The sequence below is a fragment of the Andrographis paniculata genome, unplaced genomic scaffold (assembly GCF_009805555.1).
Source record: "Andrographis paniculata isolate CXL003 unplaced genomic scaffold, ASM980555v1 Contig43END, whole genome shotgun sequence".
In the NCBI taxonomy this organism is placed as follows: Eukaryota; Viridiplantae; Streptophyta; class Magnoliopsida; order Lamiales; family Acanthaceae; genus Andrographis; species Andrographis paniculata.
In genome coordinates this window covers 2041297-2185137 of record NW_026137577.1, presented here as the reverse complement: position 1 = coordinate 2185137, position 143841 = coordinate 2041297, and the positions used below count along the sequence as shown (strand labels likewise).

The following is a 143841-nucleotide window of genomic DNA, read 5'->3' as shown; positions in this document are numbered from 1 at the left end:
TAGTTCGAACAGAATTGAATTTAAAAAATACTAAAATATAATTGAAATTCAATTAAATCAAAATATTTGCAAATATTTTGAAACAAACCGAACCGAACAATTATTAATATGAATTTTCAAATACTATTACTCCATCCGTCCATTTACAATGTATGCATTTATTTTTAGCGATGTATTTAAGAAATAATAGTATTTTAATTATAGTGAGTAGTTAAAAGTAGTGTAATGACATTTTTGCCCTTACTTTTACACAAGTAATGATGTGATGTAAAGCAAGGGGTTGTTTGGTTCATGGATTTTTTTTGTGGGATTGAAATTTCACAGTAGGATTTATATGTGATGTGATTTATTATATTTAGGATTTGGAATCCTATCATATGTTTGGTTGGTAAAATTACGTTGGATTTATATTTCTCACGTCTTGTTTATTTTTATATGAGTGGAAGGATTTGGATTTTTTATATTCTAAGTGACATAATTGTCCCCCTATGGATTTTATTTATTTTGATAAATTAAACATCTAATTTATAATAAATATAAACTGAAAATGTATCAATAATTTTATAGGGATTACAATAGGTTATCGTAAACTCGAGACCCGACTCGAACCCGACCTATTTATTTGAAGTTGAGTCCAATTATTTGAGTATTAGGTCTGAATCCAGGTCATATTATGGGTATTCTAATCATGTCCGAATCGGGTCTAGGGTCTAAGCGGACCATACTCGCATCCGGACTCGATTTATAATATTAATAATATATTGACTATATATATGAAAAAATAATTTTTAACAATATAATTATATTAAAAATATTTTTTTAAGTTTAATTAATTTATTATTTTATTATAATATTTTTTTCATAATATACATAAATAATATATATTGGGTCGGTACATGTGTAATTTTAAATTAAAATTTAAGAATCGAAAAAATAATTGAATTTTTTAGATCATCGGGTTTTATCAGGTATAGTTTCGGCCGAATCTGGTATAATCAAATCCAATTTGGGTCTCAAGTCTAACAATATATATTCGGGACGGATCTCAATTTCGGTTGAATTCGACTTATTGTCATCCTGATAATTTTATAATTTAAATAAAATTTATAATAAATAACAATTTAAAACAATGAGTTTATTAATTTATTTAAAAAATATTGTACCATAAAAAATAATATTAATTTAATTTAATATATAATTCAAATAAAACTTAATTTTAAAATTATTTAGTTTAATTTTATATAAACATATTTATAATATATAATATTTTTATATAAGGATATAAAAGTAAAATTAAAAATTCCATGGAATGAGATTTAAAAGTAACAGGGGTACCCTGTTACTAATAAATCCCTCGTTTGTAGGATTTTGGATTCTGTTTTTAAATCCCATTATTTTAAATTCCATTGTCTTTTTCTTAACCAAACATAGATTTCATAGGATTTTAAAATCCAAATCCCATGAAATTCTATCAAATCATTGAAACAAGCAGCCTATAAGGATATTTGTGGAAAAAAATAAGGTATTTAATGAAATGTTTACTTTGTAATTGGATGTCCCAAAATAGAAATAGGTATACTTTCTAGCTGGTCGGAGGGAATATAATATAAATATATTCGGTTCGATTATCCGAATCGAAGAAAATTGTTAAAAATTGAAATTGAAAAGAACCGAACAAATATTAAATATGCAATATTTGTATTCAAATTTAATTTGTTGGGTCAACCGAAGATTCGATTCGATTCAGCAGTTTGACGGTTCGGCTCGATCGAATATTTTACCTACCCTATATGCAGTTGTATAAATACATGTTCTTACTAAAAAAAATTTCCGTTTATCTGTGAGATTTTGATTTTGAGTTTGATAGTAAAATTTTGAATTGAAATAATTGTTTATGTAATATAAATATATTGATGTGATGTTTTGAATATAAAATTAAATTTTAATATAATATAATAAATAAAAATTAGGTGTTTGATTTGATATTTTTTAAGATAAAAAATTGTTAAAATAGTAGAATTAAAATCAAAGCTGTACAAGTAAACACATCAAATTGATATAATTATAAATAAATGTAAAAGTAAAAATATTATTCCCTCCTTATCACATAAGGTAATACATTTGTTTTTTGGTATGATAATTTAAGTTGATAGAATTATGAGGAATTAGATAATGTGATATGAGAGATAAATATTTTTTTATTTTTTTATTTGAGTGATGTAATGAAATAAAAATATTATGTATATTTATTAAAGGGTTAATTATTTATATTTAAAAGATAATATAGGATGTATGGGATATATATATACACATAGATATTGGATTTGCGAAAATGATAGTTTGTTTGTTAAAAAAAAAAATTATATTTTTAAAAATATTAATATATTTAATATATTTATATTTTTTATATAATTTTTCATACTTAGCAGAAGAACGCATTTAATAAACTTTTCTCGAAAATCAAACATACCAGTAATGCTTAAATAGAAAAATGGAATATCACATTATATATATATATTTTTCATAAAATATCATATTGAATATCCAATTTTTTATTAATTGACAAATTTTTTCAAAATTCTCAAAATCTATATCTAAATGTAATGTTATTTATTTTTTGGTTTAAAACTTTTTTAAAAAATTGTGAAAGTCAAAGTTATTTATAAAAATAGAAAAATAAAGCGAAAATAGAAAAGAACATGAGAGCAATTAATAAAGCATAAAATATCTAAAAAATAAACCAATTTTGGAATGGAATTTCAAGAAAAGAGAAGTAAAGAAGGGCCTTAATCGTAATTTTCATCTACAGATCCTCTCCTGTGCTACTACACGCAGTTTCATACAATTCCTACCAGAGTCGTATTTATTTACTTTTCCACAACAAACACGACTTTCATTCTAACTCGTCGAACCGGAGAGGAAGTCACTGTAGGGAACATCATACAGAACCTTTTCCATCCTACTAGTCTTGCCGAAAACTATTACGGTTTGTCGTAATATCAAATTGAATTCGATCGACGATTGTGATTTGCTAAAATATTATATTTAATATTAAATATGTGAGTTATATTAATTTATTTTACATTTTTTACCAGTATTTTTATTTTAATTTATATTATTAATTTTGATTCTAATGTTATTTTAATAAATCTTTATATAATTATAAAAAATATATAAATAATTCTTAAAATCTATAAAATAATCATTTATTAATTTATTAATTAAAAATTATGATTAAAATTGATTAAATATGAATATATAAAAATAATAATTTAAAATTGTATTATAATAAAAATATATAAAAATTAAAATATAAATATATAAAATAGTAGTATATTATTATTTTTTATATCTTAATAATTATTTTTTAATATTATTTTTATTTTAAAAAAATATACTCCCTCGTCTCATTTCATTTAATTTTATATTCGTTCGTTCTTTTCATTTTTTTCTGTCTCACATAATTTATATTTGTTTTTTCTATTTTGAAATATAATTATATATTTAAATTATATTTTAATTTTAATTTATAATTATTTTTATTATATTATAATAATTTTTACTAATATTTTTTAATTATTTATTAATTTTATTATTTTCATAATTTAGCTGAAAGAGCAGTAATTTTAATTATAATTAAATTAATAATATTAATATTTATAATTATTTTAATTAATTTTCATTACACACAACACAGATCCACAACCGCTGCACAGGTTTTTTCTTCCTTTTCCTTCTTCTTCGTCTTTCAGCCACACGCTGCTTCTCGGCTCCGGCAACGGCTAGTCCTGACCGGTGAGCCAGATTTAAATTCCAAAAAAAAATATAGTATATATAATTAATGGTCGAACCTAAACCGGTGATTTGAACAGGCGGTTTACAGTTCGGTTTCGGTTTGTGTCCGGTTTCAGTTCGAACCGTAACTGTCGGTTCGAAACCGGCGAACCGGCGGTTCGGAATGGAATTGGCTACTCTGGTTCTAACAACTCCATCACTGGGGACGCACTCAATTGCTACGCATTCAATTTCAATTGATGCTTCTCTCAGTTCAAGCTCGAATTTTGAACCTGGAAGGAAATCCAGCAGCTAAATTCGTTCTTGTTTAACGAGGGCCTTTGAATTGGGGTGGGAAGGGCTGTAATTGCAGGCGAAGATGGACGATTACACCAGAGAAATGATGGATTTGAAAACCCTAGTCACTCGCACTCTCGAGAAGAAAGGCGTGCTTGCCAAGATCCGTGTTAGTTACATTTAATTTCGGCTTCCTTTTTTGATTTTCGCCATGATTTCTGTTCGTATAATAAACTTAGTGAGATTCTGTCGGTTCGTGCGCGTTCACCATTGTCTATGGAATTTTGGGATTTTGAATTGTCGCTGATAAAACCCTAGGAGATCGGGTAGTTTCGAGAGAATTATTTGATGAATTGGTAGAATTAATTGGGAATTTGACAGAGAATTGTTTCCGCTATGATCTTAATGTTGTAAATTTTGTTTACATGATTTGTTTCTTAGATATTTGTTTTAGGATCTCTCTGATTGGAAATTCGAATGAAGGAATTCACACTCAAATGCTCCAATACGGCTTATTTATTTATCTTTGTTTTTTATTTATTAATTTCTGCGTATAGATGTTGCAGAAAATATGCCAATTGTTGAAGGATTAAAACAGCAGCTTGAATGTCAAAAAAAATTATGCATATTCTAATTTTTGCAAAAGTTAGGTGTGAAAAAATGCATCATTGAAGATTGTGGATGCTTTAATTTTCTGGTTAATAGGCTGCACAGATGGTTAGTGTGTTAGAAAATATGCATATTCTAATTTTTGCAAAAGTTATTATGTGGAAAATGCTTCATTGAAGATTTTGAATGTTCTAATTTTGTGGTTAATAGGCTGAATGAGGGCTAGAGTGTTTAAAAAATTATGCATATTGTAATGTTTGCAAAAGTTAATGTGAAAAAATGCTTCGTTGAAGATTATGAATGTTCTAATTTTTGTGGTTAATATGCTGAATGAGGGCTAGAGTGTTTGAAAAATTATGCATATTCTAATTTTTGCTAAAGTTAATGTGGAAAAATGCATCATTGAAGATTATGAATGTTCTAATTTTCGTGGTTAATAGGCTGAACTGAGGGCTAGTGTGTTCGAAGCAATAGAAGAGGAGGATAGAGTGATTGAGAAAGATGAAGGACTGCCTCCTGCGCTTTTGGGTTGCTGCAACGATCGTGCGAAGCAGCTTCACAACTCTCCTTCGGGTAATTTTCATTTTGGCTTTGTTGTTTGCTTTGTTTATATGCAAATCCTAATGCATATTGTTGATTTGATTCTTGCTTCCTTTGTTATGTTTCTTCCATTCTTTTTCATTAGCTTTTTATGCCATTTCAGATAATTAACAAATAATAATGAAATATGTTTTCTGGCTTCGAAATCTGGAAGAAAATCCCTCAATTGCTGATGATAGAATACAATGCAGGCCAAATAAGAATAGAGTTTATATGTCCAAATTCTTTGTGTGTAAATTTTGTTCTTTAAACTGCATAGTTGTTTTGGTTGTGGTTTGAAATTGATTTGAACTGGGGTGTTAGATTTGAGTTTTTGTTAAATAGTGTTTTAATGTGATATTTTAAAAGAAAATAGGATTTTTTTTATTGGGAACTCTGCAGGGTGAATAGTGGTGATTTGATTTTGAAATTACAACGAAACAAACCCTTAGATGTTGCTACTTAATTGAGTGCATTCGGGAGCTTCAAAGAATTTTAAGCTTGGTGAATTTTATTAAGCTAATTTATTTTGCTCGAGTTTTGTGCTTTCAGGAAGACTTCTGACTGCATTGGTGTGTGAATATCTGGATTGGGCTCAGCTGAATCACACATTGAAAGTTTACTTACCAGAGTGTAATTTGGTATTTCCGATACTCGCTCTAGTATTGCTTAGACTCTCTCTTTAATCATGGTTTTCTTTTGTAATATACATTTCACTATATGTTTTCTTTATGGTTTTATTTTTTTTTACTAATTCAGCCTAAGGATTCCTGGAAATCTGAGTTGAAAGAATTTAGCAACAAGAATGGGTATGATCTTAATCGGAATGGAGACAGTGGTCCTTTGCTCCTGGATGTTCTTGAGGGGTTCTTGAAATATGAGGTGAGACAAAATTTTATTTGAATGTTAGATTTTGTAGTTTGTACCGTTGCGTGTGTGAAAGTTAACTTGAAAATATGAACATCATGAACTTCTTTATTATGTTTTAAGAATTTTCGGCATTAAATATATACTCTGGTGTTTATAGATAAACTATCTGTTTTTAGTTCCACTCGTTCCCCTAAAGTGTGTGTCTTCTGTAACACGGAAGACATGTTTAGTTTGTAAATGAGATATGAATATTATCTGTGAGATTATTTTATCGTGATTTTTGATATTATATTCTAAATTATGATTCAATAATGCTTAAAAGATATTTGAATGGTATTGGGTGCATTAAAAATATTGATCTCATCCCTTAAACAATACATAACTTGATGAGATGATGTGATGTGTCTCCACCAGATGCTCAATTATTCGATGTTATCTTATCATCACTGTCTTTTATTTTAGTTTTCAGTTCTATCATTTGCAAAATAATCAGTTATGTTGAAATCTTCAATATCATGTTCTTGCAGAATCTTTCTCAAGGAAGGGGCAGTAATAGGCGATTCACTACTGCCGATGCTGAATCTTTGTCTAACTTGGATGCTCGAAACACGAGGAGGGCACCACCATCTGTAGCTGGAGGCTTGCCTCCATTAGGAAGGTACATTTCTTTAGTTGTGTTCTATTATTATTTTTTTGAACTTCTGAAATTCAGTTTTTAACTCGTAGTTTATGTTATGCTTACTGCAGGCCTGTTCCGATCTCATCTGGTAAGTGGTGAAATAACTCTCAAGCTGTTTACGACAAAAATATAGTTTTAAAAAAAGGGCTATTCTGTATTTCTTTTATTGTTGAATGTTCAGATCGTCGAGCTGGATCCTCTGCCTCTGGCTATAGGAAAGAGGAATACAATTGGAGATATGACAATGATGAACTTCCAGAAGATGTGGTCCGTGCTACAGCTGCATTGGAAAATTTGCAGTTGGATAGGAAAGCTCGTAACCTAACCACTTCCTGGAGGTTTGTTTATGAGTTTTGATACTACTTTTATCTCTCTCTATATATATACACACACACACACATATTATCTTTTGATATATTCGGCTACTTTAACTAAGGGGAGCAACTGTTTCAATTTGCTATACTGTCAACCATACAAATTATTGGACCTCGCATTTACTTGACATCATCCACGATGCAAACATGTTAAGAGATGCATTTGCTGTCATGAAAACTTCTGCTTCGTTTAGACAATAGACTTTTGGGAGTTTTGGAATTTTGGAAGATTTGAAACAGTAAAAAAATATTGTTTGATGTGATATTTTGTGAGAGAAAAATATATTTGATGTGATGTGTTTGAAAAAATTGAAATAGCGCCAAACATCCAAATATTATCTTTCTAGAATCCCACGAGATTGTGAATTTGCTTCTGTGGTTATTTTATCAGGATGTTAGGCACAAGTGTCTGGTCTCCCACTTGTCGTTAGTATATAATCTGAAAAGGAGATAAATATTGCGTTTGTAATGAATTCGCTTAATTTTTCCATTCAATCTATAGAGCTAGCTTTTCCGGAGTACGGTTTGTTCTTTTTTCTGTGTACAGTTTTATGGATTTATCTATTACATTTACGTATGCTATAGCATTTTAATTTGTTGAATAATGTGATTGTTATGTATATATTCATATATTTGTCTGTATATAAAGTAACATATTTAGGATCAATAGGAGAATGTTTTTGAAATCTTGAATATATATGTATATAGCTACACTAGAATGGAATTTTCTTTCCGAAAATTGAAAAACAAATTATATTGCTTAGAAGATATTTTGGGCTTGGGAGGATACGATAAATACACCCAAGATTGAAAAAAAAAAAAAAACAAACAAACATTACAGGAGGAGAATTATCAGTTCCTCCCATCACATAATTATTTATATATATATATATGTGTGTGTGTGTGTTGTCCTTCGAAACAATTGGGGTTTGTTTAGTTGTTGTTTGAAATTGATTTGAAATGAGGAGTTAGATTTGAGTTTTTGTTTAAATAGTAATTTGATGTGATACTTAGATCGATGTCTGATGTATTAGTTTTCCGTACCCATCCTAGATTCAGTGTAATGATCTTGACCATTGGCATGTCGATTTTATTTCAGGCATGGTGGGGATGGGCTGCCGGAGGACTCCAGCTAAGTAGACGGAGAGAGAACATGTAATTGTAATACATTCTTACCGGTCACTTTAATTTTTACTGATCCAACAACAGCAGCATGATGCTTTTCTTTCATCGATAGGATTTATATTATGTGAGATTGACTGTGTGGTTGCTTTGTGTATTTGCCATTTAGTAGTTATAATTCCTTGAGTAAGCTAGCTAGCTTTCTTTTCTTTTCGCCTGATTTCTTCTTTGACTTCTTTTCCGCTGGAAAAGTGTTGCAGAAATGGTTGTTTCTGTGTAGGGTTTTGGAAGTGTATTTACACAGCTATGGTCATTGTTTTAGCAGAGCATGCAGGGTTTTTTTTATTATTATTATTATTATTATTATCCGGCTAAATTGCAAAAAACTCACATGTAGTTTACGAAATTGCACGAAATACCTATACTTTCAAAACTAACTATCTTGTGATTTCATAAACTCTACGTTTAATTGTCTCGACCGTCTTTATTTAAGGTTAAAAATAAAATAAATGAATATATTTATAATTTTAGGAGTTTTAGAAATAAGTATTTTAAAGTTCATTCGTAGTTTGAGCACGTATAAGTCAAACACCCTCAAATAAAGAGGGTTAGAAGCAGAGTTTATGAAATTAACGAGGGAATTTGACGCAATTTTGAAAGCACGTCAATTTTGTAAAACTAGAGTTGAATTTTGTGCATTTTGGCCTTATTATTTGGTGTTTATTTTAGACAAAGTAGATTCTGTATATGATTTTTGTTTGCATAAATGCGTGAAGTAGTTGAGTAATATTTATGACATTATTCATTTTTGACTTAGCTAAGACAGTGGTAGAAATGGGTTTTTGTGTGTGTTTTATTTACTTACATATAATAATAATAATAATAATAATAATAATAAATTATGCAATCAAATTTCATAAAGGGTCTATTTAGTTGTGTGTTCTCTTTCATGGTTTCTAATTTGATGTCTTTGCTGTAAAATAGTTGTTGTTTTTAAATAAAAACGAGCATTGAATGTGATATTCTTCGAAAGAAAATTGGATTTTTGAAAAATAATTTAACAAATTTTATACTATCTCCGTCCACTGCGAATCTATCCATTTACTTTTTGCATGTTAATCTTTTAATATTAATTATTATATCAAAATACGGTACAAATTCAGGAAAAATGACAAAAATAATTCTATTGGTGTCTTGTAACACTAATGTAACGATATTTTTACAAAAAAATTGGCAGTGAACAGAGGAGGTAGTATAATACTTTACATGTTTATACAGTGTTATTTTGTCTTAAAAGGAGATTATTAATATATATATATATAGTTATTTTAGGCAATAATTATTATTATTATTACTTCTTCCCTGAAAATTATACTATAATTTTAGTTGGACAAAAATAATAATAATAATAATAATAATAATATTGAAGTAGAGTAAAGAAATAAAATAAGTTGTGGTGTTATGAAAATCTTTTTTAGGATGGAAATTGCTAAAAAGATATAGTATTTATTATTTTTTTGTTAGGTAGAAAAATATAAAAATAAAAAATGCAAATTTTAGAGTAATAGGAATACATACATATTATCATTAAAGATGCCTTGATTAGCATTAGCAGGATTTTGGGCTATTTTTAAAAATCTTTAAACATTTCCAAACAACTCTTCAGATTTTGACAAGATATAAAATAAAAATTGCATTCCAATTAATCTTAATCATTGGACCTAATGAAGATCCTAATTTAAAGTAATCAAATCTCATATAAACAATTAAATTAAATATCTGAAAATAAAAATATTACTGTACTATATATAATGCGCTAACCCTGCCCAGGCCCAGGCCCAGCTGCCCCCCTTTTCATTCCTACCTTATTTTCTCTCGGACCTTCTCTTCTTCTCCTTCCTTCCATGTCGCTCTTTTCCTTTCTTCTTCTTCGTCTTCCGATTTACCTCTTACTCGACGATTAAACCATAATTTAAAATCGCGATTTTGAAACCAACAAATGAGCGCGGGGGAAGAGGAAAGTTAAAAGCCTGTCGAATCGCATTCGCCGCTGAGAAACCTGTTCTTCGAAGGAATCAGCCAAAAAACCGAATTGCGATTCAATTTCGAACGATGGTGGTGGAGAAGTCTAATTGTACAGTTTATATCGGTATGTATGTATGTATGTATGTATACGTATTCCGCCCCTTCGTCCATTGTATTTCGTTCAGCTTTCGCTTTTGATTGTTAGTTCATCCTTGAATTGCCATTGCCATTCCCAAATTTGTCGGAACCATAATTCATTTAGGTTATAAATTAACTTTTTAGTTCGTGTGAGAATCCGATCGTAGTGTAAATTAACTTTTATATTTGTAAATTGGATGAGTAAACCTTATATTTTATACTCAATGTAATTGTGGTATACATCTTATATTATTTTGTTTTATACGTTGTACATTTTAGCATTTCAAATTTTTAAAATTTTAATTAGTTATTTTAATTTTAATATAGAATTATTCGTATTAAAATACAAATAAATTTATTAATAAATTTTCAGTTCTTTACTAATAATATCTTTCTTAAATTTTTGTATTCAGAAAATTTTAGTTTATGTTTAGTATTTTTTTTTATGATGTGAAACCTGGGAAAGCCACGTGTGACAGGTGACCTGATGCATCGGGATCAGGTCATGGGGTCAAACCCCTACACCACCACGCCATCCCTTACGTTTATGTTTAGTATTATATTAATCAACCCACTTGTTGTTTCCGGGTGTATTATAAAGAAATACAACCGAAAATTTGATAGAAAAGATGTAAATATATTCGTAGGTGAGAATAATTTGTTCGAAACAAATAGTTTTACATTGTAATAATAAAAAATGAAACATCATAAAACAAAACATAAGTATGACACTTGTGAACAATTCAATTTTTATGGTTAGCCATTCAATTTTTTATGGTAAAATTGAATTTTTGGTTTTTCTTTATTTACTGTAATAACCTGAAATTGTTTGTTTTGACCAAATTTTTCGTATCTATGAGGGTATTTACATTTTTCTGTGAAATATTTTGATGTACTCCTTTATAATACACAAACAACGTGTGGGTTGAATGTTCCACCGATTATTGACAGAATGAGAATTTTATGTAGATTTTTTCATATTGTAACTGTCAAAGATGCAATAAACCAAACAGAGGGAATTTTGTGCTAAAGACATACAACACATGTGTCTATATTGAAATTTATCCTATTTTAAATGAAAGATATGTTTTGAACGTGATCTCTTTTTGGCGAATAGTGTAAAGAACAAGTTTAAAAGCGTAAGTGAAGCCGTTGCTTTCTTTGATTGTTCGGCATAATTGTGCCGTTGCTTTCTTTGATTGTTCGGCATAATTGTGTCGTTGCTTGTGTTCTAATCCACTATAAATGACATACTTTAGAAACTTTGAGCTCAAACATTTAGGTTGTGTTTTTTGTGGTTTTTGCAATAGGTTTTTATTATTCGGGTTTTCTTTTTTCTCTAAAAATATCAAATCAATAACTATTTATATCAAATCAAACACCTATTCAAAATCAACTTTTTACTATTAAAAAATCCAAACCCAAAAATCAAAACCCACAAACAAACACACCCTTGTTTATATATAGAGGGAAATTTTTTGCACGCGATGGTAAATTGTTTACTTTTGTTCGAATATCCATTTTACAGGAAATGTGGATGAGAGAGTCAGCGATAGAGTGTTGTATGACATTCTGATTCAAGCGGGGCAAGTGGTAGACTTGTATGTGCCTCGAGACAAGGAGACGGATAAACCTAGAGGATATGCTTTTGCAGAGTATGAATCAGAAGAGATCGCCGAATATGCTGTCAAGCTCTTTTCCGGACTTGTAACACTTTACAAAAGGACACTAAAATTCGCCGTAAGTCATGCTATTTAGGTTAGTTACTTTGTTTAGAACTTGACGTCCATCTGATGAATCTGATATGATTATTCCATACCCCTTTTTTTTCCTATGTCAATAATGTGTTTTGTCGATTCGACTTGATAAATTATGTAAACAGATCTCCGGGCAAGACAAACCGCAGCCATACAATGATGCACAAGCTGCTTCTCAGAAGATAAATTTTGGTCAAGGTGAGCGGAGCAATGGTTTTCCTTTTAGGATTGGGTAATCGATCGTTAGTTTTTTGTGTGTCGTAAATCTTGAATGTATGTAGATAGAGTTACTGACTATATTTGGTATTTTCTATGAAATGTTGATCTCTTGTGATTCTTCCTTGCCGGTTTCAGTTTCACCGAATGCGTATTGGATGACGCCATGATTGCTGCTTTGATCATAAGTCTAAGAGCCATTAATTAACTAGACCGAACAGTAACTTTTAAGTGTTTATGTACGTTCGCTAACGATTGAAGCCGTTCGTTCGTTAAATATTTGAACCCGTTTGTATTGTTCGAATTTTTATGCTCAAATAAGCTCGTTTGAGCTAGTTTGAATATGTATAATATTTTATTTTTAATTCATATATAGTAGTATATAATACTTCCTCCGGCTGATTGTATTTAACATTAAATTTTTTTTATATTTATATTTGTATATATTTTTGTACAAATGTTATTATTATAAAACATTAATAGAAGTATTTTTATTATTTTCTTTTAGTTTATACTATATTTTCATGTAATAATTAACGCAAAAACTTCTTAAAGCCGGATGAAAATAATATTTTATTTAGTTTTTTAATTAATAATTTTATATATTATTTTATTTTATTTTTAATTCATATATATATTTCATTTATTTTTTTAATTAATAAATTTATATATTAATTTTTTAACGAAAATTTGCAAATAATATTCGAATTTGTTCATTAACATAATGAACCTATTATATTGTTCGGTTCATTTATGTGTGCAAATGAGTTTGATTTTTAAGTTTTTTCAATATCTTGGTTTGAAGTATTTTTTAATGTAAAATATAATAAATAATATTAATAAAATAAAAAAATTCACATAGTACTTTTGATTGAAAAATCAATTAATACCTAAGTTCCCCTTTTTTGTAATAGGAGGATATAGCATTTTTTTTTAAAATCTCAATCGCACGAATAAGATCTAAAAATAACATCTAGTATTTTATATTGAATATTTTGAGTGTTCATGAGAAAATAAAATATATAGTTAATTAGCTATATTCAATACCATGCTTAATAGAATTATAGCACATTTTAAATCTTCAAATAAGGTTTTAAGTTCAATACTGTATAAAGTTAAGAACAATTTAAACATCACAAAAGTAACAGTTTAATCTTCAAGATAACAATTTACTTTTCTTAATTAACCACTATATATATTTTTTTTTTTTTAAAAAAAATACAAGTCCAGTAAGGAAATTTATAACCGTAAAGTCATGATTCGTCTAGTATGACTTGTCTTATCGGAATAATTTGCGGGATATTAGATTCAGAGATTTACTCAATGTGTACTTCCGGGTAGTGATTGCGAATTTCCATGTTATTAAACAAAAAAAAAAAAAAAAACATAGCACCGTCACTAAAAAAAAAAAGAAAAGAAAAAACCCATAGAAAGAAAGGAAGAACATAAGAGTTTTTAAAATATCAACAAATTTTAAGTTAGCAAAATAAAAAAAGAGTTTGAACATCAAATAAATAAAAGAAATTTAAACACACAAAAAGATAAAGTTTTTATCAACAAGGTGCGAACATTTTATACCATCAGCGCTATAACCGCCTCCATATGCATATATATATATATATATATAAAAGAATTTACAAATGTGTGATGAGCGAGGGTAACAATGAAAGTGACAAAATTATCTAAAACTGCAGTAAGAAAGGAACCACTATTTTTTTTTTTACTTTCACACACACACACACACTCGCACTAGGGATCAAACCACTTTCTGTAAGAAACATGCCAAAAATCGAACTAACCTCACAGACAAAAGATATTTGAGTGAAAAAGACAAGGATGGTGCCAAAATCTCTGATGTCTGTAACATTGGATCCAGAAATACATCGTCAGTCGAGCTGTGTAAAGATACACAAAAAATGGTTCATCTGCATATAGCATTCGACATATATATATATATATATGTAGTAAAATACCATAGACACTCCATAATACAAACTCACACAAAGGGTTCATTTTCAATTGCGTTCTTGCACGATTTAAAAGTCCTAAAAGAAACATCACATCCAATATTTATTTTTTATTTAATATATTACATCGAAAGATATTATTCTCTATTCAAAATGTTAACAGCTGATGCCTATTTTATCCAAAAATCTATCTTCCATTCAAGTTTTTACTATTCCTAAAACACTAAAATACATTCAAAATGCAATTAACAAATTATTTCATAATATAGTACTTAAAATAGTGTTCAAGACAAAACTCCTAAGACTACATAAAAGAAGAATTAAGTCCAGATTTCCTATAAAAGTTTCCCAGTATTTTGTAATTGTCTCTGATCTTTTCAAAAAATAAAATAATCAAAATAATCCCGTGCTCTGAACCGGCCTCCAAAATCATTCAATAATGGAATGCAGTACAAATTACAGTCCCCTATGTTAGGATTAACTCTCACACGCACACAACAAGAAAGTAGAACACAAAGGATTACGTAATTCGGCCAATAAAGGTTATCGACCTACGTCCACGGGGGCAACCAAGAAGCTTTTCTTATTACTGTAATATGAGGCGGCTATATTATTACAAGTACAAGAGGGGTATTTATAAACTAAGTTTATGGTTAATAACAATTGGACCCAAACTCTTAAGCCCATTAAGGTTAAATACCTAAAGAAGCCTAGACTTAACAATCTCCCACTTGAAGGCTTCGAAACATCTGTGCTCCATTGGACTTCTGTAAAATCCTCCGCTTCACTAGATTGCTCCGGTCTTCTCATCATTTTTCATTAAGAACAGCTAAAGTCATGCATAACTTCAGCTTGTCCAGCGTCACAATCTTGTGAACGTATCTGCTGGATTCATAGCACCTGAGATGTTTTTCAACTTCATCATCCCTTCACTTATCAATCCGTTGATAAAGTGATATCGCATCCCAATATGCTTCGTTTTTCCATGATAGACAAGGTTCTTGATAAGTTTTACTACACTCTCATTGTCAGAGTATTGAATAATCCGCCTGCCTTTTATCCAACTCCAGGAGAAAGTTTTTTAGCCAAACTAACTCTTTGCTGCCCTCAGCAACTGCCATATACTCAGCTTCTGTTGTCGAAAGCGCCACACTTTTCTGAAGTCTAGTCAAAATCCATGTCTTGTTTTTGTGCAAATAACTCATCTCTTCTTTCATGGCATGCTCCCACTGAATCGAATCATTCTGCTTAACTGCTTCATGATAACTTTCTGGTTCACCATTTTCAATCAGAAGGAGATAGTTTACACTAGGATCATATCTCGCTGGAGGTTTGGTAACTCTAGTGGATCTCCTAACGCATTGGGACTCGGTTGGCTGCGGCTGCACTGGTGAACAGAGAGGTCCTTCCTCCTCCAAACTTTCACTGTCGACAAAGTCCCCTTGATTGCCTTCAAACTTGTGACTCCCACGGTCTTGAGAACCCACTGACTCTCTAGTTCCGATAACATCACTGTCGAACTTAACCTGTAATTTCGCAACTTTCGGACTTTTTGTGCTTTTGTCTTTGAAAAGTTCAGCCTCATTGAATGTGGCATGGTTGCTTCTAACAACTTTTTTACTTTCAAAGTCCCATAGCCGATAGCCCATCTTGTCTCCTCTGTATCCGATGAAGGTGTATTTTCTGGCTTTGGCATCTAACTTGTCACCGTCTCTTGTCAGATCCTAGGCACAGGCACTGCATTCAAACACTCTCAAGTGTTCATACTAAACTGTTTCCCCTTTCCACTCTTCTTCGGGTATCTTGAAACCCAATGGCACTGATGGTCCTCGGTTGATAAGATAGGCAGGAGTGTTAACTGCATCGGCCCAAAACGCCTTTGGAAGTCCAGCATTCAATCTCATGCTTCTGGCCCTCTCATTTAGTGTTCTATTCATCCTATCTGCCACTCCGTTTTGCTGAGGAGTGCCTGGGACAGTCTTGATCATCCGAATCCCGAGTTCAGCACAATACTCGGTGAACTTTGTGCTGATATATTCACCTCCATTATCCGATTTCAAGCACTTCACCTTCAGGTTAGTTTCTAATTCAACATCAGTCTTCCATTTCTTAAAAGTATTGAAAACTTCAGACTTGTTTTTAAGAAAATAGACCCATGCCTTTCATGTTGAATCATCAATGAACGATACATAGTAGTTTGATCCGCCAAAGGAAGAGACTGGTATTGGTCCATAGACATCAGAGTGAAGCAATTCCAACTACATAGCTTTCAGTGTTTGCCCCGTCTTTGCAAAAGAAACTTTCTTTTTCTTGCCAAGCACACAGGGCTCACAAAACTCGAAATCCACCCTCTTTAGATCTGGAAGCTTTCCTCTTGCGACAAACATTTTCATTCCTTTTATGCTCATGTGGCCAAGTCGTTGGTGCCATAAAACAAACGGACTTTGCTTGCTAGTTGCTGCATTCGCTTCATTTTCAGAAACATCGGCCATGTATAGAGTACCTCTCTTCTTGCCTCTGGCAATTACGAGATTGCCTTTGACGACTCTCCATTGCCCTTCTCCAAACGTGACGTTATATCTCTGATCATCTAGCTGCCCAATGGAGATGAGCATTTTCTTAAGATTAGGGATTACCCTAACGTCCTTCAACGTCCAGATCGTGTCGAAAAGAGTCTTTAGATCTATGTCACCCATCCCTGTATCCCTGTGATGTCAAGAGAGTCGATATTTGCCAAACGAACTTTACCAAAGTTACATGTCCGTAGATTCTTCATCGTCTTCGTGCTAAAAGTAGCATGAAGTGATGCACCAGAATCCATAATCCACGACTCAGTTGAATTCTCAACACAGCAAATGAGTGCATCGTCTGAGCTGTCTGTAATGGCATTCACCTCATTTTGCTCTGACAGTTTTGAGCACTGATTTCTACAGTGCCCATACTCTGACAGTTTTGAGCATTGATTTCTACAGTGCCCATACTCTTTGCAATTCCAGCACTGACCCATCTTTCTAGAATTTGATCATCCTCTGCCATTCCTTTTTTCTTTTTTTCTGCCTCTTCTTTCCGTGCTCAACAGGGCGCTTGAAGTTTCACCCGAGTTTCGCCTTCGTATATCCTCTCCAATGATCAAGTCACGAATGCCGTCAAAAGTGAGTTTAGAATTTCCTGCTGAACTACTAACGGTTGTGACTTCTTTCATTCTTGTATTCACCAATTGTTTTATCAAAAATACCTTGTTGGAAGCAGATGGCTTCTCGTACATGTTTGTCAATGTCCTCATCAACCCATATGTGGTAGTCTCCTTCAGAATGGTGAGTCCAACGTTTTTTGCTAGCGTAGATCTGATAACTGACAGGGCTTTCTTGTTAAGGATTGTCCATTCATCATCGCTCATCTTCTCATGTTGTCTTCCTGTCAAAGGCAAATCCAAATCCTTCTGGCAAAGCAAATCCTCGACTTGCACCTTCCACCAACCGAAATTTTTTCCGTCGAACTTATCAATTTTGGTTTTTCCGTCCTCAGACATGATTTAATCATGCAAATACAAGTTCTGCAATTTGCGGGATGCGTCGGATCGGATCTCCAACGTGCTGTCGGCGATTAGGGCTGCCGAGTAGACTGGGCGACGCTCCTCTAGGATCTGACGCACTGACGGGACTGACGGGTCTGACAACTTATGGCTAGCGGATCTGACATCTGACGTGTCCTGCTGTCCTGCTCTGATTGGGGTCTGTTCGGCAGATAAAGGTTATCAACCTACGTCCACGGGGGCAACCAAGACGCTTTTCTTATTACTGTAATATGAGGTGGCTATATTTTTAGGGGGTATTTATAGACTAGGTTTAGGGTTAATAACAATTGGGCCCAAACTCTTAAGCCCATTAGGGTTAAATACCTAAAGAAGCCTGCACTTAACACCCTAGAATGAATTCCAAATCATTTCATGACTAATACGCCAAAATACATTTAAGAAAATAATAATAAAAATAAAAAATCGACTCTTGATTCGATACCCTTTGCCATATATCAATTGGTGAAAGATAAATTATACTTCCTCCGTCATTCAAATTTATACTCACTTTCCACTTTCCATTTTGAACTGTAATTAGAATATATTATCAATTTTCTTTTTAGTAAAAAATAATATTACATTTTATACTTTTTCTACAATAAAAGACAAAACGGCGGAGGGAGTACTACTCTGAAAAATAAAAAGTACATAATAATGATTATTTTGTTTAGTGGTTTTTTTCTCATTAAAATATTTTAGAAGATGAATTATAATTTAGAAACAATTACAGTTTGAAATTCAACACTACCAAAATCGTTATATCCTAAATACCGAAGAAATGTGCAGATAGCTTAATGCTGATTAAAGGAAAGAAGGAATACACTTACTGTAGGAATCGCTTTGCGAAGGTCATTCGACAATATTTCTTTTATTCGTCCCGAATTGCTTTCAAGTCTTGCTTCCAGGATAAAAATATTCGACGCTGCTATCCTTAATCCTGAACTGGAAAATATGAACCTTGTTTCTCAGCTTCCCTGAGATATCTTCGAGCCCTTTATTTGTTACAGTCAACTATCAATGAAGAACACAAAAAGCACTATGTGGATATCCAAATTATCGAAAGTGAGCAAAAGAAGGTACCAAATAGGACAGACAAATGCAATTATTCACAAGCAGATTGTTGTGACAAATATTGAAAAAGATGGAATGTTAGAAATGTTTTTCCAAGATTTCATTTCTTGGATTGACAGATATAAATTTAGTTCAAAACACACCCGAAAGCCTTAAGTGATTAAATTATTTGAATTTTGAGATCCCTTGTAAATACATACGTGTAAAGTGTGTGTTGTTGCTCAAACTATTTTAGAAACTAATTCTAATCACATGAACTTAAGGAATTGTATAAGTAGCAAGAGAAATGTTCTTAACAAATGCAAAGAAATTTATCATTATAAAAATGGAAACTATTACCTTCGATTTGATAAATCAAACCATGCAGGCAAAATTGCATATTTCGTCACAGAAAAAAAAAAGTTCATTTTCAATTTTAGTTTCACAAAAAAAATGTTTACAATAATAATATACTACACTCTGAATCAGTTCAGTCTCATTATATTTGTTGTGAAAATTGACATAAACAAAAAGGTCATTTATCAACATAACAACCGCAGTAAGTCATAAAACTAAAGTTACTAACTGAAATAGTCTATTATTGCAACCGACTTAAAATTGTACCACAGATATCAAATTCTGCAAATATCAAATATCAATCATAGAACCAAAATAAATTTGTCAATTTTTGTGCAAATTATTTTATTCTATTCCATTTTTGTAAAAAAATGAGATTTAAACCATAATACCTGCCCATGAACATCCTTTGCCAGACCGGTAGCTAAAGGCTCCACTTTTATCACCACCTCCGCCAAGTATTCCATTTGCAAAAGAAGGGTTGACCGATCAGCAGTTGAGTACACATCATCATGGTTAAGGGCAACAAAGGAGCAAGCCTGTCCAAAAACACATAAACCATGAAATTTTAACAGTCTTAAAGGTGTCTAGTGTACGACAATGAAATCCTAGACTACTTACGAATTGAGAAGTTAAGCTGTGGCAATAATGCAGAAAATCCAAGACTAGGTTTGAAGATCCCTTTGCATCGATTTCCATCAGAGAGACATCATCAACAATTAATGTGACATGCCGCCTGCCTTCCTCGTGGGATAGAAAAAGTTCGACAGCTCTGTGAACATCTCCATACAGTGCGACAAATATGTCCTCAACTGATTTTCCTCGATTTCTACCTAATCAAATGCGACGGATGTTCTCTTATTAAAATGCTGATTCATAAAATCAAAACCCAAATGCATGATTCAATGCAGATCATTCTAGGGGCACGCATGTGATTTGAATTGGGTAAGATTAAATTGTTGATTATCAATAATTACAATTTATAAAGACCAGAGTAATATTGAATTCATCCATATTAAATCCTCCAAAATAATCAGTGCACTTAGAATAAGAAATTTGATCAAACACAGAAAGTCGATGTAAATTCTGGAGTATCATTCAAAGATGAAGCAAAATTTTCATGTATCTTTAAAATTTTCGCAATTAATTCCAAATAATATACTAAATGATGCCTAAATAATTAACTAAACCAAAAACTGAGAGTTGTATGAGATACTCACCGAGACGATCCGCCATGAGCATGTCAAAGAACAGCAATCTCTTGTTATCCCTTTGGGAGCTCAGATTGCAACCCTACCAAACGATAGAACATTCATTAGCTTCGGCACATTTGAACGAAGTTCGATTGACAAACATAAAAAAATTTTAAAATGGGAGAAAACAGTACCATTTTTCGAAGGATGCGATCGTAGTGAGAGAATGGATGGGCGAAGGAGAGGAATACGACGGCGTCAGAGGAGTGAGGGGAGAGGCATCGCTTCAGTAAGTGATGGAGCACGAATGCTCCGCCAGTTTCGACACAATCCTCCACCAGCACCATCCTGCCGCCGGACAACGGCGACGCGGCGAAATCGCCGGCGCCCTTGCCGTCGAGAGCTTCGTCTAATAGGTTTGACGGCGGTGGAATCGCCATGGGATATGAAATTCAACGCCGATTCTTCTCCGATTATGAGGTTAACTAAATTAGGGTTTTAGAATTTGAGATGCCATGACATGGGAAAAACGAATGTAAAGAAATGAAATGGGAAAAGGTGTGCTTGTTTTGGATGCGTTTCCCAACACTTTTTATTTTCGTATTTTTCAATTATAATTATAAAAAATATACTACTATGTCATCTACATTTATGTTTTTTTTTTTTTTTTTTAATCTAAATTTATTATCATCTTTTGTATTAAAAAAATTATTATTTTTCTATTTTTTTTTATCAAAAAAATAAAAGTTTTTCTTTTATCTATTTTCTTTAAAATTTGTACCCGTTGAGTACACAATTAGATGATGGAAGAAATAATATATACATAAAAACAATAATAATTCAATATAAACTATTATTTTTATATTATATTTTTGTATAAATATATATTCTCCCTTAGTCCAACAATATTGATATTATACAGGACCGTGAGCGCCTCAAGTCACCTGTTAGACATAGTTTACCTAGTTTGCAAGGTATTGTAACTCATTTTAAGAATTTTGATGGTTTCAATTTGAAAATAATTGAGACATTATATTTTGCATGTATTGACATATATCTGGAGTTTTATTTTTTAAACAATCATTGCTCTTATGTATCAATTGGGCAGGTTGTTTTGGGAGCCATACTAATTTACCATGAAGAAGGATGTAGAAGAAAGTTATTTATCAATTATTTGAATAAAAAACATATTCTCATTTTATAAAATATCTAAAATATAATAAAACATTATTTCACTCAATAATTTTAATAACTATTTAAAAACAATAAAAAAGCGTAAATTGAAATATAAAAGCAACAACAAGGGTGATAACTGATAAATGTATGTGTATTATTAAATCATCACAAAAAAAAAAAAATAATAACAATATATAACTTTTGAAGATGAAAAATAAGGAAGAAGAAGAAGACTTCACTTTACAATCTCAAAAGGAATTGAAGAATGAAGCAACAAGCATATACTTACTGGTATGTCTTCATTTTTCTTACACTTGATCATGACCGTTCATCCTGTCGTCGCTGTCGATGTCGCCGCCCTTTTCCGTCGCCTCATTCTCCGCGGCGCTCATTGTCCTCTCCTGCCGGATGATCAATCGACGAAATCATAGCATCAGAAAATCGATCGATTCAAGAAGGCAAATTAAAGGAAAAAAAAAAAAAAAAAACTCAGAACCTGTTTGTTCCTCGCGCGCCATCTAAAAAGCGACCCGATCGTACTTACAGAAATGGCTTTAGATGATCTGGAAATGCAATGAACATTGAGGAAGGACTGATAAATATACATACATATATATATATATAACAGGGAAGAGGCTATAAAGTACGGTGCAGACGGTGGCGGTCGATGGTAATTTTCGAACTGAGTTTGCATTGTGGCCTCGAGCATCGATTCCGCCATGACTGCTCTCCTCTCCATCTCCGCCACTGCAGCAGCTGCTTCTTCGTATTTATCCTGCGAAATTGTAAAAAAAAAAAAAAAAAAAAAAAAAAACGAACAGAAATTTGAATTTACAGTCTTAATGTATCGTTGATGGCAATTTTGAAAAGAATTCGCGCGAACCTGAAGAATTTGAACAGCGTATCGTTGAGCAGCAGCGTCTTGCTCGGCGAATCTGCAAGCATCCTCAGTCACTTTCTTTTCGTTTTGGACCTTCTTTAACAGCTGTAAAAGGCAAAAGAAATCGTATATGATGAAAACAACGAGCAATGAAGCGTTAATGGACGTTGGAAGTTTTATAGTTTGGTAATTACCTGAAGCATGGCCTTCTCTTGCTCCTCCTTGTCGATGAGCGCTTGTTTAAGCTCGAAGATTTCTCTCTCGAAGACCTCAATCTGCGGCGACAAACAACAATATATACTTTCCCGGGAAAAAAAAAAAAAAAGAGAGAAAAAAAAGAACCACATGGAGTTTCTTACCCTTGCACTCAATTGAAGCCGATTATCCTGTTTAACCATCTCCATTAATGCTGTGTCAAGCTCCTCTGCTCTGTAAAAAGGATATTCGACGATACGAGCAAAATGTTGGCGATTTAGCAAAATGAAGATGAAAAATGAAAATCCATTGCGATGGAAGTAATCGTACAGTCAACCAACATTGAAGATGTTAAAACACGAAACTTTCAGGCGTAAGGCATGTAATTCGAGAAACATTTTTGCTCTTTCGATTTCAGAAGGCCCGTGGAAGTTAGCATTGATTATTTCTTGATAATATTAATTTTCATACACATCGAAAAACTTCATAGTCGTAGAGGATAATACAGAGAAATTTTTAGCAAATTCATAAGTTCTCGACACATTTGAATACAGATTACTTTAAGCAACTCATAGTACATGGATCAATAATTCAGCTTTCCGAAGGAGCAGAACTTGATCGATAAAAAAACATGGATAATAATTCACGAGGTTTATTGGAGCAGTCGCAAATTTTTAGAAAAATTCAGACATTCCAAGAGCTAGTTTTCGGGAGGAAGATAAACTCACCTTTGTTCAGCAGATGCTTTTTCCTTAAGCTGCTTGCAAAATTCAGCCTTAAGCCATGCCAACTGGAATAGCGAATCGACTACAAAGTTAATGTCATACAAAATTAACACAAACAAAGAACAATCGACGAGCAATCTTATCCAACCGCACAAATCCAAAACAACTCAACGTCGCCACATTCGAAATCATTCGCAATAATTAGTAAATCTATGGGAATTTTAAATAGTAAATCTATGGGAATTTTAAATTAAAGGAGAAAACGAAACTATTAAGAACACGGAAAAAAGAGACAAAAACACATAATACTTACCTGCTCGGAAATATCTTTATCAGAATCGATCTCCACATTGCCATTTAAGCTTATATAAAGAACATCCTCATTACTCGATGAATCCAAATGAGAGACATCTCGACCAGTCTGCGAATTATCAGGTCCAATCACCTTCGGACCTGAATCCTTTTGAAAGACAAACAACTTCGAAGTTAGGCTCTGCGAGTCCTTCCAACTCCGATCTGCCTTCAAATTTTCTTCCAATGCAATCGTGACAGCAGGTCGGTGTTTATTTCTTAGTTCTTGCAATTTTGTTTCCTGAATAGTCTGAAACCCCATGCAAGCTGTGAGGACGAGTTGGCTGCTATCGAAGGTGGAATCGACTAGAGATTGTAGCAATTTGACTGCATCCCCGGCATCCCTTGTCGTAGCCAATGCAGGTCCTACAATAAAGCTAAATCAAGGTAAGTTTTAACCAGTAAAAGAATCGATTGAATTTCCCTGCTACTAAACTTAGCCATCTACGACGCAAATGTAAATAAATTACGAATACAGCCCAGCAGTACCATATAAATCCATTAAAGCAAGTGTGGTCCGGAAGAGCATTACACGATTTCCTTTGAAGAGGAGCACATCCCAGACTCTAAGAACTGAAGGAAGTCAGAATTTACGATTATTAATACTGTAAACTGAAATCAGATTCTATATTCCTAACAGACATGAAATTAGTGAAGGTGTCGAGCAACTTATTTCTTTGAATCAATTGCAGGACTAAGATGAAGAAACGAACCACTTTCCCATGGAAGAACATTCATAAATATGGTGAGGAACCACTGTGCAGTCACCCATGCCACCTGCACTCCCAGGAAATCGAGATGGTTTACTGTGGCACACGGATATTAAGGATCAGAAACGTCGAAACCACTGAGGTCTCCTTGTAAGGATGCCTTCGAAAAAGTAAACAAAGAGAACAAACCCAATTTCGGAAAGCTTTCGCGCACTAATTCGTCAAGAACAAGTTGGTCGACCTACGAGAAACATAATCGACCAGATTCAGTTCTTACAAAAACATAACCAAAATCCATCGAACAAAATCTATTAAAACAATACCTGAGCTTCAATCATTTCTTCTGAATAATAGCCATCAAAATAATCATCTAGAAGACCTGTTAACGTCCTGAAAATCGAGAAATTACTAAGAAAGCAGAAACCAGAATCTTTATATCGATCATTTTGAGGTTGTAGATTGACAATATGATGTGAGAACAAAGATTCCAACCTACCAAAATGCATTCTCCTCCGGCATCAGAAGCAACAACAAGCCTGCAAAGAAATTTACGCCCTGCATGGATCAGAAGTAAAAGATTTTCATCGAAGGAAGATCAGACGGAATATTCAGCAAATAGAAATTTCTTGCTGCAAAAGTTCTCTTTTGCATAGAAATACCTGGCAGTAGCCAACAGAAGGATTATGCCGAGCATAAGCTGTAAGTATGCGTCTCAAAGCATTTCTGCCACTCTCATCCAATGCAGGGTGCCCGGGAAAAGTACGAGCTAAATCCTGCTTCAAGATTTAATTTTAATTTCTACGACAACGCATGTGGACACATAACGATATTCGAATAATTTGATAGATAAAGAAGACTGAATAACCTTCTCAATCTGTGTTTTCCAGCTTTCAAGAACACGTCCGGACTCTAACTTCGACTCCCGATTCTTTTCTTTCAATTCGATATTTTTACTTTCAATCTCAGTGTCTTTCTTAAGCAAACTTTGATAGTAATTTTCAACCCGGCGTGCTTTAACACCAACAAAGGCTTGCCAGAGCTGTAAAATCGAATGAAAAGTGTAACTAAAATCTATCGAGGCAAATGATATTAACTTTTGATGTTATTTACCTCTCCCCTTAATGCCATAGGAACCCCGATTTGGACAAGACAGTCGAGTTCTTCAAAAATGGGTAGAGATTGCAGATCAGTGGACTCACTAGCCATCTCCGTGTCCGAAGAATGAATCAAATCTTGATCAGATTCCGAGTCTGGTCGATCCAAATCAAAGAACTCTTCATCAGAGTCATCTTTAGATGCTCCTCGGTCGAGTTCATCCTCTTCAGCTGGAAGAATTTGCTTTCTGGCTACCAACTCCGACTCATATTTAATCACATAAGGATTTTTTCGAACACGAGAACTCATCAAATCCTCCACCGAATGAAGAGATGGCCTTATATCTTTCCATATGTGGTCTGGATCAAAATCGTCGCTTACAGGTGCTGCTACCCTTTTATTTTCTTTGCTCAGATGACCGGGCTTTTTGCCAGTGTCTTTGGAACTATCATCAGCCGTTGGATTGATCGACTCGGCTCCTGATACACTGTCATTGTATAATCCATTGATATTCGATCGAGCAGGTTTCCAGTGCCTTTGCAAAAAGTCTCTCCACCTACCTAACCTTTCGTCCTCTTCTTCCTAAGAGCACATCAGGCAAAATGAGTGTACAATGTCAATATTTTTTAACTAATTGAACTTGAAGATTAAGTCGATGGATTCGATTAGCAAACCTTGTATATGTTTGCATATTCTCGGTATCTTTGTAGGTGATGAGGCCTCACTGCAAACCCATACACATCCCTGTTCATGCAAGTGGAAATGTCAATTATCGACAACTACTTATGTTTTCAACTTTTTTTTTTGCACTATTTATCAAAATTTCCCAGCAAAACAACATTATATCTAACAACTAATTTTCATACGCCAAAAAACTCAGATTAATATTATTAAAAAATACAATATATGCACACATTCACACTATATATATATATATACACTATATCTACATACAAAAAAAAAAAAACTAAGTAAACACAAAAACACCTCAAATTAAGTTGTTTAATTGTAAGATTTTAAGCATTTTACTATCTAACTTTTTTTTTCTTAAAAAAAATCAAATCAAACACCTATTTTTTATTTATTATACTAAAAAAAAAAATTATTTTCCATTCAAAATATCACAGTAATACATATATTTGTATAGCATCAAACAATTATTTCAATTTCAAATTTTACTATTCAAAATCAAAATTTTACAAATAAACACCCTTTCCTTTCCGCTTCTTTTTTTATTGTTGAAAGGTAAAATGAGCAATTTTAGGATACAGACAGTAGAACCATTTATCCTCAAGACTGAAATATGCCATAAATATATATACATATATATATATATTATATACACACATATATTTGATCAATCAATTCAATTTCTCTTAAACACAAACTGAATCAAACCCTATTCACATATACATATTCAAGAAAGTAGTCTCTGCACATTTTTTATTGGATCAAGAATGTCAGTTATGGTTTCAAACATATATTTCTCTCTCTCTCTCTCTCTAACTCAATTAAATAATTGTTATACGTTTACTTTATCCTCAAACTCAAATTCAACAGTAAACATGATTAGTCATTGAAACCAGTGAGAGCGAGAGTCAACCACAAGTCTCATTTCTTCAACAGCAATAATGGTCACTTTTTATCTTTTTGTCATCTTTCGTAAAATCATCATTTGCCTTCTAATTCCTCAAACGTCAATGGTTTCCACAAACTCAATTTATTTCTTTCCCAAAACGCAGTTTATTTTCAATTTTCTAAATTATTCCTTTAAACCACATAACTGAATTTCAACAGTTTCGCAATTCTTCCCAAAATCAACGAACCAAAAAGAAATCAACGAAGAACCAGCAGCTACACTAATCCAACACAAGAAAACAATAACAAAGATCAAATGGTCGAATTTTATTTTTATTTTTTTAAAATTAAAAATAACGCAAAGTAGCACCAAGTAAAATTCGTACCTCTTGTGCTCGAAGGAATTTCCGCCCGCCGGATTCAGCCCAACCGCCGCCGCCTCCGCCGACGTCGGCGCCTTTTCCACCATTTCCGAGTGCTGTGTCCGAAATGTGCTGCAAAAAAAAACAGAATTCCAACAATATCTGCGTGTTTCAGTACAATCTAGTTGAGTCTTCGATTTTCAAGGACAGTGATTGGGCAAGCCTCCTCCGGAATCGGAATTTCTGCGACGAAATCAAGCGTGGAGTGGAGTGGATTATCCTCCCCGAAATCCGTCTCCAATTTTCGAGATTCTCGGCCACGATCGGCCACGAAGCTTGCGATGTGCGTGAAGATTTTGAGAAGCAATTGATTAATTATTGTTATTATTATTATTATTATTATTATTATTATTATTATTATTATTGTTATTATTTGCAAACTACAATAATGAATAATCAACTTATTAAGCCTAATTTAATGTTACATTCCAATTTACGAAGAAAGTTTCAAAAATAGAAAAATTTATTTATTTATTTAACAAAATCGGGTGAAGTTTAATCGCACACGCTTTACTTTTCTTTCTTTATTTTTTTATTTTATTTTATTTTAATATAAAATCAAAATCTAACGTTCAAGTACGATTATTGTTCAAAATATATTAATATATTTTTTCTTATAAAATATTATAGCAAAATATTATTTGAATTAAAATTATTAAAATTAATTAAAATAGTATTTAAAATTATATTTTTATTTTGAATTTTATATAATTAATTTTATTGCTTTTTAAAAATTTTAAATTTATTTATTCAATAATTATCGGATGAAATGCTTTTAATTAATAACATAAAAAATACTACAATATATTTATATTTATAGTGTGTTTGTTTGGTGGATTTTCCTCAAACTTTATTATTTATTCAATTTTTTTCTCTAAAAAATATAAATAATTAATTTTATTGCTTTTTAAAAATTTTAAATTTATTTATTCAATAATTATCGGATGAAATGCTTTTAATTAATAACATAAAAAATACTACAATATATTTATATTTATAGTGTGTTTGTTTGGTGGATTTTCCTCAAACTTTATTATTTATTCAATTTTTTTCTCTAAAAAATATAAATATATATTTTTATTTTTGTATTATACTAAAATTCAATTTTACATTCAAAACATCACATCAACATTGTTTATATCATATCGTACAATTATTCACATTCAAAATTTTTATATTCAAATCTCAATCCAAAATTCAAACATCCAAACAAACACAACTTTAAATAATTTTAAACTTAAAACACAAAACAAATACACCCCATTATTAAGGAAAAATTTAAAATAGAAAAATAATTAAGGTTTGTTTCTTTTTAAAAATATTTGAATATATTTTATAAAAAAAAAAAAATTATATACGGTACACACTTGTTATTTTTATATATTATTATTCATTTAAAAAAAATAAAAATTAAACTAAAATACAAAACAAACACACTCTTATTATTTTATGTTATATTTTATGAAATATATATATATGGTTATTGTAATATTTTCAGAAAAATTGAATAGTATCAATATTTTAGTATAATATAAAAATAAAAAATAGGTGTTTGATTTGATATTTTTGGGGAATTTTTTTTTGGATGAATAGTAAAATTTTGATAAAATCCTAGAAACGAATGTAAAATTTGAATTAAAAGAAACTAGATGTTTGTTTGGAATTTGGGTTTAGGGATGGAAATAGGCCAGCCAGGCCAGAATTTGGCTAAGTAGGCCTAAATTTTTTTTTTTAAAAAAAACTTAAGCCTGACTTTTTTAAAAGTTTGGTATGACCTACGAGTCTATTTAAAAAATTACATAATATTTTTATTTATTTATTTATCTGCAAATTTAAATAGAAATAAAAAATAATAAAGTATAAACAATTATTTAATATATACAAAAATTAAAAAAATCTATTTTTTATAATAAAATTTATAATTAAAATTATTTAATAAATATTATTATTAGATAGAAAGTTATTTTTAATATATAATTATAAAAAATATTTTTATAAAAAAATAATAATATTAAATAGACTGGCATGTTAATTAAAAAGATTTTTTTTTTTTTTTTTTTTTAAGCTTAAGCTTGTTGTATTTAAATAAAAAGGTTTTTTAAAAAAAAATTGACATGATTTTTTTAGTAAATAGATTAAGTCAGGCTAAGCCTTATGTAGAGCAGGTCGTAAGCCCCGATCTGACCTATTTCCATCGCTATTTGGGTCTTGAATATAAAATTTAATATTTAAAAAATTGCTTAATTCTTTATATTACTATATAATAGAATAAATAATTTATTTGATATTTTAAGAAATGTTTTTTTTTTTATTATTAATAATAAAAAGGTAGTATAAAAGATCACAAACAAACACAAAATATTTTACAGTAAAATGACCTAAATAATGTAATTTAGTATTGAATTTGATTAAATAACTCATTTGATTTTAAATATTATATAAAATCGCGTAAGCTAAGTGATCTAAAAAATTAATTGATACGAGCGTGACATTCAATCTCACTCAATACTAAATAAATTATTTAATGAAGATATCTTTTGAGTGTGTTTGTTTGTTTTATATTTTAAATAAAAAATAATAGTATTATTTTTACATAAATAAAAATATATTATTTTTTTATATAATATTATATAAAAATATTATTTAAATTTAAATTTAAATAAAAAACTTTAAATGGAAATAAAAATAAAAGAAACCTTTCAATGATAGCTAATGGTAATTTTTTTAATGTAAAAATTATGTGTTTATTTTGTGTTTTGGTATTTTTTATGTAACGTATAAAAATGTTCCGATGATATTAAAATAAATAGTGTATGTAATATATTAATTTTTTAAGAGAAAAATATTAAAAAATTTGTTGAAAGAACAAAATTACTTTATTTTAATATATGAATTAATGTAATAATATCAATATAAATAAATGCAAATAATATAACTAATATTTTATTGATGAATGAAACTATGTATGACAACTAAAAATGGTAAATAAATTTTTTTATTATTTAGTGAAAGTGTGTAAAATAATATTGTTAATTCAACTAAAAATGGTAAATAAATTTTTTTTATTATTTAGTGAAAGTGTGTAAAATAATATTGTTAATTCAAGTATAAAAGAAATAAATATGTTTTGACATTTATATATGTATTCTATATTTTTAAGTGAGAAATTAAAAAAAAAACTGATAAAATAAATAAATTGAGTCGAGACGAAAAAAATATTTAATAATTAATTTACTAAAAATATAATATAAAATATACTAAAGTAAACAAACCATTTGTAGCTCTTTTTCCATCATCTTATGCTGAATCAATGGGTGTGCTTGTTTAGGTTTTCAAAATATGAACTCCAAGTTTAAGCTGCAAAATTTAAAATAAAATTTGGAAAATAGATATAATAATAATAATAATAATAATAATAGCATCCATTTAAGGATGCCAAAGTCACAAATCAAAATATATTATCAAATTATACAAACAAAAGATTTGTTTGGTTGTTGTTTGGAATTGATTTGAAATAAAATATTGATTTGAATTTTTATTTCAATAGTTGTTATCGCTGAAAATTGTCGATGACGGTCCAATAAATTTTGACCCGAAGTAAATCGAGTTTTGTGGTCTACTCAAGAAAGCATCTGAGTTTGATCATATAATAAAAATAAATCGACGAAAAAATTATGTTAGTGGACTAAAGAAGAAACATAGGAAAATTACTCTTGCAAGGAAATTGTATTGAATTGAATAAATACAAGTTCAACACAGAAAATATAAAGAAGAAAAATGAAGGAAAATAATTATGCAAGGAAAATGAATTTAAATTGCAAAACAAGAAAATAAAAAATAAAAATAGTAAAAGCAAAGAAACATAAGAAATGAAAAATGGAATATGATGGTGCTAGACTTATGCCTCCATCCTAGTTTGCTCTTTTATATACGAAATATGTCTTAACTTTCCACAAAGTATTGTAATAATATTTTTGTCAATTTTTTTTTGTGTAAAAGTAACGATGTGATGTAAAATAAAGGTATTTGCAGAAAAAATTAGAATATTTAATAAAATATTAACTTTGTAATTGGACGTTTCAAAGTAAAAATATGTAAATATTGTAAGTGAACAGAGAAAGTATATTTTATATTTTTGACACAATTCTCTATAACACAAAAAAATCACTTAGTGAACGAAGCCATTGTTTAATAATATTAAAATTTTAATTTATATGATTTAAAATTATTATTATTTATGGTCAAATAATACAAAATAAAAAATAATCACTTTGTCCGATTCTAAAGGTCTCATTTACTTTTGGTAAATAATATTAAAAATATCATAATATTTATATAATTTTTTGCACAAATATCACTGTAGTAGTATTACAAGACACTAATAATAGTATTTTTGCAATTTTCCTTTAATTCGTATTACGTTTTTATATAATAATTAATATTTAAAAATCAACATAAAAAGTAGATGAAATTTTTAAAGCCGAACAAAAATAGTATAGATTATCAATATAATATTTAAAATATTAATATAAAATAAATATGTTAAGATAGTTAAGGGTTTAGGGGGTTTATTTATAAATTTTAAAAATTATATAGAATAAAATATAGATAATATTTTCTTACACCCAAAAAATAGATCATACAGTTGAAAATAAAAAAATTAGAAAAATACAATTACAGGTCCAAAAAAAAAATATGTATATTGTAACTCTTACAAGTGATAGGTAAAAATAGTCTTACATTATATCCAAACAATATTTCTATTTATCTTTATATCCATCAATTCTTCCATGTTTTCAAAGATGTATAATTTTTTGTATTTAGCAACTCATAGAAAGCAAGAAGAAAAAACTAATGAAGGTTCACTATGATATGAGAAGAAACAACATACCTCTATCGGCTAATCGGGCTGTTCCGGTTTTTCGATATTTTGTTTGTCCCAATATTTCATTTCCCATCTCTTGACTTCATTCTCGGCCTTCAACATTTTAGCTCGATGAATAATGAGTTCTTTACGACTGAATGGTGGAGGCAATGCACATGGAATCGAATCGCTTGGAGTCTTCTCCAACGATTCTTCCATGAACTTTCGTGCATTTCCATCTGCCGTGCACACCATTGCTTCTGCGCAAAGCTCGGTGGCATTGGGTCGAATGCTAGGCTTGTACTTCAAGAGCTTTGCATATTCGGTTAGAAGATGGAACATGTAGTCGTAGACGTATTCCATCTTTAAATCCTCTTGGATGAACCGACTCCCGGCTTTGCCAATGTTCTTCGCCTAACAACCATGGATTCCAGAAGATAATAAGCATAAGCTGAATATCGTGATTCTAGATCAATAAAAATAAAAATAAAAAAATCATTCACTATGATCTTAATCTCAAAAAAAAAAAAAAAATTTTGCCACGTAGATTACCTTAAAAATTAGCTGTCAGTCTGTTTTCATATTAGTGAACACTAGCAATATTTTTTCACATAGAAGGTATATCGCATTAAGTATACATGGACAACACATAACAAATCGGCATATAAGATAGTTTATGTTAAAATATAATGTAAATACAACATATATGACAATAATTAAGACAATTCATGACACTATTAAGCTCAGCACATATAACATGTTAGTACAACATTGAGCAGTTAATTTATATTAATATAATACAATAAAATATATGAACTAACAATATATAGTAATAGTTCATGCGCCATTATTGATCTAAGCATATATCACATATTAGCAGATATACATTACATAATTTATTTTAATATAACACAATACAATATATGAACCGACAATTCATGACAGTAGTTCATATTACATATCATCATTGATCTAAGCACATATTACATGTTATTAAAGTATTTTGTCCGTCTCAAACATACTGCAACATTTTCTTTTTAGTCTGTACCAAACATCTTGTAACATTTCTATAATAGAAAATAATTAAATATATTTAATTCATACCCCACACTTTATTCTATCACACCACTCAAATAAATATACATTTTTTCCTATTTAATACTATCCATCTAAATTCTCAATGTTGCACTATGTTTGAAACGGAGAGAGTACAATATAAGATATATAATTGAAACACATGCTAATGATATACACAGTATATATTGTTTCGACAACAAACATGCATTGTGTATACCATTACAAACTACTGACTCAGTCTAATCAACAACAATTCAACACTATAACCAATCCAAATGTAGAATGAACATATTATATCTCGGTCATTGTTTAGTTTTCTCCTCTAAAAGAATTACCTTTTCCGGGTGATTGTTTCCCCATTCAACAGCGAATTTCAGGGACCGGCATTTATCTTCATCTCGGACAGGCCAATAATGCTGCTGAGGAACCATGCTTCTTACGAAGAAATCATACCACCGTGAGGTCATTAGTAAGGTTGGAGAGTCGCAGGCCAAAATATACTTTTCACTCACAGACCATCCGTATCCTTCTATATAAATTTTATACCTGTAATGTGCATACCTTTATATCGAATTCTTGCATCAATAGGACACATAGATTAAATTACAACTAATAGCTTACCGATGAGTGCACTGGTCTTGAAGATTCGATTGTTTGTATCCACTTTCAGATTCTGCTAACCAATTCTGAGAAATAAACAAAAAATATTCTTACAAATTCAAAGATCTAGAGATATTTAGCGTAGAAGGTTAAGCAGTTGATAATGAGTTTTACTTGAACATAGAGGCGTGCATTCCAGTCGTTTTGATTGGTTGCATTGCATTTCATAAGGTCACCTCTCCACGGAGCAACCTCGGGATTGCCTTTCCAATAGGCATAGGGTACCCTGTCCTCCCATTTTGTTCTTTTATTCCCTTCTTTTATGTCTTCCAGCAAGCTTTTCCATGGCTTTATATTTATCTCTGCCCTACACAGACACAGTAAATGAAAGAAACATGATGAAACTACTTTTTTAAAGGCATGAAGTATATGTACTTACAACACTGAGAAGATGAAGTTCAGCTAATTTAGTAACAAAATTACAACAAGTTCAAACAATAAATAGTGGGCGTGCAATAGGTAAACCTCCGGAACTAAAAAAAGTTTCAAACAATAAATGTGCATGTCAAATGTTTGGGCTATTGTGACATAATATTCAATATGGTGGCGGGCTACTGATAGCACAATGCATATACATGGACAACACATAACAAATAAGCATACATGCATGCACAATTTATGCTAATAATACAAATGTGTGACAATAGTCTGCGCAATCCATGTCACAATTGATCTCAACACATATCATGTTAGCATAACACATACAAACTACACATTTAATGTTAATATGATACATTGCAGCATTGATCTAAAAACACACGACACATATCATATGTTAACACAACATAATATATAATTTAATAATGTATAAATGACAAAACATACTAATGAGATACACAACATTCAACAACAACCATATATTGTATATATCATTACAATGTATTGACTGGGGTTTGATAACTTGATTAACCCAAACATAAATAAGCTCAAGTCTAATCAAATTCCATTGAAGACTTCTGCCTTTTACAGTCAAGCTAAATTAAGCTCAGCTCCACTCCAGTTGTGGAGATCAATCAAACACGGTGCTGAATTACACAATACAACGGCACACAACACAGTGACACACATTATAGGACATACAACACATAATTTACGTCAACATAATATAAATACAACAAAGAAACAATACATTGACATAATCACATAGAACACATGCTATAATTGATTTCATATTAAAAAATTATATATAGTCATACATGCTAGCCGAGAAAATCAACCCCATAACCATCCCTGATCAATCAACTTGAATTGACCTAAACAATATAAGTTGAACAACCTAAGAAAACAACTTGATTAGGATTCTCCCCTAAATTTAAGAACTTAAAGCTTATTACCTATTATCATCACGCATTGAAACTTCTATGCAACCTAAACTAAATGATCTGAACCACAATTTAAAAAGTCAGTTATGTGCACATCTAACCCTAAATTTCTTCCCATAAATCACTGAATTAAACAACCAATGCTCAAACAACTCAGAATGAAACAGAGAAACAGTTAAACGAAATATAAAGGAAAAGAGAATTACCATCCCCAAAACGACCAATCAGGGAACACGATATCCAAGCTCTCCCAATCCGAGCCGTACCGGAACAGCGGCGGCTGCTCCGACCCATCCTTCCCATACTCAATCTCCGGCAAGACCGGCCGGTCATCGCAGTCGAACATAAGTTCCAAATCCGGCAATTTTCCAGGATATCTCCTCATCAGCTGCACGATTCCCCACGCCGTGAACAAAGCTCGCGTCTGAATCGACTCTCGGAACGTCTCCACGTACATTCTCCCGTCCAAGACCGTTAGGCGGAAATGCGCCGTAAGCCGCGCAGCTTCCACCATCTTCTCCGTGATTCCGGTGTTCCTCCAGTAGCGCAGGTCGTAGTGAATCCATCGGAAGTACTCCGGACAGACTGAATTGGTGGAGGCATTCGGCGAAGGCTCGTGGATTTTGGGAGGATCTCTTGGCGTCGGGCATTTGCTGGTAGGACTCCATTGGGAACAATCCAGAGGAAGCTCGAACTTATTTATAGGTCCTCCATACGACGTCGTTCCATTCGCTGAGATGGAGATTTCCCGCCGAATTTCATAGGAACGACGACTTGCATAATTTGCCTGCAAATTCATTTATTAAAAAAATTAAAAATTAAATATAAAATATTATATTTTATTTTATGAATATTTATATATTTTTCTTCCAAATTATACAATTAAAAAGAATATATTATTAAAATTTTAAACCGAAACAATAAAAATAAATATGTCATGTATTTCATAGATATAGATAATATTTTAACAATAATATAAGCAAATCATATTCTATTATATAACATATAATAATAATAATAATGTAATATATCTGTAATAAATAGAAACCTATAATTAATAATTTGAAATATTATGTTAATTTATGTTTATATATATATTTTTATTACTATTTTACTAAAAATCATTGTATTGGATTAAGTTGCCATAAACACTTATATTTTGGATATTTTTTAATTATATTTGAATAAGTAAAAATTTTGAATTCAAATGAAATATTAATACAATACAAAAAAGTGACTGAGTAATATCACAGTAAATATTGACTTGATAATACTTTAAAAAGGTAAAAATATATATTTAAATTTAAATTTAAAATAAAAAATTAATTTCAAACAAAAATCAAATAATAATTTGAAATTTAAATACAAAATGCCGTTTAAATTAAAATTTATATTCAAATGCTAACAAAAAAAAAAAAAAAAAAAATCTATTTCTTTGAATTTTTTTTTTCATTGAGTTTAAATTTTAAATTTTTCAAAAATAAAATACTTTATTGGGTGTGTTTGTTTGGGGGATTGGATTTTAATTTCACTGTTCATCCAATTTTTTCTCCAAAAAAACATCAAATCAAACATCTATTTTTTATTTTTTATATTATACTAAAAATCAATTTTACATTCAAAACATCACATCAACCGTCTGTTTATATCACATCATGCAACTATTCAAATTAATAATTTTTACTATTCAAATCCCAACTCAAAATTCAAACCCCAAGAGTATATATTTATATATTTTTCTTCTCTAAAATACAAACCAAATATTATTTAATAGTGAAATTGGAACATCCAAACTCAATTCAATCGAATATATATATATATATAATCTAAATAAGTAAAAAATAAATAAATAATTACCGTGAAGAGGAAGAAAACAATAGAAAGAAGCAACATGAAAGACAAAATCTTGATCGTCCAATCCAACACTCCCATAAATGAACGGCTGCGATGAGCAGCGCTGTGCCGATGCCTTGCGGAGCTGTCTCCGGTGGACTTTCCCATAGCTTCTCCGGCGTTATCTCCACCTTAAACTATCCGAAATACATACATATATATATAGATATACATACAGACGTATTTGTATGTATATGTACGTATACGGTAGAAATATACGTTCTTCAAAAGTTAAAAGAGTGGCGCCTCTATTTATATTGTTCTGTATTGGGTTTGTGGTTTTGTGATGGGCCCGGCCCGGAATTTGGATGTATAAATAAATAATTGATTTTATTTAAATAATAAAAATAATAATATAATCTTATATAGGTGCCTTTACTCGTTACGATCGATAAAACTATTTTATCCAATTTAATCTTATATTTATTTTTATAATTATATGGATTTGGAAGATAATTAATTTAATCTTTTTTTTTCTAATATTATTTAATACTACTTAATAAAATATTTAAATTACTTTTTTTCTTAAGCAATAATAACAAAATATAATACAAATTTATAATTTTGAGATAAACTTAAGATATTTAATAAATAATTTAAAATATTACTACTATATTAAATTATATATGTTACAACAATATCACAAAGAAATTTCAATATATTATTTTATGTTAAAAGGAAAAAAATATAGTATAAAATAATTATATAATTTAAATAAAATTATAATGGATATTTTGGTAAAAAAAAATAATCATATTATATAATTAAATTAAATTATATATGCTACAAAAATATCACAAATAAATTTTAATATATTATTATATGTTAAAAGGAAAAAATATAGTATAAATAATTTTGTAATTTAAATAAAATTATAATGGATATTATGGTAAAAAAATATATATAATCATATCATATAATTAAATAATATAAACCTAATATAATTTTATTTAATATTTAATAAAAAAAATAAACATTATACTAATTTATCTATTGATTAAATAACCCATCAAAATAATCCTAAAATTATAACCCAATCCTTACATCCTATAAGTATTATCTAGGTTCAATGAATCCGCTTCTCACTTCTCAAAGATTTTTTCTTATTCTTTTCTAGGTTGTGTTTGTTACGGAATTGTAAAACATTTTTATATTCATAAATTTTCTATGTCAATAATTATTAAATATTGTTTTTTTTTTAAAATTAAATTTAAAATTAATTTTATATTTAAAAATATATATATTAATAACTATTTATATTATATCAAATAACAATTTAAAATAAAAACTAATGGTTTGCTTGGTTTTGATTCGAATTTTGGTTATTTTATTTTATTTTATTAAATTTTAATTTAAATAAAATTTTGATATAAATAGTATTTTATAAAAAAATATATATATTTATATTGAAATAGTGGAACCGAATATTAATTATTTTTTTATTAAAAAAAATATTTTTTACTTGTAAAATTTTGATTTTGAATTTTAATTTTAAATAGTAAAATAATTATTAAAAATCAAAATCCCACAAATAAATATTTAATTAAGATTTTGGGATCACAATTTTAGAATAATACTCCCTCCGTCCCAAATACAGTGTCTGCTACACCGTAGACACTATTTTAGGAGGGGTGTAATTAGTAGATAATTAAAAATGTATTAGTGAAATAATTATCCTATAATATAAATAATTATAAATTAAAATTAAGATAACTAATTATTTTAATTAAAAAATTTAAAATGAGATTAAACTATGTAATCATTTTCCAAAAAAGGAGAGTGACATGGTACGTGAGACGGAAAGAAATGGCAATGTGGATATAGTATCTGGGACAAAGGGACTAATATATAAATTGTCAAAATTATCTAACAAGGCGTTTGTAGTCCAACGGTTAGGATAATTGCCTTCCAAGCAATAGACCCGGGTTCGACTCCCGGCAAACGCAGATTTTGAACCATTTTTTAGAGTTATTAAATAAATATTGAAAAAAAATAATTTTGTCCACACAATTAACTAACTAAATTAAGAATTATGTTTGGATTTTAATATTTTATTAACACTGTCAAATCTTCCGTCTTCTAATTACTTTACAGTTTTAGTTCCTCATTTGAAAAACTTCCGCCATCATTTCTGTGTAGCTACACGCTTCCATTGCTGCTTCGCGATAAGTTATACTCTACGTTCTTTGCGCGCAGGTAAATTATATGTTCTTCAATTTATGATCATTTTGAATTTTTTAGCTTTTGCGCTGTTCCGAGGTGTAATTTTTGTTTATTCGCAGTTTTGAGTTGGGACTGTGGAGTTGGAGTTCAGTGTGAGGGAATTGGGTTTTGATTCGTTTGTAAGTGTTTATTTTTTCGAATTTTGATTTTTGGAGATGAATATTGCACTCTAGGCTTGCTGAATTCTCGATTGGATGCGATGATTGGGGAGAACATGAAACGAGTTGTACTATTGCTCATGCATTTTTGTAGGTTTTGTTTATGCAATCAATATGTTGATATATGGAAATTCCTTCACGAAGGGGAGAAAATACTGTTCATACGAAGGGATTTAGCTCGATATTGATATTTGTGTGGTGGTAAGATAATGATACGCAGTGAAAGGAAGCATTTATTGGATTTTATTTTCGATGGGCGTGAATGAGTGTTGTTGTTGCCATATTTTAGATATAGTTTAAGGTTTAAATTAGATTTATATAGTAACAAATACCATATGTCATTGTTACAAACACATGTTAGTTTCTAATAAAAACTTGTGTTGTTTCTTTATTTTATGGGTGTTAGATTTGGACGGTGCCAAATTAGCACCATAATCTTCCCTATATATATATATATATATATATATATTATAACACAATTATTTTGTTATGTAATTCAACTAATTTATACTCACCCGTCCACATATTTATATCTCGCTACTTTCACATGGTCCTTATTTTCTATTTTCGTCCATTCCACATAATTTGTTCATTCTTTTTGGAAATATAATTATACACTTAATCTCGTTTTAAATTTTATAATTTTTTTAATTTTAATTAAACTATTTAGTTATCTTCATCTTAATTCACAATTATTTTTATTATACAATAATTATTTTTACTAATACACTTCTTAATTATTTACTAATTACATTTATACTTTCTGTTCAATTCATAAGTATGAATTTCAAAATTATATATTTATAGGTATATATTTCACTTGAAGTGAACGGTAATAATCAAAATGTCATTATTTTTTTTCTAATTATCCAATTATTATTTTTTTTATTATACCAAAAACAAACCTAAACATTCGGACGAAGATAGTATATAATAAATCTATACTGCAATTCCATGACTCATTACACAGTGATTAAACAGATCCTTTACACATCTTTCAATAATACAATTTGTAAAAATAAATTCATCACAAGATCATACTAATGCAAAAATAGTCATAATTCAATCTTAGCCATAGTCAAAAGAAAAGAAGAGTGTAAATTCCCCTGTTTCATATGCCAGTTAGTTAGTTAGTTACTTTAACCACAAACTTCATACAAAAACACTCTCCCCAGCATAATCATCAACCACATTTGGGATTTTCCTCATAAAACTCACCTCTACACTTTCTCTTGATGATCAATCCCACAAACAAAAGAAATAAAGAAACACATAAATTCGATACAACACGATTCGACGAGAATCTCTGGTATTAAATCACCAGTCAGCCCGGGAGCTTTCCCCGGCTTTAACCGAAACAGAGCTGGACGAACTATGACTAATTAAATGGGAGTCGAGAAAAAGCACAATCACCGATATGTCATCATGGAAATGTCTTCTGACACCTCGGTCGATCTTCACTAGGTCTGAATATCTCACCTCCCGTTTCTTTGCCGCTTCCTTCAGCGCTGCTTTCACGAGCTTTCTTGCAATGCCCTGTAGAATGGGAGAAGTTTTGTCAAAATATAAGGGAACAAATACATCTACATGATTCCCGATTAATATTATAGTATTATATACTCCCTCCATTCATGATAACTATGCAACTTTGTTTGGACACGAAGACCAAAAACTAATGGTATTTCAATATAAAAGTAAATAGATAAAATAGAGGTATTATAAAAAAATTATCAAGAAGTTGATAAAAAAAGTAAGGTATAAGTAGAAAAATATAGTGCAAAAATAGTTATTGTTTGTTAAAGTAGAGATAAAAACATGGTGAATGTATAAATTTTTTTCATATAAATAAACTATGCACTGAGTTTAGCGAACAATAGAAAAAGAAAAACTGACATAATTATCCGGAAAGGAATTAATACATGCACACCAATATATATAATACCTATTCGCTTCCCGAAAGTAAAAAAATGTTATTTTTATATCACTGATATGCTTTTCCTTACACCTAACATAAAAACAACTTAACCTAAAAACACTAAGTGAACACACCCTAAGCATAAACACCTCTCTACGACTTTATAAGAATTTCAAATTGCCCCTTGAGCAAAAAACCTTGAGCGAAAAAAGTGTTTTGGGTGGTTTTTCTTCCTCGGTAGGTTCTTTTTCTGAATATGAATTCAATATAAGGCTAATTCGTAGTTTGCACAGTAATGAATACATTTTTATTTAATTTTTGCATACGTACATTGCGGGAAGAAGAGCTGTGGACAAGCTCAACCACCTCCTGGTTGCTGAGGTGCTCCCACAGCCCATCCGAAGCAAATACAACAAATGAATCCTCGGGTTGAAGCTGTTGTACAACTATAGAAGGCTCGGCTGAAAGGATTGGTTTTTCAAAAGGTTCAGGGAGTAGGAATTTTGGCAACAATGGTGGTTTATTAAACTCCGGTCTCTTCAAGTACGCGTCTCCGATTGACCTTGAAACCTATAATGGCACTGAAAATGTATTAGCAACATAAAAAATACTCATCTTTTGAATATACCTAGTCGAAAACCTTTAAGATAGAAAAGATTCTAAGATTGGCGACAAAAGATGATTTTCGGGTACACTCCTAGAAAAGGATGTTGACAACTCGACGGATCCTACAGCATTAATAATTTCAAGCAAATTTACGAAATTAAGGGTGTTAATGGCATTCTCGAGGTCATTTTCACTCTACACAATCTGTAATTCATAATTCATTCACAATACCACATTAAAACATACTCCCTCCATCCGAATCAAAGGTACTCATTTGACCTTTTGCACATAGATTTAAATTTAGTATTTTATAGAGATATGTACTGTAATAGAGTAATGTAAAATTTATTTTACCTTCGGCATTAGTGGAATTAAAAGAATATAAACAATAAAGCAACGGGTATTTGGACCTACGAAAATGACAAAATAGATATTTTTGACTCAAGCCGGAGGAAGTAATTTTTCATTAACAAAAATTTAAAAAAAAAAAAGAAAATTTCAAATTCAAAACACCCTAAAACACTCAAACTTACCGTAATTATTCGGATAACGAGAAGATATTAGGACAAGGAATCACCTGAATAATGCCTTTGACGCGCCAAACCTGGTGCTTTAAAACAACAATTTGCGGATCGTCCGGATGCAAAGATTGCAGCTCCTCCCGAACAGATTTCAAATTTGCATTGTGTTCGTCCGATAGTTGAACAGCTAGGATCTGTTTTCCAGCCCTTTCTTGTTTGCCCAACACTGCTCGGGAATCTCCTGCATTTGCCACGTACAAAACGCCGCAGCAGACGATGCCCACCAAACAACATGACCCTACAGATGCCATTCGTGGGATAATTTCCCATTGCCTTCGAACCTGTGAAAGAAGCTCCTCTTCAGTTGCCAAATACGCTCTTTTTATAACATTGGCCGACATTTCTTGATCAGCTGATGTAAACTCTGCATCACGAATAGCTTTCAAGTGAGTAAACATATTGCACTCCCTAAATTAAAGCTTTTCATAAAGAAAAACATGTAATTAATCATCGACTAGCATCATTTGGACTATGTATTCAATAGCATCAAGTGTTTCTCCACATTACTAACTTATTTATCTTAAGTAGACATAGTTACCCGATAGCATACATATATATATATACGTATCTAGATTTTATACAACCTCTAATTAATTAGTTTCGGCTAGAGATGCATCGGCAAATTGATTTTTACAAGCCCTAATTTGTACAAATTTCGAAAAGAAGCTTAAAACGCCAACGAAAAATTTGTGCGCCATGTAATTTGCACTGATTAATCAATATGATGGTTTCTTAATGATTCTTTTAAAGACATTTCATATTTCATGGAAAACTAATAAACTCGACTTCCATTACTGTCAACTCAAAAGGAAATCGAACATAAACAAAAGCAATAAAGTATAAAGATCAAAGAAGCTCAAAACGCCAACAAAAAAGTCGACTTCCATTACTGATTAAAAACTATGATGATTCCTAAGATGATTTGTTGAAAACATTTCATATTTCATGGAAAACTAATAAACTCAGCTTCCATTACTGTCAACTAAAAAAGAAATCGAACACAAACAAAAGCAAATATGTACAAAGGTCAAAGATAAATCCATAATTTCCTAAAGTGAGAAAATAATGAAAACCAATTGAATAAAAAAAGGTAGCACAATATATCAAAACAGGGATACGATACAATAGGATAGCCATACTTTTAATATTTTCGAAAAGGTGCGAATTGATAAAGCGGGCAGCCTCCGGACCAGCATGCCCATCATAGATTCCAACGAATGTCCCTTGCGGACCCGACTCAGAAAAACTCATCGGTCCCGACTCAAGCTGGCTGTAATCCTCTAATTCAGCGTTCGCCTGAATTACTGCCATCGAAAATTCACCATGAACATGGTGACCTAAATCTCTGCACCACAACAAACCATCCACTTCATCACCAACGTTCCCTTCTTCTGAGCTGCAACTTTCCCTTTCGAATTCGGGTGAATTCGGCCGCCAACAAGGGGCTACCAATTTTCGCCATGAATGGGATACCATTGCTTTAATCAACAAATAACGAATGATCTTCTTGTTTCCAACAAACTGTAGCCCTAATTCTCAAAGCTGAATGAAATTCACAGCTTTATGAGGAAAATTTCCCCCAAATCCAAGCAGCAATTAGCCCCTTTTGAACCCTAATTTCAGAGTCACGCCATATTATCATTATCCTTTTTCTTTTGCAGATTGTTATCCAGCCATCATCAATCTGTATAAATCCAATTACATAATATATATATGTATATATATTTTAAAAAAAAAAGAAAAAGAAAAAAGGAAAAACTCAATCAACATAATCCTATTCGAAGAAATTCGAAAAATGGAAATACCTTCAACCAGAGATGTTCAATCCAGACGGAACCAAAGTCTCAAAATAGGAAGATTTGCAGCTAACATCGACAATATTTCCACCAAATTCAGCAGCAACCGATCTATCGCAACCCTAATTTCATCGCAGAATTTGCAATTTCTTATCCAAAAGCCGTCAATCTGAATAAACCCTCAAACCATTTCATTCAAAAGCAAACTCAATCGACGAATTCCGCGAATACAAAATCGCATCAACAGAAAACATTCAAGCGAAAAACAAAATGCTCTGCAACAAATCGCCCGCAAAAGACATCCGCAAATCAAATTAACGAGGAAAGGAAGGAAGAAAACAATCGCGGCATAATTAAATTGAATAAAGAAAGAGCAGGTCAGCAAGGAATGCCGGACGGGATTAATTTGAAAGGGGTTGAATTGGGTTTATGGAGATTGGAAGATTTGGCGCATTTATAGGGCGGATTATATATATATTATTATGTAGGGCATAGGTAGAAATTTCCATGGAAGAGGAGCTTACTGCTGGGAGGGTTCTTGCTTGCTTTGACCAACGAATAAACCACAAAACACCATTTTAGGCAACTTTTTCTCATATCTTATTACCTGTCTTTTCCTTTACAAAATTTAGATGAAAAACAGTTTGGAAAAATATATATATGGAATATAATATTTTTAAATTAATTGTAATTTTTTCATAATATAAAAATAGAAACAAAAATATAAGTAAACATTATTTTATTTTGAGAAACAAAATAAATTTGGATGTCTTTTTTTTTTTACATAAGTTTTATTTATTTTTTTTAAAATTTACTATTTATATATATTTTTTCATAAAATATATTATTTAAAAAAAAATTCAAATCCAACTAAACACAACTCTTGAAAATATTATTATTATTTTTAAAAATATTTAATTGAGGTTGGTTTTGTTCTAAAATCTAATCCGATTATTATTATTATTATTATTATTATTTATTATTATTGAATAAGAGAAAAAAGTTGGTAATTATGGGTTCATGATTTATCGAATCTATTGAACTATTTGAGATATATGTTGAACCATAAATTAAATTTATTGAACTAGATGCTATACACTATACTATATATACTTGATCTTTTTTATAAAAAAAAATCTACTTAAAATTACATATATATACCATTTTTTTATTTACTTTCCTTTACACCATTTCTCCTAAAAATAGTATAACTGCTTATTTTATTATTATTGTTATATATAAAAAAATATATAATAAATTTAATTAGAAAAATATTATTAAAGGTGAAAAGTTTTAAAAAAATATATAATATATCGTTCATATTGTATCAAAATCTTTATTATAAAACATCATACTATTAGTATATTATAGTTTTGTATAACTGTTCACTGTATCTATTATTTTTTAACTTCCTCCAATATTTTCTTTATCCAAATTAGATTTGTTTTCGTTCATAAACAATCCTGGGCCGGATGGGTTGATCCTTCGGGTTGGACCGCCACTCTTTATTGGACCTGAAAATTAGGGAATAACAGACAGTACGATGGGATATTAAAATTTGTATATAGTAAATTTTTTGATACTGGATAATTCAATATGATATCGGTCTATGAACTTTTCTTAATGCAAAAGACTTAACTTTACTTCACTCGTTAAGTTCTTCATCGTCTATTATTGAAGTAATACAAAATATAAGTGATTAATTAATCTAATTGTTAACTTTGATTTATTTTGTTTTATATGAATGTATGATTAAAATAGTAGACAATGGAAATAGTAAAAAAATGAAAATATTTATTTTTAATTGTTCACAGAACTACTTCCTTAGTCTAAATCAAAATTATTCATTTTGTCAATTTTGTCTGTCCAAGTCAACAATATCCGTTTTATTTTTTTAGTAAATGTATCTCTAAATGAGTTCTCTTTCTTTGAAGATTGTAGCAATATTCGATCTTGCGGTCATTAATCATCCTACCACGCCAACTCAATTATAAGTATTTTTTGTTATTTCAAAATGAAAACATTCATTTTAATATACACTTTAATGATTAAATATAAGGGTAAGAAAGAGATATAAATATGAATCTTTATTGAACAAGTACAACGAAACAAACTTTACATTATGTAAGAATATTATGAATTTCTTTGGTTGTATTTTGTTATATTTTAGGAATACTAAAATTTTGAATTGAAATGCTAATTGTTTAGTGTTATAATATGTATTTAGAAAAATAAATAATAAAATATTTTTTTTAAAAAAAAAAAAAAAAATTTTTTTTTTTCGTTATGTAAATTTATTTTCATTTTTTTTCTTTGGTTGCATATAAATTTATTTCTATTTTCTTTTTAAGTAAAAAGAAATACAACTTTTGTTTTTTTTACTTTTTCTTTACTTTAAAAAGTAAATTTTTTTTAATCTATTTTTCTTAAAATCTATATCCGGTCAAATGAATATACAATTAGATGACGAATGAAGTAGTATTATTGTAAATTAATTGCGAAACAAAAAAAAGGTTTGAAAACACAATCAATCAAGCCTATGGTTGTGTTCTTCTAAGATTTGTTTGTCTAATAGTTATAGTTTTTAAGTATTTTGTTGTTAGCCATGAAGAATTATGACAATATTATAGGAATTATGTTTTTTGTTTGAATTATTTGACTTTTATTGTGTATATGTTGTCTCTTATTTTTGGCTTGAAAGAACATTAGTTTTAAGAATTTTTAAGTGCAAAATTGAATGTGGAGAGGAATATATGGACATAAATGATATTTTTTTCGTCCGTCAAAATTATGTCATTATTTTTTTTTGTCATCGGCTAAATTTATGTACAATCCAGCTATAGTAAATATTTTTATTCATTCATAATATTAACAAATAATAACTCATTTGCTATTATTTTTTACTTACTCTACTATTTTTTATCAATCAATTAATAATTTTTATTTTATAATATTCCTCTTTTATTTTTTACTTCTTTCACTTTAATATTAAAATATTAGTATTATTTTTTAATTTTTATATCTAATCAATCTATATGATTTTACCGGATGAATTAAAAAAGTAATTATTCTTTTAAAAAATTAATTTATTTTACACCAAGTTGATGTCGAGTACATAAAAGTTGACAAAATAAATATACTTTTCTAACACTAAACTAGTGTTTAATTTATTGTGTATTATTGTTATTGTGTATTTGAATCTATTTGATATAAAAGTAAACAAATTATTTACATTTCACATCAATGTAAAATAGTGTAAATGCCATAAAACAACTTGTTGTTCACTCTTTCTTTTTTTTTTTAAATGACGTGGGAATCCGCAGCCGCTACCCGAAAATGCACACTGGATAAATATTCGGCCGAACCTAATACCCTACAAATTAGGCCTGACGAAAAAATCACACTAGACAAACCATGTGTGGCAGGTGACATGAGGCGTCGGGGTTTATTAATAGGTTTATTAATCTCTAAAACTCATTGAAATTTTTTGGGAATAGTTAAGGAATTTAATCAACATATGAACAATAGATTGGTAATATTAAAACTAAATTAATATAAATCATAACATATGTTGTATGGATTATTATCATCAACTTATACGTTGCATTTATATTATTTTATATTATATCTTGTATTGTCAGTTTATATTTAATATATTGTCTTGTCTATATTTTTATATATTGATTAGAACTAATAACACCTTAATCGCTCCCAAACAAAAATACACATTATTTTTACAAATTTCTTTTGCAACTTTGCATTTCAAATCTATCTAGAATTTTTTTTGCTAAATGAGGACCCATAAAGTGTGTGTTTTTATTTTCATTTTTATTTTGTTTGTCCAAAAAAAAATTTAATACGATTTTCAATGTATATTTTATCATCTTACAAAAATCAATATTTAATATAAAATTTTATTTTTTATATTACGAACACAATTCATTGTGCCTTATATATAAAAAAAAATTATTCAAATTAAACAAACATTGTATGTTTTAATTTAAATAAATAGTAGTTTGATTGATATTTTGTGAGATATAATCATTTTTTTTTAATAGAGAATCATAAAAATTATATAGCAAAAAAATGAAACGAAAATATAAAGTGAATAGAGCCAATTATTTAAATATACTTATATTAATACTAAAAATGTCTTTGCACTTATTTTTTGATTTTGAATTTAAATTTTAATTTAAATATTATTTTGACGTAATTTTTATAAGGAAAACTAATTATGCATTTTTATTAAAAATGGTAATAGTTTAATAGATAGTATTCTGATGTGATTTTATGAACAAAATTTGTGCATTTTTATTGAAAATTGAATATTTTTTTTTGGTATTTATTAACAATATTTTTAAATATTGAATAAACATTTTTTTTTTCACAAAATATTCCATATTTTACTCCGTTCTAAAAGTCCTAAAATGATAAATGAGACTATTTTCAAGCAAAGTCCAATTAAAGTCCAGAAATGATATATAGTGTCAATACGAGACTAAAAATTAGTTTACTTTATATTTTATATTACTGATACTATTTTTATATCTCACATAAAATAATTTCAAATCAAAACATTGAACAAACAAATCTTGTTATTTTTTAATTTACTATAAAAGCTATTTGGATTAGGATATGGAGATTTTTAACTTCTCGAAGCTAAAGGTAGGTGACTTAATTGCTCCCCGGGGTCTTCGTTTTTTCAATAGTTACACTCATTTATGCATCAAATATAGAGTTTGTTTAATTGAAATTTTGTATTTTATTTTTTTAAAAAAACATTTAATTGAATAGTAATTTAGCCACGAGAGTTTGTTTGGTTTTCATTTGAAATTTTGAATTGTTGATTTTAATTTTAATTTAAATAGTATTTTGATATAATATTTTGTCAGAAAAAATAATATTCCATCGGTCCGCTTCTAAAGGTCGCATTTAACTTTTGCGTCATTGTATTTAACATTAAAAATGTCCTTATATTTGAAATATTTTTTTTTTGTACAAATGTTCTTCTATTAGTATTTTTGTAATTTTTTTTAATTTGTACTATATTTTGATATAATAATTAATATTCAAATATCAACACGCAAAAAATAAATGAGAGCCTTGAAGCCGGATGGAAGTAATATATTTTTATAAAAAACTATGTAAACTAGAAACCAAATATATATCATTATTGCAATTATTATTATTAATATTGAATAATTTGTCCGTACTAAAATCTATTTTTTATAGGATATTTTGTGTGACTTTATTTAACACAATTTGTGCTTTACTTGAGAATATATGCATAAAGTTGTATACATTGACTCATTCAACATTTTTATAACTCATAATGATAATATGCTATTATTAAAAGCATCTTTAATAGTATTATATTGTAATTATATATAAGCTAACTTATTTTCTTGATAATTAATAATAATAATAATTTTGGGTCTGATTATCTTATCTTAACAAATTGATTGACTAAATTTCGTCTCGACAATTTTTTTTTACAATGCTGGGAATAGTTTTTTTTTTTACTCATACTGAAAGAACAAAGATAAAATCAGACTGATTCCCTAGTTTCCATTTCATTTAGGATTAGAAATAGGCGTAATCGGACGTATTGATCGATCGATGTAGATAGATGTATGCCGCATTGCAATTCACAACAAAATGTGTCCGAATCGGATGTGAAAGTTTTCTAAAATATCCTTAATAATATGATAAAATTATACTCCATCCGTCCAATTTATATTGTCCTAAAGTATATTTGTACGGTTTTTTTAGGTGATTGTCTTTTTGTTATGAATCGACAAATTTGTCCTTAATTGTATGGTAGAGATTAAAAGTAATAAATGAATAAAGGGTAAAAATGTAAAATTTGTGTTTAAAAAAGAAAATAAGACAATAGTTGTTGGATGTACCACATAGAAAAATAGGACATTAGTTTGTGGACGGATGGAGTATTAGATTAGCTATTAATAAAAAGCAAAATAGTCTTTTAACATTGATATTTATTAGTATAATATTATTTAATCTTACCTATAAGGGATGGATTACCATAATGGACAATATTTGAACATAACTCAACAAATTTAATAATTTCATGTACCTATATTTAATTATATTCATACTTTATAGTAAATTAGAGTTTGGTTTCTATTTTTTCATTGTGCAATTATCATTAATTTCTATAAATATATATATATTTATAAAATATTACTTTCAAATCGCGATTCATATAAAAAAACATAAATTCTCAATAAAAATCTCACAAATATCCATATATTCAATTATAGCTTTGAGGATTTATCATTATCATATTAATTGTTTCAATCAACATATGAAAATACTATAAATAATATATGATAATATAACAGACGATATAAAATATTAACATGTGCCGTTAGTTTTGTACTGTAGATTTATATTTAATGTATTATTTGATATTTATTATTGTACCATCACATAATGTCAATTATATTAAATCAGTACCGTAATTCCGCCTTTATTTATACTTTCGATTTTAATTAAATATTTTGTCAGATACTTTATAATCACAACATACATATACACTATAATCACAATATGCATTCATCCATTGCAATTCATAATAGCAATGGAACTTAGAAAGACAAAATAACATATTTAATTTTATCCAAATGATCAATGGTATTAAATATAACTTAAATTATTTTAAATTTGGTTCAATAATTTATAAAAATTTCATCAGCCTGATTTCTAAGAACTTAAAGTTTATATGATAATTTTCTCTTGAAATTAACAAAATTCGCTAACATTATGTCGTAGTTTGGAGACTATGCAACTTTCGTGACATTATTTAATGCTTTGCGAATGAACTTCTATATATATATATATATATATATTAAGTATGTTCACTCAATATTTTTCAATGGAACAATTCTCCATAAATATTATTAAAAAAATACAAACATACATACATTAATATAATATATATTTCCACTCATAAAAAGTCAACAATTCAATACAAAATATTATTTTTTATATTACCGACACAGTTCTCTATTACTATATACAAAAAATTAATTTATTTAAAAACATTGAGTGAACAAACTAATTATATACGTTATATTCTTTCAACATTATTTTTCAATTATGATTCACAAAAAAGAATAAAAAAAAATATATATTTTTTATACAAAAATCAAAAAGTAAAAAATAAAAAATAAAATCAAATGCTCATTATAATAAGTAAAAAAAGTCATCACCAAAAGTCAAAAGATCAAATATTCAATCTAAATAATATATTTTATATTTTTTACGCAACTTTCTGTATCATATACCAAAATTTATTTTATCAAGAAAACGCTCGATGAACAAAGCCTATATTCTTTTGTAAATATGAGAGAGATTTAAAAAAAAAAAAAAAAAGGTGAAAATAGCTCTATTAACTTATAATTTAATAATATATTCGCATTATTAAAAAAAAAATTCTTCGATGAAAATATTGCATTTAACACTTATTCATATCCAATATTTATTTATTTTATTAAAACAAATATTTGTTAAGAGATCACATACATGGTTCGGTATTTTAACATCCACGTCAACCAATCGAAATCGAATGAATGAAATTATTCTAGTTGTATAGAGTTCTAATTCAACTTGATTAGTTTGTCAATTGTAACCATAAAAAATCTTGTGATGGTTTGGTCCCTAGTTTCCATTTTCAAAGGCACAATGCATTTAAAGATTTGTGTTTATTACCTAATCACAAGGAAAAATGGCATAGTTCTTTCATGAAATGCATATGGTAAAATTCTTATATAGGTTAGGAATTAGGTGTTAGAATAAAAAATTATTCGAACATGCGCCGAAAACAATATAACCATATTATTTAATAGAATTGTTTGAAAAATATTATTTTTATAAAAACTGTACAATTGTATCAAACGATGAATTTTAATTGTCCCGACAAAATAGTATGATCATACAACAAGATAGATATTTTATTGATCGACTATATACATTTTTATCAAAAACTAATTTCATTTTAGTGTGTGTTTTGTTTTGTTTTATGAATTTGAGTTTTAGTTTCATACGGATTGTATGTGATATTTTGCAATAAAAAATTAATAAGAATTGCATAGTAACACCAACAAAAAAAATAAAAATAAAATAAATAATAATAATAATAATAAATCAAATATAAGAAATTAAAATAAAATAAAACTCATTTATTATTTACCAACCTCTTCTTGGAAAAACAACATATGTATTCAATTTTACTTTCAATTTTAACTATATTTTCATATTATTTATAAAATATTATTTTTTCATAAAATATCATATCAAACATTTTTTTTTTCTAACAACTTTAAAAATAATCTAAAACACCCTATCTAAACAAACTCTATCTAGTTAGTGATAAGCATATAAATTACTTCATTTGTTTCGCTCTAAGCGTAATATTAATTTTTTGCATATTGATCTATAAATATTAATTATTATATCAAAACGTAGTACAAATTAAAAAAATGGTAAAAATACTTTTATTAATGTCTTATAATACTAATATAACAATATTTGTTCAAAAATTTATACAAATATAAAAAATTGTTAATGTTAAGTATAATTATACAAAAGGTAAATATAACCTTTAGTGACAGACGTAAATAATATTACTTTATATATATATATATACACATACATGTGAGAAAAAAAATATATTTGTTGAATTAAACTACATATGTTGACTAATTAGGAAGTTTCTAACCTATTGCACAAAGTCAACTTCAAACATGAGATGTCATATCTCTCATTTAGACGCAAAAAAGGTCACTATGAAATGAGTGAAATATGTTAGAACTATATATGCCTAAACCTATATTCTATGGGTATTAAATAATTTTTAACTTTTGAACTAACTTAAAATTTTCTCTATTATAATCTACACATAAATTAATATTATTTTCTTAAAAAATTATTATTTTAATGTGGAAAATAATTAACAACATAATGATATATTAATGAATCAATAAAAACACATATTGTAATATTATTATATTTTATGCATTTTTAATTAACATATAAATATATTTTTTTTTCTTAAGTTTTACTTAAAATCTTATAAACAATTTTAATGAATGAAGAGGATTATTTATATATGATGGATGAAGTGTAATTTTAAATTACAAACACTATTGTTAATGTTAGTATATAATGCTTAATAAAGTGTGTTCTTTTGAAATTTTGGTTTCAAAATGTGAGGTTTCGATTTTAAATAATGATTTGAATATGATATTTTTTGAGAAAAAATAATATAGAAGCAAAGTCTACGGAGATTGAAAATTTGGTTGCAATGAGACACTTAAAGTGTGTTATTCTGAATTTTTTATTTCAATTTTGTGTAATATGTAGTTATCGTAATTTTTTATAGAAATATATTGTTTTTTCTCATAAAATACTATATCCAAGTTTTTATTAAAAAAAAAAAAAACTAAACTCTAAAAAAACACACAACTTGAGTTGAAACAAAAAATTGTAAAAGTTGTCGAAGAGCATATGCAATTTGCAAAATTACGGAGTTTAGATATTAAGGGGTGTGAAATTTTACACAAACTTCTTAATGGGACCGAAAAGCTCACGAACTTCAAGTAACTTTTTATTGATAAGGATACATCTTCTAAAGGTCGATTTCTAGTACAAGCTATAGGTGTGTGATCACTCCGCAAATCCAAGATAATATTGAACCAATTTGAGTTTGTTCGGAAAGATCGATAGTAATGGAGCAGCACTCTCAATTAAGGTATGGTCGAAAATTGGATTCGATCACTCTCAGTGGAACTTTAATTGAAAATATTATTCATTTGCTCACAACAGAACTAAAATTAGAAATACAATTCGCTCATTCTCCACAGAGTTAAAGTTGAAAATATGATTCACTCAATCACAAGAGAGTTAGAGTCGAAAACAAAACTCACTCATTCTCAACAAAGTTAGAGTTTAAAACAATATTCTCAAAGGAATTAGAGTTGGAATCAAAACACTGTCATTGGAAATCGAAGTGATGACACTGGCATGATGAAGACAGATATATCAAGAATAATATCAACAAATACGAGTTATAACAGGACTATAATGGAAGAATTATACCGGGACTATATTAGAATTTGAAATAAAAATTCTCTATTTCATTTCTAAGAACTTCTCCATATGTATAATAGTCTACAAATAGTCCCAATAAGTTAAAGAATTTTACAAATATCTTAAATAAGTCAAATACTATAAATATAATATATATTCCAAATAATTTTTTTTAACACTTAACTCATTAAAATTAAAATTACGATATCTTTTCAATATATAGTATTATTCACGGTTAATTTTATTTTGCTATATTATGTGTTGAACTGCGACATTGATTTTCATATTGTAATTTAATATATCTTATACTTAGTTTAATTGATTTTTTTTTGTTTAGTACATAATCATTCAGCATTTTTATATTAAACTTAATAAGTTTCTTATATTGTACCATAAATTTATATTTTGCTTCGATATTCTTTTATCATTCAATATACAAAATATAGTCGACATTTATTTTTATATAGCTCAACAAACTATTTTACATTGTTCATTAATTAATAGAATTGCAACATAAATTCAGCACATAATCAAAACTTTTTATTTTCAAATTTTAGTTATATAAAAAAACAAATTTTAGAACACACTCTAATGACTTTTTGTGTTATTGTTTAATATACTATTATAATCTGGTAGTAGGTTTGAAGCTTAAATATAGTATTCATGATTTTGAATAAAAAATAATATAGCAATTGTATTTTGATAGTTGAAGTGTTTTTTTTGGTTGAGTTTGAAAAAAATTGGTTTGAATTTGATATTAAAATAATGTTTGATGAGATATTCTACATATATTTTTCGAAAAATGCAGAGTTTAAATAATAAAATTTTAAAAAAAATGGTTAAAAAAAACAAACCCTATATAAATAATATTTATGGATTGTAAATTTGTAATCAATCTAAATGTAATTCCACGATCTGACTTATTGTGATTTATTTTGCTAGTACAATTTGCATGTTATATTAGATTTTTACTGAAAAATAGAATACATATTCTAATGTTATAAAAAAAATTAAAACAGACAAAAAAAAATAAAAAATGATGGAGGGCATAGATGTAAATCAATCTGTCAATTATTGGTAGGACATTGAGGAAGAGTTGGCTTCGATGTTGACATCAATGTTTGTTCTCATAATATTAACATTAAAAGAAAAAAAAAATTATTGTCAAAGAATTGAATTTTTACTTTTATTAATTCAGACCATGAGGTCATGGGTTCAAACCCCCGACGCTTCAGGTCACCTGCCACATATTGTCAAAGAATTTTTACTTTTGCTGGTGGTTTTATCCAATACGCACTTTCTGATAGTGATTGCGGTTCCCACGTCATCCAAATAAATAAATAATGAAACTATATGCAATGCACAAATCATGGCACTAGGGTTTATGTTCCTCTCACTTTGTACCAGGGAACAATGGCAATATGCATACAGAATATGATCTTGAAGTGTTGGAAAGCCTTCTATCCGGAAAATCCTATATTTTTTGGTGAATACTCTTAAGATTTTATTTTCAAATAGAGTACTCTGTGTTTCTAAGTATCTTACCTGATATTTTTATCATTTTAGATTTTAAATGGACTTTATTAGAAAATAGTCACGTAAGTAAAAAAATTTCGCTAAAATGGTTCTCCGGTGCTAGACTCGATGCGCTGGCCTGCTGTTGCTGACGTGGCGTTGACGCGACTGACATGTCATTGTCACGTGGATGCCACGTCAGAGACATGTGGAATTTTCTTTTATTTACTTATTTTTATCATTTTAAGGACTGTAAATAGACTATCTCTGAAAATAGTTTCATTATTGTCTTATAATACTAATAGAAAAATATTTATATAAAACATTATACAAATGTAAAGATATATTTAATATTAAGCACAATGACGGCGGATTAAAGGAATATATTTTTTAATTTAATCTAAACAAAGTACTTTTGGAATGATTAGTCAAATGCAAGTGAAGATGACGATAGACTTCATTTATGCACGCCCTATATTTTTGTGTTTGTGGTTTGGTTAGGGTACTGATTGGAGTTACTCAATATTGTGCTTAGTAATCCTAATCAAAACATAGAAATAGATAGACATTATGTGCTAATAATGCACATTTTGTACAATGTTGTATGAGCATATTTTATATGTTGAATTTAATTGGAATATGTATTATATGAACTATTTGTATGTGTTGTCGGCTTGTATGTGTTGTCGACTTATATACTATATTTGTATTATAGAAGTCAATTACTGAATAATTTGATAAATCTTTGGAAATAGCAAAATTTGTCCTAGTCGGGCACAAACCGTGCTTATTTACAATACCGATGATTTGTTTGAGAAATATCTCATAGTTGTTGAACTTTGAAATGCGTTAAAAAACACAAAATATGATACTCCCTCCGTTTCAATACAATAGTCTTGTTTACCATTTTTGTCCATCCCAAAACAATGGTCTTATTTTCATAAATAACCATATCACCATAAAATTATCAGTACTTTTTCATTTTTATTGCACAATTGTCATTACTTTTTACACTAATACACTCGCAAGGGTAAAAAAATATTTTATCCATACTTTTTACCAACTACCAATATAATATCAATATTCCTTAATCTCATGCCTAATCCAATTAAGACTATTTTATTGGACGAAGAGAGTATATTTTATCAATTGCAAAGTTCATTACCTTTTGGGTTGTTCATATATGATATTCTGATTCAATTTTCGACAACCAAAATTAAGGGAACGATAGAAGAGTAGTCGACAAAACTAGGAGTATATTTATCATGATCCATCGTATCTTTTGTTCCACTCTAGTTTTCTAGAATGTTCTATTTTTCTATGACAACCACTTACATTTCAAGTTTTATACTTTTATACAATGTACAATACATATGTATGAGAGAACCCTCAATTTCTTCCACTCTATATTGCACATAGTAAAGGGTCTCCTCTCCTCTTGTCAACTTAGCTATACAAAAAACTCGAGATACTGTTGGGTCGACATCAGAATGAACTTGTTCTCCGGAGCTGATACCTCGGTTCATAAATATCAGAACCAAACGAATCTTCGAATTCCTGCAAAGCAATGATCTTTTTGCGGTAATGGAGATCATAATTCATCATTTTACTGCATCCAAGTAGGAATCGAAAATTACAATGTACTCCTTCCGTCCGGCTCTGAGGGTCACATTTACTTTTTACATGTTGATATTTGCATATTAATTATTATATCAAACCGTTGTACAAATAAAAAAAAAGGGCAAAAATACTTATATTAGTGTCTTATAATACTAATATAATGAGTAGTTATTTTTGAATAAACAGGCCCCGTTTCCGTCCTTTCCTTGTAAAGAAAGAGGATGGAAAGCGCAGAAAAAAATACAACGGACAACGCAGTGCACTTTCTAAAGAAGAAGCATAAAGCTCAAGCTCAGGCATGCAAATTACTAGTAGGCATATTGAGAAAAGGATTTGATCATTTTCTTCCCCCGACTTATACCGGTAAATTCATTATCCCTACTGCATATACACATACATAGATATGATACCTGGTTTGTTTCATTGGTGTCAATGGCATCACTACTGTATCCATTTCTACATGTTTCTGAAACTCAAATATACCTATACAATTCAATGCTTCAATGCTGAGGTTTGGAGTGCCTAATGGTATTGAAAAGCCACTATTTTTTTCAAGTGAAAAAAAGTGAACTTTTGTGCACACATCATCCAACTGTTTCTTAGAAAAAGTAAAAACAAGAAATTTTTTTATCTTTTCTTTGGAAAAAAAATAAAATTTATTGTTAGTAAATAGCGTCGGCACCTAAGAGGACTTCAGAGAAATGCAATTATGCAAGAAGCTAGTGATGTGAATTACTTTACCTTTTCATTTTTAAGCTTTGTGTTTTCCTCTTCAAGATAGGATACCTTCGTCACCAGTTCATTATGGTAAGCCTGAAAACAAGATCGTAAATTAAATTTCTCTCTCCTCAAACACACATATATATATATATATGTATGTGTTTGTGTGTGAAACTGCAAAACTGACAAGAAATACATATCAAGTGGTGTTCGAATCTTGCCTGTTTTCTTGCTCGCGATCGAGCAGCCGATTCCCGGTTCTTAATCTTTCGCCTTAGCCTCCGTTCGATGGCCTTATCCAAGTCCCCCGGTATCCGCTTCCGACCTAGAATTGGCATATCCAACATTGCATCAATTGAAGGGGAAGGCGACAACTGCATTTGGGACGATAATTTATGGGACTTCAATGCACTGTCCAACGACATGACAGGCTCGATCATTGGATTTGCTACGTACATCCCAGCCTTCACCAAGAAATCCTCAAGGGTTGTTTCTCCAAGAGTCGGCTCTCGTTCTTGGCCGCCGCTCCCCTCTGTCTTGCTCGTTCTATATCCTTGCTGGATGTCCCGCCACACCTCGTCCACCGTCTTCTTGCCAAACGCCCTCGCAAGCGACCAACTTGCCTGCCGCTGAAGAGATGCTGCAGGGGATGAGTTCATCGCATCTGTCCCGGGTGAATGGGTCGCCTCTGTCGCCCATACATTTTTTAGCAGCTCGTCGAGGTTCATGTTGCCCAACAATTTACCCGAATTGGCTAAATGCGCCCTGACTTGGTCGAGGGTGAGGCTCAACCACGAGTTGTTCATCGTCTGAATCCCCATTCACAGCTAAGCTCCCAATCTTCGAATCTATTGTTTCCCATACATTTGGAGGAATCAAATGCAAATAAATCAATAAAATGATTCTGTCTATGTAATCAGCTTTTTGGAGTTTGCAATATAAAATCAACACTGGTAAAGAAACAGAATCCAGATCTTGTTTCAAGCCAACACAGATTTACCACAGACAAAAATGAGGACAAACGAAAAAGTATCAGTTATCACTGCACCTAACATTAGTCAAAACGACCGGAAATTGCACCTGGTAATATGTTTGACACAGTAAAAAATTCATGTAACTGCGTTCTTTTTTACTAGATACAATACATTCAATTATAGTACACCAATCTCCAATACAGTATCTAGCTAAGAGACGATTCCATAGCTAACTACTTCTTCGAAGTTCTAACAATATACAAACCAAAATTACCCATACCATAGCAGCAATCAATTAATCTACATAATTAAAACCCGATTCAGACAAAAACCACCGAACATAATCGATCCCAACACAATTTACCAGATGATGGAATACTGACCTCAGCAACAGATTTATTAACAAAGGTTTTCAACAGAAAATATCTTCTTCAAATAATTAATGAATAATCTAGAATAAAATAAGAATAGACTAGAAAATATATCAAATCTAGAACAAACTAGAAATTAAAAGAAGATACAAGAAAATGAAGAATCTAGAGATATAAAGATTATTCATTTATCTAGAATATTCTATCTAGCACCCTAAATAGGACTCACTTGTAATCAAACGTAACAAGTGAGTGTATTAGTTGGTGTGTTTGTATTCAATGATATTCTACCTCAGTAAAAAAATTTAATTTCTTATATTCAAGCCTCCCTACATCCAACAGAAATTACCCTTACCATAGCAGCAACCTGTTAATCTACATAATTAAAACCCAATTCACACAAAACCACCTAACATAATCGATTCCAACACGATTTACCAGATAATGGAATACTGACCTCAGCAGCAACAGATTTATTAACAAAGGTTTTCAACAGCAAATATCTTCTTCAAATTTCAAACAGCACAATTCGAGGGAAAAAAAGCAAAAACCCCAGTTCACCTGGAAATTATTGACTGCAACTACCGATTTATAAACAATTTGCATAAAATCGAACAGAAACTACCGAGTACAAACGATTTGAACAGAATTCAGCAGAGATCGCGGCCGATAATCCTGAAGAGAGCGCCGAAAGTGAGGAAAATAATGGAGGATTGGGAACCAGCGGATCTAGAAGTTACAGCGACCAATTGAGAACATTTTTATATCAACTAAGTAATAAGGATATAAATGGAATTTTACTCTCTATGTATTAATGTATTATTATGAGTTTAGTGGATAATGACACAAAGATTTCAAGTCCAACTATTGAGCAATAAATAAAATTGTTATTTACACACAGATTTTAAAATTTTTGAAAAAAAAAAATTTACATATGATATAATAATGTGATATATTATAATAAAAAATAGATATTTTATGTAATTTTTTAAAAAATATATTAATAAAGAATATCGATATTTTAAATTTATATATAGATAAATATGACCAAAATTATAGTATGATAATATATTTTTATTGAGAAAAGAAAAATATTCTAACGCTAGACTATTCTTTTAAATATATTAAACAATCATTTTTAAAAATATATTTTAAAAAAATAATATATTATACAATCAATTATTTTTATATTATTTACATAATCAATTATAACGCTTGCAAGTTTCTAAAGTAGGTATTCGACTATTAATCAATAAAAAAAAAGTATATAAATATTTTTCTACAAATAATAGTTTGGTTGTGATTTCAATTTGAAATCACTTCTATTCACTTTGATGATTCTCGATAAAAAGTATTACTCTCCCCGTCTCAATACGTTGTTTCAAAACAATAGTCTTATTTTAATAAATAACTATATCACCATAAAATTATCTCTATTTTTTCATTTTTATTACACAATTGCCACTACTTTTTACACTAATACACTCGAAAAGGGCAAAAAAAAATCTTTTATCTATACTTTTTTATCAACTATCAATATAATATCAATATTATTTAAATCTCATGTCCAATCATTAAAACTATAGTTTTGAAACAGAGAAAAATATTTTATCACAAAATATTACGTTAGAATATTATTTAAATAAAATTTCAAATCAATAATTTCTTTCAAACTACAATTAAAAACAAATCATAAAATTTTATGTGATGAAACCAAAATGAAATGTTTGACTTTATTTACATATATTTTTCACTATTTTTATATTACTGATTAATTTATTCAAAATTTATTACTTCCTCAGTTATTCAAATCTAAGCTCATTTTCCTTTTTGGATTGTCATTGAAAAATATTCTCGTTTTCTTTTTAAGTAAAAAACTATTACATTTTTGTATTTTTTTACTAAAGAAAAAAATAACCATTATTACTCACTTTTATTAAAACTCATGCCCGGTCAAATGAGCACACATTTGGACGAAAAAGGGAGTATTATTTATTTATTTTAATATTATATTCAAAAATAATTCAAAACATTAGATCTCGCACACTATTATCGGATCATTTATTTTTTACGAGAGCTTACTATTTATCTAATTAAGAAATTGATAAATTTCATTTACTTTATTAATTCAATGATCTCTTATTAAAAGAAATGGGCCACAGATAACCTCATTTCTTTCTTGTATGTTCACAAAAGATGGTTTTTTTTTTATTTTTTATAAGTTTATCAATTTTAAACATATTTAGCAAATATAAATCAATTTAATTCAACTTCTAACATCTTAGACATAGGACCTACTCAAAACTCCTTTATTTCTATCTCTCTTCAATTAACAAATATTTTTATCTACTTTTAAAATTTCTCATTTTTTTTATAAAACTAATTTACGATAATAATAAATAAATAAATATATATATATATTTTTATTCATTTGTATTATATAAAATTTTATTGTCTAAAAAATTATATGCATATTGCATATATTTTATTAAAATATAATTCTAAAAATATTTAAAATATCAACAACACTATACATATAAAAAATAATAAAATATTTTTATAATTTATTATTAATAATTTAATAACCTACGCTATCTATAATACGGTGTCCTTAAGAAAAGGGTTATCTGTGGTGAGGAATTACTATAATGATGGTCATCACAAACGTATGAAACATATTCCAAACGAGTACAGTAACAATGCCAATAGGATGACGGTTGCTTTTTTGATTTTTTTATTATCTTTTATTTTTAAAATTGTATATTGATTTTGCTTTGAGTTCAGGGACTAATATGCAATTATAATTTTTTTTATTATGTATTACTCCCTTATTTTAGCTAATTTGTCTCATTTAGTTTATATACTGAGTTTTAGATATTGCATAATTAGTAAATAATCAAAGAGTATATTAGTGAAAATAATTATAATTTAATAAAAATAATTTTAGATTAAGATGATTAAATAATTTAAATAAAATAAAAATTATAAATTATGAATTTTAAAATGTGATTAAAGTGTATAATTATATTTTTTTTGAAAAAAAGAAAATATCGGACGGAGAAATATAAAGAGTGGACAAATTAAGTGAGACGGAGGGAATATATATTTATAAGTTTTATTATTTATAAACTATTAAACTTAATAAATTTTAACCTATTATAATTTAAATATATGTTTAATACATTTAAATTTTACACTTAAATTTTAATTTCACAATTAAATTTAAATTGTTTTTTATACCAAAATTGTGTTTTTCTTTTTGTCTTTTTTCTTGTATGTTACACAATTATAAAAAATAAAATTATGATTTTAAATAAAAATACCGTAACAATTGTATTTTGATAGATGAAATTATATAACTAAAGTTAATGGACTGTCATCAACCTGGAGTTGTATTCAATTGGGATTTGAATGGATTCTTTTGGATTTTAAAAGTTTATGAATTTATGTGAATTTTTTAAATCCACAGAGTTTACGTTGAGTTTGATTGATTTTAATAATTGATTTAGATGAATTTTTACAAATTTGATTGAATTCTTCGTCGATTTATATGGATTTCATAGGATTGAAGAATAATTTTTTTATTAATATATATAATTATATAAATTTATATTAAAGATAAGTTTTATAAATATAATATATTTATAATTAAAGTTATTACATATTATTATATTTTGGTAATATAAAATTAATAAATAAATAATATATAATTATTAATAATGTAAAAAAATACTATAACATATATAACATTACTATATTGTATATTAGTAATATTTTTTATTTTATAGTTTTTAATATTATATTATCATTCAATATATCAAATTATTTTTATATTTTTTATTAGTTATTGTTATTATTTATATAACCTTTTACATAAAAATAAATAAATACATAGTATAATATATAATTTATGATTTTTGAAATAAATATTAAAATAAAAAAGTAAATAAATATAAACTAACGGTACAACTAAAAATATATATATAAATATCTATTCCACTGTCACCGATACGACAATACATTGTATTCGATAATTCAAAAGAGAGAACGACAATATATTGTATTTAATAATTGAAAAGAAAATACAACAATAATATATATTTATTACAATAGTAATATTTTTAAAATATTATATTTATAATATAAAAATATATATTTTCAAAAAAACAAATTGATAATAAATAATAATTTGCAATTATTATTTTTATTAAAAATTATAATAATATTAATAAATATTATCATATTATTTATCACCTATACAACAACAATAACACAATAACAATAATAATAATAATTTTAAGAATCCATAAAAAAATCTCTACTTATTAGCAAAGATTTTATACAATACAAATTTTTTATAAATTTCCATCTAAATCCAATAAAGTCCATAGACTTTAAAAGTTTATGAATTGTTGAATACCTCGTGATTTTAAAAGACTTTAAAAAGTTTGGATACCTCCAAATTTTAAAAGACTTTTACAAAGTCTTGATTAAATACATGAAAAGACTTTTAAAAATCTTAATTAAATACACCCAAATTTTAAAAATCTAACAAAATCCTTCGAAATCATGATTGAATATTGGTAAACAGATTTAAAACACCAATGTTTTACTGGTTTGACTTATTGTGATTTACTTTGTTAGTATAATTTGCATATTATATTAGTGGTGTGTGTTTTTTCACAATTTTCAAATTATATTATTTGAATTTTTTTTTCTTTAAAAAAATACACATTTTTTTTTCTTATAAATATGTCATCAAACATTAGTTTTAATATAAAAATCAAATCAAAATTTTTCAAACCAAATCAAAAGAAAAACACCTTATAATTTTTTTACTATCATAATATTAACATTGGTTTCAATAACATAACTACTATATCAATTCCTACATGTTTTTGAAACCCAAATATACTTAGGGTCGTTTAGATTGACTTAAAAAATAAATAGAAGCCAGAAGCAGAAGCAGAAGTAGAAGCAGTTCGATTTTGTGTTTGGATAAATCATTATAAAAATAGCTTTTCGTAAAAAAATTATTTGGACTTGAAAGTGTTTTTAAACTGTTAAAATTACTTAAAAGAATATGCGGTTAATATAATAATATTTTTCTATAACAATTTTATAATTTAATTTAAATTTTATAAATTATATTTAAAGATTTCAAATTAAAGTATAAAAATTGTACTTTTAAATTTTGATTATTTATATTTTAAAATTTTAATTTAAGGATAATATATCAATTACACATAAAATTACAATATAATATTAAATAATTTGTATTTTATAATTTATTTTAAAATTTTATAAATTACATTTAGTAATTTAAGTATAATTAAAAAGTTTATATACTCCTATTTTAATTCAGTATTTAAATTTTAATCCAAATATAATACATAAATTAACAATAATAAATTAATTTTATTTTTTAATTTTTATTAAAATATAATATATATAAGTTATTTATTTTTATATTATATTTTATTATCATATTGTATTTATTATTATTATTATTATTGTTAAGGATAAACAGTAATTTTAAATGAAAAGTATTTCTACTTGTTTCAGAAGCTACTCCTGATGTGCTTCTTAAAAAAGCACTTTTCAACTTCAAAAGCTGCTTCTGCTTTTGAATAGAAGCCTATACAAACAGGTGCAAACTGCTAGAAGTCAAAAAGTCAAAAACTCCTGCAAGAAGCCAATCCAAACGAGCCATACACAGTGCAATGCTGAAGATTGGGAGTGCTCAATGTTATTGAAAAGTCACTATTTTTTCAAGTGGTAAAAAGTGAAGTTTTGTCCACAATTGTTTCTTAAAAAAGTAAAAAGCATTAGTTTTTATCTTTTCTTTTTTCTCGAAAAATAAAAATGACAATAAATAGTGCCTATGACATCGGAGAAATGCACTTAGGCAAGAAGCTAACGATGAGAATTACTTAACCTTTTCTTTGAAAGTATGAATTTTTTTATTTAAATAACATTTAATGTAATATTTTGCAAAAAAAAAAATTCTGAAAAATGTAAAATATAAACAATAAAAATAAATAAAAACCATAAAGAAACACACCCTGAGTACTTCGCATATTGGCAAAGCTTATCGACAATCCAAGCTTCTTGAAGAAGTGTAACTAATTGAGTTAGAATTCCGAAAATTTGATTGTTGACACAATTTTCTTTATGCCTAGTTTGTTGTCTCATTTATTTATTTATTTATTTTTATAACATCGAATCCGTGTAGTCGGGTATTTTTTAGTATGCTAGTAAACTTCAGTCAAGCGTAATACGTCAGTGGAATAAGTCACGCTAAGCAAATCTTATGCGCCAAATTTGAACGAAAAAGCGGAGTTTCTTATCTCATTTTGTTGACTTATGTCGTGGAATAACTTTTGAGTAGTATTAGGGTGCATTTGGTACAGAAAATAAAAATGCAGATAAATGATAGTAGATAATAGAATTGCAGAGAAAATGAATTGAGTAGAAAATAAAAATTGATTATTTTATTTAGTAAAATAGAGAATTCAAGTTAGAAATGTAATACAACGCATAAAGAGAATATACTATATTGCTAATTGAAAAAGAAATAAATCGATCATTAAAAATTAATAAATTAGATAAAAAAATATACTTTCAATGGAAATTAGACACTGACGTGGTAAAAACATATACATCATCAATCATATCAACAAATATAAGATATAACAATAGATTCGGTAGCGGCTACAGATTCCCACGTCATTATTAAAAAAAAAAAAAAACAAAAAAAGGTATAACAGGTCTTATATGTAGCCTCATAGAATTTAATTCTGAAATCATGTTGAAATATTGAGCTAAAATTCTTTATTTCAATTATAGAAACTCCTATATATTTATAATAACATATACATCGTCTGAATAAGTCAAAGAATCTTAAAATCACTAGTAGATGACATTCGAATCCAGAAAACCATACCTTACTATCGCAGACTTAAAAAACATCTATAATCAAATCAGCAGAAAGCAATTTGAAAATGTTGACTGAAACATAGAACATAAGCAAATCATACTAAATGACACACATATGTAATACTAGCGGTGGCAAAAATAAGCAAAACCCGATCCGAACCCGGCACAAAAATATTATGTTTGGACCTCCAAAAATAGGCCCCGAATTTTTTCAAGCCGTGCCTAGCCAGACACGCCTAATAAACTGAGCCGTATATGGGCCCATAAAGTTCGGGCCAGGCCAATTAATATTTAATATTTAAAATACTTATATATATATATATTAACTAATGAAACAATTACAAAAATTAAGATATAGGTTGATGGTAAACATCAGGCTGATCCGGAACCAAAAAAAAAAAAAAAAAAAAAAAACAACTGAGCCGGCCCGAATTGCCATCCCTGTGTAATACTAGATTACTTACTAACTTTGTTGCTATTCAAATCCAGAAACCATATACACTATATATCACACTACACTTAGAAAACATGTATAAAAAAACATCTATAATCAAATCAACACAGCAATTTGAAAATGTGACTGAAACATAAAACATGAGCAAATCATACTAAATTACTTATTAGAAGCCTTGTGTAGAATATACATAAAGCAAGAGTTAAAGCAATAGTGTAATATAATATTATAACAATGGATATACAAAAAAATTCCAAGTTCTTCAATCTACTGAGGCCTCAAATGAACTATTATGCCACAAATGTCCGTATGCTATGCATCAAAAATTTCTCAGCAGTTAATCCGTGTATATATATATCATATCAGCAGCAATGGAATGAGCCAAAAGATAAAGAGAGAGGATTAGAGGAATAGAATCTAACCCGGACTGTGCATAGCGCTTGATGAGGTGGCAATGTATTTTCATCCAATGAAAAGCTTTCTGAGGGGACCATCCTTTCGTTCTTTGGTAGCTGAGTCAGTTAATGCTAGGAATCTCCGGAATCCGGTGGTGGCAGCATCTCTTCCGAGTGCAGCAGCTCTCGCGACAAGCTCTTCTTTGAGTGGGATTATTCCAGCTGGGGTAGATGAATTGGATACCACTGGTGCAACTGCTGCAGTAGGTGCAGCCGGGAGGACTGACTTGATAGATGGTTGATATGTTCCTGTCCCACGTTTGTTGTAGTCATCTAGTATGTTTTGCTGGTCAGACCTTTTCAGTCCCTACAAAAGCATGATGAACAAAAATGTATAGATAAGATTACTTGAGTTAAAATGGAATAGAGAACCATAGAAAATAGTCCATATTAATTTTTGTCCCATTGATCTGAAGGCTTCAATTTTGATGCCACAATTTACTTGAATTTCAATTTGAGGCTATTTTGAATCAATTAGATGCCCAACATTCTTTTTCCCATCAAAACTGGAAGGTCAAGTGAAATGCAGACAACATTAGATGATATCTTCTCACATGGGCACTTACCATAAATTTTGACAAAAATGTAGTGGGATTTAATTTGATGCAAATTACACTCAAATTATTACTTAACGTAAACTATTTTACTTCAATTAGAACTCTTAATTTAATGGTACAAAAAGTGGAAAGAGATCCCATAAAACAAAAACTACCATTTCCCAAATGGCCTAATGGAAATATTCATATGGTTGCTGATTTTTAACAGCTGTTTACCTGATGAACAAAACTATTGAAAATGTACTAAAGCCATAGCTTTATTTCCAATGCAAATTTATAAATATTTTTCTATATATGCATGCAACTTTCATAATGCCTGTAGAATCCATTGATTAGCCATTAAATAAATGTGACAGTTAGCAATTTATAATCAAACAGGGAAAATTAAAATTCAAGTTGAATGGTAGGTAAGAACCTTCAAATCAAGAATCCGTTGGAATTCTGAAGGAGTGCCCTCTGGCAAAAGGGCACAATATGTATCTGCCACAGAATCAACAGGGGACAAAATGACCTGCATAACAATTGCAGAAAATTTAACCAGGTATAAAAGCAATTCTTGAGGACAGCAAGGCCAGTGTCATGAACTACGTACCTTAAGCAGTGCTTCAGCTTTGCTCATTTCACTGCTTACAAATTTTGAATAACTTGCAGCGGAAGATGTCTGCCATAGGAACACACAGGCAAGTCATGGACAGTTTCATACATGATTAAATCTGAAAAGCACTACAATTGTCCACTAGTATGATTCAATTTGAATGCTTACCATAAAACCATTAATGTGGGATCATCCAAACTAATGCATCGAAGATTTTTTACTTTATAGTCTGCATTGTTTTAATTTTCATTTCTTTAATCTCTAAAAATACCTATTTAATAATTACTTCAATGTATAATGAATGTACTTGAGTTGTGTGCATAGACATGTAGTATAAATTCTTGACAAACAAAACTACGTATGCACACAGTTCTTATTTTGTGATCCATACTTTTAGGGCATACAAATATATAGCAAGAGTGGAAAATCTAACAAAAGTTATATAGCCATCAAATACTTTTCATAACTTTTAAACATGTCAACATACTCACATACACATACAGATAAACATCCACCAAAAAGACAATTAAAAGGGCAAGAACACAATCCAAGTATGCATGACGGTTTTCAATGCTAACTACATATATGCATGCATTCTTTCATCATAAATTCAGAGTCAAATGTATCTTATAGTGAAGTTTAAACACATTCTTCCATGCAAAGTTCCAATTGACATCGACCAGCTGATAAAAAAAAAAAAAAAAAATCAACTTTCAAGCATTAACCTGTTTCCCAAGGGAAGGAATTTCCAGAAGAATTGTTTTTACAGCTTGTGTATCCAATAGCATCTGCAAATTTCAAAATACAAACAAAAGGTGAAATAGACAATTTTACATGGCTTACAAATAACATTTGTGACATGTCAAACTCAGGAATAACAGAAATATATGTTTTCATTAAGAGTGTAAAAACTAGTTAACGCTGGATTATTAATAGTTTATCACTCAAATCTTGATTTCTTGACAACCAAATTTGTTTTTACAATAAAACCACCTCACACACATATCTTGTGAAACAAAAGTTAGTATGATAAATACTTGTTGTGCTCCTGTTTCTGATATCTGCTTGCATTTGAATATATTGAGATAAAAGCGTGGAGCAAGAGATGATGCCAGCTGCAAAGATAAACAAAAGAAAATTCAATATAAGAAATTTCAGAAACAAATGAGATGGTACGTCATAATTATATCAAATAACATGATTTAGTCACAGGTTCAAAATCCCATCATGTGATGTTTCATGAAGTGTTTTTTTATTACTGATTACTCAATCATGCATAGAAAGTTCTATAAAAAGGCAGATCTTTCAAATGGAAAGCAAGTCAAGGGAAGGCAGACTAGTTTAAGCAATGATAATCCAAGTGATTCAAGCAATTGGAGAATTGTTCTAACAGCTAACTAATGTAACAGGGAATCCAAATGTACCGCAACAAATAGTGAAACCTACAATCCGACTAAAGAACAAGGCAAAACATTGGTGAAAACAATTAGTACTAATTAACTCACCTTATCAAGAAAGAATTGGAAATATATAGGAGAAAGAAGCTTTCCAAGGACGGGAACACTGATGGTCAGAATTGTGTTTATACCATTTACATACCTGTGGAGGTGAACTTAAGGTCAACATAACATGCAAGCTATGATTCTCAGCAAAATCACTTTTTTATAAAGGAAGACAGCTTACTCTGATTGATCACCAACACTTTCGAGCGTGGCCCAAGGAACACGAGTCATTGCAGCCATTTCAACATCAAATTTAGTTTCTATACCATGCACAAGAGTTATCAATGCCTTTGTTATAACTGCTGAAAACTCATCCTGCATAATGCAATAGCATTACAGTGCATGAAGGCAAACAATGGGGCGGGTAAGAAACATTATGAAACTAGGCAAGGGGGGAGAGAAAGAGAGAAAGAGAGACCTGTACTTCAGACATATCAATTTTGTCTGAAAATTGCTGATCAACTATTTTAGACACATTTTCAGCCAATTCACCTGACTGACAATGTGAAATGAGTTAGACTTGGATAAAGAGGAGAAAATCAAAAGACATGTAAAGACAAAGATTGCAAATTCACTTGTTTCAATTATGGCACCATCTCCATTAGTTTCTCCTATACAAGCCTACAATTACTAAATCTTAGTTAAAACTCACAGCATCTACCACCATAGTCTTGCTCAATCAGAGGAACCCTAAGTCTTGCATGCCCAACAAAATATCATAGAACTTGACACAGTTTAACATCAAGTATATGATTCATTTAATAATGTTGAGCATTGAATAGGGAAATTTAATCCAATAAAATGTAGCAAAACACCTCCATCTCAACCATGAAAATTACAAATAGATGAGGCATTTCTAAAACCAACCGTCTTGTGGCAATATTCAGCTGTGTTGACTATGTAACAGATCAGGCGTTCATCTTTGTCAGATGTCTGCAGAAAGCAGGCAGACAGTATAAATGTTGATAAAAAGTGTGAAGGAATAGCATTAAAATAAAATAATAACAATAAAATGAAATTAAAAAAAATAAAAACTGCATAGCAGGTACCTTGATTTGAGCATCCATTCCTGTGGCAGCTGCCACAATTCCACTTCCACCCTTCGGCAACTTAATAAAGAGCTTTGTTGCGTATGCTTTAAGAATTTTTTGGAATACCTATTGCCAGAGTACTGGATTTTTAGAACACATAAAATGCAGCTGAAGATTCCATGTCTATAACAAGACAGTGGCAACTGGTTGGAAAAACTAAATATACAAGACTTACACCGAACTAAATTATCTCAAAAAAAATGTGCATCATACTTCAGTCTAACCTCACCATTTCAAAGACCATTCATCAATTACAGCATCCTAAGGTCCTATTGATTCATCTCAAAGTTGTGAACAAGTCTTATAGTAATCAATTTCTACCCACATAATCAAATGAGAAATTTCGTTTTGTTATAGTTATGATCACATTTTAGAATGGATCATGTTCATTTAAAAGGTAAAAACATGAAGAAAGGACATCACATAAATTTTTAAATAAAGACTAGATTTTCCAAACCATGATATTTGATAAGCATCAGAGACTTAGATGTTTCTTCGGAAAAGTTCAAACACAGTGCAGTATAACGGGGATCCAATTCCTATAGATCCATCTTTCTACCATTGAGAACAGAACCACTCAGCATCTTTAAGAGTATTAAAAAAAAAGAAAAAAAAAATCGACGCACAGTAATGCTGCATTATGTGTGGACTCATTTGATGAAGTCTGGATGTTGTTGAGATTTATCTTTTAAACCAAAGTATTTTGTTTGAGATGAAAATAGAGTAGTACTGGTTTGATCTCTAAATAATGCTTCATAAAGGATGTATGAATCTAAGGTCTCAAAGAGTCCACTTCCATTTTTCCTGCTAATATATTTAGCCTCTTAAATTCATCCTTATTTATTTTGAACCCTGTTTCCTCTAGAAGGAAGTTGTCAAAGAGGAAAGAGCTAAGAAAATTTAAAGGATACAAAATTCATAAAACTGAAAATAACTCAATTTTGAATATTAACGAACGACCAAAAGTACTGGTTAACTGGTCAATAAGTCCAATGCATATTTTTCATAGAACAAGCCATTTTGCTTTCATGAAAATAACATGTAACATACCTACACTCTAAACTACTCAGGAGCATAATGATGGAAATTAATAACACACCTTGAACAAATTAAATAAAGTTTGACTCTTCGTCAGAGCACTGCATCTCTTTAAGCTCCGCCTAATAATCAAAAAGACCTGCATAAAGAAAAGGGTTTAATATGACAATTATAATGTCAAAACAGAAAATGGAGAGAATAGTACAAAAAGATAACTAGTTCAAGCAGCCCTGCAGAAAATTTAAACATAGTCCAATTGGAAACTGAGTTGTATCAAAAAGCTGAAAGAATGGTATCAAATGGAATATTTGACATTTACTGCCCAATAATTATGTCCAATCTGAATATAATAAGAAAGTAACTGAAACACAAGGTCTATCATTGGCATTAAATCCATAAAATTTGGAAAACATAATAATAATAATAATAATAATAATAATAATAATAATAATAATAATAATAATAATAATAATCCTCGACAAGGTTGATATATCCCATTTACATTCCGTAAAACTTTAAAACAACACCTGTTCCTCCCCAAACATTCAGAATCAGAAACTCTTTTTCTTCTTTTCTTTCGTTTTTTTCCAATTGTAATGATGGAAGAAAAACAAAATTAGAATTAACAACAAAACTTTTCTAAAAAGTGACCTCAAAACTTTGCAGTAATATGATAAAAAAGTACAATACAGCCTCCAGATAGCAACCTTAGCAGTGGCAGGTTTGCATCAGCAATCTATAAATATTTCAGCACCTAAGTATATAGCAACATTTCTTTTAAAATTTTGTTTCATTATTTAAGTAATAGAGATCTAACTGCAAGAACTAAAAAATGGATTTGATATTACTATTTTAACGCTGATAATCCCACCAATCAGCAGGATTTCTGCCGCAAGGAAAAACAAAAAAAGGGTGAAATTAACCACTATCAAGAGAAACATGCAAGTTTAAAACCATGATGGTATACCATCTACATCCACAAGCAAGAACTTGTTCTTGCCCTTCTTGATAAAGTAACACAATAAACAAAATAAAATACATATACATTGGCTTGTTTGGTTGTGATTTGAAATTGATTTGAAATAAAATGTTGATTTGATTTTTTGTTTAAATAATATTTCGATGTGATATTTTGTGAGGGAAAATAGTGTAATTTTATTGAAAATTGTGCCAAGTGAAGCGTTTTGATTTTGGTTTGAAATGTTAAAAGAACATTTTTACCGTTATGTCTTTTATTTTCCTTCCATAATCATCACATCACATCACATCACATCTTTTATTTTGATGTATTGTTCTTGTGTTTTTGTCCCCTATTTTTTACTGTTCAGTATTTTATTTTCCTTCCATAAACATCACATCCAACGCTCATTTTCATACGAAGCATCACATTCAGTAATTATTTTTACCTCAAAAATATCAATATATATATATACACACGCAAAAGAACACACCCAACACTCCCCAATAATTTACCTGCATACTGCTAGATAAAATATAAGTTTGACCTCCCTCTTCAACATCCCATGTTTCTTCCTGTAGCATAAGATAAAATTAAATATCAATCAAGAGGATAACAGCAAAGACTAATTAAAAAATCAATGCCCAAACCTGGACAAGCTTCTCCAGATGCTCCATGAGAGTTTTCTCTTCAAGTTCCACGTATACGGTCAAGTAAGGCTCAAAGCATGATGAGATAATCCCACGAAAATTGAACTTCCAGAAATAATAGTACCAGACAATGCAAAAGAAGTTCATCATTAGTATTCCATCTCTATCTGCACAAAAGATTAGTGGCATACTCTGAACAAGCTACAGTAACATGATGCAAGGTGAATTGCCAGATAATTGATAATGAATTTTTACTATAACCATAAATTGAAATAATGACTACAAATTATAAAAGTGAGTGGAATTTGATTGCAAAACCCAAATCATGCCAACCAAGAAACAAAATCATATAATATAATTCTCTATCATTTTGTGCATGTATTGGGTGGGGGGAGTAGGACTGGATAAGTGGAGATACCCCAGCATCTGGCACCGATAATTTTTTCTGTCCATCTTGCTCCTGACAAGGAAATAAGTAATGTCAGGCAGGAATAGCATGATCTAGTTAACTATAAATTTAGGTAGCATCATATATCACGTAAACCATTTATAAGTTCATGCATACCTCATTCTCACTTCCATGTGCAGCAAGTTTCTTCTCGTATTTCTTTCTAATATCAGAAACAATCTGATTTTTATTTTCTTCCATATCTTCCCCGGTGTCATTTAATGAATCTTTGCCATGACTTCCACCACCAAATTTCTCGGCCAATTCATCTTCAAACTCTAGAGTTCGTTGCAATGCCTAGAAAAAATGAAAAACCACCACCATTGCATAAAAAATGCAAAGCTGCGACATTCCAGCAGGAAAGACAAGACCTATTTCTCACATGTAAAATTTATAAAGTGCTTTTTCAGACATTAAGAGTGACATAAATGACACAAAAACAAAATGTTGATTAACTAATCCAATCTAGTTAGAATTCTTAAGGTAAAAATAAAAAAGAAAAAGCTTTTCATCATCCTCGTCATCAATGCAAGAGCTCAGTAATAAGCTAAATGCCAGGACCTTAACAAACTTCAGGTCTAACCAGAGAGGGCAATTAAAGCCCTTACATGTGTATGATTATAGGGAGTGAGGATAGAATGTACTAAAGTTTTCAACAAAAAAGAAATGAATTTGTGAGGCTGATATTGAACTAATTTGATGAATAAATTAAACAGAAAAAAGAGGCAATAACAGAAGAATCACAAAATACATAACTGTGCGCTAGATATATTAAACATGGCAATTAAGAGAAGGAAAACAGAAGATAGGAGAAAATTGAGAGCTTTCTACAGCACCTAAAGAATCAATATACAAGGACACTGAAACTGAGTAAAAAGGTTGTTTTTCAGTTACATAGCATGTCGATTGTTCAACTCAAGAATTACAATGATAAAAAGAATAAAAAAAAACAAGTCATTACAGAATGGCTTACCAGTAATAATGTTGCAACATCTGGCTTTTCATTAAGATTGTTGAGGATGTCCACAAGTTGTGTTCTGTTGAAAATTCCAGAAAGTTTATCATTGAATTTTGTGAGTTTATAAGGAAAATTCCAGAGTTCATTAAAAGAAGTTTTACTGTTGAAGCCCGAGGGTTTACAACAGTACACAATGATTGAAGCGGGAGAGCTTCTACACAGATAATACAGTGATAATCGTAGTCAATACTTATCGCTCAAATGAATAACTATAAACCTTGTCAGCTTGCAGAATTGGATGCAGAGTAGATAGGGGACGTGCCAGGAAGGTGGAAAAATTTTCCAGATATCCTCATTAGTTCTTAATCGACGCTTGATCCATGCATATCTTCTTTCTGTTTTATCAAGCTTAGCCAGTTCTGCCATACATAATCCCAGTATCATTCTCTTAAGACATCAAAGTCAACTGTAAAACTGTTGAAAGCAATTAGAAATATTAAACTGGGCAAACCTGCTCCCTCAAAAATTTGTTGATATGATGTAAGCTCCCTACTACAAAAGCTCTTGACCAACTCTTCTCTGACAGATGGCTCCAAAGCATCAACAACCAGACAAGCATCAGACAGCTGCTGGAGTAAGTTGGGCTCTTCAGTCTCTTTCCCCGTGCCTAAGCTGAAAAGCAGATAGCAGGAGGTTTAACCAATTAAATGAGAATCAATACAAGAATATATGTAAAAAAAAGAGACAGTCCAAACTAGTTTCTCAAATAAAAATGGGCAGGCACTGAATTTGAAGATAAGCTGTGGATCCTATTTGAACAATTGAACTTATGTGGAAATAAGGATTAATCAAAACTGAATTTGTGAGAACAAGAAGGAAAATGTCTCCTTGCATTATTTCATTAATTGATTTTATTATTATATGACTTTGTTCTTACATATGATACTTGCATGCACTACTAGTTTAGTACAACATGCACTACAAATCATTCTGAAGCTAAAATCATTCTTGGTTATAAAATGATGTATCCTTCTTTACATACTTAATACACTAATGGCTCCATAAATGTAGATAAAAGGATCTTTAACATTTCAAACAACTCTTACATTGAAATATGCCTCTAGTACCAATGAAAATCGAAAAACACAAGTATTTTAGAGTAGCCAATTCATATGTGGCGTCAATACAAGTATTTAGAAATAAAAACTTTTTATCTAATTTTGTTTCTTGCATATTTATTATAATATAAAAATGGAAATGAGTTATGGAACAATGGATAAGACCCTAATCCAATGCAAGCCGCCACTGCCTCCACCCCCTCCACCTTAAAACTTAGAGACTTACAAATGCACTACAAGACAACTAACAAACTATCTTCATTAATTGTATCAAGTATTAAAAATTTTATAAACCTTTCAATTCCAAAACCGACCAAATTATTAAAAACCACTAGTATTTATTGCAAATAAAAATTGTTGACAGATGCATTTGTGACAGCGTACAGATTGATGGCAGTATTTAACTGTTTTAGGAAACAGGATACAACACCAGTTTTCTTGGAAATCCACAAATATAAAACTCATATACCTTGAGAAGTCTGAGAACACATGTGACTTAAGAATTTGTTTGATGCTTTTGAATCTTTCCCTAAGCTCTGTGATCTTCTGAAAATCTCTATAAGATTCAAAAAAGCTGCATAACTGGTTGACAGCCTGAAATTTATCCCCAAACTATGAATCCACAAAAAAAACATATAATCTGGAAAAATCATCACATGATGCAAAGAATTATCTCCAACCATAGAGCATTGGAGAGTGTGTGGAACTTATATTTGATTTTCCTAAAAATTAACTGAGCAATCTAAATTGTTTATTAGATCCAGAAAAGCTTATAAATTGTTTTAAACATTTTTTGTGCTACATTTGTGGCACCTGAAATTTCTTTTTTGACATTTTCTACTCAAGTTTATCAAAAATATCAATTCTGGAAATAAGTAGCTTAAGCAAATTATAAAAGACCTAAATCATTCGCTTACAGATTCTGACAAAATCATTCACTTCACAAGGATTCATACAAATAAATCAATAAATACGCGCATATCTACATGCCAGAGTAATTTGAACAAAACAACAGCATTTCTGCAACAAGTTGAAAGTTAATTCCAAGCTACACTCTGCATGTCAGAAATATTTGACCGTTATGCAATAATGTATACAATCAGCAAAATGTGCACACCATGTCATACCTCAAGCTGTGCAGCTGCCTCCTTGTATTGTCTTTTGGAGGCCATAACTTGGAGTTGTTCTACAGCAGACACTATCACAGAAAAGACAAGACGTACTTTTATTTTTTTTTTTTGTTTGTTTGGTTTTTCAAAAATCAGATAAAAGGAAATACAAAGTAGCTATTATATGCTATATTCCATCGAATAGTATAAAGGGTCTGTGATTTCTGGTGACAGAGAAACAATGTAAAATATGGATATGGAAACATCTGCTAGATCCTTAAGTACTCAACTATAAAATCTAAGTGGAGTGCCTCTTAGTATTGATGAAAAAAGTCATGTTAAGCACATCACTGTAGCGAAGACTGGTAAGAAGTGATTAATCTGAATTCTTAAAACAATGAAAATACTTCCTATAATACAAGATAGGAACTTACGAATAGATCACATCAAGAACTTAGGCAGAATAATCCAAAGTATAGAGACTAACCTAGCATAGTGAGGCGATGAAGGGCAGTAATTGTAGTAGTTATATGCTTCTTTGCAAAATCCAGTTTCTTGATGTCACGACATATTTCCTGAACCATCGTTTCACTTTGCTCTGCTTTGGTTTTTATTTCTTGCATTTTATTGATAAGTTCCTAAACCAAATGATTTAATTCAAATCAGCAAAAGGCAAGATTTAATAATCTTAAGCCATGTGAAAAATAGTGAACAAACGATATAATATTTAAGGAAATGGAATATATCCAGGATAGCTCACACATAAGATGAACTACCTTAACTGCAGTTGTAGCTGCAGCAAGCTCCTCCCTAGCCTTGGTCCCTGAATTGCTCTACAAAGTGATACAGCCATTAAAAAAGTATCCCCCCATAAAAAGTAGCATCAATTACAAAAAGGATATAATTATTGAGCAGTCTTTAGTAAGATATGTGTTCTATAATCAAGAAAGTAATGTTAACCACAAGGAGAAATACATAAATTGATTCAGAATACAAGTATCGAAGCTTCAATTTAATAATTTGAGTATTTTTCATTAAGGTAAAATAAGGAAAGTCATTTAGAGAAAATATAATACCCGTAAATCTCATTTTGTTTTGAAAAATCAAATAAAACTGATGGAATTTCAGAGCATGTGAAATACATGCAATATAGTACAAAGAAGGGCAGGTCAAAAACTACAATTTTACATATAATTGAACCAATGAGATCATGGAAATGCAACATCAAGAATATGAACCAAAACACAAATAAAGCAGTGTCTGAGCAAGATTGAATTTGAATTTGATTAATACTTGCAACAAGAATATAAAGATAAATGTGAACAGATCCCCAGTGAGGTGGCCACTTACATATTACCTTCACGGATAGTTGTTAAATGGATTGATCTTACCCAGACTCATTCATTGATACATTAGGCTGAATTTGAGTTTGATTAATAATATTCATCAATTCATTGATCTTAATATTTTTTATCCCATCCAAGCCACTTAACAGAATTGACAAATTTATGAATAATGATCTCTTTGTTCACATTCAGTTCATTGCGGGTAGGCTTAATACCACTAAATCTAAACTACCCCAATACATGATGTTACTTCAGTAGAAAAATGTGATGAAAATTAGGAACGATTACAAAATGTAAAACCAATATCATCATTAACAATCAAATAAAACAAACACTAGGAAAAATAATCTTTGATTCTAAGAACACAAAACTAGAAAGCATAGATACAACCTGCTGACGAACTGCTGCTAATATCTCATCGTCAACCATACGAATTTCATCCTGTATTTTTTCCATAAGTGGCTCGACTCCTGACAGGGAGGCCTCTGCAGATCAATGATCATCCCCATCATCAGCAATTAAGTATTTTGCACCATTAAATAAAACTAGATCAAGAAACCATTGCCTTAAAATACATCTTATACATTCACACAACAAAATTTGCTCTCTGTTCAGCAACTTCCCCTCAAGAACAAAAAGGTTTTACAGGCAAATCTTTCATCTTATCATTAAAGACGAAACTTTGCAATAAAAAACAAATTAGAAACCACTTCCCAAACTAATTCCAGGTAAAGGCATTTACTTGTAACCACAATATCTCACAAATACGGATAGAACTGCAAGAGATCCTACAGAGTTTCAATTTCCATAACTCAAAAGATCATACATTGCTAAATCAATTCTACCAGTATAACAACAAACGAATTCATAAATAACTACCAAACTATTCCAAGCCATCCACATCAAAACCATGAAACAGAACATCACTGTCAATATACCTATCAGCTAAAAATTCATAAAAATCATACACATGAGTTCTTGCTACATTTTAATCTGCGCGTATACGTGACCTGTGGGGAACATCTGGTTGATGTAGTCCAAAGCACTCTGCTTGTCTGCTGTCGCCATTTTTCCACAATCGAAATCCGAAAACCTATCACAATTAAATTAAACAAATTAAGCATTACAACGAACTCTAGAAGCTCAACAATTGGATCTGAGTCCTACAGTAACTCCGCAACTTTACCAAATCAAAAATGTCGAAAGAACCAACACAAATTGGAATTTCGCGTACCTGGAGTGTCCTCACCCGCCTTCGCGCCCGATGTTCGTGTTCTTCTGCGAGGTGACGACGAGACAAGCAGAGATCGTCGTCGTCTATGGCAAGCCAGCGGTGTCGATGTGTGGCGGTTCGTACGGACCGGGTCTGAGTACCATATACAGTTTATATATATAGTGAACACGGTTCGATCCGATCATTCGGATTCGGGTCGGGTCGGATAGAAAGCTGTATGAATAGGATTAAGGTTGTGTTTATTTACCACCTCTGTATACCCAAGACTATAAATATAGGTATGTTTTTTAATTTTGATTGATGATAAAAAAATTAGTCCCTCCTCCGTTTTAACAAATATTGTATTTTAAAGTCCGGTAAGGAATAGCTTGGTAGGGGTTAAATTTGTGACCTTGAGGTCATAGGTTCAAACCCCGATCCTTAGGTTACCTATTGAGTAAGTTTTTTAACTGTAAAATATATATTTATCTAATATATTGGGTAAGTTTTTTAATGAAATAATATTTCATTAAAAATATAATAAACTTTTATTGAAAATGGAGACTAACCTATTTCTTTATTTCAAATAAAAAACAAAAATGCCTACTAGTTTGTTTATTTTGTGAAGAAATAATATATATTTTTTAAAAAACAAATTAATATATTATAGACTCATTATTTTTATTATCTATACAATTGTTTATATCTCACATAAATTTATATGAACAAAAGCATTCTTCTACTAAAAGAAATTTCAACATATTTGTCGACTAATATTATAAAAAAATACAATATTATACTCCTCTATCCGGGATAATTATATCATATATTTTTTTTGAGTTGTCCGCTAAACTTATATATAATTTATTTATAATAAACAATTTTATTCACACACAATTTTATTATACTCTTTAACAAATAATAACTAATTTATCATTATATTTTTTGAGTAAATATTATTTTTTATTCTATTTTATATTATAATTATCAATTTTGAACTCACTCAAAAATTTTATTAATTTTGGTTTCATTCAAATTAAAATTTATCAATTTTAGTTTCAATGTAGTTGATAGGAATTAGGGACTGAACATAGCGGTCTTGGATAATTTAGAAAAGTGATTGAACAATCCGAACAGCCAACACGGCTGTGTTCCATTGCCCTGCACTGAACATGACCATAGTCATGTCCCCGTTCACGGCTATGTTATAAACACGCTCGTGTTTCTGCCCGTGTTTTCAACACAATTATTTTCTACTCATGTTAATGATCATATAAACACAGTTGTATATTCAATGTCAATGTTCAGGATATGGTCATATTATAAGTCATATTCATTATTATGTTCATTTATTCGTTCAAATTATATGATATATATTTATAGTTTAACAAAAGTATTTTTGCAATTATTTAAAAAAATAAAAAAGTCAAATTTTAATAGTTTACGATATAATTGAAATATATATATATATATAAATAAGTAACAAATCAATATATATTAAAATTTAATTATTTTTTATATTTTAAAATAATTGTAAAAAATATTTTCGTTGAAATATAAATATGTATATATATCAAAAAATTTGAACAAAGAAGTAAAAATTGAATATGACAAAGAATATTACCATATTCAAAACAGGACCGTGAATATGGTCTAAAACATAGTCATGTTGATAACATGATCATAAACATGAACAAAAATATGACTGTGGTGAAACACGGACAAAAATACGGCCGTATTCAGAATATGACCGTGAATAGAGACATGAAACATGGTCATATTCAATGAGGGCAATGAACATGGCCGTGTTAAATCCAACATGGCCCTGTTGGCTCTCTGGATTGCCTAGTCACATTTTTTAGTCATCCAATACGACCGTGTTCAAGTCGAAAACACAACCGTGTTCAGTCCCTATCAGCTCAACACTCGAATCAAAAGTTCAAAACAGTTCACTTCTAACACCAACCTTGTGATAACGAGGGGCATGGATCGGCTGTTGATCCAGTCAAATCGGCATGACATACGTTATACACAGGTAATCAATATCTATTTATACATATCTCAGTAAATTTATAATACAACATATGTTATGTTATAATTCATCATATGTTATATTATAACTCAACATATATTGTACTATGTGTAAATATATGTTGTTTATATGCATGACATGTTGATTTAGTCAAATCAATATCATGCTGACTTGGCCGAATCAGTAGAGGATCCGCAGCCAATCGTTTGAATAGTTAGTCAATAATAACAATGTTCTTAAAGTAATTGATAGAAATAAATTATTTGTGGTGTATCTTTTGTATTTACTTAATATTTTGATATAATATAGTGCACAAATGAATTATTTTATTTTATTTTTTATTTTTTATTTTTTTGTGAAATAGCCTAGAATTCCATGATAATAAAATTTATAAAGAAAATACTAAAATAATAATGCTAACAAAAATTCATTAGATTCAAATCTACCCAAATAAATATGACCAAAAATATTTAAAATGCATATGAGTTTGAGAGAGTAATTGGGTTTGTTTGTTTAGTGATTAAGTTTGAGATATTTTTTTTACTATGATATATGAAAACTTATACGGACAATATAAAAAATAATATTTTCTGATGAATAATTAATTTTTTTGTGAAAGAATAAAATATATATTATTTATAGAATAGATTGATAACATTCTTATATTTTAGTAAAAATACACAAATTTGATTCGTATTTACGATCAAATACCATTTTAGACGAGAAAGATATTTTGAACAAATTTTAATTCAACCCAAATGATTTCACGTAATTAATGTTTTTGTGTAATTTTACTAAAATAATAATAATAAAAAAGTATTATACTAATTTATCTTTATTTATATTATGTGGATTTGTATAGATATTATATAGATTTTTTTTTTTAATATTCATCCAGAATTGTGTCAGCACAAAATATTGGCTGATCAAACCCTTAAAATTCATAACATTCAAATTCATCGAAACCAACATAGCCTCAGCTTGATTTAAACACTACACTTGTTCTTGCAACTACATCGTACACATTCGATCATATGTTTTCCCTCCTTCAATCACAAGAACAAATTCCTGTAGTCCAAAAACCACAGGCAATCAATCGCAGCCTCACTGTCTAAAACTACTAGCTACGTAAGCTTCGAACCATCTCGACCGAGCCCGTTTTCTTGCAGTACCAAAAAAATCACTGACATTACATCGACCTACATAACGAGTCTACGCATCTTTCTTGCCCGTAAACTATGCTCATTCAGTAGTTTCTGCATATTAACAAGAAAAGTAAAATCAAGACAAGACATCCCTTTACTTTAATTACTTCGCAAGATAACCATTTGTCGCAATATAGTTATTGCATAGTTCGTATACTTGTCTTACCCGATGAGTTTTTGGACAACGAAGTTGTGCTAGCTGATGCATTTACTTCACTCTGTGTAGCTGCCGAATGATCGCTCTTGACTTCCTGCATTCGATGTTTTTTTCAGAGTGTGTTCCCTTAGTGTTTTAAAGATATATGATTCTAAAAAATATTACTCAAGAAATATAATACTTTTGCCATCCGAGCTAATTATGCCACTATGCTTGGGCGTGAAAACTAAGAAATAATAATATTTTAACATAAAAATAGGTAAAAAAATAAAGTGGGGTAGTATATGAAATTTATTAAAAAAATAATAAAAAAGTGATGGACAATTGATTATTATTTGTTAAAATAGGAATAATAAAATTATTTAATGTATAAATGAATTGTTCATAAGTTTAATGGACAACCAAAGAAGAATATCTGATATAATTATAGTGGACGGAGAGCATATAATATACTGTAATATATATATAACAATAAAAGTCAACAAAAATTCATACTTTCATAATTCTTTGTATCTCAGCAACAAAAACACTTAAACTATAAACACTAAACAAACACACTTTTAGTTCTCATAGATGCTTTTTAAGCTCCTAAATAATTTTTGTCGCTAATGATTCTTAATTTTTGACACTACAATTTAGATTAAATCTAAATTTGCATTACTTTAAGGTTTCGTTTCAAGTTTAGTTTTGATATTACGATCTACATTGGATAATTTGAGCTCAATTTGCATTAAGTTTCAATTTTTCGACCATCAAGACTCAGATAATGTGTTCCTATGAAATGTACATCTCTATCAATACTTATCATCAAAACATTGACTCATTATATAAGTTCGGATGGTCGAAAAAATTGAGACATTAGTTAATGCAAATTGAGTTAATTTTGACACTACGATTTAGATTGAATCTCGATTTGCATTACTTTAATCGACCATCAAAACTCATATAATGTGTTCGTATGAAACGTACGTCTCTATCAATACTTAGCATCAGAACACAAACACATAATATAAGTTCTGACGGTCGAAAACTTGAGACTTAATGCAAATTGAGCTCAAATTTAAACCCAATCTAGATCGTAATATCAAAACTAAACTTGAAACGAAACCTTATAGTACGATTAAAATTACCATTTATCCGATATAGAATGAGCTAAACGTAAATGTTCGAAAGAACTCACCTTTATCGAAGCAAGGCTATGGCTAGGCGAGGGCGCCGTGCTACCCCCAACGAGAAAATGGATTATGTTCTCTTCGCCAAATTCTCTCAACTTATTAAGCTCGGGCAAGACGACCTTGCCAAGATCCGGTCGATCTTTCCGTCTCAGCTCAGAACATTGAACCGCCAATTTCGCAAGAGTCGTCGTTTCTTCAATTGGCCAATCTGAGATGGATGGATCCAACATCTCTTCCAACGTTCCCTTCTCAATCGCTTGCTCGATTAGATGACTCAACCCCATCGGCGTTTTTGCCGTCAGTATTTGCAGAAGCACAATGCCCAACGAGTACACGTCGGATTTCACTCCAAGCATCCCGGTCTGCTGGTACTCGGGATCGATGTAGCAAAACGTGCCAGCCGTTGACGTCATCCGGTATTGCGTCACGTCGTCAGCGACGGATGGCGGGACGAGCCGCGCCAATCCCACGTCGCTTATTTTGCTAGTGTAGTTCTGGTCGAGCAAGATGTTCCCCGGTTTGAGGTCGCGATGGACCAAAGGCTCCGGTTTCGTCTGATGGAGAAAATTCAGCCCCGTGGCGATCTCGGCGGCGATTCGGAACCGGACCTGCCATGAGAGAGGTCGCGTGTTGCCTTTCCGAAAAAGACAGTCGTCGAGACTGCCGTTGGCCATGTACTCGTAGACAAGGCAACCGTATTCCGGGCAGGCGCCGAGGAGCAACACCATGTTCGGATGTCGCAGACAGCTCAGCACTTCGACCTGAAATATTTACCGATGGACAAACATTGAAAAAGCCATTGTCGACGAAAATAAGGTTGTGTTTTTTGGGAGTTTTACCATAGAATTTTACTATTCAAATTCTTTTTTCTTTCCAAAACTATCAAATCAAATAATTACCTTTTTTTTTTTATATTATTCTATAAATCTATTTTACATTCAAAACATCACATCAACATCTATTTATATTTCATAAAACAACTATTCAAATTCAACTTTTTACTATTCAAATATCCAAACCCAAAAATCCAGAATCACAAACAAAAATAGGTGTGTTTATTTGCGGGTTTGAATTTTGAATAGTAAAAAGTTGAATTTGAATAGTTGTTTGATACGATGTTTTGAATGTAAAATAAATTTGTAGTGTAACATAAAAAAAGAAAAATAATTGTTTGATTAGATATTTTTGGAGAAAAAAAAGAACTTGAATAGTAAAATTCATAAAAGAACACAGCGTATTAGTGATTTTTGTTAAGAAATGTACCTCTCGTTGGAATTGCGATCTTCCTTGAGCTGCATCGGGACGCAAGACTTTAACAGCGACGCGAGTATGATCAAGGTAACACTTGTAGACAGGGCCATAGCCGCCCTCCCCAATTTTGCGCGATTCGGAAAAAAACTCTGTGGCCTCTTCGATTTCCTCAATTGTGTAGCGTTTGTACCTCAATGACGAGCTCATCATGTCCTCCCCTCCGGAGGTTGGCGTGTTTTCCATGGCCGCTTTATACTTGCTTTTCTCCTGTTCGGCAGTCTGTCGAGCTGTTTCCTCAGCCAGTCGAGTCTCTTCGAGTCTGCGTTCCTCATCGATCCTCCATTGATGAAGCTCCATTGCCTACACTCAGTATAGAATCATATATTAACCGGGTACACAACAAAACTTGTGGGTTTGGATTTTTGAATAGTAAAAAATTGAATTTAAATAGTTGTTTGCTATGCTATAAATAGACATAGATGTGATGTTTTGAACGTAAAATGGATTTGTAGTATTATACTCCCTTCGTCCTGCGAGAAAGTATACATGTTTCTATTTTGGGACGTCCAATTACAATGTAAACATTTTATTAAATACCTCACTTTTTTCCACAAATACCCTTACTTTACATCACATAATTACTTTTACACTAAAAAGCAAGGGCAAAAATGTCATTACACTACTTTTAACTGCCCACTATAATTAAAATTCTATTATTTCTTAAACACCATGTATACTTTGTGTATGGACGGAGGGAGTATAAGAAAAGAAAAATAATTATTTGATTAGATATTTTTTTAGAGAAAAAAAAAAATATGAATAGTAAAATTATGTGGTAAACTCCGCAAAAGAACACAACCTAAGAACTCGAAAGAGAGAAACCATTCGATCAAACCTTTTCTTTTGCCGTTAGAGCTTCCTTGCAGGCTGTGCTATACATTTCCATGGTTTTCTGTAGCTCGAGCTTTAGCCGTCTCATTTCTGCTGCGACATCATCCTACATTTTTAAAATCGACGTCAAGTGTGAGGTGCTCGCTGCCTACAAACACTAGAGGTTTCTACGATATTCGACGTTCATTATCATGTCTAGAAAATTGTCGCTTACATTTTCCACAGAAGGCGTTGAATAATCCGTAAAGGAACTGATTTCGCTCCATTTAGCAGCAGACCTCATCGAGCCGAAGCTACTCTCGGAGCTAGTCGAAACCCTTGAAGTTCGGCCGGAATCGAATGTGTCAAAATGTAGGCTGGATCGATCTACACTTGGCCTCTCGCTTGGCGTACCTGATCCCACAAACGATATATCCGTATCTGACTCTGCAAAATCAGTGAACATGTTGGGACGGAATCGATGTCCCCTCGACATTGGCGACCTGCATCGTGTAAAGAGCGATTACCTTAACATTTCGTAACAACAATGGATGAAAATATACGGAGAGATGAGTCGGAAGAACATGTTTATTACTCTGGACATACTTGACCAAATCAGTTTCATCAAAATTAGACTTGCGCGGTGTCCTTTCTACACCTGCTCGATGATTTTGGAGTTAGACAGAAAGCTATTGACAGTATGTAATATTGGCAACACTGAATATTATATATCTTTTCAATAAAGACGACGAACCTCTCATGCTCATCAACTGCTTGGGGCGTGCAATTGGCGAAATGGTATTGTTAGACTGTTCTTGTATTTGCTGAATTTTAGGCATTAGCGGGGAAGTGAATGGCGCTTGACGACTAGCATTCCGCACCGATGATATCTTTGTTTTTGAGATGACGTAAACTGTGCAGAAATCCGGAGCTCCTTTTGCCACCAGGCTTGGAACATCGATCATTTTGAGTTTCCTGCCATATAACTGCTGTATTATTAACTCACATTTGTAGTTAACCGAAGAGCTAAAAATGTGAAAATTGAAACAAAAAATTCTGCCAAGAAGCTTCGGGTTTAGACAAATGTCATATCAAAGCTCAATGGCGAATATATTGAAGTTTCTACTTATGCATATAGAGGGATTAAAAGCGATCTAGTGCCGCTAGTGTGCCACAAGAAACAATGACATCTTAGAACAAGAAGAATTTGTCCCATTGATTCGTAGTACAGATTTTGAATCACGAATAGACAAACATACAATTTATTTGTATTAATACCATACAAACACAAGACAGACAGACAACATGCAATCTACGTTAACATAATACTCCGCAGCGGCTACAATGCTGAATTTAAAATTCATCACTGTGCTGAAGAACACGCAATGTGCTAACAAACAACACGCGATATTATTATTCGCAATACATTATTTATATTAATATAATACAAATATGATACATGATATAGTCTCGCACAACACATAGAACAGTTGATTTTAACACATAACTTACTCTTATACAACATAAGCTGCAATTATAAACAAACAACGTATACTGTGTGTAATAAATATGTGTTATTTCTATATTTTACGTGTGATGCCATAACCCTTCTCATAATACTACAATACAGCATATGAACTTACAATATATCACAATAGTCACACACAGCATGTATGTCAATTAATCTTATCACATATCACATGTTAACACAACATAATATATTGTACGTAACTGACAACACATGTTAATGATATACACAACACATGTTTTTTAACAAGAATCGTGTGCTATGAATATCATTACAATGTGCTGTTGTGGCTAATCAACGCCATAACCAGACGGCATGAATAAACATTACATGAGAAAAGAAACATTGATATCGATTGTCACATTGTTCAAAAAAGAGGAAAAGTCGAGGGGTTTCTCTTCACCTGATAAATCCATGGCGGGACGCGCCTAGAACTAAACTCTCAATCGCAGCATGGGCGACATACTCTATTATTGCTTTCGCAATATCCGTGTCATCCTCCAGCACCACATCATAGCTATGAACCTGTTTTCAAACGTAATAATAGCGCAATCAGACGAAATGAAAGTGAAGATCAAAAGATGATATGATATCCCTTTTCAGCTTACATCTTTTCTAGTGCAACAGCAATGGAATGTGATGAATAGATCTTCGGTTTGCTTATCGAGTACTTTCTTGTCCGTACCATTTGCTGCATCGATACTATTAACACCATAATTGTTGCAGTCTATGTCCAAATAATTAAAGCAACACCCCTTTTGACAAAATGCGGAAAATAATCCTAACATTAAACTTACATCCAAGCACATCATCGACATAATCTAAATCCAATACAAAATAGATTTCTAATCTAACATGATTTAACTTACATCGGGATCATTTTTTTGTGATCAAGCTATGAAATTTAGCACGCATTGTCTCCGATAAGTTTTCAGTTTCAGTTTGAAATGCGATAAACACATGTATACAATTTACAGTGTATGACTTCACAATCTATTTTCCAATCTTCGTTCCTCGACTCTAATCTTACTTTCCAATTAATTTATCAAACTCCCACATTCGAATCAGCAAAATGAATGCCCTCATGCAATAATTCATTCAACTACACAAATTTCGTGGCTGCGTCTTCAATATTTTTCATTAATTTACACTCCTCCAAAAGACCTCCATGATGAACTGATGGAGGTGTAATTGTTTCAAAGAAACTCTCTCCAAGTTTTATACATAAGCATTCTAATCCAAACAGAGACACACACATACATATTCAGAAACAAATAATTCCTCGTACACTTATCATATGATCTGACGATTCTGATCATAACATTATACCTACAAAAATGTATGAAACTAAAAAGCCAATCTAAATCAGGATATTATGCCGAAATTTATATCATAATAGTGTATGTCGTATCAAAGTTTTTAATATAATATACTCCTTCCGTCCCAATTCAAAATATCATTTTTATCATTTTCGTCAGTTCTACTTTAAAGTATCATTTACTATTTTAAAAAAAATAATCATACAATAATTCTAACGTACTCTTAACTTTTACTTAAATTACAAATCGTATCATTACACATACAATGTCAACCTTCTATTCACTTACTTTTATCTCTTAAACTACTACAAAATTCAAAGGCATGAGTAGTATTTTTACCATATCCATTTTATATTGAAAAGTATATATAAAAAATTCAGGATGACAAAATAGTATACCATATCATAATTCAATATACTGAATTTCCATATGTCATTTCATGCGGAAATATCAAAATTAAATATAATTGTATATTTTAGAGAAAAAATGGTAACAACATAAAAAAAATTAATAAAATTGGTAAAAATATACTGTATATTATCCACTGTATATTATATTTCTCCGTGGGGTTTTTCCACTCCTACTTTTGTATGCAGAAATTTTGACAGGCGAAAACCAACAATCAAATAGAAGCCATCCACAACTGAGACATTAAAACAAACACATTGTGTGCATAATTAAAAAAACCTATTAGAGTATAAAATGCGAGCACGTACGCAAAGCCGAGGAAGAGCGATGGACGACATGAATGAGAATGACAGTTTTGCCTTTGGAGAGGAGATTCTCGATGGCCCACTTGATGGCGTACTGGCTGCTTTTGTCATTGTCTATGGCTACGGCGACAAGGCCATTGCGGGTGCCCCTTTTCCCCAAACTGCTCACCTTGGAACTCGGAAGCCACATTCTTGCAGATTCGCACTCTCATCAAGGAACCCAATACCTTTGCCTTTCCCTCTGCCTCTGCCTTTGGCTTTGTCCGATCATTTCATTTGTGATTTTTATTTTTTTTCCTTCCCAGGCTCAAGTGCAAACCAAAATTAGTGTAAATGATGATTCGTTCGTTCCGTCCGTTGTTTTGGCATATTTCGTTTTGGATGATTGAGAGATGATCGAAAGAAATGTGGAGGGAAAGGCATGCCTAAATCTCTCCGGTGGCCTTTTACGACCATCGAAATATAAGTGCGTTTATTGTCGGTTGGAAAGTTTTCCTTATACGTCCAAAAAAAATCATTAATACTTTCATTTTTTATAAATATTTTAAAATTATTTTATTTGGGTCCAACAAATTTATTTAAAAAACTGATAAACGATTATAATATTTTTAAAAATTTAATTAGAAATTAAAATAGTAAGAAAAATGTAATAAATAGAGTAATAGTTGTTATAAATAATTATTGAATAAAAAAATTAATAATTAAATGCTATTTTGCTTCGTTGAGTAATAGAGTGAATTCAGGTGAACCAATAAGAATAAATTTGGACTAACAAGTATTTTCTTTTCAATTTTTTAAACTAAAATATACTACTGCCTTCGTTCGACGAGGGTCTCATTTAGATATTAATTATTAATTATTATATCAAAACGTATTGCAAATTAAGAAAAAATTGCAAAAATATTTTCATTAGTATCTTGTAATAATAATAGAAAGACATTTGTATAAAAAATTATAAAAATATAAGAATATTTTTAATGTTAAATACAATGACGTAAAAGATAAATGTGACCCTTAAAGCCGGACGGAGAAATTACATATTTATTTCTTTGATCAAACAAACTTACTTAAATTTATTTGAATAAAGAGACTAATTTAATAAGTGTGATGCACAAAAATAAATTAAGGGTGCTTTTTTTTTTTAATGAGTTTTTGAAAAATATTGGTTTGAGTTTAACTTTATGAGATATTTTGTGAGATAAAAAAAATATACTCTTTCCGTCCCGGAAGGTGGCGTTTGCTTTTTGCACATAGATTTTTGAATATTAATATTATAATGGATTGTAGTGAAAATGACGAAAATACCCCTATTAGTATTGTGTGATATAAAAGTAATGAGATTTGTGTAATATAATGTAAGTTGGAAGGATATTTATTATGTTAGGTAGGTAGTACAATTACTAAATTAGAAAATAGTAACCTTGTTTTGGGACGGACGAAAATAGTAAATGACAACCTTTCAATGGGACAGAGGGAGTATATATTTTTTAAAATATATTTAGTCCAAATAGTAAAAATTTTAAAATTTGGAATGTAAAAAAACACACTTTAAGAATATTATAATAAATTTATTAAAGAATTTATAAAAATATAATGAGATAAGTAGACAAAAAATAGTGAAATTATTATTTGTTACACTTTGGTTAGTATGCTACAAATTGCCACATGCTTATAAAGAAAGTAACATATATTCAACAATATATATTAATACAATACAATATAGAGTACATTGTATAATTTTATATAGAGCACGGTATAATGCGATTTTAGCATAATAATAAACATATTATACATTATAATACAATATATAGTTCACGCATTACATTATATCAAGGGCTTCAAATGCTGTCAGCGCCAACGTGATTAGGATGTGTTTGTTTGAGAGTTTGGATTTTGAGTTGGTATTTAAATAGTAAAATTTTAAATTTGAATAGTCGTATGTGATATAAATAGGTGTTGATGTGATATTTTGAATGTAAAATTAATTTTTAATATAATATAAAAAATAAAAAATAGGTGTTTGATTTGATGTTTTTTAAAGAAAAAAATTGGATGAATAATATAAATACAATCCAATCCCCCTGAACAAACACACCCTAAATGTATAACTATTGGAGCTAAAATATAGGAACAAAAGTAATTTTAAATAACAATAAAAAAATTAGTAGCATAGTATTAGCTAATTGAAAAATATAAAGTATAATTGTATATTAATATATAAATCATCAAAATAGTTCCGTAAAACTATAACTCTTTAAACAAGACTATTATCAGTCAAAATTTTAATAGATCCAAAAGTGAGATATTTCTCCTTTAAAGATTAAATTTTGGTTTGATTTTAAATTTATTATTTATTTATTTATTTATTTATTTTTCTTCAAAAATATCAAATCAAATATTTATTTTTTATTTTTTTATATAATATACTAAAAATTAATTTTACATTAAAAACATCACATCAAACACCTAGTTATATCAAATTTCAAATTTAAAATTTTACTATTAATCCCAAGTCAAAATGGAATCCCAAGTCAAAATGGAAAGCCCAAACAAACACACCCTCAATTTACGTTCACGTTCAAGTTAGTTGGGATTGAGGGAAGTAAATGTTAAAATGAAAAACAGAAGCAGCCGCGATCGCACCCCTTAAAACTCCGTCCAATCTACTTCTAAATTCTTCCTCTGCTGCTCGAAGAATCCTCTAAATTGGCACGAATTCCGTTCCGCACCTGACGCTGAAGGAATCCGTCATTTTCATTTAGAATATTCTCGAAAGATGCATCTATGGCCGTCTGTGAGGATAAGGGACTCGTTCAAGAAGAATTACTTGAACAAATTGGAGTCGAATCTTCAGCGGATGAACGCCGAAAAGCGGCAGAGGAGTGGAAATCAGCAGGAGCTCTTGCAAAGCGAAAAAATCGATTCGGAAAATTCCAAGGGATTGCAGATCGGTGTGATATTTAGGGAAGTACTGATGGTGCTGTCCTGCTGCTACTGCTGTTTCTGCTGCGGAGGTAAAAACAGTTTATTCATGCTTTCTTCAATATGTGGTTAATCTGTGTGTATTAATTGAAAAATCGATTGGAATGTGCGTAGATTTTTGTTAATTGGTGAAATTGGTGCTCCAAATTGATTGTTGTGCAATGTGCAATTGTGTTTGCTATAAAATTCGATATTTTTATAGTATAATTTTGAATTTAAATAATGTTTGATTTGATACAGATAGAAATTGAGGTAATTTTTGAATTTAAATAATGTTTGATTTGATACAGATAGAAATTGAGGTAATTTTTGAATTTAAAGTTTGATTTATAGTATAATATAAAAATGAAAGAAAATAGATGTTTTGATTTGTAGTATTTAGTATTGAAATTACTTACACAGTGAAAAATCTTGGAAAATCGATAAAATCTTCGGAAATACACAAAAAAATACAGATGATATTCATAGGGTTAAGTTTGTTCTTGTATGTCTTGTTGGGTTAGGAATGGATTGGTTTGGCAAAAAGTGATATTGTATTCATTTTTGATCAATTGATTTGCTACATAACTATTGCTCCTTAGGAAATTGGAAACCAACAAGAATTACCTGATGATATTGTTCATCCTAGATCAAATCCCTAAAATCGAACCTTAGGATGGGTTTGATTGTGTATTGGGATGTTTTGAATTTGTAATTTTTTGAATGAAAATAGGTGTCGGATGTTACATTTTAAATGAAAATTCCGCCTTTGCTATAATGTTTCATAATAGAAAATAAGTGGTTGATATGACGTTACGTGGAACAATTTATTTTATTGTTGAATGACTAGTGCAAAAATGAACTTGAAGACACTCACAAACACACACAACAATCATAACGTATAGAAAGATGCTCATACACCGGTAAGCTTCAAGGATTTATGACTCTAAAATCCAAAAATTGGTCCGGTCACAAAATGTTACATCTAGGGGTGTATTTAGTCGGTGATTTTTTGGCTTTTAGTTTTGATTTTTGGTTGGAATAGTAGTTTGAATGTAATCTTTTTTGTTAGAGAGAAGAATTTATGTTTATAGGAAATCGTCAATGTTTGAGTAATAGAAAAGATGAAAAAAAGTTGCTAAGTGAGCTAAGCCTTGCGCTTGCCTATGAGCAAGTTCTATACTCAAGAATGTACCTGAATTTGTTTAAAAGCCTCTTCAATTTTTTTTCCAGCTCACACAATCTTTTGGAAGCCTTTCATGACAAAAGTATTCCAAATGATGATTTAAAGCAAAAACTCTTTGCATTGTGATATACTCCCTCCGTCCCACATAGTTTGTTTAGTATTTTCATTTCCGTCTGTCTTACATTTCAAATGTTTTCCGAGCTCACATAATCTTTTGGAAGTCTTTCATCACAAAAGTATTCCAAATATGATTTAAAGCAAAAATTAGCACGGTGATATACTCCCTCCATTCTACATTATTTGTTCAGTATTTTCATTTTCGTTTGTCCTATATATTTCAAGTGTTTTCCGAGCTCACATAATCTTTTGGAAGTCTTTCATCACAAAAGTATTCGAAATATGATTTAAAGAAAAAAAGTTAGCATAACGATATACTTCCTCTGTTCTACATAATTTGTCAGTATTTTTATTTACGTTTTTTCAACATAATTTGTTTTTTTTTAATTATACACTCTAATCACATTTTAAATATCATAATCTATAATTTTTTTATTATTTTTAATTAAATTAATTAGTTATGTTAATTTTAATCTATAGTTATTTATATTATACTCCCTCCGTTCCGGTCCAAAGGGGTCATTTGGAGTTTGCTAGTAGATTAAAAATAATAGTATTTTATTAGTTGGTGAAAATGTAAGAGGTTTTGACATTTTTGCCTTCTGACTTCATGTAAAAAGTAATTGTATGTGTAATAGAATATTTGTAATTTAGATAAAAGTTAAGGATATTTTAATATTGATGTATGGTTACTTTTACTAAAAAGGAAATAGATACTTTTGAGTGGGACAGACGAAAATGTAAAAAGGTACTTTGAATTGGAACGGAGGGAGTACAAAAATTATTTTTAAGGGTGTGTTTGTTTGAGGGTTTTCCTCAATTTCCACTGATCATCAAGTTTTTTTCCCTTAAAACCGTTAAATCAAATATCTATTTTTCATTTTTTATATTCTACTAAAAATCAATTTTCCATTCAAAATATCACATTAACACCTATTTATATCACATCATACAATTATTCCAATTCAAAATTTTTACTATTCAAATCTCAACCCAAAATCCAAACCCCCAAACAAACACACAAATAGACCTTGTAATTTGTCTCAAGAGAGAACTTCTAAGAATATCCTTCATGCTAAACCTACTTACATTTTCACAAGTAATTCTTGATCCTGTATTCCTGTTTATACATATATATGTGAGTGTGTGTTTACACGCTCGATTTTGTTTCTGTATGTTCTTGCTTGTTTTGATTTGTAAACATATGCACTACAATTACTACAGATTGACAAATTCTTGCCATCTCCTTTTCCTCCTCCAGCTTGCATCGACGATGATGATGAGATGGCATCCGAAACATACTAGCAAATACAAATGGACGAAATACCATCTATGCCGTTAATTGTAAGTCTAAATGCATTTACGATAAAAGAACTCTATCAGTCTTCTAAGATATTGATTATATACATTAGTTTTACTCTCTAAAATAGGAAGTAGAAAATTGAATGTGTTTGCAAGATGTAGTTACTATATGTGTGTGTATATATATTATGGCCGCGATTCCAGTGCTGAATCGGCACTTTCAGCATGGTGCTGACAACACACACCAGGTATATAGAAGCAGCAATATAATAAAAAATGCAACATGTTAACACATAATAATAGTTCCGACTGTACATATTTTCATTAATTTCAACACATGAGATAGATATTGTTAACGCACACCGAAAAATTTAAACTGTTTATACATAGTTTAAAAGCACATGACATGTGATGTGTGTTTTAAAGACATATATATATATATATATACACTATATGTGAGGGGGTAGGGATGGCAATGGGTCTGGATAGATCCGAGACCCGACTCGGACTCGATCCATTTATTTGGAGTCAGGTCTAATTATCCGGGTATCGGATCCGGGTCCGAGTCGAGTATTGTGTACGCTTATCGGGTCCGGATTGGGTCTTGGGTCCAAGGGTAGACCCTACCCGGACCTGGACTCGATTAATATATATTTTTAATAATATAAATTATATTAAAAATATATTTTTAGTTTAATTCATTTATTTTTTATTAGTTTATTATAATATTTTTTAATAAAATATATAAATTTTATTATATATAGGGTTCGGATTCGGGTTCGGATCAAAATTTAAGAATTGTAAAATATTTTTTCGTGTCTGTTGGGTCTATCGGGTCTTTTCGGGTCCGGATATGATCGTGTCCAATTTGGGTCTCGGGTTCTGCCCCCGACTCATACCCGACTCATTGTTATCCCTAGAGGGGGCAAGGTGGGAGGGGGCTAATGGTTCCCTCCCGTTTTAAAATCATGTGTTGTCGGTATGTCTTCTTCTTTTTTTTTTCTTTTTTTTTTTTTTATCATTATTATTATTATTATTATTATTATTATTATTATTATCATTCATTAGTCTCGCTATTTGAAAGTAACTTGTAACAACTTGGAATGCTCACGAGTTAATGTAATTCACTCGACGATCTATTTAGAGATGGCTCACATTTATGTCTCAATTGTATTTATTTTTTATGTCTCAATTGTATTTATTTTCTATTTTAGAAGGACAAAAAATGAATCAATTAGAATTGACATATATATATATTAATTAGAATTGATATATATATATATATTAATTAGAAAAAAATAAGTAAATAATTACACGAGCTTGCACGATGTCTCCATGGATGATCGGGACCCGCGGTGGACATCAACTGAGTAGGTGTAGTCGTATCCCCTCGATGCTTATTCTTCTTACCTCTTTCGAACTTCTTTGCATGCCGATTAATTAGGATCAAGACGGAACTATACAGGGGCTAAGGAGCAGTTGATCCAACCCTTAAAATATAGGTTTTTTTTAGTGTAAAAATTAATAAAATTATATATTTTAATATTATTTTATCCCCTAATTTTCATTTTTTTTTTAATGTTATAGTGTAAAAAGTAATAAATTTTTTGTAGTTTTATTGATTTATACTTTTAGGTTTTAATTTTTTTTAGTAGAAATTATTGAATTTTATTAATTTTTTAAAAAATATTTCTCTAAAAATTTAATTTTTAGTTATTTTTTTCCCTTCTTTTTGTTTATCTTGATTGCAATTGAGAGAAATTGAAAAAATAATATTAAATAAAAAAATAAGTAAATTGACATTTTACTCCCCTAAATTTTAGGGATGGTTTCGTCACTAACTAAGCTCGTCTCATCGATATGCAATGGTGGACCTACGTAGGGGCCAAGGGCCTCCTCCACCCCATCTGTTATATATATATATATATATATATATTATGGTATAAAAAAGTACTAAAGCAAATGTTAAAAATTGCTAAATATAATTATATATGTATTTGTTTGAGGGTTTGACATTTAAATTTTAAATACTATAAAATTTAAATTTAATTTATCTTTTTTAATGTGATACAAATAAAGACTAATGTAATAATATAAAAATAAATTTGATTCAATTTGACTTTTTTGAGGGTGAAAAATAGTAAAAAAACCTTCAACCAAATTGTAGGAAAGAAATGATATATATATATATATAAGTTAAATTTTCTTCTAATAAGAAATGGTTGGAAACTGTTCGAACACATCTCTTTTTGACACCAAGAAGGAGCCAACTTCCCAATTTAAATTTAAAGCAGTGTAATGAACTTGAAGAAACAAGGCAGTTACAATATGGCAACACAATGTCAAAAACATATATGCATATGCACCAAAGTAATAGATGAGACAATAGTTTGTTAATCCAGTTCGGTTATAACAAATCTACAACTGGGTATATCGATTGAGGAGTAAATAATTATACGACACAACAATCAAACTCTCTGACCTGTTACGCGGTCAATGAAATAATTCACCTATTTCGTGATCACAATTTAATGTAATACAGGAGAAGAGATCATCTCCGCATGGATTATGTGATTCACTCTTTCGCGTTCTAATGCAGTAAATAAAATGGAAGAATTTTCTTTTATTATCTAATGAAAATAAAATAAGAAAACAATTAAATTAAGGGAGAACTAGCTATTAAGGGGATGTCTGGCTCAAGAGATAATGCGGTTATGACACTTGTGTTTTATCATTGATTCAATAAAGTTAGTTATTATTAAAGTATCAATAAATTGGTTATAGTTATCAACAAGCTCTGTCAATCAATTTTTCTTTACAGTGTAGGTAATTAAGGTACGATATTTAACTACCCTTAATTAAGCAAATAAATCTAGGTGTGCCCATAAGAAATATTGTCTAATCGCATTCTAATTTAGAAAAACCCAATTCAAAACAATTACTACATAAGATGAGCAATTAGATTTGATTGTCTAACCTCCGAAAAGGAACTATTCAATCCGGTTGTCACCTATTCAAGTGCGAATACAATTACGAATATTCTATCTGAATTGACTTTAGATTATCAAACAGGTACCAAAATATTCAATCAATCTAACAATCACAAATGTTATTTCTAACTAAGTTTCCAGAAGAAAAAACACATCATTAATTATTTTACGTCCCTCAAGTGCAAGCTGAGGTATACAGGTCAAAACAGAGAACAGAATTATGTGGTTTACTAGCAAGATCCCGTAAAAATTCAACAAAATGACAAATTAGATTAAAGAGATATCTGCAATGTAACCCTAATTATAGTTTTGAAAAATTCAGTTTATCCTAACATTAATAATAGTTTATAGAGTGGCGTGGCTGAATAAGTAAAAGGAATTGAATACCTAAAAATTGAAATTACTATTGAATATTCCTGATTTTTTATTCTTAAAAAATTCAAATTAAATATTTCTGAATTTTCGAATAATTTTGAAAATCCAATACATCAAGACTTTGAGAACTAAACAAATCTTACAAACTTTCGAGGAATAAAAAGTATACAAGAAGCGAAAATGAGAGGACATGTAAAAAATGAGGAATAAAAAATTCTAAACCCACAAAAAAAATTTCTATTTTCAGATTGCACCACATGCTGCAATCCGAGCAATCAGAACACACATGTTCCGAACATGAAAACAGTGTTTCTGTCGTTTTTGTTGGGGCGTTAAAATTACACCCAATTCGAAAAATCGAATCTGTTCGACCTAAAATTTTTTAGGTTCGGATTTGGGTATTTCGGGTTTGCAAAAAATCGGGTCAATTCGAATTTGAAACGAAAAAAAATAAATAAATAAAATACATGTCGTGTTCGGGTCGAATTTTGGGTTGACCTGATAATCCGAAATATAAAATTCAGGTTGGGTTTCGGATTTCGGATTTAGTATTTCGGGTTAACATGAAATTATTTATTATTGTTATTTTAATTTATAACAATTTAAATATAAAATAATATAAAAATAAAAACAAATTTTTTTAGATTAATTTGATTTTTTTAAAGATTTCGGGTCGAGTTTGTTCGGATTTCGGGCGGCCTATCACTAAATCAATTCAACTTAAACCTGACCCGAAAACATTCGTGTCGTGTTCAGATCTAGAGTTTTGGGTCAAATTTTGGGTTCAGAGTGACAGTTTTTGTGGTATCCCAATTGTTCAACTCGACACGACACCCCTAGTTTCTACTATTTCTTCTTTTTGGTTATTTGTTCATTATTTTATTTCTGCTATAGGATTGGCTATTATATTGTAGATGGTTCAATTATTGCTATCCGTTTTAGGCTATCCGTTCAATTATTGTTGTTGAATTCAGTTTTGCAATTTGAGAGATCATGTCGGATGGACGGAGAAAGACCTTCGAACTATCAGAGAAACGCAACTATTAATTATTTATCCGTCCCCAACAGCTTCCTCGTGGATCAGTTCAAGACACCTACAGCATAGAGAGATCGGAGATAAGTATCTATGGCGGGGGAGGTAGCCGTAACGATGGCAGTGCAAATGCTGGGCGAACTTGCCAGCCAAAAGGTGTCATTAATGCTAGGCGTGGAGAAAAAGGTGAAAGAGCTGCGAGACGAGCTCGAGAAGATGCAGAGTGTCCTTCGACGAGCTGCCGATAGGCCGACGGACGATGAGAGGGTACTCAAATGGGTATCCGACATCAGAGACATCGCCCACGACACCGAAGATCTGATCGAGTCTTTCTCCGTCAACGTCGTCGACGCCCCTCGGCGAAGACGAGGAGCGCTGCTGGGACGGTGTGCTTCGTTTCCGGTGAAAATGTACCAATTGTTCATTCTGGGGCATGAGATTGAGTCTATACAGAAAAGGCTCGAACGCATGGACGACATGCGTGCGAGGTATTGATGTACCCATTTTTTTTTTACTTGGTTTTATTTTAGATTTGGAGTTTCTAAACCTATAAATATCTAATTTTTGCTTTTGTATGTATATATATATATACACACTCCCTCAGTAATTTTTTTTTTTTTTTAAGTAAAGAAAATGTAGAAAAATTAGTATTTTTTACTTTAAAAAAAATGAATAAATTTGAATTATTGAAAAAATATATTTTAATATTAAGCAAACAATAATGCTGAAATTATAATTTTATTTCAATCATAAATTTTAATTTTTACTCTAATAAGTATATCACTACAACAAAAAATCATTTTTGTAACAAAACATTTTTGTCTCTAAATCTACTTTTTCCGTTACAAATAACATTAAAGACAGAATTATGAATGAAATTACGTACGTTAGCTACGTGAACTTTAGGGACGAAATTCCGTTACAAATATATTATTTTTTTTTGTAGTGTTCATGTGTATTCTCTTTTATATTATTATATACAAATTTTATATTTATAAATTACATTCAATTTTAACTTTTTATTACCATAAATATCTCTTTTCGAAAAATAAATTTATATATCCCTCCCTAAAAAATAAAATTATATATTATTTTATAAAAATCAAATTACATTACTTTTTTAAAAAATAAAATTATAGGATACGTTTAGAAAAATAAAAATACATATTATTTTTCAAATAATAAAATTATATACTCCTTCAGTCACAAAATTATAGTCATAGTTGTGTTGGACACAATATTTAAAAAATATTTATATTATATTGGTAATATGTAAAAATAATGGTAAAAGATTTTATTTTTTTCTCTTGTGTAAAAAATAGTAATAATAATAAAAATATAAGAGTAATTTTATAAAAATACGTTTGTTTATGAAAATCAGATAGTTGTTATTGGAATCGGACAAAAATTATAAACAAAATTATTGCATTGAAAAATTATTAGTTTTCAAAAAATAAAATTAGACAACACACGAAAAAAAAAAAAAAAAAATTACAAAAATACACAACTTAAAAAACAAAGTAATGCACAGTGTTACTCCATGCATTGCTCCAAAAATGGAGTAGAAAATATGGTTAGGTTGGAGCCCAACCCCCTCAAAATCAAGCCAATTGCATTTTTGCAGTGAGTTGGAATTGCTCTAATAAAATACTTTCGATCAAGTAAATTGTCTCTTATTCGTCTATCTCGGTTCGTGCATAAAATCAAGCCAATTGCATTTTTGCAGTGGGTCGGAATTACTCTAATAAAATACTTTTGATCAAGTAAATTGTCTCTTATTCGTCTATTGCATTGGCATCAGGTATCCAACCCCGAGCCTTGACGAGGCGAGTCCGGTCTCATCCAATGGCATTGAGCTGAGGCGTCGTGTGTCACCGTGGCATCAAGATAAGCACGTGGTGGGCTTGGAGGGACATGTCGAAACTATACTAAAAAAAGCAATTTTGGTGAAAAAGGGTGGGCTCTTTATTAGCAGCATTGTTGGTATGGGCGGTGTGGGAAAGTCGACGCTTGCAACCAAAGTATACAACGATGCCGCCATCCACAAGCAGTTCGAGCAGAGAGCTTGGGTCACTGTGTCCCAAAATTTTAACCTAAAGGAGCTGTTAAAAACGCTGTTGCTACAGCTAAAGAAAGGCGAAAACATGGAGAATTATCCGGTGGAACACTTGGAGCAAAAGGTGAACGAATGCTTGAAGGGCAAACAATATTTTATCGTGTTGGATGATGTGTGGCAACAACAAAGTTACGAGTGCATCGTGAGAGCTTTCCCCGACGAAACAGGTATATATATATATATAAATATATATATTCATCCAAACTTATATCTCTTCCATTTATCATTTGAGGTAGTATTCTTACAAATAAGTGCTTTTCATGTTGTTCTTGGGACGTAACTTACATAGGTTTACAAGACGAAAATTGAGCCATACCAAAAAAAAACCAGATAATCATTGTTGGCTGGGAAAATTCAATTCTGTCTTCAATCCCATAGTAATACAATTTTCTTTCTTGACAAACATTTCTACTTAGTCTTGCAATTATTAAATCGATATTTAAATACAAAGACATTCACTTTCTTCATGGTCATTGGTATACTAAAAATTCTAATACATGAAGACATATGGCCTCACTTTTATGTTCGATTGAAGAGTTAGAAGCTCATGAAATACTTTATTTCCATCTGTTTTCGTATTTGTTGAAAATAATATGTTAACCTTTATTTCATGTGAATAGATAAAGCAAGTAGATTGTTGATAACAAGCCGTTATCACAACATTCCGAATGCTGCTCGATACGTTCATGAGTTGAAAGGTCTAGATCCCAATCAAAGTTGGGAGTTATTCTTGAAGACGGCTTTCGTTGAGAACAAAGATGGAAAATGTCCAAAAGAATTGGAGGATATTGGAAGAAAAATAGTGAACAAGTGTAAAGGCCTACCTTTAGCAATCAGTGTAATGGGAGGCCTGTTGTTGAACCAAGGACAATCTGTAAGTGGTTGGGAAAGGGTGTGGAAAGGAATGACAACTCATTACGGAACACAAGATCATGATATGAATGCCATTTTGGAGTTGAGTTATCGGGATTTGCCTTCACATCTGAAGTCCTGTTTCTTGTTTTTTAGTTTTTACAAGGAAGACGTCAAAATAAATGTGAAGACATTGATTCATTTGTGGATTGCTGAAGGTGTTGTTCCCCGAGGAGAAGGGGAAGAGACGATGGAGGAGGTGGGAATGAATTATTTGGATGAGTTAATAAATAGGAATATGGTTCAAGTCTCCATGGTGTCAGCTGACGGCCGTGTTATTTCTTGTCAAATGCACGATCATCTTCGTGATCTATCCATTAGAAGAGCAAATGAAGAGATGAATGTTGACATTGTAAATGATGAGAATAGTTTGGAGGATCAACGCCCGGTTAAAGTTCGCCATCTTGTGGCTTTTGGCAACATTGAGAGGGTTGTATCATTGAGAACTCGGAACCCTCACCTTCGTTCACTTATCTTTCATTCATCCACGCGTCATTCTATTATTCCATCTAGTGTATGGAAGAGGCTCGGAGAGCGGCTTAAGGCACTTGAACTAAGAGATTTTGAAGTGACAAAGCTTCATAGTAGAATTGGAAAGTTGAGTGGATTGAAGTACCTTCATTTATCCTGCTTCGAAATGCAAAAACTACCAAGATCATTAGGCCGCCTGAAGAACCTTCAAACACTTAGAATTGATAGAGGAATGGATCTTGAAGTCCCTAATGTCATATGGAAATTGGATGGTCTTCGCCACCTTTATATGCTAAGGAAGATCATCTGCAAGGAGCCTTTGAGATTGGACACACTGAAAAATCTGCAAACATTGGTTGGCGTTTCGACCAAGAATATTGTTGTTGACCATCTAGCGAAATTGGTGAATCTACGAGAATTGTCTCTGATAGTGGGAGAAGATGTTGATAAAATCTTCACCTTGTTGGCTACTTTGAAGAAACTTGATGATGTAGCTTTGGATTGGTATTGGAACGATGATCAAAGACAAATTTATTTGTTGAATGAGATTGTTAATTTATGCGCCGTATCACAACTTTCAATCTCCGGAAAGGTAGTAGAGTTGCCAAATAGTTTCGCTCGCAATATTTCTCACTTGACTTTGTGGTATAATCATCTCACTCAAGATCCAATGCCAATGCTCGGGAGGTTACCGAATTTAATCTCCCTCAATTTGCATAATAATTCTTATGTTGGCGAGAAAGTCGTAGTTTTGAAGTCTGCTTTCCCCAAGCTCAGAGTACTCCGTCTCCTCTATCTGAGAAGGTTGAAAGAAATATACATCGCGAAGGAGGGAGTGCCAATGCCACAACTCAGAGAATTAGAAGTCAAATGCTGCCGACATTTAGAGATCATTCCAAAGGAGGAAGAGATGATGATATTGAAGAGTCTCCAAATGTTGAAGATATCGGAAACAAGCAAGAAAATTGACATCAAATTCAAAGGCGACGACTACTCCAGTATACTCTCAAAAATACCTTATGCAGTAGTAACGACTGAGTTCGTTTAATGATTATTTTGTTAATCATCTGATTTAAACATTTATTGAGTTTTTCAGACTACTCTACATTACTTTTTGTGGTTAATCATTCTCCTCTTCAACCCCAATTCCAATCTAATTCCAAGTCCAAATTTTCAATTTCAGTAGTATATGGAGTATTATATATGTCACAATGGAAATGAAGCTCGTCACTTTTGCCTTATAATCTCCCTGCAAAATATATCTCACGTGTTTACAAAAGTCGCTATTTATGTCATTTGTCCGCGCGTGACATTCACACCGCGCGCCCTTACGCGCAATCACGCGCGGCCAAATGATAGAAATAGCTACTTTTGCAAACACCTGGGATATATTTTGTCAGCTACATAATAACGAGGTTTATGTTTAGGATATTTTTTTGCAATTTTCCCAATAAATAAATATTATTGGTGTGTTTATTTTGTTGGTTATTTATTTGTTAGTTTTAAAGTGAAACAATTGTTATAATATTTTGTATAAAAATTCGAATTTTATTTTATAGGAAAATGTAAGTAAATAGTATCATTAAAAATCTTAAATAAACACACCCTGTATACTATATCTAATTTATTTTCTACTTTTGTTTCTACTACATTTAAAGAGTATGTATGTGGTCATATATAATTATTTATGTCTGATGCTAATGGCCGTCTCACCTAAAAGCTCGAATTTTTAGGGAAATTAAGCCATTATTCATATATCCGCAAATGGGAGTCCCCAACAATTTATATTTTTAGAAATCAATTATCTTATATAAAAATAATATCTCTAATGATTTATTTCATAATATATATATATATACACTAGTGCAATCAGTATAATAGCTGTATTTGGATTGAGAATACTTGATTTGTGAGGGAATAAAAATCTCTAGAAACATTACATGTCCTAAGATTAGAACATAAAACAAATAATGCATATAAATATAGAGATTCAAGTAAAAATATGAATATGAATGGTGACTCCATGGAATTACCTCTGGGAACTAATGGCCTCTTTCATTTCAACTCTTTAGTCAAGAATTTAGGGGGTGTTTTTTTTTTTTCTTTTATTGAGTTTGGAAAAAATTGATTTGAATTTGATATTGAAATAATATTTGATGTGAAGCTTTTTTTTTTTTTTTTTTTTTTTCAAAAAATCCAGAATCTATTTTCATTCTACTCACTATAGCTACCCATATCTAGATACTTCATTACGGCATCAAAGAGAATTTTAAATCCGACTGATATACTCTAGTTCGATATCATTGCTGGATCTGGCAGATTAAAATTGGGGATCTTGCATAGGAGTAAATTTGAGCGAGATGGTAAATATCATACAGAGAAGATACAAAAATCTTTACTCTCTTCGCTCGAGCCACGGCCCCTTGATGATATTGAGCCAATTTCAACACGAAGAATTTTGAAAATCCAAATAGAATACATCAAGACTTTGAGAACTAAACAAATCTTACAAACCGCTGAGAAAAAAAACTGAGATGTCGTCCCGTAAAGGGGTGGTCGGGTGGTCTGGTGGTCAACCTGCCGCACATGGTTTGCCTAGTGTGATTTGTCTTGTTCGATTGTAAATTTATCCAGAGTGCCCTCGACAAGAAGCGAAAATGAGAGGAAATGTCCAAAACTGAGTCAGATGTGAGTTATTAATATTATTATTTAGCTCACTCTCTACCACCCTCTTGTGGTGATTGTAGGCATTCAATACTCTTTTTCAAACTAAGAAAATGAAACAATTGACTGATTGCTGCTTGAACTGCCCAAAAAGTTATATTAAGAATTATGCACAAGTGATCGATCATTCACTTAAATTATGACATAGAGAAGATTGGAGATAAGTATCTATTGCGGCGGAGATTAGAGACAAGTATCCAACTTGCCGGGTCGGGCCAGCCCCAGTTGTAATTTTTAGTTTTTTTTAAATAAAAGTTTTAACAGTTATTCCCTTCGTCCACATAGGAAGTAAGCATTTAAAAATAATTTATAAAAGTTTATAGAAAAATATTATTCTCTCAGTCCATATAGAAAATAAACATTTATTTTGGTGCAGTGTTTAAGAAATAATAGTATTTTAATTATAATGAATAGTTAAAAGTAGTGTAATACTTTTCGTTTAAAAAGTAATGATGTGATATAAGGGTATATTTACTTTATGATTTAGACGTCCCAAGATAAAAATATGTATAATTATAGCTTTGACGGTTTTTTTTTATAAAAGCTGCTTTTATACATATTCATCCACACACATAATCGATCTGCTTCTACTTTCGATTTCTACTTATTTTTAAGTCAATCCAAACGAACCCTAACAAATTATAGAGAATAAAATTCTAAAACACCCGTCGCCTCCGTACCATTGTTCGCGCCGTCCACCAACTGCACGTTGGAATGGAGCTTCAATGTGATCATTACAATGTTTTAGGGTTGTCATCCGGCGACGAAGGTGCCAAGTTTTCACAACAATAAATAAACAAAGCATATCGATCAAAGGCCAAGGAGCTGCATCTAGACAAGAGGTCCGATGATCCCAACGCACACGCTGATTTTCTAAAGCTTAAAAGTCGTATGAAGTTATCAGAGACGAAAAGGCTAAGAAACTATTTGATGATCTACTCAGAGCCAAAAGGGAGAAGCTTCTTCGATGAGGCTCAAAGCGCCGGAAGATGATGTCGGATCTTGAAGAAAGGGAGAGCACAGTCTAAGGAAGATAGAACAAAGAGAAAGGAGGCCGATACATCGGCAATTGGGCAATCCGGTTGGCGCTGGATATCAGGCATTTGAAGATTCGGTGCTGGAGAAACTAAGAAAGGCTGCTAAGGAGAAAAAGTGAAGTGTCGAAAGGGAGCATTGCATTGAAATAGAAAATTCGAGTAAATCGCATAACAATGTCGACCAGTACAATCGAAACACACAAGGAAATTGATTGAAACACACTGGATTAGGGTTAATGATCGAATAACAAACAAAAAAATAAAGAAAACACAGATTTACGTAGTTCACCAACAACGCGTTGGCTAGTACACGGGCAGAAACGGATAACAGATTTACTGAGGACGGCTTGGTTACATATAACAAATTTTGTATCCCTAAATCTATTTAAATAAACCAAAAGAGGACATCAGATGGGCTCAGTCCAATACCAACTCCACCCGGACAAAGGGAACTTCGCCCCGCTTAACCCCCCGACTCGCTCACCGGACAGCGAGATCCCCGTAAAAAACTAAGCGAAGTGGCAAATTAGATTCAAGGCATATCAACACAAACCTTGTAGAGGAACAGATTCAGATCCTATCGTAAAGTAACAGCTTCTTCATACTCAAACTTTATATCAGTATTTCTTTCAAAAATAAAATATTCTGGTGGCCTAACCAATTTGTCACCTAAATGAGCAAATCTATATTAACACAAAGAGGAAATTAAAAAGAGTTCACGGCGAGGCAAGAGATTATCATTTCCAATTGAAGCATGCGAAATAGTATGGAACCTATATAAAATTTGAATCGACTAAAAAATAAATTCACAGGTATTCAATAGTACGAGCTGAGATACTAACATGAACCACTCCAATTACCTTCACAATGACCAGAGAACCAAATGAGAATTAGCCTACAAACCATAGCCTGTGACCAAGTCATTAAACATGCAGCTGCGCAAACTGTTTGGTGTGTTCTTTTGTGAGTTTTACCAAAAGATTTTTACTATTTAGATTTTTTTTTTCCTAAAATTTTTTTTATATTATACTATAAATTTATTTTACATTCAAAACATCCATCAACCTCTATTTATATCACATCAAACAATTATTCAAATTCAACTTTTTACTATTCAAGAATCTAAACCCAAAAACTAAAACCCACAAACAAACACGGGGGAGGGGGGGGGGGGGAGGAATTAAAACATGTAACGAGACAAAGACCGAGTTGGGACGGATAGTTGTCGATGTTGTGACCTGAATGGATTGTATGAACAGAACAAGACCCTTGAATCATTGCAGGCCAAGTGTTGGCCGAGGTTTTACAACATTAAGAACCCCACGAGCAGTTGCCTGTCAACAAAAAAAACAATTAAAGCAAATCAGGACAATGCAGCCAGAATCGACAGTTTGGTAATCAAAATCTGAACAAACTTTATTGATCCACTAAATAGTAGTTCTACCGGGATTGTTTTTTTAAAGAACCCAACAGCTTAATCATCATGCATCCATTATTCATTGTTGAAAGTCGGGATTACATTTATGGATCTCGGAATATGATACAGCCTTACGTTGTAATATTAACCATCAATTTGTGTTCAACATTTGACAAAATATATATTTCAAGGCAGTTGTTACTATGTCGACTATAATTAATTTATACTACAAATACAACACATAAATTGATAATACAAGATTGTAGTCCATAGAGCAAATACTACGATTGATTTCGACATACAAAGTATATTAACACTACACACATGAAATATAACAGATACTACATCTAACAATCTATACAACATCTGCGGGCTAGTTTATTTTCATGTGTTGTCGGTTATATTTTCATGTGTTGATTACGGCTAATCAACATGGTGTTATTAGCCTCAAATCAGCACCCTAACTTTCATAGATCGAATTGGCACCCATGTCACTAACCATTCCCATATTTTAAATGTAATTAGTATCCAAACAACAAAATGCACTACTTACACTAAAGACACTCCTAATCCAAACAAGATTTCATAAAAGTTTACCTCAAAGAAAGAATTGAAATTGAGCCTCAAAAGGAAGCGCCGAAGGAATGGAGCTCGCTGACTGCCTGCAATCCGGCTGCTGCGAAGTATAGTGTATAAAGAATTTGATTTCTTATTGAATTCCTGCATCAAAGACAGCATATTTGATTTTTTCCTCGCATGTTCAGCCATCAACTTGCAAGTAAAAGTCTTACCTCAGCTATGCGCTCCAGATCTGCAGTGCTTTCTTTATTGTCTTGACTCTCGATCATCCAGCAAAATTGCAAACAGAGTTTCATTATGCCATCCAGAATCCGTGACACGGAACCGATATCCAAGAAAGATTGTGAAATTAAAGCAGATAAATACCTGCAGTGATGGAATATGTTCAAACTTCAAAGATAATATAATACACTTTGTTGGTATAAATCAAGATTTCATAGATTCTTGATATATATATCTATATATATGTATATGTATGTATATTGACCATTTGAATAAGATAGGGGTATCATTAGCAATCTCAATACATGCAAAACAAAAAGAAAATAATCAACTGATTAAAGCATGATGCAGATTAGAAGCATCAATATCACTTACTCTTGATGGAAGCCCACCAGTTCAGTAAAATCATGAGAATTCTGAATGTGAGACTGCAAAACATTCCACTGAGACTCGATTACGTCCACCTGGTAATTTAAACAAGCATGGTTGAATAATTCAAGATTTGGAAGGAATTTTTTAAAAAGGAAATATATAAATATATACACACACACAGAGAAAGATACATGTGTCCGACCGTAACTAGGGTTTGGAAAAATTACCGAATTTTTAAAATACTACTCATGCTGTACTGAAAAAATACCACAAATATCAAAATTTCGTTATACCAAAATTTCAATATGATATGATACCGTACTTGAATTTTTTAGTTCGGTAATGATATGTAGTTTAATATTTTGATATATATCAAGATATTGAAAATACTGTATACTATTTGATATATTGAAAATACCATATAAGCAATTCGATATACCAAATTATCAATACAATACGATATATACTGCAATTTTCCATACCGATTTTTGGGTACAGTATTGATATAGTAAAGTACCATAACAAAAATTTCGATATGATATACGATATACATTATAAAATTTGGTATACCGTACCGAACCACCCCTAGTAACAACACATCAATGACTCTAATGATCACTTCGAGCCATATGTAACAATGAATACAGGATAGGCGGATACTGTAATTGTATACAACATCCATCAAGGGAAATAGGCAAGGCTATTATAGAAAACCAGGAGAAAGTGTGACATATGCACTCGACTACAACTCAGTAATTTCAGTATTTTGGCTTCACTTTTAAGTTGGTTGGTTGTCTTATTTTTGCAGGAAACTACTGAACCACGAACAAACCAGTCATTATAAAATTACCATGCGCATACCTGAATATAGAATTGAAGATTTCTTATTAAAAAGGCCATGTGTTCTCTAACACGCCACATTGGCTTGAATCGTTGCCGTCTCTGTTGGGACGGAGAGTTCTTCAAACCATCGTTGAGCCGTTTGGCAAACTCAGAATGATCTTGATGCATTGCAGAAGCCCAAGACTTTTCCAATTCCATCTGAGTCCGTTTAAGTCGAAGCAAGTACTGGAAGATCCTGAGATACCTAATCCAATAGGAAAAAGCCACTCAGTTAGTCATTCAAGACTGATGCAGCATTGCCGAAAAAAAAAAGGCAGACAAGCAATTTTGTTTAAATAACAAAGCTGACGAAATTGATGAATGGCTTACTTAGAGAGCACTTCCTGGGTAAAGAACAACTGTAGAGGCCAGTCAATAGAATATTCAAGGGCAATGCCATCCCAACCATCAATTGGTGTCCGCACAGAAGCATCTGATGGGACACCAGAATCCCCATCAGAATGGGCTCTTGCCTTTGGCAACTCAACATGGGAGGATTTAACTATGACTCCTGGCATTCTAGAAATGGTTTCGAAAAAAAAAAAAAAAAAAAATCAATGATTGGACAAAGTTGTATTGACTTATGCACTGTTAAAAATATGCATACCGCAGAGTCACTCTGGAAAAATACTTATCTTCGTCGCCAATAGTCTTTATTGCAGCCTACATCAACATGAAATTTGCAGTTAAATACAATATAAGAGGATACAACAGATGGTTGCAACTAAAGAGAAAAGTCTGGCAGACCCTAAGATTATATTATATACTGTGCCATCTCATGGTGATAACAGGTAATAAAGCGAATCAATTTGTAGAAATTTTTTTTCACAGATTACTGTAAAGTGTAAACAACTTTGACAGGATCCCTTTTGAGATTCGAGTTGACAGTTAGGGCAGTGCAAATTTGATAAACTTCAAAACCAGTAAGCCAGAATTTGATCAATAAGACTTTTACCAATTTTATTATCAAACTCCCAATATATGATCCGTATTCTATTTAACGAGGCATAAAAATAATTTAGGGTGTGTTTGTTTGGGGGTTTGGATTTTGGATTGGGATTTGAATAGTAAAAATTTTGAATTTGAATAGTTGTATGATGTGATATAAATAGGGTTTGATGTGATGTTTTGAATGTAAAATTGATTTTTAGTATAATATAAAAAATAAAAATAGGTGTTTGATTTGATGTTTTTGGGGGGAAAAAATTGGATGAATAGTGGAAATCCTCCAAAATCCTTCAAACAAACACACCCTTAAAGAACCCCTCTGATCATTCAGAAAAGTACAGAATCATTTAATTGAATTTGGAAAAGAAAAATCAAAATATTTTATTTTTTCGAAGTTTGAAAATGAATAATTTTAAAATGAATTACCAATTTAGATATGTAGGTATCATCTTAGGAACAATTGTCTCTCCAATGGAGATGAAACTATGAGATAGTTATACCACACGCCATGTAAAAAATATCCACACATGAATATGAAATATGAATAAATTGCAAAAATCTTATATGGTGGGATATTTTTCGTGACTAGAACTTACTAACTGAAACGGAACAAGAAGATCAGCTTCAGCTGTGGATTGACGAGGTGGTAGACGCATCAGCTGACGACTCTCCTCGAGAAAACTCTATCATGTAACAATATCATCTGTCAATATAGTAATGCATGTTTAACTAAAGCTGAATAGTAAAAACCTTCCATGGAAGCTTAAATGTGAGATACAGTTGAAACTCATTCTATCAGCTTTCCTAAACTAAAACACGACTCTGAATTCTAATATGAAGATGTTGGTGCTAAATATCTTCTGCAAGCTTACATAGAATTCTTCCTTTAACCACATAATATAAATATATATATATATATGTAAACACATACATACAAATAAACAACGCAAAGGAGTTATTGGAAGCAAATTTCACACAGACAGGAAGGGAAAAAAAGAACTTATGATAAATTTCGCTACCAATGGTGTATCTAAAAGATGTATAGACAGTGAGCATTTCCAAAGAAGAATGCCTGAGTTTTACTCTATTTAAAATATATGATCAAGAACATATGTTTGCCACAGACACCACAACAGAAAGAATAGCTCCCATTGTAATCATTCACCATTACCTGGAAAAAATCACCTTTTGCTAAAAGGAAATAATCTTTAAGTGCTTTCAAGTGTCCATTCAAGTCAGCACGCACAACAACAAGCTGCAAATGTGGCCAAATCAACAAATTGTTTTCCCCAACAATAAAGTGGGCAAATGTTTGCAATAAGCACCTGCCAAAGATTATTAGCTGCAATAGATTTGATTGATTCAATCGCAGTCTCAAATGATCTCTTATGGAACTCAGATGATTCCTGCACATGATAAAGGGAAAAAAAAAAAGAAAGCTGATAAGAAAACAGAAAGGAACATCAATATGACATTGGTTAGACTATGCTGCTTCCTAAACCCCAAAAATTTGGCAGCACTCAAATGTTCAAAAAGGGATATAGAACCTTCAAGTCTTGAAGCATTGCTTCAATTCTGTCAGCCTCAGTTTGTGGAAGCAATTCTTCTCCCGTTAATATGGCTTGGACAGAGCTTTCCCTCTGTTGAGGAAGCCTACCTATAAGTCCTGGAGCCCTCTGTGATCCTTTTTGTATCTGATGATGAGGTGGTGCGCCCTGAAATTTGACAGCAAGACTTGGATTTCGAAGAACCCTGATAGCTTTCCCAGCAAATAGAATAGATTCAGCAATGTGCATTGGGATGTACTCAGGAAGCATATCCTGCAAGTGACAATTCAAATTTTCATTTTTCTTAGATTCTAAAAGGCACGCAAACGTCAAAAACTATCGGATTTCATTAGGATTTATATTAAAAATATAGGTCTATACGGTATGCTCCTAATGAAAGGAAACCACGGAGAAATGAGTTCTACAGTTTGAACTGCTTCATGTAAACAACAAAGCAATACAAACTTTGTATCAATGTCTATAATGACTCAGTCCTACGCTCAAAACATGTGTATAAGAAATGCATTATTGACAAAGAAAAACAAAGATAAACATACCAGAGAAATATAGAAGCCTAGATGCCAATCAGTCAGAGATGCATCACTAGTCGACATGCTGGCAAACTTCTCAAGTATATTTGCAGGTGCCTCACGGTCTGAATCACCACTCTCTTGCCTTGATGACAAGTTGCATCCAGCTCAGATATATAAGCTCATGTTCTAAGCTATTTGAAAATAAACCAAAGCACTCACTATTACCTAACGAAAAATTCTCCATACTGGTCATGAAGGATACCATAAACCATCCATGATGTGAGTTGATTATACATGACTTGATGCCCGTGCCATAAAAGCCTGTTTGTAAAAAGAACATTACCCGAATATTATTCCAAGTCAATAGAAACTGAATACTCCGCGGTGGTGTATCAATCCCCTTCAAATATCATTTAATATGAGACCAGATAGGGAGGACAAAATGACCAGTGATAGAAGTTTGAAATCCCTCGAGCAACTTTCTTACAGGAGTGAGCAATTAGTGCCTAAGATCAAAATTCATAATATGATAATACTATCCATATCAGACTTCGGATAAAATACTATCCGAAAGAGCTTAGCATAAAAACAAAGAGCCAATCAACATCACAAGAGAACACACAACTTCACCACCATCCAAGTCATATATTACACGCTGATTTATCTTGTGATGTTGTCAAAAGTGACTGATTTATCTCAAAACTGAAGATATAGAAGTCCAAACTCCAGTATAAAGGATATTAGCACAGCATCAGAACTGACTGCTTTACCTCACATTCTATAAATTTAAAAGTAATATATATTTTTTGTGTGCAAGGTATACTATGCTAAATGATGTATTCCGAAAGGTACGTAACGGCTGTACTTATATATCTCATTTACTATATGGAATAGATCTTGATAAGTAAAGCATACCTCTGAATGCACATCTGCAACTCAGGAACCCCACAATGGCAACGTTTGTGCAAAAGATTGAGAAGTTTTCCTCCACAAATGTTATCACGCTCAATCTCAAAAATGAGCTCGTAAAGAGGTGGCAGCAAAACAAAGAACTAATACAATTGCAAAATTTGATTAATATTAAAATTAGGCAACAAAGAAATATCAAGAATCAAAAAATATATATACATAACCTAACTTTATATACCAATTGATAATGATTTTGATGCAATAAAAAGGTGAATTCAACATCCTAAAGCAGTTAGCTTAACATGTGGTTTTAAAAGAAGATGAAGGAAAGAAGAGAATGCAAAAAATAAAAAATAAAAAGTAAAAATACAACAGGAACGAACAAATTCTTCAGTGAAAAGCTATTATTACATAACCAAAAGCAAGTCGCCCATTAAAATGAAGATGAAGCAAGTTACATTTTATCGTATCAATGGAGATGATAGGAAATATACCATTTCAAAGACATTTTCTTGATTCCACTGGAAAGAAAAGACTTATGTTACAGTATTTTATGCTTTTTCGGTTTTTCCACATTATGAATCACATGTCCAAGTGCTTAAATAGAATAACAACATGAGAACACACCGAAAACTGAATCCTAGCATTAACTACCTAAGGCTAAAGACGGCACGAACGAATAATTTCAGACCATCATAGCTCACAGACTCTGAGTTGAATTACTTAAATCTTACCTTATTGAGTCCTTGTGTCACAGTTGCCAAGATGGGCAGAGCATCAGACAACAACTTCTGCTCAATTTGCAAAACACAAGATCTGTAAACAGACAATACTTCAACGATTCCATTTGCCAGTGCCCTCCTATACACACTAGGCGCTTTATTCCCTTTCGACATTTCCATTGCGCTTGACAAAGGAGACTCTCCCGAAGATCTTATCCAACTCAAGTTCCGTGATTTAGCAGCAACACGTTCAAGCTCTCTGTAGTAAAATCCTAAGGTAATAACTCTCTCAATAACTTCCCTGCAAATTTAAAAACAAAATATGATGCTAAAACCATTACAAACTGTAGGAGAGAACTAGTTTATTAAAACATGAATGGCAATTTTTTACTAATTCAGTAAGATTTAACCGATTAACATGTAAAACATGAATATTAGAATCAGTTGCATAACTCTCAGGCCCCATTTGGTTAGAGAAATTTGGCTTAAAGCATTTCAAATGACTCTAATTAATCCATTAGTTTCGTTTGGCAATGCAGTGGATTTCAAAACTCAAGAAGTTGGTTGTGAATTTTAAATTCATCCCTACTTCAAATACTCTTTATATTCTGTCATTTCAAATGCTTCCCATGAAAGATAAATGATGAATTTTAATTATAAATCCAAAATATTCAAATTCATTCATTTAAAATCGAGTCTGAAATCTGAATCCATCAAACCAAAAACAGGGCCTCAAATAATTTCCAATCAGCAATTCCATCCCAATCACAGAGCAGCAAAAACCCTAATCAACAGGTAGTAAATAAAATGTTAAAAAACCATTCATTTTAAAACAAAACTCACCATGATTCCCCCTACAAATGTAACCTAGAAATCAAAACCACACCTTCCATTACCATACCCAAAGATAAATAAAAATAAATTAAAAACACTAACTTCGCGGGCATTTTAGAAGAGCAAAAGGTAGAACAGTAAGAACCTATCACAAGGTTGAACAAAGTCAACATCAGGTGCGAGCTTAAACGTCGGCTCATCGGAGAGCGGCGCGTCAGGGGATAAATTAACGCGGAGGAAAACCCGGTGTTCTCTCTCGTCGATTATGAGATCTCCGGTGTAACCCAGCAGCGCAAGCAGCAATTCGTGCAGCATTGTGACGGGGCACGAAATCCACCAGCAACACCCGCCGATTTGATTCTATTAACTTTGGAATTTCAGTAATTCCGCCGGAGTAAACAGCGCCGTCGGTAGCGTTGGGTAGTGCCGGCGGGAGGCAAAGATATAAAAAAAATACCAGCGAAAAAAATTCAAAATGTTTATAAATGAAAAAGTGCTATTGTCTGCTGTAGCGTTTTTAAGCTCAAATGCATGAGGACTGTTTGCCAGAATCTCTTTTCGGGTGGGTTTTTATTTTAAATTTTATTTTAAATAATAAAATTTTGAATTAAAAGATTTGTTGATACAAATATATAAATATGCATAAATTTTATACTTTGAATAAAAAAATGAATTTTAATATAATATAATAAATAAATATTTAATTTAGTATTTTATTAAAATTGAAATAATAAAATCAAAATCAAAATTTTATTATAGCTTGTATTTAGGTTTAAAATTTTGTTTTTCCTATATTTTTTTTGGCACGGTTTTAAATATATATATTTTTTATTTTTTTTATAAAAATCACATTAAAGTAAAATTTCAAATCAAAATACTAAACAAACAAACTCTTAGTATCAATGAGAAATTTTACATTATTTTTTACTCTATTTTTAGCACATAATTTTATTTTTTTAAAAATAATTATAAATTTTATTTATATTTTATATTTTATAATTTATCATTTTTTTTCAATCTTAGTTAAATTAATTAATTATTTTAATTTTAATTTATAATTATTTATATATAATAATAATAATGGTTTTTACTACTACATTTGTTTAATTATTTATTAACTGCATCCTCTAAAATTATAGGATTTGTTTGTTTCCATTTTTATAGAAGAACAAATGTTTAAGTTGAGTTTGATTTGGTTCTTACCATGCAAGTTGCAACCATGACAATAAATTTATTAATTCTACTTATAAAACTATTTTCAAAACATTATTCAAAATTAAAATTAAATTTGAAAATAAATATTATAGTATGTCAAATGGAGGAGGAGGCATCCCCGTTGTGTTAAAATAAAATTAAAAATTAAAAAAATAAATTATCCATGTCAGATATAGTTTGCAAGATATTATGTTTGATTGGAGTTTAGTTATGTTTGATTGGAGTTTAATCAGTGTGCACTTTCGGTAGCGACTTGCGAGTTCTCGCGTCATAATAATAAAAAATAAATAAAAAGTTTATCGTCCTGTCCGTAAGAGAATAGGAACATGGGGACTAGTTGAAGTAATGAGCCCCCCCTCTTTCTGATTCTTTGACAAACGTATTTGGGCATAATCATAATGATGTCATGCTTGCTTTTGGTACTCCACTCCTACCTCCTCTACGTTTTTTACAGCCGATCTTTGTCTCAGTAGAGTCCAAATCAAGATCGAGAAAAAGAAATTTTCTAATCACTTACTCAACGGCTGGGGTTGAACTTGTGACCATTAGGTAATGGGTTCTGTTGTGAATTTATTCTCGGATCTTTTTGGATTTATCGAATAAAACCTCGTATACAAAAATACGACAATGAATTAACGAAAGCGAATTCAAATAAAATCAATACCGAATCGAAATGAAATTAACACCATTAAAGCAAAGGCATAAAACGATTTTTTGGAAATTTGAAATCGAATACAGACAAACACACTTAAAGAGAACAATTAAATTGGAAATCAAACAAATTTCCTGTTTTGCCATCTCTGAAATTTGGAGATTTCTGAAATATGGAACTCCCAAATTGTTGGGAATTTTGGTCGTTCTACGCCTAACTCGACAAGTCCCTCAATAAATGATTAGTTGGCCCACTCCGTAAATCGACCCACTAGATCAGTCCAAACTCTTTAACCCAAATTCATTTACTCAAATCCACCTTATCCTAAACACAATTAATTAGGTCGTTGATTTTGTTATAACCATGTGAGTTGGTTATGGTAAGTTAGTTTTTATAGATATAAATCGGTGGGTTTAGGGGTGAATTAAGAGATGTGAGATCGAGAGTAGAGAGGGAGAGAAACGGCGAGAAGATTCCGGTGAGGTTGGGGACCCTTTTCGATGGCCAATTCCAGTGGGTGTCGAGGCTTGGAATGACGAGCCGACCTCCAACCTTGAGGGGTGATTACCTCGGGCCACTTTGCACCATGGACTGAGCCGATATCCGCCGTCCCTTTGACGCCGGTGAAAGATTGAATGAAGGAAGGAGTCGATTGGAGGTTTTTCGTCACTATCGGAAGGAGTCCCGGAGAAGACTGGAGGAGCAGTCGCTGTTCGGAGGTGCCGGAGTGCCGCTAGTCGAATCTGTTTGGAAACCGCCGCCGCTGGACTGCCGGAGGAGTATCCCGACGCCGGAGAAGACTGCCGCGGAGTTTATCGATTTTGTCGATCGTCGGCTGAATTAGAGAATAAATATCTCGATTGCAATTTCAGAGGAACAGACACACTGAAGGGAAAGAATTGCTTTTAATTTCAATTGCATATATTCTGTTTGGTTGTGTTTCTTTCCTTAAAATCCAAAAATAATTTTGCCTTAATTCTTTTTCATTTCGATTTGGTTTTATATTAATTTGGGTTTATTCGATTTAATCGTTTCCGCTACTAATTGATTCGTATTGGTGTATACGAGGTTTGCTCGATAAATCCAAAAGAATTCGAGAATGATAAATCCAAAAGAATCTGAGAATAATTCAAAGATTACCTGCAGACTATTAGATTTGACTGAGTTTCTACTTTCCTCCTCAAAAATGTTATTGCACAAAAAATTAAAATCAAACTAGAAAACTTTGAGCCAAGAAATTATTTTGCTAAAAGAAATTCAAATCAGCCACCATCAAAACTCAAATTATTTTACCAAAATCTGACAAAAATTAACCCAAAATCTCCATTATATTTCTTACTCGAATTATCTAAGAATAATCAATTCTTATTTTTACTTCAATTCTTTTTTCCATTTCCCTGTAATTTCATTATTTGTAACAAACGGACCCTTATTGCTAGTTATAGTAATAGAACAATTGATTTACGACAAAAGAAATACAAATAGCAACAATAGAACAATAGATATAGGAATAAATATGGTATGAAGTAAAATCGACAAAAACACACAAATCACCTTTCATCGTATCATATAAAATTCACTCATTTCCTTTGTAAAATACAAAAAAAAATAATAAATTCACAATTCCTTTTACATTCACAGTAAAAAAACTCTTAAAATTATAAATATTAAACAAACACGTAAATCATTGGCAACTTTTCCAATAAATTGAGTATTGTATATAACACAAAGAGTATTTGTACAAATTTAACATCACCAGAGCAGCCATATACATTTTCAACACATCCCTTCATCTTTTACTTATCTATTACTAACATATTCAGAAGTTTTCAGTGTCTTTTTACATACCTGATTGAGCTGTGAACTCGAACAATTACAGTAGCTTCATCATGAAATCAAACTGCACATCCGGCGTAGTTTTTGGGTGCGGCCAATTCGCTCCTTCAGGGACCTTAACGCATTTGAAGCCCTGGTTTTTGTACAGTTTTGTCGCCCCAGGATTGCTGATGTCGCAGTGAAGGGCAATGGCTCGACAACCCCATGCTTTGGCCTGCGCCTCCGCTTTGACTATCAGCCTCTTTGCTATTCCCTTTCTACGGTATCTTTCTCGGACGGCAACATTTGATATGTAGGCGATTTCTGTCCTGTGAACATATGACAACAAGAGGATCGAATTCAAATTCATAGCAATAGTTCCAAATGTGATTTAAAAATGCAATGGAGGGGTGGTTTTAAGTTCGGCAATTTAAGAAGTTGTACATGCGAGTGGTAAGAGATATACTCCCTTTGTCCAGTATGAATGTTTTTATTTACTTTTTGAACGTAATTTTAAAATATTACTATTGTATACAATTTACCTCTGAATATTTTGTAATGTAGTTAAATAATATTGATGGCATTATTGTAAAAATAGGAAAGATGTATGGGTTTTTTCAATATTGGTAAGGACCACAATTACTAAAAAATGAAAACAGGTAGATTAATTTCAAAAATGTCAAAATAGCAAAATGAATACATTCATTCGGAGCAGAGGGAGTATTTTTGTTTACTATGATAATTTTATAACTTTTTGCCCTAATTATCTACACTTCTACAGTAAAGTTTTTTATAATATCACATAAATATATACTCTCTCTCACAAAATATCACAATAGATAATGACCTTTTTACTATTCTCTTTATTTTCAAAAACTCAAATATTAAGCAGTAAATCTTACATCAAACTAAAGCTAGTTGGAAGTAAATTTATTGCTTAATTGAGCATCAAAAGTTCGTCCAAAATATGATCACAAGTATATAATAATTCACAATAGTTCTTTGTCTCTTACGTAAATACAAGTTTTTAAATAACTAACAAGCTAATCAAGAAACATCACAAAATACTTAACGGACACGTAACAGAAGTTATATGAATTCACTATATGCAACACATTCATGGCTTGCAATGAAAGTCATTCAGCTAATTCAATATTCTCAAAGTCATATAAAATATTTACAGTTAAAAATATTTTGGATTACCTCCTTTGTCGTAGAGGCCCTTTTCGTGGAATAAAATCGGCTACATTGTCCACTGTCAAAATCCCAGCAACATATCCTTTATTGAGACTGAATCTCCCATCAAGACCTCCGATCTTTAAGTCATCACTCCCCAAGAAGAAGGCATCTTGGCCTGAATTTTCAGTTACTGCAACCAGGCAAGTTCTTTTGCAACCCTTTGGTATCGAGAATCCAAAGAGCATCCCAATAAGCCTGTCGATTCTCAACACAAAATCTAGAGGAAAAGAATATCCAGGAAAGAAAGAACTGCAGTGTGTCTCCGCGACTTCCCAACAGTCCTCGATTCTCGCCTCGCGGACAACAATTTCGGGAGATGTTGCCGGGAAAAATTCAGCCACTTGACTCGCTTTGCAAAGGCCTGTAAGAGAGATTTTCCATTTCAAATGGTTTACAATATCAGACTAATAATAACAGAGCACCAGCTCTTCGATACTTCACAAGAAGGAGGTCACTTCAAGAAGAGGAAAATGGGAAAATTCTACAAGTATCTAATCGGAAAGTACAGTGACATATTCGGTTATATAATTATATTTATTTAAGTGAATTGACCATACAAACTAAAAAGCATAGAGATACTTTTAGTATTTGGATGTACTTCAAAACATTTAATTCCTCAACATGATTATAAAAAATGAGCCTTTTCTTATATAATTAATTTTAAAAATTGAAAAAAAAAATTTTTAACTACTCTTCACCCAAGTTCAAATTAATTCATTATATCATGCATCCTTCATCTCCAAGTTAACATTAAAATCATATCAAATCACATAATTCAATCATTCTACAATTTTATAAATCAAATCAAAGATATATATATATTCACCATTCATTACTAGCAATACCAACAAAGCAGACGCTATTTCACATACTCAAAACACTAAAAAAATAATAATAATGCAAACATATTACTCACAAATTATGCCACTTCGCCCGATAGAAAAGAATTAGACAATTCATCATGACCCTGACATCAGAGGATTTCGGTCAATAGACTATACTAAACACATACGATGCAGATTTAGCTCCAAAATACACATTCAATTTAGGTGTGAGGATGTATTTTTTCAAGCAATCCAGCATGTAACAGTGTTGATTCAGTCCTATCTCACATTGCGCTCGACCCTTGCCCTGAATAGCATTCATGGATTGGGCATTTCCAAATGAACCAAAATCCAACAGTTATTAATGTTGATTTGGTCCTATCTGACATCGCGCTCGTCTTGTTTCAACCCTTGTCCTGAATAGCATTCATAGATTGGGCATTTCAAAACAAACCAAAATCCAACAGATATTAATGTTGATTCGGTCCTATCTCACATCGTGCTCGTCTTGTTTCAACCCTTGCCCTGAATGAATGTCAGTCATGGATTGGGCATTCCACAATATAGTAAAAGTAAAGAAACCAAGAAAGTGATGACGTCAAAGCCTCTTCTTTCCTTATCCCTCATGCACTAGTGCAACTTTCTAATAATCGTTCGTGTTTAAACTCACTTTCACCCTTTTCAAGGGTATGTTTGTTTTCCTATACATACTGTTATTACATCAAATACATATTTCAAATAACAAAACATCACATCAAATACTTAAAAGGTGTGTTTCTTTGCCGTTTCTTCTCAATTGTTTACTATTGAGACTTCCGTTTTTGGAAAACAGGAAAATACATATTTTTCCATCACAAAACATCATATTTAATATTATTTAAATACAAAACACAAACCAAATCTTCACAATACAAACCCTTTTCACTATTCGCCAAAAGTTATAAAACGTCGAAACTTCCAAACATCACATGTAAATGGAGCCTAAGTAAAATATTTTTCCACCTAAAAAAACATCACATCTACCTATTTCCCATTGACAATATAACAACCAAATCATACTTTCGATCCAAAATATATCAATTCTCAAATTGGAATAAAAACACCGGAAAACATCCAAAAACACAAACAACCACACCAAATATCTGGATAATTCGATTAACAACTTTAAAAGGGCTGCATCATATTGTCATCTTCTCCGCAGCAAAAACCAAGTATAATGCGTGTGTACGTATAAACTATAAATCATATTGCATAATCTTCACATTACATTAATATTTAGTTAAGCAAACCTTCTGTATCGAAATCTGATGTATTTATATGCTCAATAGCTAACTATGGAACCAGAGTCTTAGCAGCAAATTTGTAACCAATCCACACAGTATTCGAAGTCTTGTATCGATTTCAGGAAAAAGGTTGACCTGGAAGCAAACCTGATAAGTAGGAAGACGATGCCGAAGAGAGGAGAGACGTGGGGATTTCGAATTGAGAAACCCTAGAAATTGTGGGAAATAATTGATGCTTGTAATTGTTGGGTTTGAGAGAGAGACAGGGGTTGAGGCTGCTGCTGCCGCCGCCGCTGACTACGGTCGCCATTGATGATGCTCCTGTCAGAGAAACCATCTCCCCAGTGTCCCACCCCCACTCTATCCGCGCTCTCTCTCTCTCTCTCTCTCTAGATATATAATCTATATATATGTATATATATCTCTATTCTCTACAAGGGGATGTGGAGGAAGTACACAGGATTTTATATTTGTGATGTTTAGTAAACCGGACAGGCCGGTCGGATAATCGTCGACCGGTTATTGAATATGGGAGAAAGTGATGCAGAGCTGTAAAAACGGTGGCAGGACTGCCAATTCAAATTGCGAAGCCGGCCGGCCGGCCAGGTCGGGTCGAATTAAGTCGGTTAGGATTAAACCGAAACTGGGTTTAATAGTACGTTTTAGAAATGTTTCTACGAAAGTTGGACAATATAATTATTCAGCACATACGCTGAAGTCTTAAAAATTGAGTAATATTTTATTTTATATAATTAAATTATATTATTAATATAATTATAGTCATTAATTTTGTGAGATTTAGCACAGGTGTTAATATTTTCATTCAGTACTTGATTTTCCTCGAAAATCGAACTTAATAGCCTCTGCAGATCTGGCTCGACCGGCTCGACGGAAAAGTCACGAATCATGTATGGTAAGTGACTCATGACCTCACTGTCACAAATCCAACTCCTATACCACCAGGTCATCCGTTACGGGATAATAGTATTTTATTAGTTAGTGAAAGTGTGTAAAAAATTTTGATATTTTTTGTCATTTAATTTTACTTATAAAATAATTTGTATGGGTAATAGTATGTTTGTAATTTAGGTAAAAATTAAGGATATTTTAGTATTAGTATATAATTATTAAAATAAGAAAGATAATTTGAAATGAGACATACCAACTTTGAATCGGGATAAAAAGAATATTAAAATAACAATTGATGAGATGTTTTATAGTTTTTTTTTTTATTTTTAAACACGGTAAAATTTTTAAAATCTTATAAAAAAACCAAAAAACACAAGATTAAAGTGTATATTGTGACAACTTAAACAATTCTAAAAAAAAAAAAAAGAAACCAACGCAATTGCCTCGTGATAAAGTCGAGACACTTCTCAAAATCATTTATCCATCTATCTTTTCTCTGTCTCATAGGTTTTCATTTTTTTGCACAAATATATCATTTTCAGATCGAAATAATCTCTCCATCAAAGAACCTAGTATCTCGACCGCAAGGCCACCATTGGAACTTCAATGACCACTCGACAAGCTGTTGTGATTTTAATTGATTGTAGGATTTGAAAATTTATCAATCGGTTTTGAATTGTTGATTCTCCAACTACGATCTAAAATGCCATTCATACCGGCTTTTCATAACGTCAATTTTTCGAACTTGTATAGATGACTAACGAATTTGAAAGAAATGAATTCACAAAATCTAGTTTTTATTTTATTTTATTTTATTTTTCGTACAAAATGTAAAACTTAATCTTGAAAGTCAATGTAATTAAATTTTAACAAATAAAATCAATTGTAGTCCCTCGACAAATCATATAAATAATATGACACCAGACTTTTTTTTAGCGAATACAGCTGTATTAGCTCCAAGCAATATATAATGTGAGCTTTGATTTTTATATTTCATAATGTGAAATCTAGCCCTGGCCGTAATGGATACTAGGCGCTGTGCGTATTGACCCCCTCCGTTAAAGCATATGCAATGATACACTCGTTAAAAATACCTCATAGATGATATGTTAAGGCCATTATTGAAAATAGAACCATCTTAACATATAAATTTGACATAGCGTAGATAATCAAACTATACTAGTCAAAACATTCGTCAATCGATCGTATTGCATATGAATCCAAGCGTTGTCAAGATTCAACACTTCTAAACTAATGGAGACTCGAATAATATGACTAGAAAATCCGGTCAATTTTTTGATACGATTTCGTATACTCGGACCAGATGGAAGTGCAAGTTCATCATTACTTTTCACGACCTCATCAAATCCCTTCCCATTGTGTAATTACTTTTTTTATCATTCCATAAACGCTTGATTTTGTATCCTTCCATAAATGTCTCTAATCCGAATGACCGTCCCATTGTCATCCCTAAAGAAACATTAGATATGAATATACGTTCCAAAAAGTATATACAATACCAATATGTTACAATTGTACATCACCAAAACCAACCCTAAAATTTTCCCATAACCACTCAACAATCTCATCCATGCCATTCCATCGCCACCTTGTGTATCTACGCACTCAATATTGAAATACAACAATATCATACCACACAAACCAAACCAAGATAAAGTTCGAATGGACCTGACCCGAGAAAACAATCGAGACATCCATGCGACAAGACGTGAAAATACACGACACAACAACAAACCACCTATACACAATCTCAATTGCCCCAATCAGATCATGTTACATCAATGACATAACACGGTTATTCTCCATTGTCATGTATATATATATATATATATACACACACACGGCATAATAGCATAAAATCCACTCATGATTTATGAAAATTGTGCGAAAAAATTCTGATTTTAAAAGAACGGAGGTTTCACGCAATTTTCATAAATCACAAATAGATTTATATTATTTTGCATATATATATATATACTCTATATGCACACACAATCGCCATAACCACAGAACATGTATTTCAAAAGCACATAAAAAAGCATAAGATAAAACCCAATAAAAAAAAACTCGCACCGGGAAATATTGAGAAGTTTTAACCCATCAAGATAGTCGAAAATCATCCCAAAGACAATAGCAGAACTAATTAAAAAAAAAAACAAGAATCGGAGAAAACAAAAACCTACTTATGTCATATCGAAAGAAGCTTACTGCGCATCGTTTTCTCACGACTTTTCAATTCCCTCTGACTATATCCTCACTTCTTTCGGATCTTCAGCTCCTGCAGCTTGTCCTGCACAGCATTTATAGTCGAAAATACCTCGCCAAAACCCGGCTTTGAATTGGCAGGTGTAATGCTAACATTGGAAACCCGAGACTCGACCGGAGCTGTGAAGATCTCACATGGAGGTAAGGTGAGTTTAACTTTTGGTATGTCCGAATACGGCATCATAGGGACATGTGATAACTTACAGTTACGAGGCTCCTCGACTTGAAACACTGGAAGCCTGGAGACACGGGAATCTTCTATTCTACCTGAAAGAGTTCGAAATATCGGTGGCTGCTCGGCTCTCGCCATTGTAGATCGAAAAAGGTGAGTATCATCCCGGATAGATGGTGGTTGTAGGAGGGGTAGCTTCTCGAACGGGAGATGTCCGCCAGGATATGCAGGAACAGCTTGTTTTACAGAGACAGGTGGCGCAATACCCAATGCCAGAGGTCTCAGGGATAACGACGGTTGGGGAGACGGAAGCGCCGGCGGCGGAGAGAATACAGGAACTGTGTTGCGGATCGTCACTGGCGGGGCGATTCTCTGGTGAGCATTGCAGTGCCGGAATGGAATGTAGGGTGCTGCTTCTGCGGCAGGGAATTTCTGCACCGGTCGGTGTCTAAGGCTTTCAATCACCATTGAAAGGCTCTCGTTTGAAACTGTAGTTTCCGGCTGGCTTTGATTTGTTTGAACATACTTTTGGAATGTTGAGGTGGTGCTCGATGGTGGAGTCGGTCTGGTTTGTTGGCCTGTCTTCGGGCAGATCAATGGGAGAAGTTTCGAGGTTGCGGGCGGGGACGGAAATGTGCTCGCCGGCTTTGGACTTACTGTCGGGAATTTGATTGGAAAGGGCACCTTCGCCATTCTTGCTTTTACCAGATACTGCTGCAGCGCACGAGCTACTGTGACGTGCTCCTGCTCGTCCTTGTGGGTCTTTTCATGGGATGTTTCGGATTTCTGCAGTACTGCGAAAGAAGTAGAGCAAAAGTAAGAATGTTTGGTAAGGTAGCAAATGAAACACACCAAAGCATTTAAAACATTTTAATTAGATCTTTTCACGATTTGCATTTGATTTTAATCAGGCCTATGGTTGCATTACTATGTTCAATAAAAGCATTAAGGCGTATACTTTAGATTCAATCATAATGGATTAGATTTATGGGTGATCAAAATGTGTAGTCTAAGCATTGTAGCGAAAACTAAGATGCAACAAACATTGTACATTGAAAAACTATAAAATTGTAGCAATTTCAAGGTACTAAACACTTCGAGAATCAAGAATAGAAATTTCAAAATATCAAATTTTGGAGTTGCTATTTATTGTAAACATTTTCTTCCAAGCATAACGACGTGCAGCTACGCCAATTCATCAGTAAAGCCTTACACATTATAGAACACGATTGAACAAACAAATACGGCATCAAGGGCATATATACATACACATATGCATGTATAGAGATTCGTATATATGGTACTTACATGATTTGAGAGAGAACCAAGCTGTCATGGCAGCATTCTTTTCTGCTTGCTTCTTGTTCTTAGCTTGATCGCCAGTAAAAATAACCCCTGCCAATTCTACAGTACAGGTGAAAACCGGAAAGTGTCCAAGACCACTTCTGAAAGTTGAATATTTCGGCAAACATGATCCAACTCTTTGAGAAACCTCCTGCAGTAGATTCTTATATACTCCAGTCTCGTCCTGCATTGTCAAGTAAAGTAAATATCAACAGAGCAGTCAAATTGAAAATAGAAACCCTTGATGCAAGGGTAAAAGTTGATCAGAAAACGTTGGCTGTGTCCGATTTGCTAAAGTAGAGGTTAGAATTCATATTCAAGGTTCTAGGACCTACCATTTAGCATGTTAAACTATTACACAATTCTATGCAGTTTTGATTGTTATAAAGTGGGCTAATTTAACACAATTTAACCCTCGAAATGGGAACTCAATTTTAATACTCAATGTTCTCTTCAATAAATGAGAAAGCTCCAAATGATAAACAAGCATTACATCTTACTATAATTCCAGAGTTCACACTTAATGAAGTGTAACACGCAACCGAGCACCATAAAACCTTTGCAAATCTAACTAAAAATCACTCTGTGTCGGAAATATAACGAGGAAAAGGAAAGCAAGGTTATGCATTTTCATCCCACTTTATCTTTTAATGAGATGAAAATTAGAAAAATGTGAAAACAAGCTCATTTTATCATTTTGATATCCCACTTAAGATCACATTTGGTCCTAATCAAGCTCTATGTATCTCGAACAAATTAGAAAAATGTGAAAACAAGCTGGATGGGTTAATCAAATTAATCATTATCTTCCAATGTATCCATACTTATGACCTTCCAAAGCTCAAGTTTTATCCTAACTATAATTGCAATTTATGACTTTCCAAAGCTCGTGTTCGGTCCTTTCAGAAATCATAACAATTCAAAGCTGGACGCTGGACCTATCTGTGAGCATAACAGGCCCTTTGCGGCATAAGGCCCACTTCAAAAATAAATAGGCAAAGGAAAGCAAATTTTCATTCAAATGAGCAAATGCTAGATGTCACATTTAATCATACTAAATCTTTACTCATCTAGAACAATCTCACAGACAAAAATGAAGAAACCGAATTAATTAAAATATTTCTTCTATGACTCAAGCTTTATGCTAGCTGTAATTAGGACCGTTCAGGCGTTCAACGCTACTCATCTAGAACAATATCACAGACATGAAAATGAAGAGACCGAATTAATTAAATTATTCCTTCTATGACACAAGTTTTATCCTATCTTTAATCATGACCGTTCAACGCTCGAGTCTTATACTATCTTTAATCATGACCGTTCAACGATTGGCCATGCCATATATGTAATTACGACGTTCAAAGCTTGTGGTTGGTCCTATCTGTAATTACAACGGATCCTTTTCAGCATAGGGCCCACTGCTTAAAACAGTGGGTAAAACAACCAAAATTTTCATCCAAATAAACAAACCGTAGGATGTAAATGATGAAAACAGCGTGCCTAAAACCGCCCAACCAAAAAATACCGCCAACAGATTTTGAAATTCCTATTCTGCAGATAGCTTCATTTCTTTTCAAATTAAATGTTGGTGAATCAGATTCTAGCTGGCAATAGTAACATATATGCCTGGCAAACAACACGCGACTTACTAAAATGAAAATACCACTGTTAAAACAAGGAATTCGTGATTCTGCAAAATCCATCTTCAGAGCACACAGAAAAATTAAAAAATTTTACGCATGTATTACAAACAAGATTGGTTATGCAAAAAGGTACAATCATAAATCAAATGTCGTATATCCAACATAACGAATAAACTCAAAAGATATGACGTCAAGCTGCGATGAAATGGCAGAGACAAATGCCAATTTATATGAGCAATCCCTAGACGACAAGAAACACAATACTTGCAGCATTTCGCCAATAACGCCAAAATCGACCTCAGATTCATCTAAAAAGCATAGAAAAGAATTAGAACATTTCGATCTTGTACTGATTGTTCCACTTTTCTTTTAATCCCATTAACATACAAAACACTAAAACCAAAATGGCCAATTTGCTCCACTACTCATCATAAAAACAGAAAGACGAACGCACTAAATGTCCGCCATTATCTCCTCTTTTCCTTTTCATCTAAGCAGGAGTAAACTTTACACAATCGACCACAATCACACAACAGCAAACGAACAACCATCAAACAAAGAGGAATGCGAAGAACAAATTCGAAACCAAACAAATCAAAACTTTAAAAAAGAATTACCAGAATTCTAGCAGCGAGTGAGTTGGAAGGACCACGGCCAGAGAGAGCATTGAGCGCCACTTCGGCGGCGGAATGCTCCGCCTGGCGGAGAGTGGTGCAGTAGCTAGGGCACTCAAACGTCTCCCCGTTGAAATTGACAGCCGCCTTGAACCGCGGCGCGTGATCGGGACCTTCCCTGATGCACGTATACGACGGCAGATTGAAGCAGCTTCGCTGCGCTAGCTCTTGTAACTGATTCTTATACATCTGCTTCACACCAACAAACAAAATCGACGCCAAATCCAAATGAAGATTATATAATCAAACAGAAGCCATAAAAACAACAACAACAACAGCGACAGCGACAACAACAAAAACGAAGCAGCAAAGTAAACTGAAACACAACACCACTGAATTCTCACCGTCTTCAACAGCCTACAAAGGAGAATGCATCAAATCACAGGACCACGCTTGCTCTGGTATTTCTCTCAAGGGTTTTTTATGCTCACATTACTCCGCTTGAGTTTTTCGGTGGGAGAGAGAAGAGAGAAGAGAGAAGAGAGAGAGAGGGGGGTGGGGGGGGGCATGAGCAGTTTTGCTGTGCAGTAATAGTTTTCGCCTTAAAAACAACGTAAGAGAGAGAAAGAGAGAGAGAATCTTTTATAGCACATAATCATTTCTACTCCTAAAAATTAAAATAAATATGCAGAAGATTGAATTGCGAACGGTCCGGCGGACCCGGACCCGGATCCGGGTCCTGTTACGGGTTTGGATAGTTCTTTTATGGTGTGTTTGTTTAGAAGATTTTCTCAAATTTTTATTATTCTATTAATTTTTTTCTCCCAAAAATATTAAATTATATATCTATTTTTTTATTTTTTATATTATACTAATAATAAATATTACTATAAAACATATCATATCAACAATTATTTATATCATATCATATAATAATTTCAATTTAAAGTCCAAAGGTAGGAGTCAAGCCTAGTTCCATTAAAATTTTTAATTAAAATAGATGTATAATATGATATAAATATAAGTTGATGTAATATTTTGAATATAAAATTAATTTTTAATTGTATAATATAATAAATAAAAAAACAGACATTTAATGGTATGTTTCTTTTGCACCAAATTTCAAATTTTTACTATATGGACTCTACCGTTTCACGAAAAAATACATATTTTTTTCTTACAAAATATCACATCATACATTATTTTAATATCAAACTTAAACCAAAATTTTCCCAAACTCATCTAAAGAATCTAAAGAACCATAATATTTTAAAAAATAATAATAATAAAAAATTAATGAATAATAAAAATCCTAAAAAATCTGCCAAACAAACAAAGATTTGGTTTTGATTTCAAATGTAGCATAAAAATAATTCACTTGGGTGTCATGAATGATGATGATAAGAAATAATATAATAAATGCACTGGCAATTATAGTAAATATTTATTAGACAATGATATTAGTTAGATTGTTGAAAATTTAATTTTACAAATTAGTAATAAATTAATTTTAGTGTATTGACTAAAAAATATATATGATTTTTAATAAAAATATAAATTTTCTTGTTCCACATTAATATATTTGTTTTCTTTTATTTTTATTTGTCTCAAATTACTATATTAATTTTTTAAAATAGTTGTCACCTACATAATTTTATAAGAAAATCTTTATAATTTATAATATATTATAAAAATATAATTACCTTTATATAACTAAATCATAAAACATAAAGAAGTAAGAATATATAAAACTATTCAATTTAAAGTTTTTAAATAATTGACCAATTTTTAGATTATTTGTGGTCTAATTATATGAAAAATTTATTTTATAATGTGTTTGTTGTTGTTGAAAAATAAATTGATATTATATTTTCAATTTTTTTCATTCAAAATTTTTCAAAGTGGTATCCATTTGTAATAGATTTGAAATTTTCTATTTTTTTTATAAATTAACTTATGGTAATTACATATAAATACAAATATTTTTATTTATTTATTATTATTATATAAAATTGTTTATCTATAAAGTAGCATACATATTAGATATGCTTATTGAAGTATAAATTTTTTTAATATTTAAAATTTATTTCTAATTAAAATATATATTACATTATAACTTAATTCATAATTAAACAATATTTTATTATTCAACAACTGCTTTTACATTTAGATCTTTCAACTTTCAAACATAATTTTTTATTTTTTTTTCACATTCATCTTTTATAAGATAAAATAGTATATTTTTATTAATAAATATGCGAAATAAAAATATTAATTTCAACTTAAAATCACAATCAAACAAACACAAAAATTTTGAAAATATAATATTGTAAATTATAATTTTAGCCATTGTTTGTCATCGAATTTAATAGTTTGATATGGTCAAGATTTGAAAGAAGTTAGATGGTGTGTTCACTTTATATTTATATATATATATATTATATTAAATACGAAAAATTGTATTCAAAATATAAAAAATAATATTTTGTATTCTGTATTAAGTTTTTGAATAGATATTATATAAGTATGTGTATATATTGTATTTTTTTTTTATATAATATTAATCAAAAAAATTTGTTTCATGAACACACCCAGAGGTTTCAACCATAGTGCTTATCCGTTTCGGAAATAAGTAAAAATAGTGTGTGTTAATATTAGTGTTATTGTTAGATGATTATTTCAAACGATGTTTTATTCATTGATCGAGTCATTCATTCATTCGATACTTTCATTGATACATGTCTTTATCTAAATCTCCACAATCACCCATCCTTCGACATCTCAACAATGCTAAGTAAGTATAAGAATATATAACCCAATCTATTTTTAGATTACACAATTCTCTATAAATATTATATAAATATAATACTCCTTCCGTCCTAGATAAGATGAGCGTGTTACTGTAAATACGAAAAATTTAGGTAAAGTATAATTAGTAAGTAATTAAGAAGTATATTAGTAAAAATAACTATTATTTAATAAAAATAATTATATATTAAAATTAAGATAACTAAATAGTTTAAGTAAGATTAAAAAATTTTAAATTTTAAAATATACTTAAAGTGTATAATCAATTTTTCAAAAAATGAAATGACAAATTATGTGGGACGGACGAAATAAGAAAATAAGGACAAATTATGTGAGACGGATGGAGTATATACATATTAATATAATATATTATATATTATTTTTTACATAACCGACATGATTTCATACATAACATAAAAAACATATTCATAAAAAAACACAACGTGAACACACCCCATGGTTTGCGAGTAATTCTCCAATGTCCTGTCTAAGTACACCAGTCGCCTCCCCAGATTATGCACTTTACAAATAAAAAATCCATATTTTTCTCTATTTGTATTTTAGTATTGGGTTGCTATTACATAGATATTACTTGCCACAGAGATCAAATATTCCTACTTAGATCAACAAAAAAAAATTCATACTTTTATATATAATAATATGTAATTGTATATACACATATAATCTTGTGAAAAAAATTTTATGTGCAAAATTAAATCAACATATTTGATAAAAAATAAAAATAAAAATTATTGATATATATAAAATCGATGGAATCTCAAATATGACACTAAATAAAATAAAGGGATCCAACGTTATCAAAAAATTTCTTATGAGTTTAGAAATATTACATTATAAAAAAAACAACCTTTTGGTTAAAAATTATAAATGCTACAACTTGAAACCTTCTCCTCTGTTGGGGTTGCATAACTGAGTTCAACATATCGAGAAATGTGATGCCTTAATATCATAAAATTTTATGATAATTTATTTGAGTTATCTTTTGATTTTTTTCCTATATAATCTCACAATTTTCAATCAAAAGTACACAAGGAAATCCAAGTACACAAATTTTCATCTTACTTGAGAGTCAATTACCAAATCAATAAGAAATGACTCATATTTAGGGTATAAAGAAAGAAAAGTTAGGAGAGACAACCACCAATATAATTATACCTTAAGTTGTTATATTTTCTAAAAAATATTAGTGATAAAAAAGATAATTAATTTAGATGAAAAAGAATATTAATAGTATGTTCATCTTCACGTCTCATTTGTAACATTCTATTGCATCTTTGATGGCATTCTTATATTCTCTTTCTTTCATTTTCATTCCATTTTTTTCATCTCTAGTATTTTCATATTTTGTTTATTTTGTAATAAAATGTAAGATTGTCTTTACCTCGTGAACTAGCCGGCTTGCCATATTTTGTATATATGTAATTAATTAAATATCATATTTCTTGATCTCATAAGCATCCATGGTTGACACATATATAAGATAACTGCTTTGTAAAGTATCTTTGTGACGCATTTGATTTAAAAACAAATATTAGTCACCTAATAGCATTTAGTTAGATGAATTCGAGAGACAATCACATTGCTAGATAGACCCATGACTTATCGCAAAAGTGACTCCTTAGGCTCAATTTGGCTTAAAATATATAGCATAAAGTTAGGTAATGAACTAATTGTTCGATTTATCAATCTCGAGTATCGATGAAAAAGACTCGCAGGGCAGTGAACTAGGTGATTCTAAAAATAGAACATCATCTTAATAATGAAAAATTGGTTTATCTTTCTACTCCTATAGGCAAATTCGAGGAATAGCGAAGTACATTAGCAATACAGAATTTTATGTAATCACCTTCATGTAGTATTCTCACGTACGAATTTTATGATGTTGAGAAAGAGTGATAGTCTTGGCATCATTCACAATAGCATGCCATTACTTTATTCATTAATTGATTTTTGCATTAAATTTTTATTTTAGCAAACATTAATTACGTTTTCATTTACAGTAACTAATTGCACAATTTTTTACTTAAAGCATTGTATATTAGCAATATTTTTAGAGCTCGACCTGAATACTTACCGGTTAAAGAATTTTTATTTTTTTTTAAAATTTGGTGATGTTTCTAAAGTTACTACATGCACCCACATAGCACTTATTTTCCATATTATATCTATATTATTTTAATAAAAAAATCTTCAAATAAATTTTATGTTTATTTTTACTTCATCAAATTGTTGGCGCCGCCGCGGGAATAAGCTAAATATTGTCCTCTCAATCTCATTATGCCCATTTGCAAGAGGAATGATCACGTTCTACGTATTATCTTATTCTTCGGTTCTTCACATCTTGTGGTTTAAGGAATTGAATTTTTCTTTGTATTTGAGATCTAGAAATGGAAGATAAAGTCGCGTTTTGGAATTACAGTCTGAGGTTGCGTCTCGAAGGTTTTTTTAAAATTAATAAATAATAACATAAAAACATATAACAAGATTCATCTATACAAATGAATAGAAGAATACGTTGTAAACAAGTCTAGAACTTGAAATCTTACTCAACTAATATAATATCATCAACAAGTACTCAAAAGGCAAAAATCAAGCCGAGCAGACCACCACAACATGGTGGTCCATAGGGGAAAACTCTCATATCTGAAGGTGCAATAAAATGTGGAGCTCCAAGGGGCAAATGAGAAGTATATACCCCATTGGAGAAGGAGGCGGTCCATAGGGCAAGTGAGGAAAAACATCTCTGCGACCTTGATCACGCCTGGCTCCACCATGATTATTGTAGTATTCCCCATCTCCTCGAGGACGAGGGCCATAACCACCACTCCGTCTGGAATTATTCCTCTAAACATGTTTATTTTCAATGTGTGGAGAACCAGAACCACCGATTCCTCCAACAGGTCTTGTGCCCCTCACTGAAGCATCCAATACAGTAGGAGCCATGCTGTGTGTATATGGAAATGTCATCCGAAGAGCCATCTGGTTTAAAGTTTTCGGCGGTGGAACAATTCCCGCAGAGGTACCTCCTCCATTTCAGTTCCTTGACCTCGGTCTCGCAGGCATTGGATTATTTACAGCAAAACTAGCAGTACCACTAGAAAAATCATTCATTGACCACTACGGAGATTGCGATAATATAGAAGCCTGAGATGAAGAGACAAATCCATCATAAAACCACCTGAAATTATCTGACAATGATCTAATAACAGGTCGGGTTGTCTCCAAAAGTGCAGGCCAGGAGACTGCCCCACCCATTACAAAAGTGGGATCAACGCCACCTTTCAATGGCCTGTTGCAAGCAGGCCTCCTCTGCCAACCAGCATTGCCGTCATCATTAAGATCATGGCTTTGCGGAATGCCTTTCGAGCCCGAACTCTCAACCAGCATGGTATCCGAACCAGACGCCTGGTCCAGCTGCGCCGAAGACGAAGAACCCCCAGGCGCTACCAAAGTAGCCGCGGCCAACGGAGACAAGTTCTGCTCAAAATCTCCACGGACGAAAGACGCCCACTACGAGGTGAGGCTCCGCTGCTGCGACACTGGACTACTACTCTCATCCCTATTCGACGCGACATCGGCAGACGGCGGCTGATTATAAGACATCATTCACGTCCAATACCCCAAAAATCTACACCCGAGCATGGAAGAAAACAACAATCTATTCAGTCAAAAAAGATACCGAATTCCTTGGTTCCTTGAATAACATAAACAAAATGCGTTTGCACAAACACAATCATGAGATAGATTGGTTTTGGAGTGGGGGCTGAGTGGAGTGGATTGCGGAATGGCGATCAACGATGGAATTAGGGCTTGGGCCATCAACATCGATCATAAACTGAGACTCAAAGAGATTTGCGTCTCGAGGGTTTTCTTATGTGTTGTGCGATTCACTTGTTGTCTCAAATTGATTTGAAAAATGATCCTTGCATTCTATCTTAATTTGATTCTTCCGATCTTAGGTCGTGTTTGAGTGCCTTTTTGGTGTAAGGAATTGTTATATCTCAATTTTATTTGATGCATTCCTCCTTCAGAGTCGATTTCATCTTTTCGGAGTTATCATGCACTTAATTCATTAGCTTTTGATTGAAATACATCACGTTCAAAATGCGTACTTTCTTGTTTGTGTGGCATTTTGTTACCTTCGTTGAGTTTTCGTGTTTCATCTTGGTGTTTTGCCCCAAGAGATTGACTTATGACTATTCTATTTTTGTGTTTGTCTAGCGATTGCGTTCTTGTGTGAGAGATTTTGTATCCATAACATTTTCAGACTACATCTTGAGATGATGTTTATTAATTTGTAGATTTTTTTTTTCAAAATCGAATTCCAATAAATAAGTGATAACACCATTTTGTACCATAATTTTCATATATATTTATGTAAATATTTATCCATTTGTGTAAATTAAAAATTTGATTTTCTTTTTCTCATAATTGAATTCTAGTAAATAAGAAACAAATTAGTTAAATGGTAAAATATTATTATTTAAGTCATGTCACTTTGCAACATGTTGAATCGAATAATGCCATATCTTTTCTTAAATTGGATTTTATTGGATTGAGTTGAATAGAAAGTAGGGCGTAAACTTGAAATCTATTAATTGGCCAGAGATATAGCTCATGGGTCATATAAAAAAATTCAAAAAAAATAAAACAAAAATATATCTATATCAAATCGATATATTTTTTTTATACTTGAAATTTCTTATAATATTTTATTACCTTAATTAAGAAAATTTTTAGAATCATAATTATAATTACCATACTTAATTATTTTTTATATTGGATTCTTAATTGTAGTTGTTTCCTTATTTATGTTGTTTCATTTTCTTAAAATCATAATTATGAAGTTTCCCTTTATGATTAAGTGAAAAAACATATATTGCTCGTTAACCTTCAAGACGGTTTTTCTTTTCAAAAATTGAAGTTTTAAATCCCTCTCTATTCTTCTATATTGATGATTTTATTATGGTCATGTTTTTCGATATCATTTTATTGCAATGTTGCTTTGAGAAGTCATAAACTATTAGGAAAAAAATCAAAAGTAATTCCAGCGAGAGTAAAATTAATCAACTCTCACCGTAAATTGTTTTATCAACTTTGATCTTATTAAAAATTAATCACTTTTGATCTCACTGTTAGAAAAAATTAACGGCAATACTGACTTGGACGTAATGAAGCTCACAAGGCATATGATCTGGGACCGAACACACGGCTGTGTTATGAATATTTGGCAATAAATTTACCAAAAAATACGGTTGTGTTACAAAACAACACGGTTGTGTATGATTAAAATAAACCTACCACAGATCAGGTGTTAAGTACAGCTACAACAAGTACCCAATATCCCGCTGCTACCAGGGTCTAAGACCGGCTTCCGGTCACTTCCTTGTACAAGGAAGATTTACAGGCTGCATTATGGCGCTCCATCGAACTGAAAAAGATCTTGGATTGGGTTCGGCCTTAATGTTCAAATGAAATTGCGCCTTTCGTTTAGCTTTCTTCCTAAGTTGATCCACTTACTGCGAAAAATCACAATCTTTGATTTAACCGCTTCCAGATCTCAAAAAAGTTTTTCCCAGCAATCTCACCGTGTTAAGCCCACACGTCATACTGTGGTGGCCGGAGAACACCGAGATCAATATTTTCGGTGGCCTAGACATGGAACACACTAAGGACTTTACATTCAGCCGGTCCAAATTAGACTTATTGCGATGAAAAGTCAACCACAATAGAATTTCCCTCAATAAAGTAATCGTTCTTCGATGCAATGTATGACACAACCGCACTTTGAATTGAAAATTTCTTCACCTTTATTCTGGAGAAAAATGGAGACGAAGAAGGATGCACGGCAAAGCGCGCTGGTTTCTCCGCCACCGACGTCTTTAACCCCAAATTCCCCACCGTCAATCTTCAGCGGCGATTTCGGACCTGGCGGATCTGGTCTTTTAAGATGAGCAATGTATTGAAGGATCAGTTTTTTGGCCTCACCATTCACGAGTCAAATCCTCCAGCGTCATCTTTGCTACTTTGGCGTTCGTGATAGATTTTTTTAATCGTATACGGCCGTATTGTTATGTAACACGACCGTATTTTTTGGTTAATTAATTGCTGAATATTCATATACGGTCGTGTTCGGTTCGGATTATATTTCATGTCAGTTCCATTATATTCACACTAGTGTTGATGTTAACTTTTCTAACAACGGGACCAGAAGTGATTAAATTTATTTTTAATGTGACCAAAATTGATTAATTCTTTATAATAAGATTAAAATTTATAATTTTTGCTCGCATTGGGACTATTTTATATTGGTTTCATAAATAATTTTAGCTTTGTGTTTTAGCAGTAGATAAAAAATAATAGTATTTTATTGATTAGTGAAATTGTATAAGAGGTTTTAACATTTTTGTCCTTTGATTTTATGTATGAATTAATTGTATATGTAATAGTATGTTTGTAATCTAGGTACAAATTAAAATATATTTTGGTATTAGTGTGTGATTACTTTTACTAAAATAAAAAATTAGTACTTTTGAGTGAGACCAACGAAAATGGTAAAAGAATGGTCGAGTTTGAGTTGGGACGGAGGAGTACATATTACTTCATAATACTTATTTATTAAAAAAAACATCCAATAACCAATTTAACCACATGTATTCTACTATGTACTTGTGTACTTCTCTTTTAAAAAAATTATATTGAACATATATTTTTCATTCAAAAGATTGCACATACTTATGTAATTTCTACATAATAAATTTTCCAAACTAGAAATACTAAAAATCATAACACTTATAAAAAAAATTATCTTCCAAAAAAAAAAGAATGACGGGATTTTGTACTTGAATTATTGTTTTTAATAATTATGTTTTATTTTACATATGATTATTATAAATAATTCTATTTTATAACACAAGTTATTATAAGACCATCCGCATGGGTGGGTTCTCTATTTAAGAGAAACCCTCTTTTTTTTACCTGACAGAAGATGTGGCATTATTAAATATATATATATATAATGATAAAGTGATTTGAGTTGTTGAAGAGAGAATTTCAACAAAACTTTCCTATTTTATGTTATGTATTTATTTATAACAATTTTATTTATTTTTTATTTTTTATCTTTTTATATTTTATAAAATTTTATTCCCTATAAAATGATATATATTGATATATTTTTAATTAAATTTATTTTTAAAAGTAAATTATGTTGAAATAAAAATAAATATATATGTCATATTTTGTTGAGGTGGAAGAAAGAGATGATGACGTGGAAGTAGAAAGAATTTTTTACTCAGAATCTTTAATGTGGAAGGTCTAATGTAACTAATCATGATACTTAATTTTGAAGATTTTTAGTTTCCACACTTGCAAGCACATATATGTTCGGAATTAATGTGAAAAGTTAGCATAAAAACCAAACAATATAGTGAACTTGTGTAATAAGGAATTAGACTTAATCCGATTGAATTGGTGTTCAAGTTTTGATCAATTAAATTCAATATTCTATCATATCCAATAAATTTGCAAAATAGCGATACATTGAAACATAGGCGAGAACGCAATAGCTATGAAGAAACCCACCATGGGAACACTAAGGAAGTTCTTCACGAGGGTTTGAAAGATGATTACAATGTTTTACAAAGAAATCATAAGACACAAGACTTAATCCTAAAATCTTGATAAGTTTACAGTGTCCAACTAAATGTCATAAACATGGAAATAAAGTTAGTAACAAACCGAATTTAACAATTAGAAAGGAGATATACAAGTAAGGCGATGAGAATTATGGAGATGAAATTGAGAAGAATTTGGACACGGTAGACTTAATACACTTCACCCAAACGTGTGTGGTTTTTATTTCAATTTAAAACCATCTATTCGGCTTATATTGTTCCCAATAGAAATATATTATTTTCTCTCACAAAATATAATATAAAATACTAATTAAACCAAAATTTAACTAAAAATTTAAACTTAAACAAACAAGTTCGCATGACTTCATTGGTGGAGCTTACTCGAACCAAAATTACAAGAATACTTTGAAGTATGTACACTGTTGTATTATTATTTCAAATTTGTTGTTGAACTATTGCTTGATGTATTTAATATGTTGTTAATGAATTTGTTGCGATTTAGCCCAATTTTGTCTATGCTATAACAAATTTACATCATAATATATATATAAATATAAATATATTGTCTCTTAAGATATAACTATTTTAATAAATCTATACAACTATTTAAGCACTTTATATGGTACAAATTTAATGAATTTTCAAAAAGTTTCTCGTATAACTCAATATTTTTCTCATATTGTTGGATCTTAACATTAAAAATAAAAAATAAAAATCAACTTACAATCAACTCAATTGTATTGTTGAATAATGCACAATAATATATTTTTCCATGAATGAAAGTTTATTTAAAATATTTTTTGAGGATATATCCCTTTAGATATGCTCGTTATTCTAAGGAATTAACCGGACTTATACACTACTATCTCCAATTTGATGAAATGATATGCAATTTAAAGACAAAAATAATAAATTCATATATACACAATGACATTATTCCATTAGTTCATATATAGAGAACAAGTTTCTCAACATAATTTCATGAAATAAGATTTTTTGTGTGTCTGTGTGTGTGTTTAAATGCAATTTTTTTTTTTTTTTTTTCATGTTTTCAGTTGTTCTAAATTTTTGAAACTTTAAAGATGAAAGTGAAGGTTTAATATAGTGTGTTGTTTATGGTAGAAATGAGGTGTTGGATGTTAATTTTAAAGCTAAATTTGAAATGTCTTGGAATTGAATATATATATATATATATATCGGACATATAAATGAAAGTACAATGGAAACAACTTGGATTTGGTATATTATGGAATCAACAAAATACCCTCAATAATTGTAACTAGTTATGCGAAGTTCGAACTTGATCATGCAAAACTTTCTAAGTTCTCTTGAATACGTAGAAAGAAATTAGTCCAAACAATAATTATTGTTATGTTTCCAATATAATAAAATTGTGGAATTTTATATTTTAAGATAACAATTGATGTTAGATCCATGATAATGTTTTAAGAAAAGTATAAATTGCAACGACATAGTAAAAAACAAACACAAAAATTTATTGATGTCAACTACCTTCAATATGGGTACAAAACTCATTATTCTTAAATTAAAATTAAAATAAAATTTCAGTGGTAATTAATTATCACAGCCATGCATGGTCGCATCAATATCACCGCCATCATCAACACATTTACCAACCACGATGATAGTCTGGGTTGTAGCCTTTTCCTTTGCATTTGCTTTGCCTTTGTTGTTGTCGTTGCCATTACCACTTTGTCAGGACGATTGATTATATGACATCTTGGTGCTTGGCTCCACTCTAAATAGACAATTTATGCTCACATTGGGTGTTGGTGGAGCAACTGACATTTCCCCAGTCATATTTCACATCCTTTCCAAAGTTAGTATTATTTCTTTCAACAATTGTACTTACTCGTATCCGAGTCCCTCTAGACTAGGGTGTGATACCCTCCAAAGTTGGGTCGTTGCTTGGCTAACTCATGTGTATGAATGAGCCAGTCTTAGGCTATTCGAAGTTAATTAGAGTTTAAATTGATTGAATAGACTACTCATATTAACAATGTGCATATTCGTTTTCGAAAGCCCTACTGAAAGAACTCTAGAGTTAAGCGACTTGCTATAGAGTAATTTGAAGATGGGTGACCCTTGGGAAGTCTCCCAGGCTGCGCGCGAGTGAGGACAGGACTCTTGTTGACTTGTGAAGTTAATCTACGATCCTGACATGCTTGACTTAGCATGGCTTGCGGGTCTGAGAGTCACACAGGGCCTCTAAGGGGTTTTACCAGCTAGCCTCGTCTCTACTCGGGTAAGAGCATCTAGCTCACCTTCTCGTATTCGGGTCAAATAACGACCTTCCCTATATTGATTACCTATGTCAATGTTCTCTGTAGAGAGGAACTTATTGGTAATTGAGTTGACATTAGGATG

General features: G+C 30.9%; 14 protein-coding genes and 1 non-coding gene across 30 annotated transcripts; 5 read left to right on the top strand and 10 right to left on the bottom strand.

The window, feature by feature from the left end:
* Positions 1–3989: 3989 nt before the first annotated feature.
* Positions 3990–8517, top strand: LOC127251311 (protein TONNEAU 1a-like). Its single transcript, XM_051274973.1, has 8 exons — positions 3990–4240; positions 5121–5253; positions 5812–5900; positions 6019–6141; positions 6657–6787; positions 6877–6896; positions 6990–7146; positions 8282–8517. Exons 1-8 carry the CDS (start codon positions 4154–4156, stop codon positions 8316–8318), a joined length of 777 nt encoding a protein of 258 aa, XP_051130930.1. The 5' UTR covers positions 3990–4153; the 3' UTR covers positions 8319–8517.
* A 1618-nt stretch (positions 8518–10135) lies between these two features.
* LOC127251201 (protein HSH49-like) lies at positions 10136–12833 on the top strand. Of its 2 annotated transcripts, XM_051274799.1 has the most exons (4): positions 10136–10453; positions 11996–12207; positions 12350–12422; positions 12579–12832. In XM_051274799.1, exons 1-4 carry the CDS (start codon positions 10417–10419, stop codon positions 12608–12610), a joined length of 354 nt encoding a protein of 117 aa, XP_051130756.1. In that variant the 5' UTR covers positions 10136–10416; the 3' UTR covers positions 12611–12832. The 2 variants fall into 2 exon arrangements, with proteins under 2 accessions (XP_051130756.1, XP_051130755.1); XM_051274798.1 differs by having other exon boundaries at positions 12350–12833.
* A 1153-nt stretch (positions 12834–13986) lies between these two features.
* LOC127251259 (elongator complex protein 6) lies at positions 13987–21153 on the bottom strand. 7 transcript variants are annotated; one of them, XM_051274881.1, is made up of 6 exons: positions 20776–21153; positions 20609–20681; positions 20010–20221; positions 19781–19927; positions 18809–18923; positions 13987–14335 (listed from the first exon to the last, which is right to left on the bottom strand). In XM_051274881.1, the coding sequence occupies exons 1-5, from the start codon at positions 21019–21021 to the stop codon at positions 18870–18872; spliced, it is 732 nt and encodes a 243-aa protein (XP_051130838.1). In that variant the 5' UTR covers positions 21022–21153; the 3' UTR covers positions 13987–14335; positions 18809–18869. The 7 variants fall into 7 exon arrangements, with proteins under 7 accessions (XP_051130838.1, XP_051130835.1, XP_051130834.1 ...); XM_051274878.1 differs by having other exon boundaries at positions 13988–14365; positions 18809–18992; positions 20776–21151; XM_051274877.1 differs by having other exon boundaries at positions 13988–14298; positions 18809–18992; positions 20776–21151.
* Positions 21154–21914: 761 nt separating this feature from the next.
* On the bottom strand, positions 21915–28057 carry LOC127251197 (uncharacterized). Its single transcript, XM_051274787.1, has 18 exons — positions 27678–28057; positions 26388–26457; positions 25729–26295; positions 25484–25657; positions 25278–25391; positions 25115–25173; positions 24942–25008; positions 24808–24859; positions 24622–24714; positions 24398–24481; positions 23871–24274; positions 23561–23622; positions 22997–23066; positions 22832–22912; positions 22641–22742; positions 22405–22532; positions 22254–22320; positions 21915–22158 (listed from the first exon to the last, which is right to left on the bottom strand). Exons 1-18 carry the CDS (start codon positions 27758–27760, stop codon positions 22066–22068), a joined length of 2370 nt encoding a protein of 789 aa, XP_051130744.1. The 5' UTR covers positions 27761–28057; the 3' UTR covers positions 21915–22065.
* A 4499-nt stretch (positions 28058–32556) lies between these two features.
* LOC127251284 (uncharacterized) lies at positions 32557–36333 on the bottom strand. Its single transcript, XM_051274927.1, has 5 exons — positions 35843–36333; positions 34429–34621; positions 34276–34340; positions 33990–34200; positions 32557–32991 (listed from the first exon to the last, which is right to left on the bottom strand). Exons 1-5 carry the CDS (start codon positions 36148–36150, stop codon positions 32614–32616), a joined length of 1155 nt encoding a protein of 384 aa, XP_051130884.1. The 5' UTR covers positions 36151–36333; the 3' UTR covers positions 32557–32613.
* Positions 36334–39403: 3070 nt separating this feature from the next.
* TRNAG-UCC (transfer RNA glycine (anticodon UCC)) lies at positions 39404–39475 on the top strand. Its single transcript has one exon. It is a non-coding gene; the product is annotated as a tRNA-Gly (tRNA).
* A 1463-nt stretch (positions 39476–40938) lies between these two features.
* Positions 40939–45351, bottom strand: LOC127251290 (probable protein phosphatase 2C 38). Its single transcript, XM_051274932.1, has 5 exons — positions 44818–45351; positions 44152–44696; positions 43009–43376; positions 42156–42395; positions 40939–41446 (listed from the first exon to the last, which is right to left on the bottom strand). The coding sequence occupies exons 2-5, from the start codon at positions 44486–44488 to the stop codon at positions 41228–41230; spliced, it is 1164 nt and encodes a 387-aa protein (XP_051130889.1). The 5' UTR covers positions 44489–44696; positions 44818–45351; the 3' UTR covers positions 40939–41227.
* Positions 45352–57656: 12305 nt separating this feature from the next.
* Positions 57657–60884, bottom strand: LOC127251278 (ABSCISIC ACID-INSENSITIVE 5-like protein 2). 3 transcript variants are annotated; one of them, XM_051274919.1, is made up of 4 exons: positions 60747–60884; positions 58998–59624; positions 58798–58869; positions 57658–57993 (listed from the first exon to the last, which is right to left on the bottom strand). In XM_051274919.1, the coding sequence occupies exons 2-4, from the start codon at positions 59595–59597 to the stop codon at positions 57922–57924; spliced, it is 744 nt and encodes a 247-aa protein (XP_051130876.1). In that variant the 5' UTR covers positions 59598–59624; positions 60747–60884; the 3' UTR covers positions 57658–57921. The 3 variants fall into 3 exon arrangements, with proteins under 3 accessions (XP_051130877.1, XP_051130876.1, XP_051130875.1); XM_051274920.1 differs by having other exon boundaries at positions 57657–58045; positions 58998–60867; XM_051274918.1 differs by having other exon boundaries at positions 58998–60866.
* Positions 60885–67716: 6832 nt separating this feature from the next.
* Positions 67717–80697, bottom strand: LOC127251251 (vacuolar protein sorting-associated protein 53 A). The gene is made up of 25 exons (XM_051274865.1): positions 80574–80697; positions 80350–80432; positions 79730–79824; positions 78770–78826; positions 78481–78631; positions 78012–78082; positions 77354–77478; positions 76278–76438; positions 76044–76185; positions 75782–75845; positions 74926–75105; positions 74779–74820; positions 74361–74465; positions 74226–74285; positions 72814–72891; positions 71673–71780; positions 71491–71556; positions 71042–71119; positions 70805–70938; positions 70627–70720; positions 70159–70236; positions 69847–69909; positions 69119–69187; positions 68942–69037; positions 67717–68276 (listed from the first exon to the last, which is right to left on the bottom strand). Exons 2-25 carry the CDS (start codon positions 80405–80407, stop codon positions 67977–67979), a joined length of 2475 nt encoding a protein of 824 aa, XP_051130822.1. The 5' UTR covers positions 80408–80432; positions 80574–80697; the 3' UTR covers positions 67717–67976.
* Positions 80698–83510: 2813 nt separating this feature from the next.
* Positions 83511–91256, bottom strand: LOC127251315 (U-box domain-containing protein 34-like). 3 transcript variants are annotated; one of them, XM_051274977.1, is made up of 11 exons: positions 90806–91256; positions 89379–89461; positions 89174–89295; positions 87997–88217; positions 87849–87900; positions 87478–87745; positions 87268–87369; positions 86385–86732; positions 85127–85882; positions 83956–84040; positions 83511–83840 (listed from the first exon to the last, which is right to left on the bottom strand). In XM_051274977.1, exons 1-11 carry the CDS (start codon positions 90990–90992, stop codon positions 83827–83829), a joined length of 2238 nt encoding a protein of 745 aa, XP_051130934.1. In that variant the 5' UTR covers positions 90993–91256; the 3' UTR covers positions 83511–83826. The 3 variants fall into 3 exon arrangements, with proteins under 3 accessions (XP_051130934.1, XP_051130935.1, XP_051130936.1); XM_051274978.1 differs by lacking the exon at positions 89379–89461; XM_051274979.1 differs by lacking the exons at positions 89379–89461; positions 90806–91256 and having other exon boundaries at positions 87997–88228; positions 89174–89274.
* A 2132-nt stretch (positions 91257–93388) lies between these two features.
* LOC127251268 (uncharacterized) lies at positions 93389–96574 on the top strand. Of its 2 annotated transcripts, none has more exons than XM_051274895.1 (2): positions 93389–93816; positions 96291–96574. In XM_051274895.1, the coding sequence occupies exons 1-2, from the start codon at positions 93579–93581 to the stop codon at positions 96293–96295; spliced, it is 243 nt and encodes an 80-aa protein (XP_051130852.1). In that variant the 5' UTR covers positions 93389–93578; the 3' UTR covers positions 96296–96574. The 2 variants fall into 2 exon arrangements, with proteins under 2 accessions (XP_051130852.1, XP_051130851.1); XM_051274894.1 differs by having other exon boundaries at positions 93394–93816; positions 96328–96574.
* Positions 96575–100617: 4043 nt separating this feature from the next.
* On the top strand, positions 100618–105427 carry LOC127251195 (probable disease resistance RPP8-like protein 2). Its single transcript, XM_051274784.1, has 3 exons — positions 100618–101254; positions 102568–103049; positions 103503–105427. Exons 1-3 carry the CDS (start codon positions 100860–100862, stop codon positions 105311–105313), a joined length of 2688 nt encoding a protein of 895 aa, XP_051130741.1. The 5' UTR covers positions 100618–100859; the 3' UTR covers positions 105314–105427.
* Positions 105428–109082: 3655 nt separating this feature from the next.
* LOC127251308 (gamma-tubulin complex component 4) lies at positions 109083–117467 on the bottom strand. The gene is made up of 16 exons (XM_051274967.1): positions 117137–117467; positions 116170–116458; positions 115442–115578; positions 114752–114847; positions 114551–114668; positions 113994–114266; positions 113772–113852; positions 113618–113701; positions 113043–113129; positions 112106–112161; positions 111829–112017; positions 111478–111703; positions 110620–110708; positions 110235–110388; positions 110041–110163; positions 109083–109360 (listed from the first exon to the last, which is right to left on the bottom strand). Exons 1-16 carry the CDS (start codon positions 117304–117306, stop codon positions 109301–109303), a joined length of 2232 nt encoding a protein of 743 aa, XP_051130924.1. The 5' UTR covers positions 117307–117467; the 3' UTR covers positions 109083–109300.
* Positions 117468–120525: 3058 nt separating this feature from the next.
* LOC127251295 (uncharacterized) lies at positions 120526–124430 on the bottom strand. Of its 2 annotated transcripts, none has more exons than XM_051274943.1 (3): positions 124155–124430; positions 121877–122273; positions 120526–121002 (listed from the first exon to the last, which is right to left on the bottom strand). In XM_051274943.1, the coding sequence occupies exons 1-3, from the start codon at positions 124354–124356 to the stop codon at positions 120732–120734; spliced, it is 870 nt and encodes a 289-aa protein (XP_051130900.1). In that variant the 5' UTR covers positions 124357–124430; the 3' UTR covers positions 120526–120731. The 2 variants fall into 2 exon arrangements, with proteins under 2 accessions (XP_051130900.1, XP_051130901.1); XM_051274944.1 differs by having other exon boundaries at positions 124167–124426.
* A 1667-nt stretch (positions 124431–126097) lies between these two features.
* Positions 126098–131560, bottom strand: LOC127251316 (double-stranded RNA-binding protein 2-like). 3 transcript variants are annotated; one of them, XM_051274981.1, is made up of 5 exons: positions 131392–131560; positions 130991–131236; positions 128695–128914; positions 127158–128180; positions 126098–126398 (listed from the first exon to the last, which is right to left on the bottom strand). In XM_051274981.1, the coding sequence occupies exons 2-4, from the start codon at positions 131234–131236 to the stop codon at positions 127204–127206; spliced, it is 1443 nt and encodes a 480-aa protein (XP_051130938.1). In that variant the 5' UTR covers positions 131392–131560; the 3' UTR covers positions 126098–126398; positions 127158–127203. The 3 variants fall into 3 exon arrangements, with proteins under 3 accessions (XP_051130938.1, XP_051130939.1, XP_051130937.1); XM_051274982.1 differs by lacking the exon at positions 126098–126398 and having other exon boundaries at positions 126946–127334; positions 127419–128180; XM_051274980.1 differs by lacking the exon at positions 126098–126398 and having other exon boundaries at positions 126958–128180.
* Between the last annotated feature and the right edge of the window lie 12281 nt (positions 131561–143841).

Bases quoted from the DNA above. Each gene is read 5' to 3' on its own strand.
- LOC127251284 (XM_051274927.1), bottom strand. From the start codon at position 36,150: ATGGTGGAAGCTGCGCGGCTTACGGCGCATTTCCGCCTAACGGTCTTG. The intron at 34,201-34,275 runs GTAAGCTATTAG...TGCACATTACAG, and splicing joins CAAGACCAGTGCACTCATCG to GTATAAAATTTATATAGAAG. The intron at 32,992-33,989 runs GTAATTCTTTTA...CATGGTTGTTAG, and splicing joins GAAACAATCACCCGGAAAAG to GCGAAGAACATTGGCAAAGC.
- LOC127251278 (XM_051274919.1), bottom strand. From the start codon at position 59,597: ATGGGGATTCAGACGATGAACAACTCGTGGTTGAGCCTCACCCTCGAC. The intron at 58,870-58,997 runs GCAAGATTCGAA...TCTTGTTTTCAG, and splicing joins GATCGCGAGCAAGAAAACAG to GCTTACCATAATGAACTGGT. The intron at 57,994-58,797 runs GTAAAGTAATTC...ATTGCTTTGCAG, and splicing joins CAAAGCTTAAAAATGAAAAG to GAATTCGAAGATTCGTTTGG.
- LOC127251251 (XM_051274865.1), bottom strand. From the start codon at position 80,407: ATGGCGACAGCAGACAAGCAGAGTGCTTTGGACTACATCAACCAGATG. The intron at 70,721-70,804 runs GTAAGCTGTCTT...TCACCTCCACAG, and splicing joins AGTGTTGGTGATCAATCAGA to GTATGTAAATGGTATAAACA. The intron at 69,038-69,118 runs GTACGTAGTTCA...ATTGTTATGCAG, and splicing joins AAGCTGAAGCACTGCTTAAG to GTCATTTTGTCCCCTGTTGA.
- LOC127251290 (XM_051274932.1), bottom strand. From the start codon at position 44,488: ATGGTATCCCATTCATGGCGAAAATTGGTAGCCCCTTGTTGGCGGCCG. The intron at 43,377-44,151 runs GTATGGCTATCC...TTCGTGATGCAG, and splicing joins CCTTTTCGAAAATATTAAAA to AGTTTACATCAGCTGATCAA. The intron at 42,396-43,008 runs GTGATTCCTTGT...GTGCCATTATAG, and splicing joins GCGTCAAAGGCATTATTCAG to GTTTCAAGGTCAATCGGAGA.
- LOC127251308 (XM_051274967.1), bottom strand. From the start codon at position 117,306: ATGCTGCACGAATTGCTGCTTGCGCTGCTGGGTTACACCGGAGATCTC. The intron at 114,669-114,751 runs GTAATAGTGAGT...CTTGTCATCAAG, and splicing joins TATGGAGAATTTTTCGTTAG to GCAAGAGAGTGGTGATTCAG. The intron at 112,162-113,042 runs GTAAGTTCTAGT...ATGTTGATGTAG, and splicing joins TTCTTGTTCCGTTTCAGTTA to GCTGCAATAAAGACTATTGG.
- LOC127251316 (XM_051274981.1), bottom strand. From the start codon at position 131,236: ATGTATAAGAATCAGTTACAAGAGCTAGCGCAGCGAAGCTGCTTCAAT. The intron at 128,915-130,990 runs GTAATTCTTTTT...TTGACAATGCAG, and splicing joins CACTCGCTGCTAGAATTCTG to GACGAGACTGGAGTATATAA. The intron at 128,181-128,694 runs GTAAGTACCATA...CTTCTTTCGCAG, and splicing joins TTGGTTCTCTCTCAAATCAT to TACTGCAGAAATCCGAAACA.
- LOC127251315 (XM_051274977.1), bottom strand. From the start codon at position 90,992: ATGTGGCTTCCGAGTTCCAAGGTGAGCAGTTTGGGGAAAAGGGGCACC. The intron at 89,462-90,805 runs GTACGTGCTCGC...GTATCGATGCAG, and splicing joins TCGCTCTTCCTCGGCTTTGC to CAAATGGTACGGACAAGAAA. The intron at 85,883-86,384 runs GTACATTTCTTA...TAAATATTTCAG, and splicing joins GATCGCAATTCCAACGAGAG to GTCGAAGTGCTGAGCTGTCT.
- LOC127251201 (XM_051274798.1), top strand. From the start codon at position 10,417: ATGGTGGTGGAGAAGTCTAATTGTACAGTTTATATCG. The intron at 10,454-11,995 runs GTATGTATGTAT...TCCATTTTACAG, and splicing joins TAATTGTACAGTTTATATCG to GAAATGTGGATGAGAGAGTC. The intron at 12,208-12,349 runs GTAAGTCATGCT...TTATGTAAACAG, and splicing joins AAAGGACACTAAAATTCGCC to ATCTCCGGGCAAGACAAACC.
- LOC127251197 (XM_051274787.1), bottom strand. From the start codon at position 27,760: ATGGTGGAAAAGGCGCCGACGTCGGCGGAGGCGGCGGCGGTTGGGCTG. The intron at 22,743-22,831 runs GTAATTACCAAA...TGCCTTTTACAG, and splicing joins AAGAGAAGGCCATGCTTCAG to CTGTTAAAGAAGGTCCAAAA. The intron at 22,533-22,640 runs GTTCGCGCGAAT...ACAATTTCGCAG, and splicing joins ACGCTGTTCAAATTCTTCAG to GATAAATACGAAGAAGCAGC.
- LOC127251195 (XM_051274784.1), top strand. From the start codon at position 100,860: ATGGCGGGGGAGGTAGCCGTAACGATGGCAGTGCAAATGCTGGGCGAA. The intron at 101,255-102,567 runs GTATTGATGTAC...CATTGGCATCAG, and splicing joins ATGGACGACATGCGTGCGAG to GTATCCAACCCCGAGCCTTG. The intron at 103,050-103,502 runs GTATATATATAT...TCATGTGAATAG, and splicing joins AGCTTTCCCCGACGAAACAG to ATAAAGCAAGTAGATTGTTG.
- LOC127251259 (XM_051274878.1), bottom strand. From the start codon at position 21,021: ATGGCGATTCCACCGCCGTCAAACCTATTAGACGAAGCTCTCGACGGC. The intron at 20,682-20,775 runs GTACTGTTTTCT...ATCGTTTGGTAG, and splicing joins ATCGCATCCTTCGAAAAATG to GGTTGCAATCTGAGCTCCCA. The intron at 19,928-20,009 runs GTAAGTAGTCTA...GTTTTTGGACAG, and splicing joins ACAGCTTAACTTCTCAATTC to GCTTGCTCCTTTGTTGCCCT.
- LOC127251311 (XM_051274973.1), top strand. From the start codon at position 4,154: ATGGACGATTACACCAGAGAAATGATGGATTTGAAAACCCTAGTCACT. The intron at 4,241-5,120 runs GTTAGTTACATT...CGTGGTTAATAG, and splicing joins GCGTGCTTGCCAAGATCCGT to GCTGAACTGAGGGCTAGTGT. The intron at 6,142-6,656 runs GTGAGACAAAAT...ATGTTCTTGCAG, and splicing joins AGGGGTTCTTGAAATATGAG to AATCTTTCTCAAGGAAGGGG.
- LOC127251268 (XM_051274894.1), top strand. From the start codon at position 93,579: ATGCATCTATGGCCGTCTGTGAGGATAAGGGACTCGTTCAAGAAGAAT. The intron at 93,817-96,327 runs GTAAAAACAGTT...TTCCTCCTCCAG, and splicing joins CTGCTGTTTCTGCTGCGGAG to CTTGCATCGACGATGATGAT.
- LOC127251295 (XM_051274943.1), bottom strand. From the start codon at position 124,356: ATGGTTTCTCTGACAGGAGCATCATCAATGGCGACCGTAGTCAGCGGC. The intron at 122,274-124,154 runs GTCAACCTTTTT...TCTCTCTTACAG, and splicing joins CTTATCAGGTTTGCTTCCAG to GCCTTTGCAAAGCGAGTCAA. The intron at 121,003-121,876 runs GTAATCCAAAAT...ATATGTTCACAG, and splicing joins GGGCCTCTACGACAAAGGAG to GACAGAAATCGCCTACATAT.